Consider the following 144,179-nt stretch of genomic DNA (forward strand, 5'->3'; position numbering starts at 1 on the left):
GAAGAGGAGGAAGAGGAGGAGGAAGAGAAGAGGAGGAGAAGAAGAGGAGGAGGGAGGAGGAAAAAGAGGAAGAGGAGGAAGAGGAGGGGAAGAAGAGGGGGGAGGAAAAAAAGGAAGAAGAGAAGAGGAGGGGAAGAAGAGGAGGAGAAGGAAAAGGAGGAGGAGGAAAAGAAGAAGGTGGATGAGGAGGTACAGGAGGAGAAGGAGAAAGCGGAAAAGATTGTGATGTCAAATAGCTGGAAATTTAGCAGCAGCCAATCTATTCTTTATGAGCTCTCCAGGAATGAGAGAGAGAGAGAGAGAGAGAGAGAAAAGTAATATCTGGGAAACACGAGGAAAGAGATGGGTCAGGAGGGCTATTAGCATAAAAACGTGCCCCCCAAAGCAGAATTTGATGAATAATAGCAATGCAAATTGGAGAGAAACAATCTAACACCTGTTAAGGTGCAAGTTACAATCTAGGCTCCTTACACAGCTCTCTATACAGATGGTTATTAGCCCTGCCAACTAAATGGAATTTCCATTTATTGGTGCCGGAGTCTCTCGGAATACCAATTGGGGTGGGAAAATAACGGGAAACCCTGCTTGGAGTTAGCAGTTTGGGCACATTTTCCTGCCTCCCAAGAATATTTGAAGGCAAGTGAAACATTGAAGGATGTCCGGAGACACATTAGATCAGCCTGCCAACACAAGTACATCTAGTCAAGGCTCTGGTTTCCCCAGTTGCAATGGAGGGCTGTGAAGGTTGGACCATAAGGAAGGTTGAGAGCCAAAGAATGGAGGCCTTTGAACTCTGGTGCTGGAGAAGACTCCTGCGAGTCCCTTGGACTGCAAGGCCATCCAACTGGTCAGTCCTAGAGGAGATCCACCCTGACTGCTCTTTAGAAGGCCAAATCCTGAAGAGGAAACTCAAAGACTTTGGCCACCTAATGAGAAGGAAGAAGGACTCCCTGGAGAAGAGCCTCATGCTGGGAACGATGGACGGCAAAAGAAGAAGAAGGCGACGGCAGAGAATGAGATGGAGTCACCGAGAGCTTAAATGGACTCCAGAGGATGGTAGCGGACAGGAAGGACTGGAGGAACAATGTCCATGGGGTCACAATGAGTCAGACACAACTTCACAACCAGGGGTAGGTTGCTACCAGCTTGAACTGGTTCGGGCGAACCGGTAGTGGAAATTGGGACTGGGTTGCCAAACAGGCAGGGATGGCAGGCTGGCCACGCCCCCTGAACTGGTTCCCCAGTTGCCCTTGCTGTTTCCAGCATATTTTTAGTCATTGTACAATGTTCTGCGCATGCACAGAACAATTTACAGGCAACTGCGCATGCAAAAGCAAAGCATGCACGAAACGAACCGGCAGTAATGCTGTCAGCAACCTACCCCTGTTCGCAACTAACAACAACAACGAGACACATTCAACCATTCCAGCAACCAGCCCAGACTAAATTACAAACCACAACAGATCCTACATTAAGCAAACTGAAGGTGCTTTTAACCTAATCAACTCAGCATTAACTCTGCTTCACTTGGCCCAGAACTAAATAGAGGGAATCCTCAACTTACAATGAAAATGGAGCTCAAAAGTTCTGTTACTAAACGAGAAGGTTGTTGGGTGAGTTTTACAACCTTTCTTGCCACTGTGGTTAAGTGTAACACTGTGCTTAAGTTAGTCACATCGTTGTTAAGTGAATCGGGGTTTCCCCATGGACTTTGCTTGTCAGAAGTCCAAGGGAATTTCTGATCAGGGGGCAATGGGATCATATGGCAATTATCGTGAGGGTGAAAAATGGACATAAGACCTATGCACAAGTCCCTCTCCTGTAACTTACAGTTTGCAAAGTCCAACTAGAGGGATTCCTACAGTATATTAGTCCAAAATCAAACACGCCTGAGTCTCTCGGGAATAGGGCGGCATACAAACCAAATATTTATTTATTTATTTAATAGACTGATATACCGCTTCATAGGGCTGTCAGCCCTCTCTAAATGGTTTACAAATTTTTTAGCAAATTGAGTCAGCAACTTGCCCCCACAGTCCGGGTCCTCATTTCACCCACCTCGGAAGGATGGAAGGCTGAGTCAACCTTGAGCCTGGTGAGATTTGAACCGCTGAACTGCAGATCACAGTCAGCTAAAGTGGCCTGCAGTACTGCACTCTAACCACTGCACCACCTTGGCTCATTTAAATAAAATCTAAATCTAAATAAAAATCTAAATAGAGTTGGAAGGGACCTTGGAGGTCTTCTAGTCCAACCCCCTGCTTAGGCAGGAAACCCTAAGCCACTTCAGACAAATGGCTGTCCATCTCTTCTTTAAAATGTCCAGTGTTGGAGCATTCACAATTTCTGGAGGCAAGTTGTTCCACTGATAAATTGTTGTAACTGTCAGGAAATTTCTCCTTGGTTCTAAGTTGCTTCTCTCCTTGATTAGTTTCCACCCATTGCTTCTTTTTCTGCCCTCAGGTGCCTTGGAGAATAGTTTGACTCCCTCTTCTTTGTGGCAGCCCCTGAGATATTGGAACACTGCTATCATGTCTCCCCTAGCCTGTTGGAACAGCCAGGTCTTGGCTGCTTTACGGAAGGCCGGGAGAGTGGTGAGAGTTCGGATCTCTGCAGGCAGTTCGTTCCAACAAGGCTGGTGCAGCTACAGAGAAGGCCCTCCCACGGGGAGCCACCAGCCGGCATTGACTGGTCGACGGCACCCGGAGGAGGCCCAACCTGTGTGATCTTATTGGTCGTTGGGAGGTAAATGGCAGGAGGCGGTCTCTCAGGTAGCCAGGTCCAATAGCAGAATTGTATTTCTCCCCCACCCCTTCAAATTCCATCCTATGAGCTCCAGGCATCATATTCTTTCCCTCTTTTGTTTTCCCCTAATATCCACTCTCCTTTCCAAGGTGCAAATGAACACTTGGGGCCTCACCAGATTTGGAATGTGCTATAAACCCCTGATCACTTCTGCTTTCCTTGCCAGGTTCAGAGAAGAAAGGGGACAGGACTCCCCCAAAGAACGGTAAAGTGTGCCACAAATGACCACGCTGGGTTGCATTTGGTGATCTTGCCTCCATCCTGAAGCTGCCCCACATCTATTTTCGGCTTCCTCTTGGCTCAGGATTCCCATAAAGTCCTTCCTCCTGCCACCGTTAAAAGCTTTTGTCCTGTCCTATTCATTGAGTAACTGCTCCCAGGAGGCCCATGTTCCTTCTCTCTTTTCAATGCGCTCCTTGTTAGCTCACCTCCAAGTTAAAAACAGCCGCTTCCCAGATTGAGCCTCGTTTAGAAGCTCCACATATTGGCAAGAGGGGAGGAAGAAACCCAGCCAACCCCCCCCAATGCCAGTTACTCCTCTTTCCCTCCTAAGCGTAACAGAAGCAATAGCCTACTTAAACAGTGAAAGGGGTTAAAGCAACTTTTTTGGGGGTGGGGGAGTGCGGTTTATGTTATAAGTTGGTCTCCCACACGGGTGGAATTCAAATTTTTCCCTACCGGTTCTGTGGGCGTGGTTTGGTGGTCATGTGACTGGGTGGGTGTGGCTTGGTGGCCATGTGACTGGGTGGGCATGGCTTGGTGGTCATGTAACCGGGTAGGCATGGCTTGGTGGTCATGCGACTGGGTGGGTGTGGCTTGGTGGTCATGCGACTGGGTGGGCGTGGCTTGGTGGTCATGTGACTTGGCGGGCGTGGCTTGGTGGTCATGTGACTGGGCGGGGATAGCTTGGTGGTCATGTGACTGGGCAGGCGTGGCTTGGTGGCCATGTGACTGGGTGGGGATAGCTTGGTGGTCATGTGACTGGGTGGGCGTGGCTTGGTGGTCATGTGACTGGGTGGGCGTGGCTTGGTGGTCATGTGACCAGGCGGGCACCAAGCAGGAACCCCACAGAGAGCTCAAAAAGCAAACTATCACATGTTACACAAAAGCAACACAAAAGCCACACAACCGACTCACACACAATTCAAAAGAAGCTGGATTTCACAGACACAAAAACTTTCTGACAATCCCGCGGCATAGCTGGTCGTCACAGCTGATCGTCGGAACCTTTTTAAAAACTTTTTTTTTAGCCTTTTGCACGAAATGGTATTTTTTAAAAAAATGCTAAAGAAGTTAATTAAAAAATTCCGATGATCATCTGTGCCTGTGCTGCACAATCGTCGAACCATTTTTTTTAAAAAAAAAAATTAAAGCATTTTTTTTACTACGGGTTCAGGCAAAACAGAGAGAGAGAGAGAGAGAGAGAGAGAGAGAGAGAGAGAGAGAGAGAGAGAGAGAGAGAGAGAGAGAGAGAGAGAGGAGGAGGAGTTATTCCCAGGAGAAATAACAGATTTTGGAGTGGTTTGGATCCCGCCCACCTATGAAGCTTACAATGGGGACAGATTAAAATTGAAACTCGGCTGTGCTCACAAACACAGACTCCCGCTTATTCCAACGACCTCCCCTGCAAATTAAATTTCAGAGGCAGGACAGAGCAAATCAAAGACAGGGCAGTTCAAACTCTGAACAATTAGGAATGAATCAGATTTGAGAAAGAGAAAGAAAAAAGAAAGAAAGAAAGAAAGACAAGGTAGGCAGAGGACAAAAATTGCTTTGAAAGAACAGAGGTAAATGCAGAAAAGAGGCATTTGGGACGCGCCTTGAACTAGCGAGCCGTTTGAAGTGCAACTTTGGAAACCCAACCCACATTCTGACTATGAATCCACAGCAACCCAAAAGACACATAAGAGAACGAGAGAGTTCGACGGGACCTTAGAGATCTTCTAGTCCAACCCCCTGCTCAAGGGGGAAACCCTATGCCATTCTGGACGAGTTCCTGTCCAATCTCTTCTTAGAAGACTTGAATTGACTTTATTATCACTTTGAATGTACACTAACCAGCATACGTTGAAGTCAAATTTTGTTGCATACGGCTCTCAAAGGGTCACCACCTCCCATATGCACTACATCAGGGGACAGCAACTTGCGGCTCTGGAGCCGCATGTGGCTCTTTCATCCCTCTGCTGCGGCTCCCTGTCGCTCAAAATGTGCATCACAACTGCCAATGTGCGATAACCGCCAGGACGCGATTTATTGAGCTTCTCAACCCCCAGTAGGCCAACCATGGATAAATCCAAGAAAACAAGAGTTTCAGAAGAAAACGGAACGTCTAATTCAACTACATACTGGGGTGAAATGCTTCCGGTTTCTCCTGAACCAGTAGTTAAAAAATAAACTTTTAAAAAGTTTTGAAAAAATTCCTACAATCAGCTGTGTGACAATCATCTGTTTCAAGAGGCAACTGCTAACTCAGTCAACTTTTGCAGCTATTGTGAGAATAAAAACACTTTTCCATTTTTGTGCCTAATGTAATCTTGCTGCCATCAACATATATAACGTCAAAAAAAAAAAGGATTCTCAAATTATCAATACAGTACCCCAAAGGGGGAAGATGAGGTTTATAAGGGGAGGAGTGGTAAGGGGAGAGAGGAGAAGGAGAAAGGAAGGGGAAGTAGAGTAGAAAACGATGGAGGGAAGACAGGATGTAGAAGAGTGGGAAGCAGAGGAGAGAAGAAAGATAGGAAGAGAGGGACAGGAGAGAGGGTGAAGGGGGAATATGAGGTGTATAAGGAGGAGTGGTAAGGGGAGAGAGGAGAAGGAGAAAGGAAGGGGAAGTAGAGTAGAAAATGATGGAGGGAAGACAGGATGTAGAAGAGTGGGAAGCAGAGGAGAGAAAAAAGATAGGAAGAGAGGGATAGGAGAGAGGGTGAAGGGGGAAAATGAGGTCTATAAGGAGGAATGGAAAGGGGAGAGAGAAGAAGGAGAAAGGAAGGGGAAGTAGAGTAGAAAATGATGGAGGGAAGACAGGATGTAGAAGAGTGGGAAGCAGAGGAGAGAAGAAAGATAGGAAGAGAGGGACAGGAGAGAGGGTGAAGGGGGAAGATGAGGTGTATAAGGAGGAGTGGTAAGGGGAGAGAGGAGAAGGAGAAAGGAAGGGGAAGTAGAGTAGAAAATGATGGAGGGAAGACAGGATGTAGAAGAGTGGGAAGCAGAGGAGAGAAAAAAGATAGGAAGAGAGGGATAGGAGAGAGGGTGAAGGGGGAAAATGAGGTCTATAAGGAGGAATGGAAAGGGGAGAGAGAAGAAGGAGAAAGGAAGGGGAAGTAGAGTAGAAAATGATGGAGGGAAGACAGGATGTAGAAGAGTGGGAAGCAGAGGAGAGAAGAAAGATAGGAAGAGAGGGACAGGAGAGAGGGTGAAGGGGGAAGATGAGGTGTATAAGGAGGAGTGGTAAGGGGAGAGAGGAGAAGGAGAAAGGAAGGGGAAGTAGAGTAGAAAATGATGGAGGGAAGACAGGATGTAGAGAGGGGGAGGAGAGAGAGGGAAGAAAGTGTCGGATAAGGTACAAATATGGTTATATGGAGAGCAGAAGAGCCAATAACTGTTTTTTTGGGGGGGGGTAGTTGATGGGAAGATGAATTGATGTAATTACTTAATAACACAACATGATATTGACTATGTAATAGTATACATGTGATTATATGCTATGAAAATGGAAAATAAAAATTTTCTATGCAAAAACAATACAGTACCCCAAAGGGGCTTTTTCAAGAGGCAACTGGACTTTCTGGTGTTTTCTTTGAAGATGTTTCCCTTCTCATCCAAGAAGCTTCTTCAGCTCTGACTTGATGGTGGGGAATGGGAGGATTTAGACTCCTTGCAGACAAAGCTGGTCATTTGCATCCTTTTAGAGGGTCGTTGAGGCCACTTGGAGGCTTATCTGTGTCCTCAGGGTCACCCGAGTGGTGCAAATGGTTCCTGCAGTCTGCAATTTTTTTCCTTCTGGAAATCCAATTCCTGCTCCCACACCACTCAAAAGGTCTCCATCCCAAATTGTATAGCTAAAAGTCTGTGGAGATTCTCAGTCATCCAGGTCATGGTTGACCCAGGCATACGTAGTTCCCACAACCATTCAACCTCCAGACCCTTCATCATCCTTGTAGCTCTTGCCTTCACTCTTTCTAAGGCCTCCCAGACTATCCCCTCCCCAGCCAGGCCAACCCATTGCTGAAGCATCGAGGCAAACAGGAGGCTGAATCATAAGCCAGGTCCAGCCTGCAACCTCCTTTTTCCAGGTGTTCAAAAAACCCTTCACCGATGCCAGCCTGCAAGGGTTTTTTCCCCCCTTGCATTGTTAGCGGTGTCATTATTGGTGGCCATGTGGCTGCCAGAGTTAGAAAAGGCCATTAACAAAGCCTCACCATGGAGGAGGAAGAGCAGATATACAGCACGGGGCTAGGAAATAACTAGAAATACAGAAGGAGGCAGACGTGGCTGGATTTCCAGCAGGCAGAGCCTAAATTGTAGCTTGTTGGGGGTCTGGGATTTAAGCAGCAGGCCCCAATTAATTGGGGACAAAACTTTGCTTCCTGCCTCCATGAAATTGTTTGGAACAAGCGGTTGGAGGCATCTCAGAAAGGATTGCAGGAAGAGGAACAAGTGGAATCAACTTGATCAGGAGGAGGCAAATGGAAAGAATACCTGGTTTAAGAAAGAGGGGCACCCCTTGGGCCTCAACTCCCCAGCCCTCTCCAAAGCTGGTACTAAATTGCTTTATTTTAATGGGACAGAAGGCAGACTACCGAATGTCTTCAATGTATGGTACCTTTCTGTTCTGAAAAAATAGAGGTAGTGACCGATTTGGTTTTCCTGGTCTCCAAGATCACCACAGATGGGGACTGCAGCCAAGAAATTAAAAGAGGCTTGCTCCTGGGGAGGAAAGCAATGGCAAATCCAGACAGCATCCTAAAAAGCAGAGACATCACCCTGCCAACAAAAGTGCGTCTAGCCAAGGCTACGGTTTTCCCAGTTGCAATGGATGGCCAGATCCTGAAGAGGAAACTCAAATACTTGGGTCACCTAGTGAGAAGGAAGGACTCCCATTTCAATAAGGGAATGTTTCCAAACCAGGCTGACAAGGTCATTCTATTCTGGTGCATTTTGGTATCATCTTCAGTTTTGTGGACCACCATTTCCACAAATGGTTTCCACACCATTTCCACTATGGTTTCCCCAATTGCAATGGGTGGCTGTGAAAATTGGATCATAAGAAAGGCTGAGCGCCAAAGGATGGAGGCCTTTGAACTCTGGTGCTGGAGAAGACTCCTGTGAGTCCCTTGGACTGCAAGGTGATCGAACCGGTCAGTCCTAGAGGAGATCAACCCTGACTGCTCTTTCGAAGACCAAATCCTGAAAAGGAAACTCAAAGACTTTGGCCACCTAGTGAGAAGGAAGGACTCCCTGGAGAAGAACTTGTGCCCTCAATCTTTCCCAGCATTAAGCTCTTCTCCAGGGAGTCCTTCCTTCTCATTAGTTGGCCAAAGTATTTGACTTTCATCTTCAGGATCTGGCCTTCTAAAGAGCACTCAGGGTTGATCTCCTCCATGACTCACCGCCTTGCAGTCCAAGGGACTCGCAGGAGTCTTCTCCAGCACCAGAGTTCAAAGGCCTCCATTCTTTGGCGCTCAGCCTTTCTTATGATCCAACTTTCACAGCCACGCATTGCAACTGGGACAACCACTCCCCCTAGCAATAAATAAATCACAAAATGATGGTGACTATTTAGAAATTCACAAACCATCTGGTCTGGAATGCAGACTTTCAAGAGTCCTTCAAGGAATCCCAAGTGAAGTTGCCAATCTTTTGATAAAGCGTCCAAGGTGTCCTTGAAATTGGCCATGGACGAAAGCATCACTCACCTACCTAAAGTAGGGGAAGCAAACATCAGTAGTTATCACAAGCATCCAACTCTATTGAGGACCTGTATACTGCACAAGTCAAAAAGAGGGGCCGTGAAAATATTTACAGACCCCTCACATCCTGGACATAAATTGTTTCAACGTCTACCCTCAAAACAACATTATAGAGCATTGCACACCAAGACAATTAGACACAAGGACAGTTTTTCCCCGAAAGCCATCACTGCTAAACAAATAATTCCCCCAACTGTCAAACTATTCACTAATAGCAATAGCAATAGCAATAGCAATAGCAGTTAGACTTATATACCGCTTCATAGAGCTTTCAGCCCTTTCTAAGCGGTTTACAGAGTCAGCATATTGCCCCCAACAACAATCCGGGTCCTCATTTTACCCACCTCGGAAGGATGGAAGGCTGAGTCAACCTTGAGCCTGGTGGGATTTGAACAGCCGAACTGCTGAACTGCAGTCAGCTGAAGTAGCCTGCAGTGCTGCATTTAACCACTGCGCCACCTCGGCTCTTAGCCCTGCAAAGTGGGGAAAAAGCAAAAGGAGATTTCTTCCAACAACCGGTTCTCCAAACTGCTTAGAAAGTTAACAACCAGTTCTCCCGAATCGGTGCGAACTGGCTGAATCCCCCCACTGTGGCATTCCAAGTGTGCTCTTACCAGTGCATTATAAACTGGCAGTAGCACTTCTCATGCGGCAAGGTTCCAAGTAACACCCCCAATGAAAGAAGACTCTGAGGCCGATAATTCCTCAAAGTTCCATTTTATTAGAGACGCCATATTGGCACATTTGGGGAAAACCTGAATCCGAGAGTTCCGGGTTTTCCCCACCCAAAAGAAAATCAAAGATCCATCCCCCTGCACTCACAGGTCCATCACACTGTGATCTTGATCCCATCTTTGCTTTCCCCCACCCCCCTCAATGTGAAGGCACATCCAGGAGTGGGATTCAGCCAGTTAGGAACGGTTTGGGCCAATGGATGCTCATTTTGCATCTGGTTCACCGAACCGGTAGTTGGAAGGACTGGCTGGCCACACCCCTCCCCTCCTCAGAGTCTCCATGCAACCCGTTCATTATGCCAGGTAAGTGCAGGGCCTGCACGAAGGCTCTGGGAGGGCAAAAAATGGGCCTCCCGGAAGTTCTGGAAGTCTGGAAATGAGCTTCTTTTGGGCCTCTGGAACCTGGGGGAGGCCATTTTCGCCCTCCCGGATGCTCGAGGAAAGCCTCCGGAGCCTGGGGACAGTGAAATTGCAATACCCCACTCCTGTGGTGCAGGAGGTCGAGTAAGCCACCCCAGCAACCAGGCAGAGAACTGGTTGCTAAAAAAAAATTTAATCCCACCCCTGGGCACATCCACACTCAAACAGGGTTGAAACCAACCGAATCCTCACAGTGTCCAGTTAACCATCCCCACCTGGCCTTCCTGAAAAGCTTCTGCTCTCCAAAGACCTCCGAGGCAAAGAATAAGACGGCAGGATTTGGATGCACCGGAGAGTAAAGCTCTTCTTAATTTATTTCTCCGAATGCCTGCCGTCTTTTCCATCCTCTCCAAATTCCGTTCAAAGTGAGTTGAACTCTGAAGTTAAATAGCTCCCAGTGGGTGCCATTCATTCAGCTGCCAAGAGTGGGGAAAGAGAGAGAGAGAGAGAGAGAGAGAGAGAGAGAGAGAGAGAGAGAGAGAGAGGTCTCCAGCAGCAGATGGCCTTTAAACAGGGCACCTGCTCCCCTTAGAGACTTCCCACATGGACCTCCGAGCTTCACAGGGGGAGAAAGACCGGTGAGAAAAGATACAGAGGAGATGGAAACGAGCAGCGATCAAAGTTAACCTTTTTGGGGGGGGTAACTTGGCAGGTTTTGCCTTAAACTCCGTTTCCTGCCAAGGCAGGTTTTTAAAATCTGGCAACAACTAATTGCAGGAGCTTCACCAGTTTGGTGGCTCTTAAGAAATCTCACCACCTTCTTAGCAGCTCCCGATGTCGGACCAGGAAGCCATGTTTTTTCCTTTGAGATTTCAGGCCTGCCACATTTTCTACTGTGGGGGTGGGGATAGGGTTAGACAGAGCATGGGTGATATGTAGCCATAATAAAATTCTTTCTCCAAAAATCAAGGCCATCTTGCCCTGCAGCTGCGACAAGGTGACTAGGTGCCGAGGTGGCGCAGTGGTTAAATGCAGCACTGCAGGCTACTGCTAGATCAGCAGTTCAGCGGTTCAAATCTCACCGGCTCAGGTTGACTCAGCCTTCCATTCCTTCCGAGGTGGGTAAAATGAGGACCCGGATTGTTGTTGGGGGCGATATGCTGACTCTGTAAACCGCTTAGAGAGGGCTGAAAGCCCTGTGAAGCGATATATAAGTCTAACTGCTATTGCTATTGCTATCTATCTATCTATCTATCTATCTATCTATCTATCTATCTATCTATCTATCTATCAGATTGTTGGGGGCAATATGCTGACTCTGTAAACCGCTTAGAGAGGGCTGAAAGCCCTATGAAGCGGTATATAAGTCCTAACTGCTATTGCTATCTAAGTAAGTGTTGTATCTTATGATTCACGATGAATGTATTTATGGTGACTATGATCATGATTTATCACTTATAGCTTTTATGCACACTGAGAACAGATGCACAAATTCCTTGTGTGTCCAATCACACTTGGCCAATAAAGAATTATATTCTATTCTATCCTATACTATCCTATTCTCAATAAAGATTGTATGCATTGTATTCCCTTCCATTCTAAAGACTCTTTTCTTCCTATCCTATCCTATCCTATCCTATTCTCTATTCTGTTCTGTTCTATTTTCTATTCTATTTTCTATTCTAATCTATTCTAATTTCTATTCTAATTTCTATTCTAATTTCTATTCTAATTTCTATTCTAATTTCTATTCTAATTTTCTTATTCTAATTTCTATTCTAATTTCTATTCTAATTTCTATTTTAATTTCTATTCTACTCTATTCTAATAATCATAATAAATGTAATCCTCATCGAGAACGGGGAAAAAAATGCCTTGTAGCATGAATCTTTCTGTTGGTTATTTCTGGTGTTTTTGAAAGGGGTGGCCAGAACTAATGACTCATACTGTTAGATGCTTGTAATGGCCCCAATAATGGAGCCATAAAACGTGAAGTCCGATGAAAGTAAAATCGTAATGCAGGGTAAGAAGAGAAGAGAAAGAGACAGAGCAGATGCGGGAAAAACGGAGCTGGGTTCGAATCAAAGCTAAGGATACAGGCATGGCCAAGGGCTGGGTTGCTTCAGATCTCCCAGCCATCTTCCCCAACATGGTTCCCCTTGGTTGGACTCCAAGCTCCACAAGCCACAGCCACTTTGGCTTGGAATCACAGAGGCTGGGACATCTCAGCTGGATGTAATTCAGTAGCCACCTCGCTCTGAATGATGTAGTCTCGACTTACGACCACAGTTGAGACTAGAATTTCTGCTGCTAAGCAAGGCGTTTGTTGAGTCACGCCCCTTTTACGACCGTTTTTTCACACAATTGTTAAGCAAATCATATGCAGTGGTTAAGTGAATCGAGGTCATTAAGCAAATCAGGCTTCACCCACGGGCTTTCCTTGTTGGAAGCCAGCTGAGAAGGTTGCAGCTAGAGTTCATATTATCCTAGGATGCAGCAACTGTGGCAAATACACACCGGTTGGCAAGCACCCACATCTGGGTCACACACCTCGGTGGGGATGCTGCTTCAGTTGCAAGTGGGAGAACGGGGTGTAACTGACTGTTTTCAGTGGTGTTGTAACAAGCTGCCCAGAATTGCTTTGAAGTGAAATGAGAGAAAGAAAGAAAGAAAGAAAGAAAGAGGATGGAGGACAAGAGGGAGGAGAGGAGAAGGAAGGAAGGAAGGAAGGAAGGAAGGAAGGAAGGAAAGGAAGGAAGGAAGGAAGGAGGGAGGGAGGGAGGGAGGGGAAGGGAGGGAAGGTGGGAAGGAAGAAAGGAAAGGGAGATAGAGATAAAGGTAGAGAAGGAAGGAAGAAAAAAGAAAGAAAGAAAGAAAGAAAGAAAGAAAGAAAGAAAGAAAGGAGGAGGAGGACGGAGTGAAGGAAGGAAGGAAGAGGATGGAAGAAAGGAAAGGGAGATAGAGAGAAAGGGAAAGAAGGAAGGAAGGAAGGAAGAGAAAGAAAGAAAGAAAGAAAGAGAAGGGAAAGGAGGGAGGGAGGGAAGGAAGGAAGAAAGCAGGGAGGGAAGGAGGGAGGGAAGGAAGGAAGAAAGAAAAAGAAAGAAAGAAGGAAGAAAGAGGAAGGAAAGATGGAAGGAAAGGGAGAGAGAGAATGGGAGGAGGAAGGAAGGAAGAGAAAGAAAGAAAGAAGAAAGAAAGAAAGAAGAAAGAAAGAAAAAGAAAGAAAGAAAAAAGAGGAGGGGGAGGGAGAGAAAGAAGGAAGGAAGAGGAAGGAAAAAAGGAAAGGGAGATAGAGAGAAAGGGAAAGAAGGAAAGAAGAGAAAGAAAGAAAGAAAGAAAGAAAGAAAGAAAGAGGGAGGGAGAAGGGAAGGGAGGGAGGGAAGAAAGCAGGGAGGGAAGGAGGGAGGGAAGGAAGAAAAAGAAAGAAAGAAAGAAAGAAAGAAAGAAAGAAAGAAGGAAAGAAAGAGGACTACCAGTACTGCAAAGGACAACCTGGGTTGAGCTTCCCCATCCGAGGAGAACCTGAATGCCGAGAAGGAAACCTGTTCTCACCACTTTCCCTGCGCTGCCTGTGGCTTTTGAGGGCAGGCTGGCAGCCTGCGGTGCCACCTCCGCTTATCTTGTCCTTACACCTTCGGATTTTAATTACAGGCCGGGCTCCCCTTCGGCCCAGATGCTGTGGCATCTCCCCCCCCCCCCCCCCCAGCCTCAGCGCTCGGAGGGATCCTTCCCCACAATAAGACAGTCGTCACCAGCTGTGAATGGAGAAGCGTGTCAAGATAGGGGGATGGGGGGAAATCATTTCTTCTTCTTTTTTTCCCACTCTCCCCCTCCTTCCTTTTCCTCTCCAGCAAACCAAAGATGGGATTGAAAATGTCAAGCTGCCGGCACAGGAGTTTCTGCTCACGTACTTATCATTCTCCATAAATTGTTCCCTCGTTTGTACTATTTAGAAGCCCTTCTCCGAAAATCAGACAAGCTGGAAAGGCAAGGAGGGCTTGAAAGACGCCAAATGGGGCGGGCTAACTTGGGCTCTGTGTGTGTGTGTGTGTGTGTGTGTGTGTGTGTGTGTGTGTGTGTGTGTGTTTTTGCAGTTGCCTGCCGGAAGCGTGAACCCTCTCCTCCTGGGAAAACACTTGTTTGCAAAGAATCTTCTTCTGAAAGGCCATTTTTCCCCGCACACAGCAATATTTTTTTTATTTTTTATTTAGTTTACTTTAGTTTAGTTTATTTCTAGTTATTTCTAGTTATTTTTAGTTATTTTTAGTTATTTTTAGTTATTTTTAGTTATTTCTAGTTATTTCTAGTTATTTTTAGTTATTTCTAGTTATTTCTAGTTATTTTTATACACTGATTTCATCAAGCATGAATTAGATAAATTCTGTCCAGACTTTTAAATACAATCACAATCACGCCTCTGCATACCCGGAAACGTATGACTAGTTTCTTCTTGTTCTTTCTTTTTTCGTTTCCTCTATAATTTTGCACCAGTGAGGCTAAAACCAATTTCGTTGTCTTTATTTTGTACAAGGACAATAAAGGCTACGCTACTACTATCACAGATATAAGTATAGACATGATTAGGAATACATGAAATGGATACGAATGCAAGGGAACATTAGGATAGGGAAGGTAGGCACGCTGGTGTGTTTGTGCACGCCCCCTTACACACCCCCTTAGGAATGGGGTGAGGTCCATGATAGACAGTTTAAGGTGGAAGCTGTGGGAATTTGAGGATGTAACAACAGAGTCAGGTAGAGCATTCCAGGCGTTGAGCGCTCTGTTGCTGAAGTCATTATTTTCTGCAATCGAGTTTGGAACGATTTACCTTGAGTTTGCATCTATTGTGTGTTCGTGTGTTGTTGTGGTTGCAATTGAAGTAGTCATTGACAGGTACGACATTGTAGCAAATAATTTTGTGTACTATGTTTAGGTCAGATCACTGCCTCTATGTGATGGAAATCTCCTTTTTAAAGCATCTCTGCCGGTAAGGATGCCCCATACTTTAGGGAAGAATTCCCTTCTTTAGCATCCTTAACTTAACAAGTGCCGTTTTTCACTTAACGACTCTGGCAGGAAAGGTTCTAAAAACGGGGCAGCATTTACTCAGCCGCTGTCTCGCTTAGCAACAGAAATTTCTGGGCTCAGCTGTGGTCGTAAGTCGAGGATTCACGGAATCTTTAAAGGATGTGGACTTCAACTCCCAGAATTGCCCAGCCAGCATGTGGGAGAACGGACAGCGCAACCTGTGCTGAGTTCAGTCAAGGTTGCACAAAACCCTAATTTGATGAGACGGATGGGATCTATTTTGGGAAATGTTGGAATCCCAATTGGGAATTTTTTGCATTGAGAACACTTAGATTCAAAAATAAGGTAAAGGTAAAGGTTCCCCTCGCACATGTGTGCTAGTTGTTCCCAACTCTAGGGGGCAGTGCTCATGTCCATTTCAGAGCCAGAGAGCCAGCGCTGTCCGAAGATGTCTCCTTGGTCATGTGGCCGGCATGACTCAACACCAAAGGCGCATGGAACGCTGTTACCCTCCCACCAAAGGTGGTTCCTATTTTTTTCTACTTGCATTTTTTACATGCTTTCAAACTGCTAGGTTGGCAGAAGCTGGGACAAGTAACAGGGACTCACTCCGTTACGCGGCACTAGGGATTCGAACCGCCGAACTGCCGACCTTTCTGATCGACAAACTCAACGTCTTAGCCACTGAGTCACCGCGACCCCCAAATTCAAAAATAAAAACATCCAATTGTTGCATACTAAATTTAGGCACGTCCGATTCAGTGGTGGGTTTCAATTTATTTTATTACCGGTTCGCCAGTGGGTGCATGTGAGTTCATGCGAGCCGAGGTGGCGCAGTGGTTAGGGTGCAGTACTGCAGGCCCACTTCAGCTGACTGTTATCTGCAGTTCGGCGGTTCTAATCTCACCGGCTCAAGGTTGACTCAGCCTTCCATCCTTCTGAGGTGGGTGAAATGAGGACCCGGACTGTGGGGGGCAAGTTGCTGACTCTGTAAACCGCTTAGAGAGGGCTGAAAGCCCTATGAAGCGGTATATAAGTCTAACTGCTATTGCTATTGCTATTCATGTGATGCTTCTGTGCATCTGGGCGGGTGGGCGGAGCCTCCTGCCGCCACCACTACTGTTTCGCCTGATGTGGGGCAAACCGACAGAAATCCACCTTTGGTCCGATTTCAATATGCAATTCTTACCTCCTAGAACATGCCCTCCTGTTTTAATCATGTTTTATTTGCAACTAGGTAGCTTGGTTATTCGGATGTTGGGCTGTAGAAAACCACCCGTGAAGATCAAACCGTCTCCTTCTGCCTCTTTCCTCTTGGGTGATCCATTCCCCCTCTCTTATGCCATTCTCTCTTGAAGCACACACATCTGAATTCTCATCCTATTATCGGGAATAAATCCATCAGAGCAAATGACATCTTGACATGCTGAAAACAGAAAGATGCAAATTTTGGCTGCGGCTTTGCAAAACATATGCCGGAAATACATTCACGGAGGCCTCGAAAAGAAGAGATTATCCATTTGCAAAAACATCAGCTTCCTCAGCATGCCCGCAAAATGTCTCTACAAAATGCTCAGAAATGTAGATTAATTATCTGACACATTAGAACTGCTCCCCCCCCCCATCTTTCAGGGTTTTTTTAAAAGAGATACTACAAAAGAATAAGAAGTGAGGCTATCAATCACCTCCCATAGACCGATTAGATCTCACAGGTTAGGTCTCCTCCGGATCCCATCTGCCAGCCAATGTCGGCTGGCGACTCCCCGGGGGAGAGCCTTCTCTGTCGCAGCTCCAGCCCTTTGGAACGATCTCCCCGTGGAGATCCGGACCCTTACTACCCTCCCGGCCTTCCGCAAAGCCACCAAGTCCTGGCTGCTCCAGCAGGCCGGGGGGGCTCTCGAAATATCCAGCCCCTCGGAAACTGTGACTGTTGTATATTTTAAAGTGTTGTTTTGTGTATTTATCCCTTTCCCTTGTTTATTGTAAGCCGCCCGGAGTCCTTCAGGAGTGGGCGGCATACAAGACCAATAAACTCAAACTCAACTCAAACTACTTATAAGGTAAATGTAAAGGTTCCTCTCGCACATATGTGCTAGTTGTTCCTGACTCTAGGGGGCGGTGCTCATCTCCGTTTCAAAGCCCAAGAGCCAGCGCTGTCCGAAGACGTCTCCGTGGTCATGTGGCCGACATGACTAAATGCTGAAGGCGCACGGAACACTGTTACCTTCCCACCAAAGGTGGTCCCTATTTTTCTACTTGCATTTTTGCTTTTGAACTGCTAGGTTGGCAGAAGCTGGGATAAGGAACGGGAGCTCACTCTGTTATGCAGCGCTAGGGATTCGAACTGCCGAACTGCCGGCATTTTCTGATCGACAAGCTCAGCATCTCAGCCACTGAGCCACCGTGTTCCTAATTCTTCACCCTATTTCTTCCCCCGGCCAAACCAAGCACGGAGGGGGAGAAACAGATTCTTGTAATAGGTCCACATTTGAGACTTAATTTCTTAAGGTTGTTTTTTTTTTAAGTGTAGAGAAAATAAAAACCACAGACCTCTTTCTGAATTTTGTGTAATTCGCGGGGTGATCTTAATAAAGAGAAACCTTTTGAGATTCCTAGGAAATGTGACCCCACGGAAAGGCAATACTTTAGTCAGCACAAACCCCCACAAATGTGTGGTGTTAATTAAACACCCTTCGAAAAGACGCAGCAGGAAAGGTTTATGGACTAGGAACACTGGGTTTTAGCCAAGTACACCAGGTTTTTTGTAAAGCTTTTTCCTCCGCACCTTGACTTCCTGGCAAGGTCAAGAGGGTGGGGGTGGAGGGGGAAGGAGGGATAACCAACTTTAACTGTCAATTGTAACAACACATTCAAAAGTCTCTTGTCTTTCATAAACGGTAGAAGCCTTCAAAGCAACAATGTCAACAAGTTCATCAACTTATTCCCCGAGTTACCTGGTTGGATTTCCTGGTGTCAGGACAAGAAACACCTGGAAATATTGAGAGCATCCTCAACCAAAATACTTGGTCAAGGAAAGGTGCAATCAAGCGGTCCCTTCAGTCAGCTGAAGTGGCCTTAGTGATAATGGGAGGAGAACCTGTGGCTTAGAGGTTAATACAACTGAACGTTTTGCTTCTCATCCAAGAAGCTTCTTCAAAGCTGAAGAAGATATTGGAAGACTGCTATCATGTCCCTCCAAGCCCTTCTTTTTGTTAAGCTAAAAAGATAAAGGTTCCCCCTGCACATACGTGCTAGTCGTTCCTAACTCTAAGGGGCGGTGCTCATCTCCGTTTCGAAGTCGAAGAGCCAGCACTGTCCGAAGACGTCTCCATGGCCATGTGGCCGGCATGACTAAACGCCGAAGGCACACAGGACACTGTTCGCTTCCCACCAAAAATGGTCCCTGTTTTTCCATTTGCATTTTTTACATGCTTTTGAACTGCTAGGTTGGCAGAAACTGGGACAAGTCACGGGAGCTCACTCCATTACGCAGCACTAGGGATTCGAACCGCCAAACGGCCGACCTTTCTGATTGACAAGCTCAGCATCTTAAGTCACTGAGCCACCTTAAACGAGACATACCCAGTTCCTGCAACCATTCTTCGTATGTTTAGCAATAGCAATAGCAATAGCAGTTAGACTTATATACCGCTTCATAGGGCTTTCAGCCCTCTCTAAGCGGTTTACAGAGTCAGCATATCGCCCCCACAGTCTGGGTCCTCATTTCACCCACCTTGGAAGGATGGAAGGCTGAGTCAACCTTGAGCCGGTGAGATTAGAACCGCCGAACTGCAGATAACAGTCAGCTGAAGTGGGCCTGCAGTACTGCACCCTAACCACTGCGCCACCTCAGCTCTTTTCAGCCTCCAGTCCCCTAATCCTCTTTGTTGCTCTTCTCTGCACTCTTTCTAGAGTCTCCGCATCTTTTCTACACCATGGCGACCCAAACTTGGATGCAAAATTCCAAGTGTGGCCTTACCAAGGCATCAAGCAAAGGTTAAAGCGCTTGGTTAATGCCAGTTACTTCAGATATTAACAGTATTAACAGATGGTCGTTAACTTCACCAGAGGTTAAGACCATTACAGGGCCTTTTTAGCGCGAAGAAATATAGAGCTCCAGCAAAAAGGCAAATGCTATTGCTACTTCCGTGGTTTTAATGAGGCTCGCTCTTTCTTGATGACCATAAGATAAAAGCCAGGCACCAGCTGTGCGTTTCATGGTCAAAACCCTCGGTCTAATTTCCGCTGACCCCAGAGCAAATCCATTACCACTAATGGGACAATCCTACCATGGGTGAGAGAAATCCCATTGACTGGGTTCTATTTGAGGCATCGAAATGGCTGGCTTCTAACCGGAGCTACCGTAATCCTATTTCTTTCCAAGCACACCCATAAGAATCGGAATCCAATAATAACTGTGAAAACAGGGGAATGGGTTTTTCTAAAAAAATCCGCAGCCGCCAGCAAAATGTGCCATTTCCCTGTTATTTCTCTCCGCTCCCCGATGTTTCATTCTCACTAGCAGGGAAAATGTTCTTTTCCAGACAAGGTCAAATTTTTCAGGACTTGGCTGTAAAAACTGCTATTGGCCACTAGGAGGCAGTCTATGACAGGATTCATCCTTATATTGGCCCTTGTCAGGTGCAGCCGACAGATTTCTCTGGTACCAATAAAGAAGAATATTTGTAGCTCAGGGTTGAAAATGAGGGGTCCTGGGTCCCTCCCTGAGCTTGCTTGTTTTCTTACAGATGTTTCCTTACCCAACTAGGTAACATCATCAGTGCTAGTCAGTGTCTGTGCTGACAGCAAACAGCACTCCCTTCCAGCACTGATGATGTTACCTAGTTGGGTAATGAAACGTCTGCCAGAAAACAAGCAAGCTCAGAGAGCACCAGATTTCTACGGCTTTAGAAGAGCGTTTCTCCTTTTAAGACATATGGACTTCAACTCCCAGAGTTCCTCAGCTAACATGGCTGGCTGGGGGATTCTGGGAATTGGGAGTCCACACACCTTAAAGTGGCTGAAAATGAGGAACACTAGTTTAAACCTTCTTTTGGGAATTAAACTCATGGACCATGGCCCTTCAGATAACTATGTACGTTGTGTGCGAACGTGTGTGTGTGTGTGTGTGTGTGTGTGTGTGTGTGTGTGTGTGTGTAGAGCAGTGTTTCTCAACCTTGTCAACTTGAAGATGTCTGGACTTCAACTCCCAGAATTCCCCAGCCAGCATTCGCTGGCTGGGGAATTCTGGGAGTTGAAGTCCAGACATCTTCAAGTTGGCAAGGTTGAGAAACACTGGTGTAGAGGAAGCAGTATGCTCCCTCCTATATTTGGGTAGTTTGACAGAAGAAAAAAAAACACTTAATCACTCCCCTGGCTTAGTGATAAAGGGAGGAGAACTTGTGGCTTAGAGGTTAATACAACTCCCTAATAGGTAAGCAGCCCAAGTTCGAATCCCAGCAAGGGTATGGCTAGCTGATGAGAGCTAAATAGCTTGAAATAGATCTATACTAGTCTCCCTTTATTTATTTATCAGCACAAATATAACACAAAATGTGTAACAAAGGCAACGGTAAAAATACTGGGTTTCTGTCGTGATGGACTCTTGTGACGAGCCGATTGACAGATAATGGGAGCTGTTAGCTTCCTCCCTTACCAGGGGTTGTGACACTAAATATATATCACACACACACACACAAACACACACACATGCACACACATGAATGAATGAAATCTGTTGAGCACTTCGGGGCTGAAAAGAGATTAACAGTTTCGAGGTGGGTAAGGAGGGGAATGGAAAGCAAAGAGACCTCTTATCTCCCAGCTCCAGCTGATCGGTCAGTTCCACCCACTGCTAAGCCATGGTGTGATATCTTGCTTGGCTTTGTCTTCACGTATCACCCCAAACCAACTGCAAAGGCTTATTCAAACCATAATTAAGTCAACTCGAGCTTTTTTGGGAGGCATGGAGAGTGACAGCGTGTCTTAGGCATCTCATAATTATTAGCTGTTTCCGAAACAGGAGAAACGGGCATGGACTTTTCAGCAAATTCTTCCAGAATTTCCAAAAACCCCTTCAGAAGATCAACCAAGAGGCAGGTTCTCAAGAACCTGGGCCAAGTTCCTGTCTGGCATCTTCTCCTTGCATCGAGCCAACGTCCTGGACATCTTCTTCCTCTTTTCCAAGCTCTCTCCTGCTGCCAACACTTATGATTGCCTTCCTTCTAAGCTCCTTTTGGGCTTTGCAACCTGCCATCACCTGTCTTAAGGAACGTCATAAAAATCCCAACTGTCAACTGGGTTGACCTACATTTTTATCATCCTTAAGGCGCTGTGTATTTCTCTCCTGCCAAAACACCCTAGAACAGTGATGGCAAACCTTTTTTGGCTCCCGTGCCGAGGTGACGCAGTGGTTAGGGTGCAGTACTGCAGGCCACTGTCAGCTGACTATTATGTGCAGTTCAGCGGTTCTAATCTCACCGGCTCAAGGTTGACTCAGCCTTCCATCCTTCCAAGGTGGGTGAAATGAGGGCCCAAACTGTGGGGGCAATATGCTGACTCTGTAAACCACTTAGAGAGAGCTGAAAGCCCTATGAAGCGGTATATAAGTCTAACTGCTATTGCTATTGCTATTGCTAAAAGTGGGGGGAGCACAGGGGGTCGTGTGTGGGTGTTCCATACCCATAATGCTATGTCCGTAACCCCCCACTGCATGCATGCGCGTGTGACCAGCGACACACACACACACACACACCGCTTTTGGCACGTTTTTTTTCACCCTCCCCAGGCCCCAGAGGCTTTCTAGGAGCCTGGGGAGGGCGAAAAAAGCCTCCCCCATCCATCCTCAGACGCCCTCCGGAGGCCTCAAGAACTTCTCTGAAGGCTCCGGAAGGCGAAAAACGGACTTACGGGGAACCCAGAAGTTCAGGAATGGTGACTTCCGGTTTGTCCGTAGGGTCGATTTTCAACCTCAGGAACCTTCAGGAGGCTTCCCTGAAGGCTCCGGAGGGCAAAAAACGGACCTACAGACAAACTGGAAGTGACTTCCGGTTTGCTCATAGGGGCAATTTTTGGCTCTGGAGGGCGAAAAACGGACCTACAGGGAACCTGGATGTTCAGGAATGGTGACTTCTGGTTTGTCCGTAGGGTCAATTTTTGACTTCCGGAGCTTTCAGGGTCCTTCAGGAGACTTCCCTGAAGGCTCCGGAGGGTGAAAATCGCCCCCAAGAGTAAATCGGAAGTCCGTTCCTGAACTTCCTGTTTGCCCATAGGGCTGGTTTTTCGCGCTCCAGAGGCTTCAGCCTCCGAAAGGTGAAAAACAGCTTCAAAAGGAGGGCGAAGTCAGCTGGCCAGCTGACGGGGCAGCGCCTCGTGTGCCCTAACAAGTGGCTCCGAGTGCCAGCTGTGGCCATCACCGCCCTAGAAGGTTAACATAGAAGCGAATAACCCAGGTAGACTTTTCCAAAACCATCAAGCTCATCCTGTTAAGTCACCATGGCCAAATGCTCTTGTGATTCTAATTTTCTATGGTTGCTACTCACTGCCTTGAGCTTCGGAGAGGCTTCTTCAGTTACCCTCAGTGTAGCTACTCTCCCTGATTTTATTGCGTGTACTCCTCACCCCCCCACACCTTGCTCTCCCCAGCTACATCATGGGTTACCAATCTCTAGGTAGGCATCAAAGCAAGTCTTTCTAAAAGGAAGTTGTTATTAAGATCATAAATCGTTGCTCCAATCCAGACCTAACGTACCATAAGGCAAGTTAATATCAGGACAGTTAAAAAGACTCATTATAAGCGAGCCGGATTTGTAAGCCCTTCAATATCTCAGAGTATGCCAATTTCCTAAGGCATGGTCCAGAGCTCTAGGTACAACTCCCCCAATTAGTATAATATTTTCATTAGCAGGATTTATAATCGAATAAATTGGAGTTTTGTCATCTCTTGACTGCACAGAAAGAACCTTGCAAAGGAACTCAACTTTATTTCCTTCCAAATAGGCCTCAGGTGTCTTGAAATTTACAGAATGTGTGTATGTACTGTATATGTATATCTATTAGATTTTTACAACCCCTGGTAAGCCCCAATTATGGGAGGAAGCTAACTGCTTCCATCATCTGTCAATCGGCTCGTCACAAGAGTCCATCACGACAGAAACCCAATATTTTTACTGTTGCCTTTGTTATATTTGTGGGGTTTTTTTGTATGTATGTATGTATGTATGTATGTATGTATGTATGTATGTATGTATGTATATATGTATATATGTATGTATATGTATATACATACATACATACATACATACATACATACATACATACATACATACATACATACAAACCAGTGGGACCCATCTCAAATACCTCATCTGGACCAACAGTTGGTCAAGCATCCCATCATCCAGAGCAGCTAAAAATAGCTTGGCCTTCATAGACCTTACCTATACAATGATTGTCCTTAACTGTGTTGGCCAAAAAAGCCAACACAGTTCTAGGCTGCATCAACAGAGGGATAGAATCAAGATCATGTGAAGTGTTAATTCCACTTTATAAGGCCTTGGAAAGGCCACACTTGGAATCCTGCATTCAGTTTTAGTCCCCATGATGTCAAAAAGATGTTGAGACTCTAGAAAGAGTGCAGAGAAGAGCAACAAAGAGGATTTGGGGACTGGAGGCTAAAACATATAAAAAACAGTTGCAGGAATTGGGTGTGTCTAGTTTAATGAAAAGATGGACCAGGGGAGACATGATAGCAGAGTTCCAATATCTCAGGGGCTGCCCCAAAGAAGAGGGAGTCAAGCTATTTTCCAAAGCACCCACACATCCTGGACATAAATTGTTTCAACTCCTACCCTTAAAACAACACTACAGAGCACTCCACACCATGACTAGATACAAGAACAGTTTTTGTCCCGAACGCCATCCCTCTGCTAAACAAATAATTCCCTCAACACCGTCAAACCATTCACAAAGACTGCATTATTATTACTTTTAATCTTCTCATCGTTCCTATCACCCATCTCCTCCCACTTATGACTACAGGACCGTAACTTTGTCGCTTGTATCCTTACGATTTATATTGATTTTTTCCTGATTGCTTATTTGTCCCCTATGACTTTCATTAAGTGTCGTACCTTATGATTCATGACGAATGCATCTTTTTTTTTAATGCACACTGAGAGCATCTGCACCAAAGACAAATTCCTTGTGTGTCCAATCACACTTGGCCAATAAAGAATTCATTCTATTTATCTGTCTGCCTGTCAGTCATCTATTTACGATGGGTCACATGGTGACTATTGGTGATTTTCCCAGCTGGCTTCCCACAAAGTCCAAGGGGGACAGTAGTGAAGGTCACAGTTCGTGACCACATATATATGATGCCTCGCTGAATGACCACACCTCTTAATGCTGAATGTTCCAGTCCCTATTGTGGTCATCAAACACGGATCTGCCTTTTATCTTTTTTCTAAAAAAAAATACAAACTTCTCCAATCTGGTAGCTTTTCAAGGCGCCTGCCCACAAACTCCGTCTGAAAGTCACTGGCTCAGCAGGAATGAGAAGCGGAGGGATCCCTGGGATAATAGCATTTAAATAGCATTTAAAGCTGCGTTGGAAGCACTTTAGAGGCACCAATTTCGGGAGCTCTGTGCCACTGTCCCCATCGGCAGCTGAGGGATGGAGAAAGGTTAAGGCTGCTTTCAGACTGACAAGTCAGCTTGGAACAAACCCACCGTGCTCTCCGAAGCCCTCGGAGACTCAATTAGCCACCAAGAACCGAAATTAGCAGCATGGAGATATATTGGTGCAGGGACCACACTGTGTTGGCCCTAACTGCTTTGCTTTGTGACCCCAAGAAGGAAGGGCTGTGCAGTTGTTTCAAACACAGCTTTGGGGAAAGAAAGAAAGAAGTTCTGAATAACATTTCTGTGTGTGTGTGTCTCTGTCTCTGTCTGTCTTTGTCTCTGTCTCTCTGTGTGTTTCTGTCTCTCTTTCTGTCTCTCTATCTCTCGCTCTCTCTGTCTCTGTCTGTCTCTGTCTCTCTCTCTGTGTTTCTGTCTCTCTTTCTGTCCCTCTCTGTCTCTTTTTCTGTCTCTCTCTGTCTCGCTCTATCTCTCTCTGTCTGTCTCTGTCTCTGTCTCTGTCTGTCTCGCTATCTATCTCTGTCTCTCTCTCTGTCTCTCTCTCTCTCTGTGTCTCTCTCTCTGTTTCTGTCTGTCTCTCTCTCTGTGTTTCTGTCTCTTTTTCTGTCTCTCTCTCTCTCTCTGTTTCTGTCTCTGTCTCTTTCTGTCTCTGTCACTGTCTCTGTCTCTTTCTGTCTCTCTCTCTGTTTCTGTCTCTGTCTCTCTCTGTGTGTTTCTGTCTCTCTTTCTGTCCCTCTCTGTCTCTTTTTCTGTCTCTCTCTGTCTCGCTCTCTCTCTCTCTCTCTCTGTCTCTCTCTGTTTCTGTCTCTCTCTCTCTGTGTCTCTCTCTCTGTTTCTGTCTGTCTCTCTCTCTGTGTTTCTGTCTCTTTTTCTGTCTCTCTCTCTCTCTGTGTTTCTGTCTCTGTCTCTTTCTGTCTCTGTCACTGTCTCTGTCTCTTTCTGTCTCTCTCTCTGTTTCTGTCTCTGTCTCTCTCTGTGTGTTTCTGTCTCTCTTTCTGTCCCTCTCTGTCTCTTTTTCTGTCTCTCTCTGTCTCGCTCTCTCTCTCTCTCTCTCTGTCTCTCTCTGTTTCTGTCTCTCTCTGTGTTTCTGTCTCTTTTTCTGTCTCTCTCTCTCTCTATCTCTCGCTCTGTCTCTCTCTCTGTTTCTGTCTCTGTCTCTCTCTCTGTCTCTCTGTCTCTCTCTCTCTCTCTGTCTCTCTCTCTGTCTCTCTCTGTTTCTGTCTCTGTCTCTGTCTCTCTCTCTCTGTCTCTCTCTCTGTCTCTGTCTCCGTCTCTCTGTCTCTCTCTGTTTCTGTCTGTCTCTCTCTCTGTGTTTCTGTCTCTTTTTTTGTCTCTCTCTCTCTATCTCTCGCTCTCTGTCTCTCTCTCTGTTTTTGTCTCTGTCTGTCTCCTATCTCTGTCTCTCTGTCTCTCTATCCCTCTGTGTCTTGCTCTCTATCTCTGTCTCTCTGTGTGTGTGTGTCTTTCTCTCTCTTTCTCTTGCTCTCTGTCTGTCTGTCTGTCTCTCTCTCTGTCTCTGTCTATCACTCTCCCTCCCTCCCTCCCTCCCCCTCTCTCCTTTGCTAAACAAATAAATAAAGCTGATTGCATGGTTGGATCACGGAGAAAACGAGAAATATATCCAATTAGATCTATGCAAAACTACTTAACTTCATCTCATTTATTCCATTCAGAGAGCTCTCTGCATTTAGCCAAGTCTATTCTGTGCATAACAAGGAAATTCACTCCTCATCCAACCCCTTCCCATTTTCCTTCTGCCCCTCACCATTCTCCCGACAACTCGAGAGAGTTTCCACAAATTAAGGTACCTTTGGAGCAAATCTTGGGGGGGGGGAGTTGGAAGGACAAATATTATCCGCAAATTAAGATACCTTTGGAGCAAATCTATTGTTGGTGGAAGGTCAAATCTACTCTGCAGATTAAAATAACCCTCGGTTGGGCTTTGTTCAGCCCCAGCGACACTAGGCCCAATCCCAAACCAGGAGGAGACCCAACTTTAAATGCATCCTCCCTCTTCACGCCTTCTAGAAACAAAACATCCATCTGGAACAAATGAGAAATAATTTTTTTAAATTATTTCCCCCTCTTCCTTCTCCAGATGAATGGAAGTGGAAAGAAAAACTCAACTCTGAGCCATCAAACTGGCAGGAACCGAAGCAGACCTGGCTAACTGTTGCTTATCTGACAAACCGGGGTTACACGGCAGATGGGGATAAACCTCTTTATGGGAGAAACGTCCGTCAAATCAGCCAGGGCCAGGACTCCAGATGATGGATGGAAGTCAAGCGTGACTGCGCTAAGATTCAATCAAGAAATTCTGACCAGCGAGGAAGGGAGTGCTTCTCCTGACCACCCGTTTCTCCTAACGCAGAGGTCCGTGGCATCCCTCCCCGCTCCTCCTCTCCAACTGATTCCCCGCACGCACGCACGAAAGCCATAACTCTCGCCCTGGCATCTCCGCAGAAAGCTTCACATCCCAGATGCTGCACGCCAGGAGTTCGCCAGCACGGCTGCATTCAGCCACCCGGTCCCAAAACTGCCCCAATGCAGCTGTGAAAAGAGAGGACGCGCTCCTGCCTTTCATGTCAGCCCCCCCTCCTCCCCCAGGTGGAGAAGCAAAACGTCCTTCAGTCCCTTCTGGCCTCTTCGCCGGAGACGCCAGAAACCCAGGGAAAATGCAGCCAAGGCAAGCCACAGATCTCCCGCCGGTTAACTGAGATGAGCACTCGGGAGGATGGTTTGACCTTGAAGGATGAACCCAGCAGCCTGTTGGGGGGAAAACGCACCATCTGAGGGTATTTGAGGAGGTCCTGCCTACGTCGTTGGTCCCCTGCCTGGCAGGACAAGAGGACCTTGACACCGGGGTCATTTGTCATTTGTCATTTATTGGACATTTATAGGCCGCCCTTTTCCCTGAGGGGACTCAGGGCGGCTTACAATCAAAAAGGAAAGGGAGTGTAGGACAATACAAAAGAAATGTGAACAAAATAAATTAAACAGTAAAACTCAACATTCACTCAGCATTCGGGAGGGGCGAAAATAAGATTATCCCCAGGCCTGACGGGCTAGCCAGTTCTTGAGGGCTGTGCGGAAGGCCTGGACGGTGGTGAGGGTACGAATCTCCACGGGGAGATTGTTCCATAGTGTCGGAGCCGCAACAGAGATGCAGGGGTGTCATCCCTTCCACAGGGCAGGTTGGGGAGGAGGGTGGAATAGGTTGTGTTGCACAGATCCTGAGATGGGAATGAATCTTGGAATCCTAATTATGCCGCCACCGACCCCTCCTCCTCCATCCCTTTCAAACTCCAGCGTATTTTGCAATAGGTGAGCTGCTAACTTATCTCCTCCTTTCCACTCACAGAGATGTCTGTCCTAAGGAAAGGATTAGCCGACCTTGGAATAATGTTGTAGGGGTGATTTAAAGGGATATTGAGAGCTTTATTTTATTATTATTTATTTAATTCGTCAAGCATGAATTAGCTAACAGATACAAGTATCAACACGATTCTGAACACAGGAAATGGATACGAATAGAAGGGAACATTAGGACAGGGAGGGTAGAAACATGGTGCGCTTATGCACGCCCCCTTACAGGCCTCTTAGGAATGGGGTGAGGTCAACAGGAGACAGTTTAAGGCTAAAGTCTTGGGGGTTTGAGGAAGAAACAAGAGAGTCAGGTAGGGCATTCCAGGCGTTGAGCACTCTGTTGCTGAAGTCATAATTTCCGCAATTGAGTTTGGAGCTGTTCACCTTGAGTTTGTATCTATTGTGTGCTGGTGTATTGTTGTGCTTGAAGCTGAAGTAGTCATTGACAGGGAGGACGTTGTAGCAGATAATTTTATGTTCTAGCTTTCTCCCGTTGTAATGGGTTTGGACAGCAACTGAAGACTTAAGTTGCAAAGGAGGGATGGATGGTTGTTTACATAGGCCCTGGAAGTGTCTGGTTAGACTTTCTGGAAACTAGGATGATGGAAGGAACAGTTATGATTTTCTGGAGAGTTTGCATTCTGTTTTTTCTCTCTATTGCTCTCGTGAGCCAAACCTCTCTCATTTACATACCACACCACAGTGTATCTCAACCTTGGTAACTTTTAAGAGGAGTGGACTTCAAGTCCCAGAATTCCCCCCACCCCAACGCAGCACTGCCCTTACAGGGGAAATAAAAGAGTCGGACCAATGGAAGAATTGTGCTGTGTTGATCTTTTGGGGGGAAGCAATGAGTTAGTTCCCCGGTGAGAAACTCCCATCATCGTTAAGATGCCCTAGGCGAGGTTTCAAAGCTGTGAAAAGCAACATTGGTCTGTGTAACCTGCTGTCCATAAAAAGTCTCACAGCCGACGCACCTGGGCTTTTATCCAGTTTATAAACAGGTCTAATAATTCCAAGGGAACGGTGCATGAATGGAGAGATGGACAGATGGAGATAGATGGATGGATTGATGGATTGTTGGACGGAGGGAGGGAGGGATGGGATGGATAGATAGTGATAGACAGACAGACAGATAGATAGATAATAAATAGATACATGATTGATAGATGGATGGATGGATGGATGGATGGATGGATGGATGGATGGATGGACGGACGGACGGACGGACAGCCAGCCAGCCAGAGGGATGGATGAATGGATGGACGGACGGACAGCCAGCCAGCCAGCCAGAGGGATGGATGGATGAATGAATGGATGGATGGATGGATGGATGGATGGATGGATGGACGGGCAGACAGAGACAGACAGAGAGATGGATGGATGGATGGATAGATGGATGGATGGATGGATGGACGGACAGACAGACAGAGAGATGGATGGATAGATGGATGATGGATGGACGGAGAAATGGATAGATAGATGGATGGATGGATGGATGGATGGATGGATGGACGGATGGACGGACAGCCAGCCAGCCAGCCAGCCAGAGGGATGGATGAATGGATGGACGGACGGACAGCCAGCCAGCCAGCCAGAGGGATGGATGAATGGATGGATGGATGGATGGATGGATGGATGGATGGACGGGCAGACAGAGATAGACAGAGAGATGGATGGATGGATAGATGGATGGATGGATGGACGGACAGACAGAGAGATAGATGGATAGATGGATGATGGATGGACGGAGAGATGGATAGGTAGCTGGATGGATGAATGGATGGATGGATGGATGGAGAGAGAGATAATGAGAGAGCAAAAGAGTACCTTTTAACATTCCAACAACCATCCCAGCTTTTTCCTTGATCCCTGCTGCCCATTTTGTACCACATCCCAGTTGTAACTGGGCCCAGTAACTTGATCACACTGGTTTAATTATACTCTTTGGAAAAAGACCAAGGAAGACTTCCAAAGGAAGTAACAGTGAAAGAGTGTCATCATTGCAACTGGCAACAATCCTTTTCCTTTTGAGTTCAGATCCCGTAAAAAGTAACACCAGGAGACCCCCTCCACACACACGTGTTTCCCATTCCTAAAACACCCTGATCGATCGCAAGAGCCCCAGCCCCACACCTGGTGGGGGCGACGCAGCCGCCTTTGCAAAAAGGTAGAAGCGACGGAGAAACTGCAGCTGCGCCCTTGCAATGACAGCCCGGCTGCATTTACACCTGCAGCACAGAGGTCCGGTAGGGAAGAGGCAGCTTTCCCTCCGGTGAAGATGAGGTGACAATTTCTGGAAGGGCCTGCTGGCAAACACAACTCAGGAGGCACAAAACCGCAGACAGGGACCTGGCTGGCACATGAAGGGAGCCCTGGGGAGTTCCTGAAGGGGTGTTGGAGGAAACTGGACATAACTTAGCCAAGTGCTCCTTCCTCCTTCTCAAAGCTGCTCACGTCCATCCCTGGCTGCCATCCTCTTCTCCCGTCACTGGCCACTTCGCTCTCCACCCTGCACCCAACACTCACTTGCCCCTGAGAGCCCCCTAGCCTAGAACGTTTCCCTAGATAGTTACTCTAGCCCTTTCCCCTTCCACTCCACCAATCTCTTCAGCCTCCTTCCCTCCTTCCTTGCTTCCTTCTTTCTGTATCCTTCCCTCCTTATCCTCCCTTTCTTTCCTTCCTTCCTTCCTTCCTTCTCCTTCCTTATCCTTCCTTCCTTCTTTCCTCCCTTATCCTTCCTTCCTTCCGTATCTTTCCCTCCTTATCCTCCCTTTCTTTCCTTCTTTCCTTTCCTTTCTTCCTTATCCTTCCTTCCTTGTTCTCTTTCCTTCCTTCCTTCCTTCTTTCCTCCCTTATTCCTCCTCCCATATCCTTCCTTCCTTATCCTTTCCTTCCTTCCTTCCTTCCTTTCTTATCCTTCCTTCCTTGTTCTCTTTCCTTCCTTCCTTCCTTCCTTCCTTCCTTCTTCTTTCCTGCCTTCCTGCCTTCCTTATCCTTTCTTAGCCTTCCTTCGTTCTCTTTTCTTCCTTCCTTCTTTCCTCCCTTATTCTTCCTCCCTTCCATATCCTTCCTTCCTTCTCCTTTCCTTCCTTCCTTCCTTCCTTATCCTTTCTTATCCTTCCTTCCTTGTTCTCTTTCCTTCCTTCCTTCCTTCCTTCCTTCTTTCCTCCCTTATTCTTCCTCCCTTCCATATCCTTCCTTCCTTATCCTTTCCTTCCTTCCTTCCTTCCTTCTTCTTTCCTGCCTTCCTGCCTTCCTTATCCTTTCTTAGCCTTCCTTCGTTCTCTTTCCTTCCTTCCTTCTTTCCTCCCTTATTCTTCCTCCCTTCCATATCCTTCCTTCCTTATCCTTCCTTATCCTCCCTTTCCTTCCTTCTTATGATTCTTATCTTTCCTTCCTTATCCTTCCTTTCCTTCCTTCCTTTCTTATCCTTCCTTCCTTGTTCTCTCCCTCCCTTATCCTTCTTTCCTTGTTCTCCTTCCTTCTTTCTCCTCCCTCCCCCCTCCTTATCCTTTCTTATCCCTTTTCCCTTCCTTCCTTTTTTCTTTCCTCCCTCCCTCCCTTGATTCTCCCTCCCAGTTCAACCACTTGTTCCTCCCTAAGACCACTCCACTTGGCCAAAGCATAATAAAGACACCCACAAAGCCTCTCACCCCCCCCCACCCCGCACCACCCACAATTTTATATCAAATTGGTTCCTCCAAAAAGAAAAACAAGACAGGAACGAGCCAAAGAAACAGTTCAAAGACTTAGTCATGTCACACTGTTGGGGGAGAGGGGCCCCTCTCCCTTCCCACTCTGCAAGAGGGGAAGCCCACAAAACCCACCACTCCCAGACTCCCTTCTGCAATCCCGCCTGGGCTCTCCACCCAGGAAGGGGCTTGTTTTGGTGTCCCCCCCCTTCTTTAGAGAGACATGCCCTTCCTCCCCAAATATCCCTTCTCTTTCCTTCCCACTCCCCCCCCCCCACAAATCTCCAGTGAGGTTGGGGAGAAGTGGCCATCTGGAGACGGGGATGGGGAAAACACGGGAAGGGAACTTGAAGGGAAGGAGGGCAGAGACCTGGGCACGATCTCCCCCCAACAAACCAGCCAAGGGGACCCAATGACGCCTGGGCACCCCGCAGCTCCCGACTCCGAGGTGACACGGGGAAACGTGGGCGCTCAGAAGCCCAACGCTGGCACGGCGACGGGGAGGGTGGACGGGCCCTCAAGCGGACCCTTCCCTTCACCCCCCAAAAGACCCCAGGAGGACCGGTCCAGCCTTGGCGCCCAGCAAAGAGGAGAAGGGGGTCCCCCTTCCCACCTTCTTCTCCGGGGATGGGGAGGGGGCTCCCCCAAAAGATGAGTCCGGAATCCGGGGCGCAGGAGCCCAGCGGCGTCCTAGCCGAGAACCCCCCCCCCCGAGACGCGACCCCCGAGAGGCGGCGGGTCTCGGCCGAGCGGCAGGCAGGCTGGGCTGCGGCTGGCGGCTGGCGGCGGCGGTGGAACTCCTACCTGGGCGGCTCCGCGGGGTCGGGGCGCAGCTGGGCGGCCGGCTTCGGTGGGCGCCCCCGGTTCCTCCCGCCGGGAGGGCAGCGCGGCCAAAAGGAGGGCTGGAAGAGCAGCGCCGCCGCGGCTGGAGCGCTGGCTGGCCGACCGCGCTGGCGGGGACCCGGAGCGAGAAGCGACGCGCTCTGCCAACCGGCGGCAGCAGCAGCAGCAGCAAAGCCGCGTCCAGCGCCGGCGGCGAAGAGGGCCGAGCGAGCGGCAGGGCGCCCCCCGGTGGCCGTTGGGGGGAATTGCACGGGCACGCAGCCGAATTACCGGCGGATGATGCGGGAGGGAGGGCGGGGGGAGTGATGGAGGGGAGAGGGGGGGGGAGAGAGAGAGAGGCTTGCAATTGAAATAATCCTTCGGCCCCGCCAGAAACAGTCACGGTCACAGTAAAGAAGGGACCTTGGAGGTCATGTAGTCTAACCCCGGGAGACCCGCAATAGGGACTCGAACCGTCGGAACTGCCGACCTTTATGGCGCCAGGGGCTGAGGAAGAGGGGAGGGGGCATACGGAGATCAGGATGGGGGGGGGGCTGCAGTACCGAAAAAAGAATATTTGGGCATATCTGTTGTGTAGGTGGGGGAGGGGGAAAGACTCGGGAGGGGGTGCGCTTCTTTCTTAACATCCCCGCCCCCCCTCCCCGGGCAGGGACACGTTTGGAGTCGCTTTGGAGTTCTGGGCCCCGGCAATGGATTTAGAGCGAAGGGGGAGGAAGCGTCGACGCTGCTGGGAAGAAGTCAGGACAGCTGCTGCAAGAAAAAGGAGCAACAGGTGGAAGGGAGGGAGGGAGGGAGGAGGAAGGAACGAAGGGGAGAGGAACGGAGGGAGGGAAGGAGGGAGGGAGGGAGGAAGGGGAGGGGAACAAGGAAGGGAAGGGGAAAGGAGGGAGGGAAAAGGAAGAAAGAAGAGGAGGGAGGGAGAGGAACGGGAAGGAAGAGAAGAGGGAAGGAAGGAAGAGGGAGGGAAGAAGGAAAGGGAACAGAGGGAGGGAAGGAGAAAGGAAGGGGAGGAAGAGAAGAAGGAGGGAGGAAAGGGGAAGGCAGAGAAGAGGGAGGGAAGGGGAAGGAAGAGAAGAGGGAGGGGGAAAGGGAAGGAAGAGAAGAGGGAGGGAAAGAAGGGGAGGGGAAGGAAGAGAGAGGGAAGAAGGAAAGGGAACAGAGGGAGGGAAGGGGAAGGAAGAAGGAGGGAGGGAAGGCAGAGAAGAGGGAGGGAAGGGGAAGGGAAGGCAGAGTAGAGGGAGGGAGGGAAGGGGAAGGAAGAGAGAGGGAGGGAAGAAGGAAGGGGAGTGAAGGAAGAGAAGGGGAGGGAGGAATGACAAGAGGGAGGGAGGTGGAAGAGGAAGGAAGGGAGGAAGGAAGGAAGGAGAGATGCTTAACTCCTGTGGAACTTCTTCCCTGGCAGTGAGCAGCTGGAGAGAGCTCGGGTGCTGCAGCCAAGGACACAGAAGCAGCTGAACTTGGTGTTCGAGTTGGGGAGGAGGCTGGCCCATCACAAAGGGGGAAGAGGGTGGGCACCCAGCCTCCCGGGGCTCCATCTTCTGGGCGACTGACCTCCTCCAGAGGGCCAGTTGACGGCCGAGACTGGGCACAGAGCAGGGCGGGCGCCACTCTGTGGTCAGAAAGGAAGCAGAGTGCAGCATATCAAGCCAAATCATTTCTGGTCACACTTAATAAAGATAAAACCATTGACGGTTTTTCAAACACAGAGAAGCCACCATTCACAGAATCATGGAATGGGAAGGGACCTTGGAGGTCTTCTAGCCTGACCCCCCAGCTCAGAAAAAGGATCCTCAGGCTTCCCTAAAGCAGTGACTTTCTCAGCTTTGTTTAGGAACCCAAAGGTGCTTTTTTCAAGAGGCAACTGGACTTTCCGTTTTTTTTTCCTTTGAAGAGGTTTTGCTTCTCATCCAAGAAGCTTCTTCAGCTCTGACTTTCCTTTTCCCACCATCCAGTCAGAGCTGAAGAAGCTTCTTGGATGAGAAACGAAAGGTCTTCAAAGAAAAAAAACGGAAGTCCAGTTGCCTCTTGAAAAAGGCACCTTTGGGACAAACGAAGTTAGATAAAATTATTATTAAAAACTGGAGATCTTTCATGGACTTTTTCCTGAAAATGAAAAAAGAATGAAATGATGATTTCAACTGAAAAAAAGGTGGAGTAAGAGGTTAAAAGAGTTTTCTTCCTTCTTCTTTCTTTTCTTTTTCTTTCTTTTCTTTTTCTTTCTTTCTTTCCTTCCTTCCTTTCCTCTCGTTCTTTTTCCTTCTTTCTTTCCTTCCCTCCTTTCTCTTTCTTTCCTTTGTTCCTTCGTTCCTTCCTTTCTCTTTGGAATATTAAAAGAGGAGTTTGTTTATAATTTGTTTATAATTAAAATTTGTAATTAAAGAATTATAAACAAACAATGGGTTTGTTTATAAGTTGAAAAGAAGATTGGCAGTTGCTGATTATTTTAAGTGTTTATCCACTTTATCTTTTTTTTTCTCTTTTGCCCTCTTTGATTCCTTTTCTTCTCATATTTGTCATGGCCAGAAAACTGAAATCGGTCATATCTGATTGAACCTGGACCAATGTCATTTCCCCCCCCCCCCAATTAACAGATATTTAGTGATCCTAATTCAAATAAAATTTTATGATTGAGACATTATAGCCCATTCTATCTTTGGCAATTGCATTTGCTCGGTTCTAATGTCTCCAGAACTTCCCACACAGCCTTTTGACAGCAAAATTCACCACTTTATTTTCTTTGAAGAATGAACTCACTTAAGTTCAAGGAAAATGCATTTCTGCCTCAGGGTGGGTAGAATTGAATCGGGAAGATGTGAAGATGGATGCATTTTTAGCGACTATATTTTCTCCAATTTTGACAGAGCAATTGTCGATAAAAGTTAGGCAATGATTGATGATGATGATGATGATGATGATGATGATGATGATGTGGAGCTCTTGGTCGCCTCTGACCTTTGTCATTAGATTGCCTAGGTAGTCCTTGTTTAGCAACTGTCTCATTTAGCGACCACTCACAGTTGCAACAGTGAAGAAAAAGTAATTTTGCAGTCAATCTTTGCATTGAGAAGCTTTGTAGGTCTATGAAACAATAAGAAAGATCACTAAATTGTGATGTTTCACTTAGTAACTCCTTCGCTTATTGACCACGTCGCCGGTCCCAATTGTGGTCCCTAATGAAGATTACTTGTAAACGTTTCACTCCCCCAACAGGTAACGTCATCAGTGTGAGGGAGGGAGCATAGGAGTTTCTCTTCTATCGGTGGATAATATTTACTTGGGTCATTGATTTGCGAGATGGTGAAAAAGATGATTAAAATCAGACAATCAACTTGCTCACCAACAAAAATTCTAATCCCAGTTGTGGTTTATAAGTTGTGTACTGTGTGTAGGTTGGGTTGGATTTGAATATGGGATAGGTAAAGATAAAGGTTCCCCTCGCACATATGTGCTACTTGTTCCCGACCCTAGGGGGCAGTGTTCTTCTCCATTTCTAAGTACCAGACCTAGTGTTGTCACATAACTCCTTGTGTAGGTGTGGCGGTCACCCATGGCCCAGTGCATAACAGGGCATGTGCAGCCACGCTGAACCACAGGAAACAAACTCCATAACATCCTGATATCCTGAAAGTGCATAACATAACATCCTGATAATTCACTCTAGATGTGCCTTACCCAATGATGCCCAGGATTTGACCATATATAGACAGAACTTCCCTGAGCAGTAGATTAGCAATTGTAGTTTTACAGGCTGTTTTTAATCACATGCTATTGCTCCTCCTGCCTTTGTCCTATCTCAATAAAAGGGGCTACCAGACCCCCAATCTGGGTCGTCCCATCCCGAGAAAGATCGTGTCCGTGTCTTTTCTCACCATTGGCCTCATGGGCGAACCACAGGTACTTCGCAAGCCAGTGCTGTTCGAAGACGTCTCCATGGCCAGGTGGCCAGCATGCCTCAACGCCAAAGGCGCACGGAACGCTGTTCCCTTCCCACCAAAGGTGGTTCCTATTTTTCTACTTGCATTTTTTTACATGCTTTCGAACTGCTAGGTTGGCAGAAGCTGGGACAAGTTACGGGAGCTCACTCCGTTACGCGGCGCTGGGGGATTCGAACCGCTGAACTGCCGACAAGCTCAGCGTCTTAGCCACTCAGCCGCCGCGTCCCTCCTGAACCTGGCATAGCGTTCAGGGTTTAAAATTGCACCCTTCATGCTGCCACCTCGAGATTATCCAACCCTAAGAACAGCTCGCTTGCTAAAACGACTCGGTCTCTCCCTGCCAAGAACTCCGTCCCCTGCAATTGATGGCTCAGTCATGCTAAGGGGAAAATGCATTAATACAAAAATCTCCACCTAGCACTCAAACACCCCCCCACACACACCTTGGCTTGGCTAGGCTTGATTTCCAGCCAAGTACAATATGGCTTTCTCCCCTCTTAAAACGGTTCATTAGGATTTTGCAGCGTTGCTCAGGAATGCCAGCACCTGCTCCGTTGGCAGAAACATCTACGTTTTGGGTTGCCCGAAAGGTGGCATAACTTCTTGGGTTGAGGGAGGGGAATGAGGCCCCCTTCCTGGGCATTTTGGCCTAGTTCGAAAATTAGCAAGTGGGTGCAGGGGAGAAGCTCACCAAAGTTGAACTGTGAGCCGCCCTGCGTCCCCTCAGTGAAAAGGGCGGCATACAAATAAAGTAAATTGAATTGGAAAAAAAAAGTTTGACCATTAAGTGAAGTTACAAAATGGGAGTGGGGGGGGGGGCAGGGCGTCGGAAGCAGACGCCTTGAAAATAGGAAAACAGTAGCCTATGCTTAAGATCAGAAATGATTTAAATTGTTTAAAGTTAGCTCAGCAAGAAGAAGCTAAGGTCAATGTAGAGATGTCATTAATTTCTTTATTTCTTTTTTTCTCAATAGATTTTAGACTGTGTTTGTTAAAAATCCATACCGTGTACGGGTTCCGGGAAGTCTGGGGGGGGGGGGGAAGGAGGAGGGGGGGTTGGGGGGGAGGGAGGGAGGGGCATACATTAGGCTAGACAAGAATTTGGGGGTAAACTAGAACTATTTTGACACACAAGAAATTGTACTCCGATGTCTTACTGATTGAGGAATGATGAAATGTTTGTTCGAAAAGAAATAAAACTTTTGAACGACGAAAATAGGAAAACAGGAGTCATTAATCTGGTTTTTAAGTTTAGCCCCACTTTGTCCAAAAGCATTGATGTAATTTTTAATGGTTACAAGAGGTTGGACATTGGCTTCTTCTTGGACTATGAGGTATGTACTGTGTATGCCCGAAAATAAGACAGGGTCTTATTTTATTTTCGCCCTCAAAATAAGCCCTTGGCCTTATTTGGGGGGAGGTCTTATTATTTTTGAGGTGCAGGAGGCGGTGAATGTGGTCACCCCATGGCTGCTACCATATTGCAATATTTTCAGGGGAGGGCTTATTTTAGCGCATGCGTTCAAAAGCCTGATAGGGCTTATTATCAGGGGGGTCTTATTTTCAGGGAAAGAGGGTATCTATTATTTATTAATGCGGCTGAACCATGCTAGTTTTTCTTCTGACAGGTCTCCTGGGCTGGATGGATGGAATTGGAGGAAGCTGTCCAATGATATGCCGGCTTTTGGATTTCCTCTTGGTGCCCCGTCCAAACTGAACCAGGTTCCAACCTCTTCAACATCAGCCAAGCTCAGGTTATCTTCCTTAGCTGAAAACAGATGCTACCTTCAGAAGCTGTGGGAGCTTTATCACTGGAAGCATTCAAGAAGAGACTGGATTGCAGCCATCAGTCAGAAATGGTGTAAGGTCTCCGGCTTGGGTGGCGAGGTTAGACTAGATGACCTACAAGGTCCCTTCCAACTCTGTTAATCTGTAATTGTTTCTTGAAAGAGCCAAGGTGGCGCAGTGGTTAGAGTGCTGTACTGCAGGCCACTTCAGCTGACTGTTATCTGCAGTTCGGCGGTTCAAATCTCACCGGCTCAAGGTTGACTCAGCCTTCCATCCTTCCGAGGTGGGTGAAATGAGGACCCAGACTGTGGGGGCGGTATGCTGACTCTGTAAACCGCTTAGAGAGGGCTGAAAGCCCTATGAAGCGGTATATAAGTCTAACTGCTATTGCTAATCATGGCTAACCAGGTTGCATGAAAACTACAGCAATCAGACTATATTTCCCTAAAATTCAAGTGGAAGTGTTCCTTTCTCTTGCCAGTATTCTCCCCTCACCTGTCCCTGGTATATCAAATCTGGGGTTTCTTTTTTATACCCCTTGGTAAGATCCAAGCCTTGGAATATTTCCACAGTCTATTATCGTTTTTATTCTCGCTTGCTCTCGAACAGCAGGAAAAATAAAGCTTTTAAACCTTCAATTAATGAGCTATTTCACCAGTTTCCTTCTGCCAGCGAAAGACGGAGGTTTCAAAATAGAATTGGGGCAGGAGAGGGAAAGAGGGAAATTGGTGGCACAGTGGTTAGGGTGCAGCACTGCAGGCCACTTCAGCTGACTGCTATCTGCAGTTCAGCGGTTCTAATCTCATCGGCTCAAGGTTGACTCAGCCTTCCATCCTTCCGAGGTGGGTGAAATGAGGACCCGGATTGTTGTTTGGGGCGATATGCTGACTCTGTAAACCGCTTAGAGAGGGCTGAAAGCCCTATGAAGCGGTATATAAGTCTAACTGCTATTGCTATTGCTACCTGCACTGCAGACATTAGTAGATAGATAGGTAGGGGAAAAGAGGAAGGAATAACGACAGATTTGCCCGTTTTTCTTAGGATAGCATCTCTGCAGAAGTATAATGTTCTTTCACTCGGTCTCTGTGCTGGGAGTCTGGATTCACAACACAGGGCATGGATAGGGGGCAAGAATCTGGGTGCCCCACCTTCAGTAGATTGACCACATGGCAAAGTATGTCAACCTTTCTAGGTAAGGTAAAGTTTCCCTTCGCACATATGTGCTAGTTGTTCCTGACTCTAGGGGGCAGTGCTCATCTCTGTTTCCAAGCCGAAGAGACAGTGCTGTCCAAAGACGTCTCCATGGTCATGTGGCCGGCATGACTAAATACCGAAGGTGCACAGAATGCTCTTCCCTCCTCACCAAAGGTGGTTCCTATTTTTCTACTTGCATTTTTTACGTGCTTTCGAACTGCTAGGTTGGCAGAAGCTGGGACAAGTCACGGGAGCTCCTCCCGTTAACGCGGCACTAGGGATTCAAACCACTGAACTGCCGACCTTTCTGGTCGACAAGCTCAGTGTCTTAGCCACTGAGTCACCGTCCTGGTCCTTCTAAGTAGATCAGTCCAGAAAATGGATATGTTGCTGGACTAAAAAAAAGGACCCACTAGTTCCAATTTCTATAAATATTCTGACATCGAGGTCATGCTTGTCCCAAAAGTGCTTTTTCCAAAAGACAACTGGACTTTGTTTTTTGTTTTTCCTTTGAAAGCATTTTGCTTCTCATCCAAGAAACTTCTTCAGTTTTGGATGAGAAGCGAAATATTTTCAAAGGGAAAAAAGACCCCCCAAGGAAGTTATTTTTTGGAAAAAGCACCCTTGGGATAGATCCAAAATAATTTTGATCGCTTCAAAGTAGCTTCCATTTCGTTACCCTCTCTGTTGTGTCCCGCTGGTGGCCAGCAGAGCTGGCAGCAGAGTCGGACAATGGGGAGGTTGGGGAGGAACACGGGCCAGTCCTGAAGGTTGGAGAAGGCTCGGACGAGGGCTGTGCGTCAGAGGCAGAGAGGGAATTAGAAAGCAGTGAGGCAGAGGAACAGCTGGAGCCTGTTCCCAGTGTGTGCATGCGTAGAGCTGCCAGAAGAAAAGAACAACTAATAAAGCAGGGTTGACTTGGGAGTAAAGCCACACCTTGGAGGTGATTGGCCCCTCCCATAGGAAACAAAAGAGGAGCAAATGGGGAGGGGGATTTTGCGGGAAACAATTTGTTCCTTCAGTGGGTTCAAGAGTGGAAAGTTCTGTTTGTGACTTTAAGAGATGCTGTGCCAAGTTTTGCCTTGCCCTGCCTTTGGAAACTAGTTATCTGGCAGCTCTCCAAACGAGATAAGGTTCATGTGGATAAACATTCCTCCGAAAGACTGTTTGCCGAGCCTTGCTGACTGTGAATGAAAGGAATTCACAGTCGTGCAAATAAACGGGGTTTTGCCGGGACCAAGACTTGGCTTCTTGCTTTCTAAGGAAGCCTGGCTCAGAACTCTCTCGTGATCCATTTCGGCCATGCACCCGTTTAGGATGAAAATCGGATGTTTCTGGTAGCTTCTCCTAGAAAGGCAAAGGCCTGGAAAAACAAACCAGAATTATTTGTCCGGTTAAACAACGATGCAAGTGAGTTTGGGCATCCGGCTCCCCGCCTCCTGGATCCTAATATCCATAGTCATTTCTTGCTAGCGCATCCAAATGAACAATTTTATAGGCAGGAACAGATCTGAGGAAACTATTGTGGTGCAGTGAAGTATATAATAGCCATTGTAAACCATCCTTTCTCCTCTCCCCGCCCTCCCACATCTAATTATACACATTTCTCACAGAGTGTTAGCTGACTCAAATGAAGTAGAAAGACGGAGTTGCATGAATGAAATTGTGTTTGGGGAAAGAAAATGGTTTGATAGTTGCCATCCAAGGGAGGAGTGTGTGTGTGTGTGAGAGAGAGAGAGACAGACAGAGACAGACAGAGAGACAGGGACAAAGGGAGAGAGAGAGGGAGAGAGAGAGACAGAGAGAGAGAGAGAGAAAAAGACAGAAAGAGAAAGACAGAGAAAGAGAAACACAGAAAGACAGAGAGAAAGACAAAGAGAAAGAGAAAGAAAGAGAGAGACACAGAGAAAGACAGAGAGAGACAGAGAGCGAAAGACAGAAAGAGAAAGACACAGAGAGAAAGACAGAAAGAAAAATACAGAAAGAGAAAGACAGAGAAAGAGAAACAGAGAAAGACAGACAAAGAGAGTCAGAGAGACAGAGACCAAAAGAGAAAGACAGAGAGAAAGAAAGACAGAGAGAGAGAAAGAAAAAGACAGAGAGAGAAAGACGAGAGAAAGGCAGAGAGAGACAGAGGCAGAGACCGAAAGAGAAAGACAGAGAACAACCAATATCACCGTTGGTGAACCTTTTTGGCACCAAGTGCCAAAACGGGACCATGTGGACACACGATTGGTGTGCCGGAAACAGCAGCTGCACAGTGTGCATATGCATGCCAGGAAGATGATCTTCCGGTTTTTGGCTCGCATGTGCGCATGAAGATCACCTGGCCGGTGTGAATGCACATGTGCCTGCCGGGATGATGATCTTCCGGTTTATGGCACACCAGCCAGCTAGTGTTCGCACGCACATGCATGCCATAAACCGGAAGACCAGGCGGTCGACATGCATGTGCACCAGGCAGCCACTCTCTGGCACTCCCACGCATGTGAAGACCAGCTGGTCAGCGTGCCAGAACTCAGAAGAGCAACGGGCGACGGCTTCTGTGCCCGCAGAGATGGTTCCGCGTGCCACTTCCAGCTCCCATGCGATAGATTCTCCATCACAGATCTATATTAAGCAAGATTTCCAGAGGTGTGGGGGTGTTTGTAAAGTGTGCTCAAAGAGTCGAGAAAGGGACCCCAAATCCCTTTTGTTTCAAGATCCAAATTCATTATTTGTAGTGTGACAACATCTAAGTGGACATAATCCTCCTGGAATTAATTAAAACAGATGCTCTTAAGTCCAATTTCTACCCTACTGCTTAAAAAAATGTTGTTGGTTTTTTTGTTAGTAGTAGCAAGTGTTTTATTTAAATACAAGCCTGATAGTCAAGCTTCAATTCAATTGTGACGGCTTGTGTTTGTTTCACACACACGCACAATTGAAAGGAGTCGTCCTTTAGAACAAGAGAAGCCCTTTATTGATTTATGTGCAGACTGAAATTGTGCAAATAACGCAGAGTGTCACTTGGATTTGAGTTGCTTTGAAGTGGGGGAAAAACTTATTTCCTGCTATTGCCCTGTAAGATCCCTGCTGCTGCTCAGCTAAAACGGCTTTAAGCAAGCAAGGTGACACTTATAATTTTAAGCACGACAACATGGGGTGCATTTTTTTTTTCACTAGCGGTGAAAAAAGGACCATCTCTTGAACACCTATGTGAATCCTAGGTCCATTTCTGCAATGGTCTTGAGAAATATGCGGGTAAAATTTAACAGCCGATCACCGATTTTTCAGGGGTATAATATTCTGTATTAAAAAAGAGGAGATACAACAGGTATATTACGTCTTTACTAAGTCTACTAAATTTCAGAGCACCAAGCCTCTAAGAGACATTTGATTGACACCTCCGTGTGTCAAATCAATTAGCAGAAGCAAGAAACAGACTGCTTGTCACGAAAACCCATCTTTATTGTGAATTAATTGCATTCACCCACTGAAAACTCCAGGCAAGTCCTTCAAAAGAGTTAATTGCAGTGACCTTATCAGTTCCTTGCGATCCAGCAGTCTCTGTGGCACAAAACACGATGAGCAAAATCTTCAGAAATACGAACTGCTGTCTCCTACGACAGCCACTCCCCTTTCCTTCTATTTATTCCCCAGCCAGGGAGAGGCCATTCAGCGTCCACGTGTGCTTTGCTTCACGAGTCGACTCCTCGTCCTCCGTTGTTCACCTCTCCTAACTGCTCTGTGCATACACGCATCTGGAACAAGCCCCAGCTGTTCTTCTTCCTCACTCATATCAGTCTCCAAAGGCAGCTGCCTCTTCAGTGGCTGGGAAATGTCGGATGGCCCTGGCTCTATCTCTTTGTCCGACGCAGAGCATCCATCGGAGCCTTCCCCAGACTCCACAACTCACCCAAGTTCCTCCCCAACCTTGTCACTGTCCGAGTCTGCCGCCAGCTCCGCTGGCAGCTGGTGAGCCACAACACCATGAGGCTACCACACCTTCTGTGAGACATATATTTCATTAAGCATTAACTCCAACCAAAGGAAAATTACTTAAAATAAAAGAGAAAAACCACCCCATTCCAGCAAGGAAAATCTGATCAATCATCTTAGATTTAGATTTAGATTTTACTTTATTTGTATGCCGCCCTTTTCCCTGAAAGGGACTCAGGGCGGCTCACAACTCAAGGGAGGGGAAAAACAAACCAAGTTACAAAACATGAAGACCATACACAATTAAAAAGCACAACAATCATACCATTCGAAGTGGGGGCTGCAAATCTTTAGCCCCAGGCCTGTCGGAACAGCCATCTTACCCTAAGGCAGAAGGAATCTTCAAACTCGGAGACTTTTAAGACTTGCGGACTTCAACTCCCAGAATTCCCACGGCTGGCTGGGGATATCTGGGAGCTGAAGTCCACAACTCTTAAAGCTGCCAAGTTTGGAGATTCCCTGCCCTAAGATCTGGGAGAAGAGCCAGATTTGGGGATCATCATCATGGAGAAACCACACGGGGCTACTGAGGGATGCTATTTCAGACGGCAGATGCTGCAACCGGGAAGACACCTTTTCAAGATTCAGATAGATGACATTGTTTAATTGAGGGGGGCTGGGAGCACCTTAATTGTGACTATGGTGCTCTTCAGCCATTACATCGGAGACTTTAGTCGAACGGTAAGCAAAATTGCACTTAAAATTGCACAGGAAAACGACCCCCTTCAATTGCAGAGACACCGAAGATTTCTCTTATAGGAAAAATAGCACCAGCTCTTCTCTTTTCGATAGTTGCTCATAAACATCATTCCCTGGCCAAGTCTCTGTACAAAGCTTCCTTAGATTGGTATTAGCAAACCTGTAATTATCTCCATCAAAAGATATTTACTTCTGCCTGCCTTATTTATGCAACGCGCAAGAAAGAAAACGGTCATTTTTGAAACCCCTGTGGAAGCGAAATGGAGCCCTACATGCATTTAAAGCAAAGGAAGCCTTGCATTACGATCAGCTGTCTGCATATAGTCCTCAACTTAAAGGTAAAGGTTGCCCTCGCACGCATATCTGAAACGTCGCAGTTCGGCGGTTTGAATCCCTAAGCGCCACGTAACGGAATGAGCTCCTGTTACTTGTCCCAGCTTCTGCCAACTTAGCCGTTTGAAAGCAGGTAAAAATGCAAATAGAAAAATAGGAACCACCTTTGGGGAGAAGGTAGCAACGTTCCATGCACTTTCGGCATGTAATTATGCCGGCCACATGACCACAGAGAAGTCTTTGGACAGCACTGGCTCTTTGGCTTTGAAACGGAGGTGAGCACCGCCCCCTAGAATCGGGAATGACTAGCACATATGTGCGAGGGGCACCTTCACCTTCACACGAGAAATGCTTTTTGTTGTGCATTTCCCACTGTTCAGCCTTACTAGAAGAAGCCACACATTTTCATTAATTTAGTTATTGGATTTATACAGCCGCCCAATTCAAAATGACTTAACATGTTGAATTCTAATGGGGTGGAACAGAAATGAATGCAAGTTCATTAATTTTGGAAAATTAATAAGACCTGGAAGCTGGGAGAAAGTCACCTTCTGTTAAAAGATTTTTGTTTTGTGGGAGTTTTTTAATTCTTTTTTTTTCTTCAATAAATTGTTGCCGCTTTCCTGCAATATAAATACAGCTCCATGAAGGAAAATGACTTTTTTTCCCCCCTGCTACGAGAAATGAATAAATTGTTTGTCCCCCTATTCATCTTCCTGCTAAGCTTCGAGAGTAGCAGTTTAGGAAAACACAGAATGCGGCAATGAAGTCTGTCTTACATCAAATTATTATTTTCGCTATCCTAACAAGACGCGCGAGAAAAAAATGTCCAAGATAACAGGAAGACTTATCATCGGAAACGCAAAAGAGCTCAAATGAACAATTACATAGAAATAAATGGCAGCTTTTATAGGGAGATTATGAGGAAGGGGGAAGAGGGATATGGAGGAAGATTGCAAATATTTCAATGGTCCCAGACAATGGAGTGTATTGGAAGCCATGTGTCAGCTCAACAGAAAAGTCACATTCCCACTAATGGGAAGATAAACTCGATGTGGTGTCCTTAAAACTTTTGTTTCGTTCAAGTAAACAAAACAGAAAGTAACAGCGAAAACAATCTAGGGCCGGCAACCAGAAGCTGACTGCAAATGTTAAATGTGGGGCCCTTTTTCCTGATTCTCATCAGAACTTTTGAATTTGTATCATTTATTTAAAAAAATAATAATGGTGGGATAAAAACATCCGGATAAATAACAGCAGAGAAAGATCGAAGAAGGGGTGGGGGGGAATACAATATCCAGTATTGAGACTGGGAAAATGGAAAAAAATGGTAAGGCTCCATTTACCAGTATGTCATGGTGTGTATTTTCATTGTGACAGTTTCCTTACGGCTTAGATTGGGGTATCCAACTGTGGCAACTTCAAGACTTGTGAACTTAAACTCCCAGAAGTCCCCAGGCTTCGGAATTCTGGGAGTTTTAAATCCACACATCTTTAAAAGTTGCCGAGATTGGGAATTCCTGGCTTAGATTGAACTCGAAGCAAGAGGAAAAACTACTGGCCTAAACTTAAGTGTCAGGCCTGCAGTTATATCGCTTTTAGGATCTTTGGCCTTCCACTCTCTCTTATTCCATTATGCTGTTTCATTATTGTAGTAGTTGGGAGCGGGGAATAGAAAGGAGTAGGATTGTGGAATGTGTTGTTGTCATTCTTTTCTAGAAGCCCAAGGTCATCTTTTGTCTCCGCACCTCTGCACCTGACCAGAAACAGCTGGGTGGAGATGCCAGTGTGGAAGAAGAAGATTGGACCATGTGATGGATTTGTGGGCGTGGGGACAAGATCATGAACTTTCAACTGGGTGGGAATCCGATGTAACTTCCAGAATTGGGATTCCACAGATGTGCTAAGATGTCTGATTTATTACATTGGAACTTTAAGGATCGTTTTGCCTTGGACTCTGATTTAATTCTACATTATACTTGGAACGCTGACATTTAGCTTATTTGGTGATGTGGTCCACTGTGGAGCTGGAAGCCGATTCGGACAGTGAGGAGGTTGGGGAGGAACATGGGCCAGTCCTGGAGTCTGGGGAAGGCTCAGACGAGGGCTCTGTGTCGGAGGCAGAGAGGGGGCGAAGGCCATCTTGGTAGTGATGTGCTGCCTCTGGAGTCTGATATCAGTGAGGCAGAAGAACAGTGTGAGCCTGTGCCCAGTGTACGTATGCACAAAGCTGCCAGAATGCAAGATTAAGGAAGAAAGGGCAACTCGGGAGTAAGGCTTGAAGATGATTGACCCCTCCCATAAGACATAAGAGGAGCAAACGGAAGTGAGCCCTTGCAGGAAGCAATTTATTCATCTAGTCAGTTCAAGCTCTGAGAAGCCCTGTTGACTCTGTGCTCCGTGTGGCCTTGCAAAACTAATTGGCAATTAGCTCTCTGGCAGCGTTTCAAAGGAGATAAAGGTGGGTGTTTATCAACATTACCCCTGAAAGTATGTGTCAACTCATCTTCACAGACTGTTTGTGAATCACTACGAGCTGTGAATGACCATAATTCACAGCCGTCTAAATAAAACAGGGTTTTGGGGACTAGGTTTGCGACTTATGCTTTCTCACAAAGCCTCGGTCAGAACAGGTGACCAGTTGCAAAGCCATCCTTGGTGAATTCTCTGATCCATGAAGTGCAGCTCAGATGATGCTTCTCAATATCACGGATGGCTTCAAAATTCTAGTTCCCGCTTGGGGCCCAAAGAGGGAAGCTGAGCATCAAATCGGCATATGGATGAACTTGGGGAAGGCTCGAGGTGCTACTGGCGTGCCTGAAGACTTCTGGATTTTTACCAGTTGCAGAGACGCTTCCTTTGGCAATTACAGCGATTATTTTTTTGCTGATATCCACAGTTTTTCCGTGCCGCGAAAAGCTGTGTGGAACTTTTTTAAAAGCGGAGGAAAGGGAGGCTGTATTTTAATAAGTTGACAAAGGACCTTGACTTTGTGGCAACGTTATGTACAAAACGACACCCAGGTCTTGCAAATCTTAGGACTGTCATTCCTTACGTTTCAGGGCAACGTGCTGTGCTTGCAAGCAAACTACGAGACTGTCCTTGAATTGACGGTGTCCCTTGTTTGTCATACATACCTAATTCTGTCCTTTCCCCATCGTTGTGCTACTCTTTCTTTTCAAAGAGCTTGGGGTGGGAGGGGGAGAGCGGGGAAAACAATTTGTTCTGGGAATCTTTTTTCTTCTTTTCTAAACATCCTGTTTAGACAAATATAGCATCACGTTAGCCATCTATTGATATCTGTAAATGAAATGATTTGCGCAACTAATACACAAGTGAATAAAACATGCATGTTTATTAGTCCAATTAATCTTATCGCTTGGTTTTCTGCTTCAAGTAGCAATTAGAACTGGGAAAATTAAAAAATGCTGCAATATCCACCTCTGGACTCCAAAATGACCTCAAGAAGGTTCTTCAGAAAAAAAATATTAGCCACAAGGGTTGATGTGGCCCAGTTCCTAATTGGACTGTGTCCACCCCACTCACTCCCCATAAATATGGAAGCCAGAATAAAGTATTCTGGCAAGTTCTTTGCCTAAAAAGAACCTGTGAATCCAACTCAAATTGTTATCTCCCAGTCTCTTTGTGGAAATTTGTTGTTGTTAGTTGTGAAGTCGTATCCAACCCATCGCAACCCCATGGACAACATTCCTCCAGGCCTTCCTGTCCTCTACCATCCTGCTGCTTCGGTGACTCCATCCAGCCACCTCCTTCTCTGCCGTCCCCTTCTTCTTCTTTTGCCCTCCATCGTTCCCAGCATGAGGCTCTTCTCCAGGGAGTCCTTCCTTCTCATTAGGTGAGCAAAGTCTTTTGAGTTTCCTCTTCAGGATCTGGCCTTCTAAAGAGCAGTCAGGGTTGACTTCCTCTAGGACTGACCGGTTGGATGGCCTTGCAGTCCAAGGGACTCACAGGAGTCTTCTCCAGCACCAGAGTTCGAAGGCCTCCATTCTTTGGGGTTCAACTTTTCCTATGGTCCAACTTTCACAGCCACCCATTGCAATTGGGGAAACCATAGTGGAAATGGTGTGGAAACCATTTGTGGAAATGGTGGTCCACAAAACTGAAGATGATACCAAAATGCACCAGAATAGAATGACCTTGTCAGCCTGGTTTGGAAACATTCCTTTATCCAAACTGCTGCCTGTTCTTGAGGGTCAGCAGTTCTTGAGACTTGAGTCTTCTCAGCTGACAAGGAATTTTCAAGATCAAAATGCAGAGAAGTGACCTTGAGGCTTGGGAAATGTGCTGTACCATCCAGCTACAGCTTATTCCATGTGTTATATTAAGCCCTGACCCTGGGAGGAAAAAAAAACACCTTCTTTCATAATTGTACTGCTGACTCAGAAAGGTAAATTTTACTGAGTTACAACCAATTTATTTGCCTGTCAATAACGCCCGTGACAGCAGCAGCTGCTGCTGTCAAATTCTAAACTACGTGAAGAACACCACAGTCAAATGTTGGTTCTTTTGACCTTATTTACTGATATCTGAATGCTTTAATCATAGGTTTCTCAAAATCCAAAAAACGCCCATAAAACTCAATACTTTTTTTAATGATCAATATTTTGTTCCAAAAACATACAACCTTATCAGCTAATAAGAGCTATTTTACAAACATACATACATCTGGATAATTAGAACAATAAATTCTTTTTTTTCCTTAGACATTCAAACATGATCAGTTAAAAATACAGGATATTTGATCTGTCTTATGGTGGCTGTCCTTTTATTGGTTGGTTGGTTTTTGCACTTTCCTTTCCAAAGAGTATTTTCAGATTGTAGTCTTGTGTTTTTCTTTAAAAGCAGAATCTGTTAAAAGGAGTAAATGCATGGCAAGCAAATAAAATACAGTTCTAGCAGTTAGAGCATTACAACAAACAATTCCATTTTTTTTAAAAAAAGAAAGAAGAGCAGAGTAACATTCCAGCTGCAGAATCCTTTTCCACAGCATCTGCCTATTAAGTTGGGGTGGGGGCGGGGGTGTGGGGGATGAAAAGGGGATCAAGAGCAAGAAGGGACTTCTTTGGAATGGAAGAGAGAGGGAGATGCAATTCACTCATCAAATGTACAACCGGCATTGAGATTCTAGATGAGGAAACAGCACAGATAAAGTAATATTTTTTTCCCTACCAAAACCCCCAAAAAGTTATCCTGACATATGGCAGAGTGAAAGATAATACTGTATGGGTCTTTCACCTAGGCAACCTCTCTTTGCACTTTAGTTGTTAAGGGTCTCCTTTTTCTCAGAAGCTATCAATGTTTTCTGGGGCAAACTCAGCACAACCGTCAAGAATATCCCAGTCCCCAAAGCAATAAGGGAACTGTGTGCCCTTTCCCTCACTCCATCAAGCAATCCTATTTCTCGCCATTCCTACTCTCAAGGGTAGATTGGGGAGAAATTGGCAGGCAGCGAGAGAGGACTGTTATGCAAAAGGCAAGCCCCCCCCCCCCGCCCCAAACCGAGTGAAGACAATCTGACTTCCATTTGTCTCCTGCACAATGCCTCGCTGTGAATCAGGCACAAGACCACGTCTACACAGGCAGTAAGGCAAGACACAGAGGAGCTGGTAGAGCTTTGGGGGGTTAGAATGACCCAGGTCATTCGAAGCAGACCTCCAAGATGGGACTGGAGATCATTATTTTCAACCTCTTTCAACCATCGGTAGGGCCGTGGGAGAAAAAAAAATTAAAAAATGGAACGCATGCTTTGCAGTCTGCCAGGCCTTGAGATGTGGCTGTTCGGTGCTGATTTAGTCAACTGGGAAGTAAGAAGCGGAGAACTCAGAGCTAATCAGCGGCATCTGGCAGATAAAAGCACCATCGCTGCAAAATACAGAAGGATCGGAAAGCAGAATCCTTTTTATGAATTGTATCTATAACTTCTCGGGACATCCCTAAATCCAAGCAATCCTCTACCCCATCCAGAATCCTCCAGCTCTTCTCATCTTGGGCAATGTTTCTGAATTTGGCCACTTTAAGATGTGTGGGCTTCAACTCCCAGAATTCCCCAGCAGCAATACTGGCTGGGGAATTCTGGGAGTTAAAATCCATATGTCTCAAACTTGCCAAAGTTCAGAAATGCTAGTTTGGGTGTACAGTCAAAGGACATGCGAACAAAGAGGGAAGGAAGCTGTCTTTAGATTCAGTGTTTGCCTTCTTGAGCCCAAATTCCAATATACTAGTCTAATAAATCCAGGTTAAAAACAAACACTTCCTAAATATGATGGTAACACTAACAACATAATATTCTCTTGCTAAAAAATAATAATTCATTGCTTATATTATTTTCAGCTAGCCGAGGGTGGGTGGGTGATGGGTGAGTGAGAGTAAGAAAGGAAGAGAAGAGAGGAGGGAGGGAGGGAGGGAGGGAGAGAGAAAGAAAGAAAGAAAGAAAGAAAGAAAGAAAGAAAGAAAGAAAGAAAGAAAGAAAGAAAGAAAGAAAGAAAGAAAGAAAGAAAAAGACGGGCCCAAGGAAGACCTGATCGCAGCCAGTAGAGAAGGACAGGGAAAGTCTCTTTGGCTGGAATTCCTCATGGCTGTTCTAGAACAGTGTTTCTCAACCTTGGCAACTTGAAGATGTCCGGACTTCAACTCCCAGAATTCCCCAGCCAGCATTCGCTGGCTGGGGAATTCTGGGAGTTGAAGTCCGGACATCTTCAAGTTGCCAAGGTTGAGAAACACTGTTCTAGAACATTAAGGATCCAAAAGTTCAACACCAATGGGAATCCCACAAAGTGCATTTTTTAGGGTTGACCCTTTTCATAAAAATGGATCTGTGCTCGGGGCCTGTTGTACAGTAGATGCGCGAGGGACATCTCCTGCAATAGTCAGTTCTGATGCTGGAAGCAGTTGGCGATCCCCGCTTCTCAATACCTTCTCTTTCTTATCATAAAACAATAATGCCCTTAACAGGGGATTGTGTAATCGGTGGCCTAGAGAAGCCTGGATAAAACACACACACAAACACGTATGATACAAAGAAACCACCAGGAAGACAAAAACAGAGTACTCTGCTTTGATCTCCAGGAAGGGGGGGGGGAACCTCTGTAGAGGTCAAACAAGCCTTCTTTTAGCCCTTCGGCTGCTTGGCGGAGCCTTCGAGCAACCTGCCCCCATCTCTCTTTTTCAGGATGCTGAAGCACCTTGTGGCAGAGGATCGGACACTGGTCTTGCCAGAATATCTATAAAGAGTGGTATCCAAGTGTCACCCAAAATTTACTGATTTCTGGCTCCTTCGCCTTATATTAGGGAAAGGTCTACATCTGGATCTAAGTTCTTATGGCTCCACAGATGTGGAACTGAAGCATGGGGAGATGAAAATGTTCAGGGACCAAGGGAAATTTTATTTATTAGACTTCTCTGTTGCCCATCTCGCCTGGAAGTGACTAAAATACTTACACCTTTAAAAATAGGGAAATACTTTTAAAAACAGGGCCATCTGTAATCTGGGCCTGGTTTTCTGAGAATTCCTTTTGAGTGTTTGGTGGCTTCAGGACCATATTACTTTGTGACCCAGACAAGTAGGAAGTTTCCTGCCTTGAATATGCACCAGTACATTGATTGGAAATATTAGGGAAGGGGGGGGGGGGAGTTTCAAAAATAGTTCCTGTTCTTACAGCTCTTCCCTGTAAGTGGAAATGGATTCCTGACAAAGGGGGGAATGTTTCTCTGCATTAATGGAGGATAGTCTGACATTCATGCTGAAAATAAGAAGGAAAAGAAGATACTCTACACTTTACAGTGAATTCAGCATAGTGTTAAAACATTAAAGGGGTTTCTAGAATTTGGCACATTTAGAGCTGGCTTGCCAGGACAAAGAAAGGACCCAAGGATTGGACAGCTGATACAGGGAGAAACTTTTTTCAAGTGAGATGTATCCTGAATGGAAAAACTAGACAACCCACCCAGTGTCTTGATTTTCTGTATCAATGCTATAAAGCTTGAAAAGGGCCAGCTCCATCAGAATATCAGCCCTGCATTGAGATTATTATGCCACAGGTGGTGTCTGTTGCTATGATTCTCCTACTGCAGATGTTCCTAGTGTGATTTCAGAGCATTTTTGCATAAAGAGGGGGGAAAAAATAGCACTATTCCAAATTAGGTCTCAGGTGGTTTACTAGCCACACTAGTCAGTAAGGCACACTTCTGGATACTGAACAATTCTGGCCCCTACCTTCCAAACGTAGTGGCTAACTTCTGCAGCGGTTACTCCTCACAGTTCATTAGAAACGTGGTGGCCTCGGGAATTTCTGACAAATGTATTGCTTTCTCTTAACTGGCAAAATTCCCCCAACTCCCACCCCAAGCTACAAATATTGAGCTGTTGCTTTCAAAGGGAAGTCACAATCAGTACCTGGGCAGGGAACGCAACTCCCAAATTCTGATCCTTATCTCTCTTTTAATTATAAAGGCATTCCTCTATAATTAAAAAATAATAATTATTTTTAAAATAAAGGCATTCCCTAAGAGAAATTTGGTTGCCAGTTTCAAATCCTTCCCTGGCTATGTAGTGCACAAGAAGGCCGCCTGCCTGCTGCTAGATTTCGCTACACACACACACACACACACACAAACACACACCCTTCTGAGGAACAGACTTGTTGTTGGCAGAATCCAGGGGGGAAATCAAGACACACACACACACACACATAAAACTCAGTTCAGAGTAAGGATTCAGGAGGAGAAGAAAGATGCTGGGAACCTAGGAAACTGGCACTATCATTTTTTTTTAAAAAAAAAAAGCAAAATAAAATACAAGTTAAAGTGTGCTTTCAGTACACGGAATGAAGTCAAATAAATACATTGATTTTTTTTTTAATGTATAGATACATTTTTATATCCTACACCCAGAACTTTATACATTTGGTTTCTTCTTTCTGTTCCTCTTTTTTTTCCTCTGCTTGGAATCAAAAAGAATTTCTGGTAGCAAGAGGAGGGGAACTAAAATCACCCCCCCTCTCCCTGAAAGGCTAGTGCAGACACCTCAAAGGAAAAAAAAACCTGCCCCCCTTCTCCACTATGTGGAGCCCCCTCCCGCTTCAAGGGTCCATTGAAAGAGGCCTAAGGCCAAGAGAGTCCAGGCAGAGGCCGGCTGTGGCTAGCAGAGGCTGACTCAAGGCAGAAGGCGCCATCCAATCTCCAGCGATTGGCAAGAAGGTGATTAACTTTTATCTGAGGATAAAAATAGAAACAGAAAAGAAGGGCTGAAAAGAAAACCACCAAGGAGGTCTACGGGTTCCCCCCGCCCCCCTTTGAAAGCCTTTTGCTTCTCACCCAAGAAGCTTCTTCAGTTCTGAGAACTGAATAGATAAACCATTTTTACTGATTGTGTCAAAATTCTGGAATGATTTTAGAACCATTCTCCCCCAGCCCCCAAACTGGTTCTTTAGATGCAATTGTTCCATTAATTAAGGGGTGTGTAACCTTTTCCAGGCTGAGGGATTACACTTGGCCTTTAAATGGCACGCCAAGGACATCGCTCAACAAATTAAATTTAATTTTGTTTGATTAACATTTAAATAAAATTAAATGTTACCACCATGTTTATCCCTGACGCAATGTATTTAATAATGCACAATATATAAAAATGTGGTAACAAAGACTTCTGGAAGTCCTAGGCTGGGCATCTTTGTTTAGACAGGGACACAAGTAGACATTAGCAAAAGGGAAAAATGCTGAGCAGAGAGGACGCCAGGCCAGAAACGCACAATCAGCACAACTAGGCATTGATTCATAATGTTTTGTAACCAGTTTTTTTTTTTTTAAATTAAGTGTCATGAAAACTGAAGAATTCAACAAGCACCACACAGTGGCTTCCCTTGGGAGCTAAATCCCCCAAATTATTAACACATTTACTACCAACTCGGCTATCAGAGGAATAGGACAGGCATACCCAAATGCTCATCTGTGGTGATGGAGCCAGACAGCCTGTGCTGAAGAGCAACGTAGTTTTCCTCCACTTCCTGAAAAACACAATCCATCATATACACTTGAAGAGATTCCGATGAACTCACCATGGTGAACTACTCTAGAGAAACACACTGTGGCCCAAAAGGCTGCTTGAATGGGGGATGTAGACTGCCAAAAGCTCTCCAGAGTAAGGAGAGATTCCAAGGTTACCCACCTCTGCTTTGTACAGCATATTCTCTCTCTCTCTACCTCTCTCTCTCATTCTCTCTCCCCCTCTCTTTTTTGTGAGCAGACAGCAGGAACTGCATTTTTTGGTCACTGGCTTGTGATCGGCTGGGAATGAGGATTTCATTGTGCTTTATAGTAGCTAATATTGCCTACGTGGACTCTTTTCATCACTTTGGATTCAATTTTTCCCCTATGACTTGGTGTTGTTTTTTTTTTAAAGGTTGGGAACTTTGAGATTGGCAAGTTTGATTGAAATCACTGGGTGAGTTTCCTTCAATCCTTTAAGAAATGTTTACCTACACAAGTTTTAAGATTTATCTCAAAACAAATGGAAGGAATATGCAGGAAAAGGAAGATTATTGTTCAGAGGGGCTTGATTTAAGCCTCTGAAGCTAATTGAAAAGATCCTTTGTCAGGGGAAAATCCTTTGTTTATACACTGTGAAACTAATAAAGACAACTAATGAAGATTGGACACTAGAGAGCACCAAACGGCTATCTTAAAATAAATGTTTGATGTTTGAGTGCAGAACACAAATTCTTAAAGCCAAAGTTAGGCAAGAATCTTTTTATAAGGTGGCAATCAACTCTTCCATTTAGGACACTATGCCCACATCAAATCTTTCTGTCTGATCTTAGTACTGTCAGCTCTGCTAGATTCCTCTAAATAAAATATTGACTCTTCTCTTTTTGAGCCTCTGAGATTTGAATAGGGTTTTGTTTAATTTTGGCTCAAGAAGTTTCAACACCTTGGCTTTGATAAATCAACATTGATTTCAACCTTTGCATGTCAGTCTTCAAAGCTTTAAACTGTATGATGCTGTTCTTTTCTATAAGTCGTTCCTAACATTCATTCACATTCTCCAGACATGAAAGCTTCTCTTCCTCAGGGTTATTCCAAGGTTTTCATTTTTCATCTCTGTCTCTAAAATCTAGGACAAATCTTTAATCTTCAGCAACCCAGCCAGCAAAAGGGACAGATAATATATAAATATAATTCTGGATAACATCTGATTCTCCTGATTTTAGAATTTATAGGGCAGAACTGAACATTAGTTTGAAAAGATACTGTGAAAATCAGTCAAGAAGAAAAACATCTCTCTCTGGATGACTTATCCCCCACAAGCCTCTTAATCTCCAATTTCTTAAAATCTAGCCATTAAAAAAAAAGATATATACAGCCCAAAGATATTTCATTTACATGAGAACACGCTACCTTCAAATGCTGAAGGCTGGCCTCTATGTTCTGGATGTAACGCATCATCAGGGTACGCGACTCGACAGAGAAGGAAGCCCTTAATGCATCTGAACTGGATTCCTTGGCAGCTTGCCAGTGGGAGGCCAGCAATTCCTCTGCAAATGGTGAGCTGGCTGTAACTGGCTGGTCATCCCGAGACCTGGGCTGCTGGTGGGCAGAGTCTGTTGCGCTTCTGTCTGCAGTGCACTGTAGAACCAGCGAAGTGACCTCTTCGTCGGTGGAGCTCTCCTGTACTGTGCCATATCCATCAAGGATCAAATAATTTCCTGCAAAGAGAACAACCTTAACGGGCCCCGTTTATGTACAGCTCCAGCAAATAAATGGCTTGGGGAACACATAACCCAATCTATCTGTGTCTGTGTGCCTCGTGCAAACTTCCTATTTCTCAACACACTTTTGCTGCTCTGTTAGGAAGCTGTTCCACAGTCAACTAATCCCTGCCACACTTTGCCCTCGCTCTGGAATAAAAGAGAGAGGCACAACTTGTGCTAGATGGGAAAAATGTGTGGTTTTTTAAAAGCTGGTGCCATGTAGGGGAAGTGGCAATCTGAATGGGATTTTGGGTGAACAGAAGGGGTGTATACAGATTTATATATGGTCCAACCCGCTGCCCAAGCAGACCCCTACAGCATTTTTGACAGATGGCAGTCCAGTGTCTTCTTGAAAGCTTCCAGTGATGAAGCTCTAATTGGATTTAATCAGTCTTTTATTGCTCGAAAAGATCAAAGGGGAAAAGGTCCAACCATGATAAAACAGCCAACGGCTGGAACTCGACACCACACCTCCAAATTCTATTTCTTATTTCTCTCCCAATGCATTTCAAACATATCCAGGGAAACTCTGATTACTAGGAACATGCTTAATGAGAGGATTCAGCATTTAGCAGATACTCTCAGGTTTTGTTGTGGCCCAGAAGGACTCCATCATCTTTCCCAATAACATCCAGGGGCTTTCATAACTCAGTTGTCCGTTTCAAATGTGTACCTTCGTTGATTGACTCACCTGAGATCCGTAGCTGCACCTCTTCTACCTCCTTCCCATCTACCACACCACCTTCTGATGGGTTCCCTTCACTGTGAGCTTCCTGAGCATCAAAAAAGTGCTCCCCACCATCATCCGCAGCACTGGTTCCTCCTCCTTCCAGTTCCTTGGCTGGGGGTTCTGCGTTTGTCCTCAAGGGGTCCATCAACTGCCTGCTGTGCAACACAGGGTCCCCTGGAGAGACCAATTCGTTTGAAGGCCATTTATCACAACTAAGTTCAAAGTCATTTGTTTTTGTCCCCATGGGTGTCCTTCCAGGCCCGGACAGGGTAGTGTCATTGTTATCTGAGTACTGAAGTCCTCTCCTGACAATGTTCTCCTCGAGGGGCCCTGACAGATCTCTTCCATGGTCAGAAAAAGGATGCCAGTCTTCAAGGGACACTTGCTCAGACATGCCAAGCTGCTGCATCAGTAATTTCTTCAGTAAACCCACTGAAAAGGAAATGCGAGAGCATCAAAGGAAAGTCCTTGCAAGTATTCCCTCTTCTTGGAAGGCATCGGTCAAGAGGCAGGAGCCCAAAGCCCTTGGGAAGGAGCCCCTGGTTCTCGCTGCTTTTGTCCTAACAACTGGAAGACAGAAGTCAGATTTCCCCAATCTAGCACTAACCGCCATCAGTCTTCAGTCAAATGGTCAGGGGTCAGAGAAGTTAGAAGTACAGCCCAAGTCACCTTTCACTTCATTTAGAGCAGGGGTCAGCAACCAACGGCTCTGGAGCCGCATGTGGCTCTTTCATCCCTCTGCTGCGGCTCCCTGTTGCCAGTCAGCGCCATAATTGATAGGGCTTTCGGTTAGGACAGGTAAAGGAAAAAGGATGCCGTGCCAGGAGGAGACTCTATGGTAGGGGAACAGGACCTCCGGTCAACAAAGCAACAAGGATGCCGAGCTAGGAGGAGACTCTATGATGGGGGAACTGGACTTCCGGTCAGCTCCAGAAATGAATGGGGGCTTCTGTTTAGGCCTTTTGTGGCTTTTTGAGTGTTTAAGGTTATCGGCCCGTTTTAGGGAAAGCTAAGCCAAACTGGAAGACAGTATAAGGACAACACTGGTATTATTATTGGAGTACAGTCACAGGCTGATAATCTGATTTTCTTTTACCCGGTTTGAAAGGCAGGTTATCTTCATTTGTTCAAGGGGCAATAGATACCCCTAAATCCATCAGACAAATTTTCTACCTAGTCTTCTCAGATTCATGTACCTTCAATTACTTACAGTTTCTTAGTGCATCCAATGCCCATCGATTTTCTGAAGCTTGGAATGAGAGCTCTGGACTACTTTGGCTGTAATGTTCCGGTGACTCTTTGATCAGTAACTCCGCCGGTAGTTTTTCTCCAAACTGCTTGTTGGCTTCCAGAAGTTCTTCCTCTTCTGACTTCTCAGACATGGTGACTGAAGGGGAGGGAGTCTTCAGCACCAAATCTTTATCTAACAAAGAAGCCAAATGCCAAAATGAATGCGAGAGCTTAAAAGAAAGCATAAACATGAATAAGTATGTGACATTCTCTTTGTCTCATAGTTTAAATCTTATTAGCTCTTCTTTTGGAGTGACAGTTCAAACGGCAGAGCTTACGATTAGACAGCTACATATTTATGGACCTCCAAATCTTTTGAGGCAGGGAATATTATGTCAAACAGAATACAAAATAGTATTACTGTATTATTGACTACTGAGTCTCTTGAAGAAAGAAGTGAAATATCTGCAGAATGCTGTACCATACCCGTCTTAAGGTAATTTTCCAGAAAGGCTCATTTTAATCGAGAAAGTCTTTTTCAAGCTCTCCAGCATAATCAGCAGTGCGTTGAAATCCGCCCTTAAGTTTTTGGTTTTTTTTTACCTGGACTTTGTTTGCTGCTACCTGGGCTCGTCTGTTCTTCCTTCAATTTATGCTGGTCATCTTCTTCCTCATGGTCTTCCCTGAAAGCCAAAGAAGAGAAACAAAATCAACCACTCTGGAATCCTCACTCGTTAAGTTGTGTCTTTGTAAAAGGAAGATCCTGCTTCGTTACTTGCTATCTATGGAATTAAACACCAATCAAAATTTCTTTTCGTTCACACGAGGTTTTTTTTTTTTCTTCCAACTTACTCGCATGGTCCCGATTGTGGCAATGGAATTACATTTCTGCCTCTTCCAACTTTGACGGTTCCTGCCATCCGTACTATGAGGTCCTGCCATCTGTAATAATGCAAATATAAAGAAATGTGTCAAAAATGCACCTTCTTCTCTGTCTCCTGAGAGATGGACACAAGTTCTACTCTTGTCAGTGCTCCATTTAAGGTATTGCGTCTTTATCTACGTATGTGTGGCCTTGGTGTAATGAGGATACTTACGTCGCTTTGAAGTAACTTTTCTGCTTGAAACTGAATAGGGCCATATCCCTAATTTTCATACTTTGGGTGCTTTTCTTGAACTAACTGAGATTAAAAACTTTAGCAAAACATAGGGCAAGGACATCCTTCCTGTCCTTCTTCTCAAACGACAGCAGAACATTTTGCCTAATCGATGACAGATGGCCCAATGTAACTTACTAAAGACCACAAATATTCCGTATGACATGTTTTGAGAAGCCCTGCTGTTGAGTAATATGTTATTAATTCAGGTTGACCTTAAATGTGGAATACTACACGGACCTCAATTTTGTTTCTTGGTTAAATCTCCTCTAATCTATGCTCCATTTTTATCGGCAGAAGAGAAAAATGACTTTATATGCCAAAATGGGAGGAAGAATCCTCAAAGAATTGGATTTTAAAAAAAAAAAACACCTACAACTTCTAGAGGGAAGCTCCTTCACAGATTTGGAACACAAGATTTATTTCCCTCCTTAACAAGTGATAAATAGTCTGCATTTTCCCAAGCCAACTTACACTGTCTTTTCAGAAACTGTCTGTGCCACTAGTTCATAAATCTGGGCTCCGTTTTCCGACATGGAAATGACAAAGAATGCTTTATTATCTGGAGAAACAAAGAACAAGTTAAGGCTGATAGAACCTCTATCTTCTTTTGATTTACTAGAATTCAGCTTTGTGTATCAGATATGGCTGGGAAGAAGACAGTTAATTGTTACAGTAACTACATGAGTTTAGAATGGACTTGAGTTGCACAGGCTGAACTGATAGAACACAATTCTCCTTTTCCCCCCAATCAACTTTTCCAACAGTCGGTGTGTTCAGCCTGTTTTGTAAAATGCTCTAAACTAGTTCTTATCCATTGGGTAAAATATGCAGATAAATAAATGATATGAAATGCCATGCAACCTCTTAACTTCAGTCAAGAATATAGTTGTAAGAAATTAATTCCACACAGAAAAGCAGCCATGCCCAATTATTCAACTAATTAAATGAGATTAAATAATCCTGTCTTTTTTTTAAAAAAATCTGGTTTCTTAAATTGGGAAGAAGTTATGTGGCTCTATATTCCTTCAATATACTTCTTTGCTCAAGTGTGGCTCTTAATGTTGTATTTCCTGCATCAATCCTTGGTCGAGTAAACGCTAGCACAGGTGTCGTGACTGAGGCGGGCCATTTTGTATTAAGGATTGTCGAACAGGTGAATAAAAAGGGCAATGCAGTTCACTTCTATTTGCATAAAGTTCTATGGAAAAGTTAGTCCTTTCCAGTGGTGGGATCCTGCCGGTTTAACAACCAGTTCAGCTCCACGCGCGTCAGCAGTTTTAACAAAACTTACCTTCCACGTTACTTCTGGGGAGTTACACACCTGAGACGCGGCAATCCGCTCTGCTGCGTGAATCAGCTGAGAGGATATAGGTAAGTAAAGTGCAAGGGTGGGCCAACCTGATCGTCGGAGCTACTGGTTCACCCGAACCGGCTGAATCCCACCCCGGTCCTTTCACTAACCAGTTACCAGAGCTCCTTACGGATACTACTAATAAAAATCAAATTCTTCAAATGTCGAAGACTGATTATGTTTTAATCCACTAGAAACCAAATAGCTGAAATTAGCCATTGCTTTAATCTTAGCCCAAAGGAATGAAGCAGCAATTCTCACACTTTACCTCTCGCAGGTCAGAAGTTTAATTACAGCATCTATTACGCCATTTGCTGGAAAATCAATTATACAACTTCTGCATGGAACCTAATTAGGCTCTTTTCCCAAACTGGGCCCTTACAAGGAGAGCAATTAGGAATATATATACTTAAATGAAGGTTAGGGACTAAAAGCCGGCTTTTTAAGAATAGTCAATTCCGGCAAGCACTTTTATTTAACTGGATTAAAACAGGGCTGCTTCTATTAAGTATAAATCTACAGGGTAGGAGAATGCCACAGTATAGGACCTTTTCCCAGAAAAATCTGAAGTGCAGCAGACTGAAGATACAGGTAACCAACAAGATGGTAACCATGGATTTTACTGCAGTCCTGTGTGAACGGGTTGAACCATTGTCTTGTTGTATTACCTATTTGTGTTTCAACTTCAGTTAGCAGACCCTTGGGAGGTCCTTGGGTTTCATTACCCCAAAACAGATAACATCATCAATGCTCTGATGATGTTACCTAGTTTGGGCAATGAAATGCTTACAAGAAAACAACCAAGCTCAGAGAGAACACCGAGGACCCTCGTTTCAACCCTCAGCTCATATATTCTTCTTTACAGGTAACAGATACTTGGCCTGATATGATCCTTTCCATCCAGGGTATGGAAACAACAGTCCATTATATTACTTCCACCGACTGATAGGAGGCTGTTACTGGAAAATACACATCTCTGAATTGACCAAACAGAACGACATCCATACAGCCTGAAAAATTTCAGCTCTGACTCAGCTGCTCATAGTGCATTCTGTCAGAAAGCGGAGGGTCAGCTAGCTGCTTGAGAGGGGCGTCAAGGTTCTTCTTAATGAGCAATGATTCTTCCCTGAATCCCATCCTTATACCCAAGGGCAGACTGGATTAGATAGCACCATTTTTTTCAAAACAGTGTTAGAACCACTTAACATTCTCAGTCCTACTAACCTGTAGCCACTTGGCGAACCAAGACGGTGTTCAATTTAATAACAGGGCTAAATGTGTGCTTGCTATCGGCTGTATTAGCCAGGATCTTGCTGTGACACCTCAACACCAGTCTGTCATCTTGCTTCTGCAACAATACCAGAATATCTTCCAAGAGCAATGTATAGAGATCTGCAGTGATAGGAGAAAAATGGAAATGGGCTATTATTTCTACCTTGTTGTTATCGAAAGCTGCAATCGAAGGCTGCATCCCAGGCAGAAGCAATAAGAAGCCATAAAATGTCTCAGCCAGGCATACAAAGCATTTTAGACCCATCTGTAATTCTGAGAACCAGCTTGAAAACCGCTGCGGTCTTTATTACCTTCCAACCCACTTCAAAATACTCACTGCTTAATTAGCTCTGAGGAAATAACATAACATCCTCAAGTAATTCCCCCCACCCCCGCCCAAATGTCCTACAAGTCTCAATGAAAAGAACAGGCAACAACGTACCAATAGTTTTGTCACGATTCACCTTCCAAGTCAAAGGCCCTTCGTGAATCATTTTCTTCTTTGTTAGATCTAAATTCTATCAAAAAAGAGCAAAAAAATAATAATTTATCCATTTTGATTGATAGCTCCTTGGTGTTTTCCTGCTTTTCCTGTATTTTACTTCCCAGTAACTGTTTTAGTGTTGCAACTACTGTTCTGGTCACTGTTTGTAGAATGCAAAATATTTATTAGAAGGACCAACATTTCAAATTTGAAGAACCAATATCAGAGATCTTTTGATATCTATTCACCATCTTATTTATTCACAGAAAAAGGCAAAGAGTGATTTTGATTATTTCACTTTGTAATTATTGTAGGGAGGTCATTTTGCATTTATGAATGCTTATCAGATTTCAGGATCCCTCTCTTCTTTCTTCCACTCACCCTGAATTCATCCAGCAAAGGGCCCTCCACTTGCTTCAGATAGGACAAATCAAGCCGCCGCTGGTAGTCCTCCAAATGCTGTTGAGAAAAGACAAATTCAAGTCAGTTACTCTGGCCAAGGACAATTGGCTGAAGGCTAGCAACAATTAGTCACTCTGGGATCCCTTTAAAACAAAGGATAGACAAGACCTTGCAGCCAATAATCCCCTTACACCTGCCTGTTCTTACCTGCTTGTTCTCGGCTTCTTTGACAGCTTGGTTCACAAAATTGAGAATCTGCCGACAATGATCTGCTGCTTTCTTCACTTTTTCCTTCTCTAAAGGTTGCTCTAAAAAAATGAAACGGGTGAAATGTGAAACAATAACAATGAAACACATAGCTGCACCCACACTCATCCTCAAGACAAAATGCATTCTTTTGTCTGCTAAGACAAAACGTGAATGCCCCACATTTTCGAGTTTTTTTTAAAAGCAAATTATGAAGCTGAACTTTGTATCAATGCTTTGTGAAATTCATGCATTAATGTTGTAGGTAATAAGAGCGCAAAACGGGAGGAACGGCAATGGCAAAAATGAATACCCGGAATACTTTATCTCATCATAGACAATCTAATTTTTTAAATCACAACTCATCACTTTGCTCCTTCATCTGGAGGAAAATAAGGGAAATTCAGAAAGATGAAGCAGTACGGAAATGGGGGCAAATTATTTTTCAACGGGATTTGTTAACTTGGGTTTCATTTTGAACCCAAACTGTTCTCTGCCACATCCCAATCCAGCCATAAACAAAATGGGCTACGTGGTACCTGAGTACTTTGCAATATTATCCAGCAAGAGGGGATACTTGGTGAGCCGTTGCATCTCAGTGGGAATAATATCTTTTAGCTGTAATCGGCGACACAGTGGATTGCTCTCAGCTTCCTAAATGGAAAAAGTGGAAGTGCATTTGTAATTTTTATTAAGACCATAATTACATGAATTGATACTGCCCTATAAACGTTTTAGTGGTTTGTGTTTCAGGCTAGAAAATGCAAGTTAAGCAACAACCCAAGATTAAGCAGAAATGCAAACAATTCTATTTTAGTAGGCAATTAGAGGAAAGGTCCGGTGTGAAACCTGGGAACAGCTTCAGCTACTCATTATTTCAGACTTAATATGATCAGCAATCAATCTCAGTCACAGGCTTACAGGAGACGCTAGCTTAGTTTTTCGCGCCACGTAAAGACTACATAATATTTTAGAATCACAACCACTGAGCCGAGAAAATTAGCAAAGATCTTTCATAAATCAAGTGAGATACTTGGCATTTATTCTTTTTTCTCCTTCAGCTTTTTAAAAAAAATCAGGACAAGGTTTTTCTTTTTCTTTTTAAAGAGCTCAACTTTGGAAATGGAGAGCTCCACTTCCTGCAGAGGCTTAGATGTGAGAGGTTGTCTTCCAGCCTATAAATTGACTCCCAGAAAGCTCATGAAGCTAACATGAATCTGAATGAGCTACCAGCTCATCACAGAGCTGAGCTAAAGGGGGCGGGTGGAGAGGAGGCACTATTTGGTAGGTCTCATACGGAAATGGAGCAAATGCCACCTTCGCTGGATTAGTCCGTCAAAGATTCATAGCAAAAAGTAGCTCATGCCCAAGCAGATTAAGTACCGTTCTAATTTATAAATTGCAGGTAGCCCTCAACATACAACCACAATTGAGCCCCAAAATTTCTGTGGCTAAGCAAGACATTCGGTTAAGTGAGTTTTGACTTTATTTTTTGTTTTGACACAATTGTTAAGTGAATCACTGCTGTTCTTAAGTTAGTAACATAGTTGCTAAGTGAATCTCATTTCCCTACTGACTTTGCTTGTCAGAAGAGCGCAAAAAGTGATTACATGATCCAGGCACATTGCAACCGTCATAAATATGAGTCAGTTGCCAAGCGTCTGAATTATGGGGCTGCTGGAAAGGTTGTAACTGTGAAAAATGGCCTTGTCACTTTTTTCCAGAGCCATTGCAACTTTGAATGTCACTAAATGAACTGCTGTAAGTCAAGGCTTACCTGTATAAAAAAGTATGATTTTAATTATTATAAGTTGTCTAGGGCTGCCTCGAGCTGAGAAGGTTGCTAAGTGAACATCCTAACATGAATGAATGAATGAATGAATGAATGAATGAATGAATGAATGAATGCTTTGTCCTCTCCTCCAATCTCCAGTAGCCCTAAAGCAAGGATCAGCTAAACACCGAACCCCCAAATATTTACCTGGACAAAAGTCTGGAAGCGAGAGTCCTTCTTTTGCCGTGACTTGATCACTTCAAGAGCAAAAGGTTGGTTGCTACAGAAGGTAGCTGTGGCTTGCTTCAACTTCTCCTCGCCTTCTCCACTGAACTGGGATGAGAATCCACAGGTACAAAAGGTTAAAATAAATATAAATCTTAAACAGTCATCTGCAGGTATAATGCTAGTATAGAGCCGAGGTGGCACAGTGGTTAGAGTGCAGTATTGCAGGCTACTTCAACTGACTGCTAGCTGCAGTTCAGCAATTTAAATCTCACCGGCTCAAGGTTGACTCAGCCTTCCGGCCTTCCGAGGTTGGTAAAATGAGGAGCCAGATTGTTGGGGGCAATAGGCTGACCCTGTAAACCGCTTAGAGAAGGCTGTAAAAGCAGTATGAAGTGGTATATAAGTCTAGTCCTACTGCTAGCATGAATTAATTATTTACACAGCAGATGGGTGCTTAGGACAAAACATGTTTCTGTGTTAGCCACTTCATGGGAAGACCTATCTGCCTCTTTCTTTCCATCCGTGTACACAAATTTTGGAAAATCGTGGTTCCTATTACCAGCTTTAATATACAACTCCCAAGATTAAATAGTAATTAAAACCTATTGCTACTAAATACCAGCATACTTCATTTTTAGTGAATCCTGATTAACCCTTTAATGCCCTGATGGGTGCATTAATACTTGCTGCACTCTTGAGTTTTAAATATTCTTACTTGACTCCAAAAACCTAAAGTGAGAACTTATGGCCTGAAACATTTCAAGATGCTTAATAACTTTTTCTACCTATCACTTCCAACTTTTGCATTCTCTTGACTTTGTGAACAAATTTTAGAGAATAAAAAGTCCTATTTTTTCTTTAGGAAATATGGTCACCTTTAAGCTACATTACCTTATTCACATATTAATTATATAAGAAAGTCATTCAGCTAGATATTTCTTAGCAGAAGCAAATACATGCCCATGCTTCTCAATCTTCCTATATTAATACTGCCCCTTTTATTTTATTATTACTGCCCAGAATGGAAGAGTTTCAGATAATAGATTTCTAGACAAGATAAGCAGTTGTACCTCAGCTGATCTTTTATTTCTCAAATATTTCAATTCTCAGATAAAAAAAGCCCCAAACTTGTGTTGTTTTTCATAGTACACACACAAACATTTAGTTTACCCAAGTTAACAAATCTTCTCCAATTTGATCAATTACAGATGTCTCGTTTCTTTTCCTCACTGCTTTCATCTGCTCATTCAGTCCAGCTAAGTAGCAAAGAAAAAAAGAAAGAAGGAGAGAGATTTGGGAAAAACCAAAGCAAATTTGCCTGAAACCAATGATATTTAACCACCCCATGGTTATTTCAAGATCCACTTCTGAGTGGTTATAACAACCAGCCACGTAAGTTGTTTTTTTCCTCCTGCATTTTTCTGCAATGCAGGGTCCCCTTTGTTTTCAGAACAACGCTTGGTTGATCCATTGGTTGGGGCAGAAATTGACTGATCAGCTTGGTAGCCGAACCTGACATTTGTGAGCTGAGAAAATGACTAATCCAAAGACACCCTGCTGGCTTTCATGTCTAAAGCAGGAGAAAAAACTCAAGTCTCCTGATTTCTAGGCTGGGATTTTAACAACCAGATCAAGATAGCTCTCTGTATAGTATAATATAACACAATATAGTATGTATTACAATAAGCTGTTTTTCTATTCAATGTGTTAGAAGGGAACAATCTTCTGTGGGGTTATTTTCTTGGAAAATATTGATGAGAAATGAAAAATAATCAGCCCCATAAAATCCTCCTCCTCCTGGTCATCATCTTCCAGCTCTTTATATATTTATATATTATATATATGTAATATATACCCTTATTTGTCTAATAGCATTTACAAGTGATTGACTCACAGAGTGAATTAATTTAAAGTCTGAGACAGGATAAGAAGCTTGCAGGAAGCGCATATTCAAGCATCATTCTACTCTGGTGGCCTAAGAAAACCCTTTCTTCTCACACATACAAACAGCTCTGCAGCACAATCTGAGGCCCTAAAACCCCAGGCAGCCCCTCGTGCTTTAGATGCGACACCCTCAATGAAGCCTTCTGGGCTAGTCTCTCTAATCACTGCTTTATTAACCCAGCAGTCAGACGGCCTCACTCACTGTGAAGCTGGAGGATATCCTCCAGGTTCGAAAATATTTTCCGCAGGTCGGGCGCTGTCAGGATCCCTTCGCGGGACACACGCTGATAGAACAAGTGATCCAGGACTTTCAGCTTACGGACATGAGCACGTTCAGTGTAGAATAACTCTGGAAAGAAGGACAAGAAATAAGAGTGACTGTGATGATCTTCGTAAGGGAGAAGAGGAGATTAGATGAAGAATGGGCAGATAAAGAACACCTTCAGAATAATACTAGGAGGTATTCCCTGAAGGTGACAATTGCTGAACAATAGAACAAAAAAACCCTTTTAGATAAAGAAGAATCTAAATCATATACTCTAGCTGTCCTTTACTGCCCCCAAAATATCACAATTGGCACTGCCTTCAGAACAATGGCAGGCCAATCTCCCTCTCATCTTCCTAGCAATCTTCCCCTGGACAAGGTGACTGAAAGCCAACGTTGCAATTTTGAGGGTGGACACAGCACCTTGGTTACAGAAAACAAAGAAACCACCAAGCATGGCATCCCCCTGGTCCTTCCCATGCCCCCCCTCCTCCATAAGAGAGGCCTGAAAGGCCTATGAAGCGGTATATAAGTCTACTGCTATTGCTATTGCTATAAACTCACCATTAATCACTTCCTGGCGTTTAATTTCAGAGGGTTTCAAGCCAAGCAACACTTCACGGCTCACCAGCTGCTGCCAGTTGGGCTGGTCAGTCTCCATGTCGAAATCGAAGAGCTCATCTTCACTCTGGACATCCCCAGCATTCACACTGTCCACCCTAGGAAGAGGGAAAGGAAAGAAGCCTCTTTAACTTTAGCAAGGGGAAGTCTGTGGGAAGAGTAAGGGGAAAAAACGAATGATCACGTAGCCTGGGTCCTTGGTAACTAACACTTGCCTTAGGGTTAGAAATGATGTCTAATCAAGCTTTGTATTGTATCCTCAGAATTTTCTTTTTATACTTTAGGTGGAGAGAGTCACAAGGTTGTAGCTCAGCAAAAAGGGGAAAGGCACATTTCCCAAAGACAAGATAACAACTAATTAAATTTTAAAGAGGATCCACTTGCTCTACACCATATCTAGGTTTCACAGGAAAACTTCATATGAATGTATTTGGATTTCTAGTTGTCTCTATCCAAAGTCAATAAAGATGCTGATAGTTTATGGGACTTTTCTTTCTTCCGCTATAGTCAGACTAATATAAGAAACTATGGCCAAATCTATTTTCAAAACATGTATGCTTATACTCACTTGCGGAAAGGTTTTGGAGTCCCTGATTCTCCTAACCTAGAAAGGAAAACACACTTTTATGAAAACATTACTTGATAAAGTGATTTTTAAAATTGATCGCTTTGGACAGAGAGCTCAAGAGCAGTTCAAGATGAACTTCATATCAATGAGGAGCACAGTTATAAAAGGCTAAAAACAGTGGTCAACAATTGACTTGAACATTTAAGCTGTCATCTCTGTTGTCCTAAAAAGACATGCCATACTTAGTTCTCTAAACGACAAAAGTTACTGCTTAAGTTTGGGACTAAGACTTGCCTATCAACTTCTCCTTCCTCTTCTTGCAAATGGTCCAGGGGAGGAGATGGGAAATCAAATATGACACCAGATGTACAAGGTGTGCCGTCCACAGAATCACCAGAATTAATTGCTTCTCCAACTTGTTTTGGCCCTAAATATAACACAACAAATCAATAAGGTAGAGCTGTATTAAACCCACTTTCTAAAGTGTTTTCCACTATTTCTCCATCTATTTTTCCTAGGACCACATCATCTCTTGAATGAGACAAATGGCCTTTCAATAGTCACAAACCTATAATATGACAGTGACCCCCATGGCAATGGAATGTTTTCCTCTTGCAACTGGAAGGTGAAAAAGAGACCGTAATGCGGTTTTTGACAATGATGTCAATTTACCTGTTTCGCCATCTTTGCTCCCTTCCTGAGATGGGAATGTTCCGGAAGCCGCTGGAGACACAAAGTTAGCAGGCTGGAAGGCTGAATCCATGCCATCACTGATCCCGCTTTGGCGCATCTTGACCAAATCTGGCGGTTCTGGGCTGACCGAAGACGATGAGGTTAAGTGCTTTGGATGGCGTTGTTTTTGCATCTCCATGGCTCTGCCTACTGGGTGGATAAGGAGTAATCAGCAATGCAGGAAATTTACTCTCCTCTGAAATCTGAACAATACACCCACTGTAGGCTAGCAACATTCAGCTTCAGGACGCTATGATCAAATTAACTAGAAAAACTACATACGTGTATCTTCAGTTGACATACTTGCATAGCTGTCATGGCGGCTTGGCCTCCTTGGAGGTCCCAGGATATTTGAGAAGACCCTCCTCTTCTTTTCATCCCCTTCTTTATCTTTCTTCATACTTTGCTGCAGTTGAAAAGGAACCAAAGGAATCATTGTTGTCAAAAGGGTCTTCTCATGGAACCATTTAAAACATGGGTGTCCAGCTTTTTGGCTTGCCTAGGCAAGCCACTGAGTGAAAAGGAATGGTCTTGGGCCACAGATAAAGAAAATATAACTAATGTGTATTATCGCTAAAAATCACATAATAATGTTAAAAATGGGTCGCATCGCTAGCTGTCCAAGCTCCATGCGGCCTTTGGGCCAGAGGGTGGACATTGCTTGATTTAAAAGGAAAGTTTTAATTCAGTGTTTCTCAACCTTGGTAACTTGAAGATGTCCGGACTTCAACTCCCAGAATTCCCCAGCCGGCGAATGCTGGCTGGGGAATTCTGGGAGTTGAAGTCCGGACATCTTCAAGTTGCCAAGGTTGAGAAACACTGTTTTAGTTATTCTGCAATTCAGATTTACCAAAGAATCTTACACCTTCAAGGCAGAAATAAATTGTTGTATAAATAACAAGAGACCTGCATGGTCTCTTAGGACATTTAGTGCTCAAAGCAGAAAACTGCAGAGTTCCAATGAAAGGGAACAGTCCACTGAAATTCCCTTAGCAGGCCCTATTGAAAGAGAGCTGTTCTACAATGTTGTACGGATGTCCTTAATTAAGTTTCAAAACTGATACTTTTCACTCTTTTGCAACAGCTTATAAGGAATTCAGTTTCTGGTACAAGACCTAGTACGCTTTCAGTCCATGTAATAAAGATGGGTATAATGCTTAATTCTGATTCTCTGCTGGTATGGCTAATTAAAGTGACTATACATAGGATATAGTCTACTTTGTCCCCAACATCACAGACAAAGTGTCTCTATTTTCTACTAGATACATTTTTTTCTTCTACTGAAGGGAAAAGGCTTTTGCAAACAGGCTCAAAGTGTCAGAGACATGTGGCACTACTTAACATCACAGTTGTGCTTTAACATTATGTTATTGAAATTGTTATATATCAATTTGCCAAATCGGCACCTGGACACAGTGTTGAAATTCAAAAATTTCTCCTGCCGGTTCTGTGGGCGTGGCTTGGTGGTCATGTGACTGGGTGGGCAACAAGCAGGAACCTCACCGAGTCACAGAGCGCTCAAAAACCAACTATCACACTTTACACAAAAATAACACAAAAGCTACCCAACTGACTCAAACACAATACAAAAGCAGCTGGACTTCGCATACCCAAAAAAGGTTCCAACGATTGCATGGCACAGCTGATTGTCAGAACCTTTTTTAAAACTTTTTTTTAGCATTTCGCCTGAACCGGTAGATAAAAAATGCTAAAAAAATGTTTTAAAAAAAGTTCCGACGATCAGCTGTGCAACAATCAGCTGTGGCGTGCAATCGTGGGAACTTTTTAAAGCATTTTTTAACTACCAGTTCATGTGAACCAGCCCAAATTGGTAGCATTTCACCCCTGCCTGGACAGAAATTCTGATTTTTCAAAAATATCCATTTTACTTTTATCTTTGGCAGGAATCCAATCCGTCCCCGTTTTTGGTCTAGGTTCCGGGGCTCTTTAACACGTACACCAAGGTGCTTCATGTAGGTAAGAACAACATATTGTATAGCTGAACTGCAGATGAGACCAAACAGAAGAACAGGAAAACAACATCAAGTTACTTCAATGAAGGGATGGCAAATGAACTTTTCTCTTTTCTAATATATATTTCTGACACTGACAGCAATTTACATTGTTATGACCCCTAGGAAGATGTGAAGAGCTACCTACAGATGATTATGTCGCCAACATTTCTATTATCTTATTAGTGAAATAATCAACACCATTATTATCCTGAAATTGTTGATTTGTTGAATATTCAGTTGGCTGAGTTTCATGTTTAATGAATAAAGTATATAATAATAATTGAAAGAAAAGTTATGTGATCGAAAAAGTACTGAACTGCAACTTCATTGAATACTAGCAATTATAATACTCATAAAAACAGGGAGGCATGTAGTTTTAAATTCAGTCACTGCCGTTTCTCTTAAAGTAGGATATGGGATGAAATAAGTATGAAAGATCCCTTGTCTGTTATCATATAAACCCAGATCCTGTCGGATTGTATTGTATTAGTTTAAACAGAGTAAGAGTAAGAGAGAAGAATATACAGAAAATAATTGTAATTTGCCTAAACAGCCAACAGAGGACTCCACCAGTTCAGCACATATAAACCAGAATGGAAAGATTTAGTGTGATTATAACTAGGGTTTAATTACCTCTTATCCTCTTCTACAGGCTGAGATGACATCCTGCAGAGGAAATAGGCAAAAATTAATTTTAAAAAATGAGAGTTTCAATGTTTGATATTCACTTTCATGTAGACTGGCAAAGACTGGCTTGTCCTTTCACCCAAACTGTTACACTACTATAGCAATGTGGCCAGGGGGTTAAATAATAAATGGAACAACTATCAGATGTAGAGTGCATAAAAACTCTACATTCTGTTGTTGAAAGTTGTCAGCAAAAAGTCTCAGATCGTGAAAAAGGAACTGAATTTGGATAATCTAAGGTGTATCTTGCACGTGAATGTAACTACCAGAGCTAGCTGTAATTATTAACAGGCATACCTCTAATCTTGTGGTTGGTCAAGCTCTGTTTTCCTTTGCAAAACATAGGCTCTGCTTTGTGACAATAAATAATTAAAAAAATTCTGGGCCCCAGCTCCGTCTTTAAGAGCTGGACTAACAGCTACAACGGAACACAATGATCTGGATGCAGCATCTATCTATAAAAGTCATCACTGGGGAAAGATGCTGTAATTTCCTTCCTCACCAAGGTCCCTCCTCTATACGGGACAGGTAAAAGGTGTGTCTGCCTCAGAGAAACTTACAGCACGTCTTCAATTTTAGTCAGGATCTGCTCTGCACACGCTCTCTCCTTCTCTAAGGTCACCCGGTCCCGGACACGTTCTGCATCCAGCCTGGTCAGTTCTCCTTCTGCCAGCGTGAGGCCCATGCTGCGTTTCTGTCTAAAGGCACAGAATAAAGAGCGAGAAACCCTTGAAACCCTTGTGGGCACAAGAAGGGAAGCAATTGGGGGGGGGGGCACCTTTAGGACTGTAAGCAAGTGGGCCACTGATGCAGCAGGCTTTTCTTAAATATGCCTTTGGTATCTCAGTGAATCCAATCAGTTAAAAAGAATACATTATGCATTATCTTAGGTGAAAGAAGACAGGCAGTCCTGTAATTTCCCCAAAACCCCAAATCCTCAAAATGGATACTTTGCAGGAAGTATTTGCAAAAACACTACAAATAAACAATAACTAAACTTCAAAGTTTACACAAACTTCAACCAATAAACAACATGTACCTAAAATCTTCAAGGTGCTTTTGTACTTCAAGAAACACTTTTTCTTGCATAGTTTGAATACAGTGGCGGTGCAATTCTTCAGGAATTAATTCCAGCCTTCTCTTTTCTGCAGATAAAGGGGGAAATCCATGTTATTTAGAACCAAGTATTTAGCTGACCTTTTTTTTTTTTTTTGCTTCACTTCTGTAGCTTAAATACAATTTTTCCTGCTTCCCAAGTTATACCTGTTGATATCAAAAAATGCTACATGGATACAAAATTCATTGGAATTTCTCAAAAAGCATTACATGTCCAAGTTCTAAAACAATCCTATCTAGATTATTTTCAATAAACTTACCTAAATCACTTGCAATTTCATCTGGAACTGGGACTTTCAGGTTCTGCAAAAACGAAAAGTTAAAACTTTTCAGGAAAACTCTTTACTTTGACTAATTCTGAGAATTAATATTCTTCTAACTCCTGATTTCCACTGAGTGTACATCATTCCAAGATACAGAGTAACACACACATCTTTTCCCATAAAGGTAGTCCTTGACTTACATCCACAACTGAGCCCAACATTTCCGTTCCAGGCAGTTCTTAATCCAGTTGTCCCATTTAATGACCTTTTTATCACAGTTGCTAAGCAAATCACTGGGGCTGTTGAGTGAATAATGTGACCATTAAGCAAATTGGGTTTACTACATTGACTTTGTCTCCGAGAAACCAGGTGGGACGGTTACAGATGAGGATCACATGACCCCAGGAGAGTGCAACTGTCATAAATGCATGCCAGTTGCTTGTGGGCATGGGGATGCTACAACAGTCATAAGTGTGAAAACAGGTCATAAGTCACTTTTTTCCGGTACCATGGTAACTTCAAAGATCATTAAATGAATTTGGTTAAAGTCAAGGATTACCGGTATCCATTTCCCTGGATGTAAAATCAAAATGTAATCTACTTTCAAAACATGAGTGATTTGGTCCAAAAAAAAATGAGTTACAAAGCACTGTGGATGATCTAATTTCAAAGGCTCCCAACACATCAAAACAAGGATCAGAAGATTAAAATAAGACTGTGTGTTCTGTAGCTTTTCTGTATGCGTTTGGAACTTACTGCAGCTCGATCCAGAAAAAATTGATTAAATTCAGCAAACACTCGGCGAGTCTCTTTGGAATTTGTTTGTTTGTACAGGTCCGCAAACAGGTAACAGAGCTACATGAACAGAAAATGAGAGTATAGTAAATGATAAAAATTGAGAAGAAATGTAATCCTACATACAAATGCTTCTTTCAGGTTGTAAAAAGAGTTTTCACAGGGATGAATTCTTCTCAAAGGGTTAGAAAATGACATTATTTCCCCCGGCGTTCACTTCTGTGACCAAGCTTTGCGCAACATTTACAGTATCAGAACAAAACAGCATTTCCCCCCAATCAAATTAATATCAGCCTTTCTCAAACTGGTATCCTCCACATCTGTTGAATTGCCTGACAGATTGTAGGGGGCTGAGGTGAAATTGGAATTGGTTCAACACAGCTGGGAGGTGACAAATGGGGATAGATATATTTAGGCTGAATGGGAATTCAGAACCCATCTGATCCACAACACAGAAATGAGTTGTAAACTGGCATCTTACCAAAGAAGCAGGGTCAAACTGGGAGATGACATGATGCAAAAAGACAGCCAAGTGAGCGGGACGTGATTTCAGTAGCTCTATATTCTGGAAACAGCTACACTGCCCGTTGATCTGTAGAGACAGCATGGACATTTTCAGAATGAGAATTCCAAGCACTCATATTTCTTCCATCATAAACTCAACATAAAACCCCCACTCTAATGTGTATCATTAATATTTTAAAATTACAAACCCCTTTCTCTGAGACTCCCTTATGAATCTCCAGAGAACCAAAGGCATATATATTGAGAAAGAAGTTTTTAGATGCTGCCACCAAAATTCAAACCAGATAAGACAATTTAGGTACTAAATTGTCTAAGGTAAGGTACTTTATATTGATAAATCTTATAATTATATACTTATACTTTGTAATCAGTGTAAAAGTACTAAGATTACAAATAAGTATACAAAACTAATTTCACAAAACCTTTAGGAAATGGAAGTTGTTACTGGAAAATAGCAGTGTATCTTTCAATAAAACGTCAACAGAATTTCTTTAAAATGAATCCTCTATCCAAATTTTGGGGTGGGGTGGCGATGGTGATAGTAAGGTCAGATAAATTAAGCTGAAGAAAGTAATCATATGACAGCTTTGCAGTTATGGTTGGCAGGCTAAGATCCTACCTGTTCTTGTTCACCATCAAAGTCATCATCTTCTGCTCCTATGATTGGAGGTGCCACACGAGAGGAAGGACTTCCAAGACTGGATGGAGAATCCTGGCATTATCAGAGAAAAGAAATCAGTGTTGTTTCTATTTCAGTGTGCGTGAATATGACAAGGGCATTTCCCCCTTGCTGTTCTATACACTAGAAGAAAAGAAAGGGTTTTTAAAAGAAATCTTAGGGGAATTTTTTTTTTTTGTCGATATGCATTATACTTTTTGGTTCCAGTACACTGTACATAGTGTGAGCACCTATATAAAATAATCCGATCAAATAAAAATGAAGTCTTCTATCAAAAGCGCTATTGTTCATTAAACCAAATGACGCAACCAGCGACTGAAAGTGAAGATAGCTTTTGTTAAACAGCTGCACAGCCTGCCCTTAAACCAAATATTTGAGCCACTACAGAAGTTGGTACTTTCACTGAAGTACTGTTATATGGAGGAGTGTAGAGTGTAGAATGGGAAAAAAGGCAGTGTGGAATTTGAAGGAGGGGGGAGGCAAAGAAAACACTGGGGGCCTACATCCTCTCCAGCTGGACTGCTCCCTCCCTACCGTGGAGCCATTAACCCAAACTGCCCTGTAAGGAAGAAAAAAAGTCAGATGTCAGGTCCCGTTTTAATGGAGCTGGCTGCTTTGTTGTGTTTGCAGTGTGTGATTCTTGCTGAATCTGTTATACGCTTATAAACATTGTCATCTGATTTTGAGGACTTTGGAAAACAGGATACACATCTGCTAAGTAAATTAAAAACTGGTATGTGGAACACCGCCATGCCAGTCCAGTAATAAACCCTCCCCAACAAAATGCAGAACCATGGGAAAAACAAAGTTTCTTTGCTTAAGGAAAACGGGTGTTCTGTCACTTGATTTGGTGGATAGACGTGGTGGATTTTTAGAAGGTGAAAACTTGAGCTAAGAGGCCTGTTCCATGAATGTTTTCAGTATACAGAGTTGCATGGTGTGTTTCTATTACAACTGATGCTTCTTGACATAATACCGTGAGGTCACTCTCTGCATGTCTTTGAAGCCTTCAGAATAGCCGGTTCTCTTTCCTCAGAGGAAAGACATACATTCGCTTCCTTAATGTCAAGGCAGAACTAGTCAAGCATGGCTACTGCCTTCGCCTCTTCAGGTCAAGGGCACTCCAGAGAAAATAAACTAGAACAGGGGTGTCCACCCTTGGCAACCTTTAAGACTTCTGGACTTCATTCCCAGAATACCCCAGCCAGCTGTGCTGCCAATGTTGGACATCCCTGTATTAGAGCCTGCAAACGTTGCGCATTGTTATAAAAATGCCTGCCTACCAAGTTAGGAACTCAGACCACAGATATAATGAAATAGTTGCTTGTTAAGTGTACATACAGACTAAGAGCATTATTCTATCTCTCTCATACAATTAAAAAATTAACAGACTGGGAGACCCCACGTAGGGTAAGAGGCAGACATCTTTCCCAGCTTTGTCACCAGGGACAGAAGTGTTGGAAACAGAACCTGAAAACGCCTGCAGATAAGCAAATGTCACGGAGCCATTCTCCATAAACTGTAATGAGAAAGTTGCTCTGCCAACTACAAAATCTTAACAGATGGAAGTATCCAAACTAGAAGAAACAAGCTATGTGGATTTCTAAATCTCTGAGTAGTTTAAATTGATAAAAACCTAATTAAAAGTTGAGCATGCACCTACAGGTCAAAAATCAAGTGGCAAGTCAAGAAGAGAAAGAGGAAGAAAAAACACAAAGTTTGTGGTTAGTGCAGAAATTTATATCCGAATATTCATGGTACTCTTACTGTTTCGTGAGTCTCAGTCTTCTCTGGGCTGTCATCCAGATAGCTCTGCTCTCTCAAGACACTGCGAGGACTCTGAGGAGAAGAAGAAGAAGTGAAAGAACGCTCCACTCAGTATTTACTATGTTAAAAAGCAGGACCAAACAAAAGATCCTATCAAGTCCAGCAGCTATAATTTAAAGAGGATGTAGGAGACTAATTTTTTTAAAAAAAACAGATTTGGGATACATATTGTTAGATGCCTTCATTTAACTTTGCTTTTGCATGTTCCACTGTATACATGCCAAATGTTGATAATTCTAATTTCAATGTCTTCTCTGGTTGTTTTTAATTCTGTACGAGGCATTGAAACATAGCACATTCTAATAATATTCCAGTTCCTTTTGAAACACAATCTCAAATCAGACTCCATAAGGTTCAATGTTTCTTTAAGGGAATAAAAATAACACATTTCCAAAACCAGCTCACAAAATACCAGGAATCGTATTTTCTTTTGCCACAGTGGATTCAAGATCTCCAGTCAGACTCTGCCAGATGAAGGTTGTCCAATTTGATGCTACTAGTAATACCACAATGCCGATTTTAACCTTCACAGTGGCAATAAACAGTTTTGGTTCACAAGAATTATTACCCTACAACAGAACCACTGCAATTCATTGGTGGGGCCAGTTGAAAGACCACACTAAGTTAACCAGTCAATTCTAATGACAGGAAGCACACACACACACAAAGCGCAGGAATTTAACCAATGTGAGCTTATGTCATGCTCATTCCACAGTTCATATTTTGGAGAGGTCACAAGTTCTTGTGCCTCAAAGCTTCCGAGAACTAACACGGGATTTTACTTGTGCACAGAGTCTGCCACACTTTAGTCTTGTCAGTTACCTCCAAATTTGCAGGACTGGGTCAACAGCTTTTGACCCATCCCTTGAACCCAGGTCAAATGTTTACCTCACTCCAACCAGAAGGAATGTCTAAAGATAGGAAAATATGCTAGATTTGTTTATTCAGATCCTTTTATGAGGTTACCATTTTCAAACGTTTTCTAGAAATATTAACCAGTGCATTACAAAAATCCCTTGATAAAGGATGAATGGGACAAAGCAAAACCCAAATTTCTATCCACCAAAAACGCTTTCTCACAAAAAGACTGCATAAATACAGGTTTTTCTGAACTACTTCTAGCTATGTTGGCTACTAATAATTAAATCTGGAGATACACAGTTGCCAAATGTTTTTTTTTTAAATGTAACAACCGAGAAGGAGAAGGAGGAGGGTGAGGAGAATAAAATGTCACAAATATAGGGTTGCTGTTGTGAGGACAAACAGGAAATTCCAGCTCAATCAGGAAGCTGCTTTGCTACCTGTAAACATTTCTACCTTCTTACTGTCAGGGCAGAGAATGTAACAAAATAAATAAACGTAACAGCATCCCACATACACAGATAATCCCAAACCAGTCGTTTAGCACTTGTTCCAACAAAAAAGATGACCTACAACTGGTCTTCACACTTAACAATTGTTACAATATCCCCACGTCACGTGATCAAAATTTGGATGCTGGGCAGTCAGCATGTATTTGCAATGACTAGAGCACACTAGGGTCACGTGACTGCCATTTGCGATCTTCCCAGCTGGCTTCTGACAAGCCCAGTCAATAGGGGAAGCTGGGATTCATTTAATGACTGCAGGATTCCCCTAACTGCCATTACCTGCTTAATAAACCATGACAAAGAAGGTTGTAAAACTAGGTGTGATTCATTTAATAACAGCCTTGTTTAGCAATGGGAACTCTGGTCCCAATTGTGATGTTAAGTGGAGGATTACCTGTGCTAGAATCTCTCTCCTTTTGGCTGAGGAGACACAGAGCTTTGCCACATCTCACTAATAAAACAGCATTTTCCCTCCCCAGTCAAGAGCTCACCTCTGCTGTGTCGTTCACCTGGGGGCCATCACCAAAATGACAGTCTCCTCTGTTTGGCCCATCCCCCCTCTCAGCTTCCACCTCAGTGATCTGCAAAGATTCGGATATAGATTTGGAAGACAAAATGACATCCTGAAAAAGGACAAAAAGGAGGCTAAGAAACAACAGGCACCTTAATAAAACATTGAAACAGGCAAGGCCACCTGCTTAGAGAACGATTTAATTATTTGTAAACAAGCAAGCAAAACAAATAATACCCCTTCAGCTTCTTCATAATTTAAAGAGATGCACCAAAAGATAAAAGCGGAGACATCCTTGCCTGCAACTATAGCATAAATACCCTGAAACCACTCTCTCTTAGCAAAGTAACAAGTGTGTGTAATTCCTTATCGCAAGGCTTTAATTTCTGCACATAATGCTCTCCCTATCAAAGCCAGTTTCTATGAGCTAAATTAGAGGTCAGTGCTGGCATTCGTTTGCGCATCCTTTGATTTGCTATCCTTGGAAGACTAAATGGGCTTGTGCGAATTGCTTGCAAGGCATGGATGGGAACAGCTCGCCTTCACCCAGCATTCCCAGCTAAGGCAGCCCAGATCTGGACCATAAAAGCTTCCCGATTCCTCTTACCTGAGCCGAGCCTGTTGCTTTGGACAGCTGCTCCTGCAGTTGAGGAATGTGCTTCTTGACTTCCTGGATGTCTTTGAGCAGCCGGGGAGCCGGAGTGCGGTTGTAGTCTTCCTGCAGGAACTGAAAGGGTTCGAGGATAAGAGGAATCGCCTCTCATCATAGTTCCCTGGTTCCTGGTTTTGAAGGCCAGGTTGGACCAGTTACTGGCCCAAGCAAGGAAGTCCCAAGAAAGCCCTATTAGCTTTCATACAATGCCTGGGCCACTGTATGAAATGAGAACTCGGCTTCCCAAGGAGTACTGATGAGATGTTACCCCTTATTCCTCTAAAACTCAAGACAGATTTAATCTAAGACTGGATGGGAGACGGGTTTCTAAACGGGGCTGATTACAACTATGTTAGGTCGTTGCCCCTCCAATCTTGGCTTAAAGGGAACAGCCATTCAATCGATTTGAACAAGGAATTTCCGCCTCCCAAGTTTTTCTGGTTTCTTACCAGCAGCATTTTCTATTTGGCAAACAGAACACAGAAAATTACGTTAGGTTAAATGGCATCCCCCGACTTTCTCTTAAATTTCCTTTTTGGTACCTCCAGTCGTTCCTCTTCTTTCTGTAGCATCTTCCTCAAAATCTCTACTTTCTGGTTGTGAACAATGTTATTTTCCTCCTAAAAAGAAAAGATGGCCAGTTCTCATTTCACAGTCTGACTCAACTCAAACAGATTTCCCACAACATACAAGTCTAACAACCTTATTAAGCACAACCACAACAAACCTTAACTAAGCTTTAATTAGATTCAACTATTATTTCAATTTCATTCCCATTCCAATGTTCCTCTCTCTGCTACTGCAACAGAAAATCATGAACATGAGTGTGTGTGTGTGTGTTTATCTGTCTATCCAGAGCAGCAGATCAGACCAATTGCAAACACTCTCTCTAGTGCTATCTTAGTTCCATCTTCTCCTCAAACTTTTCACATAAATGATTCTGTTGTGACACATAAAATAATCAAGAGAGTGATGAGTTCCAGAATGGGTATCTTAACCGCAAGCAAAGTAGGGCAAAGAACTTTTTCCAGCCATATAGTCTAATCAAAATCAATGAATATCTTACCCCCATCAGCACCGGACTGGTAATTCTCTCGGTGTTCCCATGGGATCCAGGGGAGTGAGGTGATGTCATGATGGGAGACATATGCCCAAAGGCAGCTGCTGAGTCCACCTCAGAATCAGCCAGTGGAATCTGGGGCGACCCAGGTGGGCGCCCCTGCACAGTGAGCGCTACATAGGAACCCGCTGCAGACAGAAGATGAAATGCCATTATTTGGGAGACGAGGGACAAGGAAGACTGGAATTATACTTCCTGTTTGTTTCAAAATAAAAGAATGGGGTTCACGGAAGGGCTACTACGGCTTGACGTCAAGGGCAACATACAAAGGCAAGTTCTTCCTCCACAAGGAAGCAGAATTATATACGTATTTGAGAAAAGGCAAATAGTTGTTTTGCATAGGTGGATTAATTCAGTACATCACTGAGATGTGTCAGTGATCCAATCTGCCTGCCTGATCATAAATTCAAGTATGTCAAATTTATTCAGCTCGTTTATAGCCCTCAGTTTCTTTAAGAGAAAGTGAGGAAGAAAGATGCTAACTTTTCTTTAGGGAAGTAGAATGGAGAAGGCGGGGAAAATGAATCAGAACAGCATCATAACAGCAAAGCCCTAATATGGACTCAGTAAAGACAGGCAACTGGATCAATTGCGGATGTTCGACATGACAAAAATAGAAAGTGGGATAACACAGTAGAAAAGTGGAAGACAACTGTCAATCAAAATACATTCAACAGGCTTGAGGGTTTCTTGAAAATGTTTTTTCAAAACTACACTCTTAGTTTTTTGATTTCCATCATCTCTTGCTGAAATCTCTTAAAAGAATATGTAGAGTTTAACGTAGCCTAGTTTAACATAAAGCAGCTTGAAAAGCATTTACTTACACTTTATCAGCTTAACCACCTCCAAATGGTTGGAATGTGTTACCAGAGTTCCATTCACCTACCGAAAGATAACAAATGAACTTATTTTGATTTTCAGCTTGGGTTAAGACAACCAAACTCCTAATCTACAGAGCTAAACTGATTTAATGCTCTTTATTAGGAAATCTGTCCCAATATCATGGTGAACAAAAGTATCATCCATGACTCAGCCACCTATTTTAAAAAACAAGATCAGCATACAGAGCCTATATTTGTAAAACAGAAAAATAGTGCATTTTTTTTATGGGCACAGTACTCTGCAACCAAATTTTACGGATTCGGAGGGCTAATTAAGAAAAAAAAATCAACTGCACAGTCATAAGGAGGAATTCTGGCTTTGCTTCCATCAGGTTTTAAGGCCTAGAGCCATGATGGCAAACCTATGGCACGTGTGCCAGAAGTGGAACACAGAGCCATCTCTCCAGGCACGTCAGCCATTGCCCATTGGTCTTCCAGGTTTACTTGGTCTTCATGTGTACAGGAGTGCCGGAAACCGGAAGAGCAACTTCCTGGCACACATGCGCTAGCCATCTAGTCTTCAGGCACACATGTGCGGGAGAAACCGGAAGACCAGGTGACCGGCGTGCATGCACATGCCAGAAACCAGAAGTTCAGTTTCCTGCCACACACATGGGTGCCGGGAAACTGCTTTTCTGGTTTCCAGAGCTCCCCCGTGCGTGCACGCCCGCTCCCATTTCAGCACTGAGGGCCGAAAAGATTCAGCAGCACTGGCCTAGGGCATGAAGTTGGAACCGAGTGCCATTTATATCAGCCTACAAAGCAAAATTATTTTAAAGAGCAGCTGGAAAAAGGCACTTATTGCTCACAGTAAAGCACTAAGTTCAATGGACTTCAGATGCTCAAACACCTATGCTCAGACTGCCTCTTTATGTCTCTAATTCAACCCCCCCCCCTTTTTGGTATAGGCCTGGGTTTTTGTTTTGTTTGAAAAAAAAATAATTTGCCACTTAACATTCAGTTTTAATGAACACCCCTCACTGCACCTGTACATCAAAAGAAGGGTTTATTTGTACTGCTAATTCTAAATATAGATAGACAGCCTGCATTTCAAACTGTTCCCAAGAGGTTAGGTTTAGCAAAATATATACAGTGATGAAAACTACTGAAGCATTCCTACTTCTCACCTCCTTCCAATTTATTTTTCCAGCACTTAATGATCCTACCTTAATGATTCGGTCACCAGTTTGAACCCCAGCCCGCATGGCTGCTCCATCTAGAGAGAAGAATCAACTACTTAGAATTCAATACATTATTTCTAGCATTTCCAGTTATGCAAGGTATTGTTAAAAAAAAGAGTCTTGTTAGCAAAAAATTAGAAAGGGTGTGGTAGCATCTTTTCCAACTAGCATGTTTTACTAAAAGGCATAAGCTTTTGGGGAACTTCGGCTCACAAAAACTCATCCCTTTTAATAAAATGTATTTGTTGGAATATGTTCTACCAGACTCCTTGCAGTGTGTGCAAGGGCCACACTGAACAGAGAATGACTTAAGCATGTTTTTACAGCACACAACACATTTATATTTCATGCATTACAGTTGCACACTGCAAGATTTGTGTGATAGGACTATAACAGGCACAGTGATCCTGAATCAGCCTACTTACCTTCCTTGACGGATTGTACAAAGACTGGATTGTCACCACTGACTGTTAACCCAAATCCATTTTCATCCCGCTGAATGATAACACATCGTTGAACTAGACCTGTAGAGGGAGGGGGGGGGGGGGATGACAAGGAGACCTCAGTGTAGGCATCAGAGAAAAATCATATGCTGGTGAAAGTTTCTCAAAGTCCACCAAAGGGAAGAAAACCAAACATGGAAGATTTGGATAGAAGGCAGAAGATAGTAAGGCAGTTGCCTTTCAAGTACGGCTAACATGAAATAGAGATATCAAGGAGAAGTTTGCTTTGTACATTGATCATTTTAATAAAGAAGAATATTTGTAGAGGGTCCTTGGTGGTCTCTGAGCTTATGTTACCTGATGTTACCTAGTTTGGGTAGTGAAACGTCTGCAAGAAAACAACCAAGCTCAGAGAGAACCAAGCCCTCCTCATTGATCATATTCTAAATATCTTTTCAAAATTCTTCTTTAAATCCATAGTTTGGCACAGTGGTTAAAATGCAATATTTCAGATAAACTCTGCCCACTGCCAGGAGTTCAATCCTGATTAGCTCAAAGTTGACTCAGCCTTCCATCCTTCTGAGGTCGAGAAAATGAGGACCCAGATTTTGGGGGGCAAGATGCTGACATTTATAAAGTGCTCAGAGAATGCTGTAAAACACTATGGAGGGGTATATATATCTAAATACTATTGCTATTGCATCATCCCATACATATAATCTTTCCAAGTAAAATGGATTGAAATGTCTTATTCTCAAAAAGGACGTAAGATTCACTCAAATGTGCGTACATATTTCCACTAGCAGGAAAGTAACCACTAATAAGCTATTTAAATTCTCAGGGAGTGGAAGCTGATCATGCTTTGAACTCATTATTACAAAGTAAATTACAGCCTTGCACACTCAACTGCGAGGAATGATCAGTCAAGTTGCTAATCTATTAAATGCCACGAAGATCCATTTTGTACTCATTCAGATGTTTGCAGCTATAATATATTATCTATATTTCAACAAAACTTTAATTACAAAGGATGCAATCTGTTTCTTTTTTTCCCCCTCAAAGAGAAGTCAATCATTTCAATCAGATGTGGGCTAAACCAATGAAAGAGGATCAGGATTTCTTCGGTGTCCAACTCCAAATACCTTTCTGTGCGTTTATGTTCAGAGACAGCTCAGATTCAAAAATTGTAATTATCAAGGATGCATCTCATTAATTGATAGTAAGCTCCTAATTAAGCAATACATTGATGCGTTTGGGAATCACAAGGACTCAGCACACAGTGATTGATTCCACTCATATTCTCTCCGATTTATGGATACAATTATGTTGAATCACACTAAGGAGCTGAGGTAGTGAGCTGTTTTTTGTTTTGGTATGACTTTAAAACTGACGATCCAATCATCAAAGTCTAGATTTGTTTCACAGGGTGTTACCTTGGCAACAAACTACCAAAACAGCTGGCTATTTAATTAATAGCACTTCTTATAAACTGGGCCAGGCCTATCACAGGGTAATATCATTGCATTTTGTAATGCAGAGATTCTTGAAAGATATTGCCAATTCCAGATTGAAAATTGCCTATTTCACTGTCTCTTCCCACTATGCGGAAAAAGATTTGTCAAAGTAATAGGCTCTTATTGCCTAGATTCTACAAAAGAACAACAAAAGGATGTTTCTTTTATTAGATATGGTGTCCCGATTGCTCACTGTGTAGCTTCTTTTGTCATAACATTAGGCATAAAATAGCTGAAAGCTACAATAATTGTAAAGGGGATTTCTCTATTTAATGAGGTAAATACTATGCAAACTCAGTGAAGATTAACTTTAATGTTTTGTGTCTTGCTCTGGGTAAACCCTGGGTAACAGTCCATTGATACATGGATAATAAAGTAGAATAGATATGGATTGATTTTTTTTTATTAAAATGTGGCTGTATATTTAGGAAGCTGCCTCATAACTAAGACAAATAATTGACCTGAATAAGAAAGTGGGAGAAAAGTGCAAAACATCCAATTGCTCAGATAATTGGCCAATTAACTTTAAATACAAAATTATGTAATACTAGAGCAAAATTAAAGCATTCATGCAAACATCACTGGGTAGAGCTCTATCAAGTCAGCTATTTAGAGCACATATGTGATGGGTAAACCAACTTTTAATAAGAATAAAATCTGATACTGCAATAATTTTTGATAAATACAGTAGTTTGAAAATTCATTATGTAAGCAATTGCTCACACATAAGAACTGAAGCATTTTTTTCTCTGCCTATGCACTAATTTCATTTTTTTTAAACCTCTAACAAAATACTTATAAATAAAAATGCAAGCACAAGATATCTATGGATTATTTCCCAAAGAAGGCTAATTGGATAGTTTATTCTGGTTTGTATACTTGGTTTAACCATGCTATCAAGGTAGTGTCAGTTGTTCTATACAGAATAGAACTGGTTATATTTCTGATTTTAAAAAAGTCTCCAAACAAAAGAAATCTTGAGTATCACTTCACCTCTGATTGTAAGGAATTAAAGATTAGCCTTAATTCAAAAACATGGTATTGAAGGTAAAGTGTAGAGAAGAAGTAAAGCCAAATAAATGAACCACTACTCATATAAATTGCCTAACAGACAAAACTTAGGAGTAAGTACATCTTCCAAGAAAAACCTTTAGCAATTTCAATCATGATCATGAATAGTTAGTTTTTCTGTGAATATCTTCCTAATTTTGTTTCCAAAACTGCTATTGATTAAATGTTTTAGAATAGATGCCTTGTGACACTTTCTAGCAAATTTCATAAATATAATTTAAGAGAACAACCTTTAAAAAAGGAACAGGTATTGATCCAGATGAAGATCTTCTATTGACTGAAACTGCTCACTCATACCTTAATATTATGTTATACTGTGGTTATAAAAGCAGAACCAAGAATTTTAAAGTATGATTTTTGCTTATAGTTATTGCTTATAGCTATGATAAAGACCTAAATAAATGAAATGGAATAGCACAAAGTATCCATCTGGAAAATAAGGCAAGCAAATGTATAAGAGATTTATGAACCTTAGTTTTTGTTTACATGGTATCTAGTATATGCAACAGTGTGTTTTAAAAGCTGTCAAGTTGATTGAAATAAATAGTAATCTTAATGGCTAGGTGATTAGAATGCCTTGATAACTTAAAAATAAAACTAAGTCATACTATGCCATAAATGTTTACATTTAACTCAAGATCTGTATGTTTTTTTGGTTAGGAAACTACAATTTCTGTAAATAACTTGATTTCAACATGCCTTCTTAGAAGCATTTAAATGTCTAAAATTACTTTCCTTGAGATCAAACCAGAATATTTATCAAATAATGCAGGTTTAAGATAAAGGCTTGGAACTGTGCTGTAGATCTCTTCTTTCAGAATGTAAAGGAAAATAACATTTAACCATTTTATAGCAAACATCCTTTCAGGTGTTAAGAAACAGAAAGACTGAAAGAGATTGATCCACACTAAAATGGCATTCCTTACTTACTTTACATCTTTCCATACAGCAATCAAGGTCTATGGACCTTTCATTCAGAAAAGGAATTTCAATAGTTTTCATCTCAAAAAGGTAACTGCCACACCCTTAATCCCCTTTGACACTTTTAGATATTTTTTTCCCAATGTCCAAAAGCAAGCAGAAAGACTGCAGTCATCAGCAATATAAAGCACAGTATTTTCTGCTGGAAGGTTCTTAAATAGCTTCTCCTATCCAAAGCAAATATTGCAAACTTTCCGACAGATTTCAGGACTAGAAAGAAGAGGGAGAAAAGGAAGCAACCTAGGAAAGCAAATGACTACTGCAAGGAAAGGAGAGGAGCTTTCACAGTTCAATTGTAACTGAACATAGAATTTTTGCAGGAAGTCTGAGAGGAAACGGGTTGTGTTATGAAGTCATGCTTTATTATACATGTTTATGAAAAGTCAAGATACAGCATGCAACAGAGAAAACAAACTATAGATAAATGCTAATACGCATACTAAATATTCCCATAAACAAGATAGATTAGTTATATAGCACACAAAAAAACTTTGTTATGCAGTGGTTTCTCACAGTGGTACATTAGGAAAGACTAAAACTAGTACTTACACCTCTGTACAATAGAATTGCATTGCAATTTCTTAAATTGTTATGTAAATGGTTTTTCTGAATGTAGAAAAATGTGCAAATAGCTGCAAAGGGACTATATAAAATCACCATAAAAGGATTTTAATCTGATAAAACCACAGTTGCAAACAAAGTTTTTTTTTAAAAAAAAATGTTTTTAAAGAGATGGCTGAGACTTTTTTTTAATGGATATTTCTGCAGCCTCTTATCTATAAATCAAGGGGACAGAAATATGTATTTTATAAAACTTTCTGTCTCTATACAGAAGAGATAGGGGTTTTTTTGTGGGGGGGAATCTAAGAAAATCTTTGGGAACTGGTTATGAGCAACAATCTTAACAGCTTTCGATGTTTCAATTTAAGCTATATCCAACTATTCATAGGGTTAAATAGTAGCAGATAAAAAATTAAGGTAAGCTATAAAGGTTTCTATCATGCAATTAACTGAAATGTCATTGTAGTTAGAAAGTCATCCATTCCATGCTACAGTTCTATGGAATTTTTAAAATATTTCATATGATAAAAGAGGTACCTACACAAGGGCCGAGAAGCTAAAAAAAAATAAAAAGACTGTCCCTTTTTCAAGCAAACTGCTATCATATTCCAAAGAGTACAACTCCACACTTTCAGAAAATGGTTTTACCTACATAATGGTTAGTGCCAATTCCTCAAACTTTCCAACCCAAAGAAAAGATGTCATTTAGATCCTGGAAGACAATATAAAAAAACATCTAATATTCGCTACAAAGGTTAGTATCCACCAGCAAGCTTGCACATTTAAGCCACATTAAAAGCTCAGTCCTTTCCCCTGATGCAAAGCTAGCCATGCATAGCAGGGAAAAGGCAGAGGCCTTGCGCATACAGAACAATTGAACAGAACACACTGAACAAAGGCACAAGGCTACAGTGGCTGCTTCAGCTTACCATATGTCTCGGATCTACTCTCCTCTGAGCTATACTTTGTCTTCCTGGAGGAGCTATCTGCACGAAAGCAGGAGAAAAGGAGAAAGAGATATAGGAAATATGGAGACCAACATGGAAAAACTTCATTAAAAATGATTTCTAAAATTGGGTTAATTCATGCAAAACACAAACAAGATATGAGCATACAGAGATGATAACATCTGAAATCAGAATGTGAAATAATAGTAGTTGACTGTATAGATAACATCAAATGTAAAGTTACAGAAAAAAAGAAGGCATCATAATCAAACTCCCTCCTTTCTATAGTAAAGAGTAATTGGAAAAGATGTTTTATAAATATAAAAATATAATGCACAGCCTTTTATGCAAAGCCTTATATTTGCCAATGGTACCCAGAAAATAGTTAATATTTGAAGTATCCCAACCACAATGGGAAAGGGAGAAGTCTTGGTTAGTTTAAAATATATATATTTTTCCCTCCATCCTTGAAATAGCTAAGGATGATGTGTTGCTTCATGGATATGTCTTCTCAGGAGATATGCTGTCAAAGGATCCTGAATATGTCTAATCACAATGCTGTAGGGACATACAAAAGTATAAATATACTTTCATTCCTTCAGCTATTCTTATTTCAATTATTTTTAATGTCCATTTGTACTAATTTGGCAACATTTGGGAAATATCAGCTACTTTTATATTAAAAGCCCAACTCTTAAAAAGATCATACTTCATTCACCCCACAGTCAAACTCTAAGGAAATATTCTTTTTATGTTGCAGATGGGGAAATGCTACATTATGTTTGTTATGCAGGGAATAGCCAATTCTCCAAAATTCAAGCCTTAGAGCTACCCCCAAGATCTCATCTAGTGAAGTATAAGCAAAGAGAAGGAATAAACATTTCATCCCAACACAGCATATGTTTTTTTTTTCTCTGTAGTTATACATCTTCCTGTGTCACACTCTGCGGTGGTCAAAGTTATTCTCATCTGTGGTAAATTCTTGGGAGAATAACAGACAGAATAGCTAAATTGCACAAATGAAAAGCAACACACCATGTGGGGCCAAGAGGCTCACCCGCAAAGCCAGTCACACAGTTAGGAGCATACAGCAGTCAGTCTGGGTTAGTAGGTTGGGGTGGGTGGAACCTTCACATGCAGACTAATTTCCAAGACAGCATTAGACTCTGAATGCAATACAGATGGTCTACAAGTACAGGGAAACAAAAGAAAGAAAATGAATGTGTCCAGTTAAAGTTGATAGAAATATAAAATAATTGAGCTCAACTTCACTCAGAAGAAAACACTCCTCAGCTCCAGAGCTGAGGGATGTTAAGCATTTGCTCCATAGACAAGCAAACTAACAGACAGTTATCTACAGAGCAAGATTGAGTACTGAAGAGAAAATGGAATACAAGACCCACCCAAAGGAATTCCCAAAGACAGTTGAACTGAACAACATTGCACTTTTTAAACTGCTGCACCATAATCAAGAAAAAGCCTGCAAAATAAATATAAATTTATGAAGTTCCCCATTTCCATGGCCCACATGGGCTAATTGCTAGTGATATGGCTTTTTCTTTAAGAAAACAAGAATGATCTGCTGGATCAGACCTCTGGCTTGTCTATTCCAGCAGCCTGATCTCATAGTTTCCCAGCAGATGGCCTTGAGAGGCAATAACACTGCCAGATCAATGCTAATCCTGTCACCCCTATTAATTGGAAGGAAATATATATATATACAATTGAGTATAATCACAGGCAAATGAGCAAAATGTAATGCAGTTTAACACTGTTGGATAGGCTTCATACATCTGTTTCCTGAAGCTTTACACTCAAACAAAGCTGGAGTTTCTAACGCTTAAAGAATAGGCTCACGATGGGCTCTGTTCGTAAGTACAGAAAGTGTACTACAGGATGGTACATTCACAACACTAGTTTTCCAACTAAAATAAACAGAGAACAGTCAGTGTCTCAAACTGAATCAAAATAAGAACACAGGGGAAAACTAAAACATATCTGTTATATAATCTGCACATTAAAATATGTCTTCTTTAATGCATAGTTTTCTACCTTGGTCTTCAACTTTTCTAGGTAGATTTAAAACAAAGTGCCATCTGCTATGCAACTCCAGAGGTATATAACTCAAAAACACAAGGATAAAGAACAGTGTGCAACCCCACTGACAAAAATTATGCAATTAAAGTGGAAAATTAAAAAAAAGGGCAGAAACCCTGTTATTGCCCTCGAAAAGAATATTGGTAAAAGAGGTTTGGCAACTTTTTAATTCCAAAGCTGGACAACAGGAAGATTTGGGTGTTCTTTGAGATGTGAAGGTAATTCTACCTGTTGGGTCAAAATCATGGGCACTAATGCAGCGCTCGACCTTCTGCTTCTTGTCTGCTGGAGACTCTCTGCTCAGAATGCTGCCATGCCTGAAGCCAAACAGAAAGGGGAACAAAATCATTTTTTAAACTGCATTACATAAATTGAGCTAATTTTAAGAACCCCATTAATATATGCCCATTTTCCATATTGTTTCTATTCGGAGAAAATAATTTACCCAAAGGCAGGAATCCATGGTTCATTTCTCATGTCTCAGATAAATTCAATCTGGTTAGTGGGGTGCACCTAAATATATCTCAAACCTTCCGTATTGGTTTAGTGCAAGATGGGAGAGGACCAGAACTTACTTAGTAGATGCAGAAAATCAAACCTTAAAAAACTTACCTTGTAGGTTTTTTGAGGGGAAACCTGAAAAGCAAAATAACAAATAAAATAGTTAGTACCATATAAGTTGTTTCCAGATTACAAGAAATCAATGTCGGCCGCCATGTAATACATTTAAGGATAAATCTCTTTTATTACTTTGATTTTAAGATGCACAAATCTGAACTGTTGTTTGGGTTCCCACAAAAAACTAAAGAAAGATGGAAGATTTTAACCCCATGATATGCTCATGGGATTCTATTCTATTACACAACAATTGTAAAGGTGTCTTTCAGATAGTGATTCTATTACATAAATATTCTATTCCTTTCTTCCACATGAAAAAAATCATACTTCTTCTACTTATTGAAATAATTCATTATCATAAAATTACTGGAATCCATAAAATGAGATGCATTGTTAAATTTGTCAGGACAACTAATGTTCTAGTACACAATTCAGCCATTCATTCAGTCAATCAACTACAAAATAATTTACTCCTAAATTCAATATAATAGATTTTAACAAATATACACCTTATCCTAAGCTGTTTAAAACATCTATTAGAAAAGTATTTAAGAATCTGTTGCACACATAAACAATTGAGTAACTCATTTTACTGTACATAAAACTCTCAAATGAAAATTGGCTATAAACTGTATAGCATTATAATACAATTAAGCAGCTTTGTTTCAAAGCTTAAAAAACTTAAATAAGATCAGTATTAGCATTTATAGCATTTTTCAATTCTGTTACTAAAACATAGGGCAAATTTGTTTCTAGGTTTAGAGAGAAACATTTAGAAGTGCATTACTGAGAATTCCATATTTATTTTCTCTACCTTCATCTTTCTACATAAAAATCTAGCTTCCAAGCGAAACTTGGAATGTCAAGAGGACAAATTTTACAAAAGGCTTCTGGGATAGATTCTCAGAACCTTATCGGCTACAAGCCAGATTCCCGGTTTTCCCTCCTTTCATCCATCCTGAAGGGGAGGGAGGAGCAAATAGAGTAATGATAGCAAAACAGACAGAGAAAACCACAAATAATCTGATATATTGCTATTATGCACTGCCACTCCTTAGAGACTGGGACCTTAGAATGTTAGTCTTTCCCTTCCACTGTGAAATGTTATCTCTTACCGATAGTATGCATAAAAGATCAAGATAACAAATTAATTTAGAGAAATGTCCTGTCTTTATTAAAATCCTGCTCTTTTCTGTATAATTCAATAAAAGCCAACGCTAACTTTAATATGCCATCACAAACAAAGCATATATACAAGGGGAATATTTTGACTCGTATGAATTAGATATTTCACAGAAGATGATTATATGCTGAATACATGGTTTAATACCAAAATTACCATGGAGGTAAAACTATCCTTCCAACATACCACACTAAGAATTATTTAGGCAGCATCTAAGAATATAGGCAGTTCCCTGCAGCGTGTTTTTATGTAAAATTAGGGTGTTTGGGTTCAATAAATTAAATAGTTCTGGATATCAAGGAAATCCTTTAGATATCACTCCAAGGGCTTTAATATCAACAGATTTCTTTTTCCATAAGTGTTCAAGATCAACTTCAAGCACCAGTATTTCATAATTTTTCCCATGCTTCGACACTAGCATCTGGTATAGCAACAATGATGAACCACCATATTTTTCAGAGTATAAGACACACCGTTCCCCCCCCAAAAATGAGGGTGAAAATCTGGGTGTGTCTTATACACTGAATGCAGCCATTTTTGACCTTCCGAAACACCGCCCTGCTTATCCCATTTTTTTGCAAAAAGCAAGGCGTGCAGAAGGTTTGGGAAGTCTGCAGAGTATTCCTGGGGGCTGCAGAGGGCAAAAATGAGTGAAAACGGGCCTGTTTTTCACAAAAAATGGGGGTGTTTTTGCCTTCCCTGCCCCCAGGAGCACTTTACAGGCCTCCCAAACCCTCTGCACATCCTGTTTTTTCCTCCAAACCCTCCCACGCGCCATTTCACAAAAAATGGGGCAGGCAGAAGATTTGGGATGCCTGCACAGTGCTCCTGGAGGGCAAATACTTTTTTAAAAAAATTACCTCTTCAAAATCTTCGTGCATCTTATACTCCAGTGTGTCTTATAGTCCAGAAAATATGGTATACTTTCTTCTTTTCAATAACTGTTATGTCAGGCATGTTTTGAACAAGAGGACAGTCTTATTTTAAAACTATACTACACCTGTGTGAATACTGTATCATCCCACTCCTCTTAGAATGAGGCTTTGTGTTTATTCAAGAGAAGTTCTACAAAATAAACTCTACTGCGCTGATATTGTGTGATGATTCTTACAAAAAGTTAAAAAAAAGTTTTTTCATACTGCGCTAAGTTAAAAATTGCAACTGCTATTGTATTGCTTATAACAATGAACTGAAGAGGCAGAGATAGTCAGCACTATCAAAACAGGAAATCAGAGGGGCAGCCAACTGACAATCCTTACAAATTATCTTGAGATGACCACATCAGATGATATTGTATGACTCATCCAAAGTATGTGTACAGTATTTTTTTTTTTCAGGGAGGACTAACACTGGAGGCATTATTGTATGATGTCTGAAAGGGGTTCAAAACTGGCACATTATATTCCACTAACTTTTCAGCCCATTTCAAACATTAGGTCTTACTCAGCAAATTATAAAAACAGTATGTTTTTCAAACATATACCACACTATCATACATAGAATGCCATATCAAATGCAAAGTTGGGCCTCTCTGAATCCCACCCTTAAGTAATGAATTAATGTCTATATTAGGAAAAGTGTTATGTAACAGCTGAGGGTTTTTTTTTGTTTTGTTTTCAAAATTTGAGCCAGTCTTGACTCTTGAACATATAAGTAGCACTCAGTTAAGTGGGGTAGGGCCTGTAATTCTGGTCAAGATATTATGGCTATTAAGTGGATCACCATATCCTTTCACCTGATTTTAGAACTATTTTTGCGACTGATTGTTGCAACAGCCATTAAGGAAATCACATGGCTGTTAAGTGAATTACGTGGATGCTAAGCAAATCCATTTCCCCTAATTAATGGTTTTGGCCACGGGATGCTGCAATTAGTCACAAATGTGAGCCAGCAGTCAAGGGCACAGAATGCAATCATATGACTGTGGGAGGGGGACAGTTGTTACTTCAAGAATGGGTTGTAAATTTTTTTTAGACTGTTGTAACTTCAAATAAGGGAAGCAGTGGCTCAGTGGCTAAGACTCTTGAGCTTGTCGATCAGAAAAGTTGGCAGTTCAAATCCCTAGCGCCGCGTAATGGAGTGAGCATGTAAAAATAGGGACCATTTTGATGGGAAGGTAACAGTGTTCCGTGCGCCTTTGGCATTTAGTCATGCAGGCCACATGATAATGGAGATGTCTTCGGACAGCACTGGCTCTTCTGCTTTGAAACGGAGATGAGCACTGCCCCCTAGCATTGAGAACAACTAGCACTTATGTGTGAGGAGAACCTTTTACCTTTTAACTTCAAATAATAGTTAAGTGACTGGTCACTAAGCAAGGACTATCTTGATGGTATTTTCAGGAGTGGTTTTTGCCACTACCTTCTTCCTAGAGCTGAGAGAGCGAGACCGAACAAATTTACAAAGCTGGTTTCAGGACTGAAACTCACTGCTTCCAAGCTTCTAGCCTTGTCCTTTAATCACTACCCTGAAATGGTTCTCAACTGAAGTATAAATACAGTGAAACTGTAAGAGTTTAGTTACTAAAGTTTCAGCTATAGTCTAGCCATTCAGCCCTCGTTGAAGCAAGCTCTTTAGCACTGTTCCATGACACTGGTCCTTGGATTTTTCCAAAAGCTGATGTCAGGATATTTCACAGAGAAAGAACTGCATTTACAAAATCAGCAGGAAAGGAGGGCTTCCCCAGCAGCTATACTCAATGTAGCCATTGTACTGCACTGTAAGTGGGAGCCAGAGTGTTGTCAAAGGCTTAACTTGCTGCCGAACTTGTGCTCACTTACGAAAAAGGATTTTTAACTACAACAAAAAATGTCAAATATTTCTCCTATCAAATACTGTTCTTCCCAAAAATATTCACTTTTTTACCATTGATAATTCATTCTACAAACAGGGTAGTAAACTACTTTAGTCATAATGAACCTGCCAATCAGAACTGGCTTCCATTTTTCTAATTATTCTTCGGTTTAATATATTTTATTTTCATTTTCATACACTCACATGTATACACCATACAGTATTAAACAATAATTGCATCAATTCCGCTTGTCAACAATGCCCCAGAAAATAAAAGCCCAATATACCTCTTCCATTCTTCATACACCTCTTTCTTCCCCCACCCTCCAACTTTCTATCTTCCCTCCATCCTCCTCCTCTACCCTACTTCCCCTCGCCCTCTACCACTCCTCTCTCCAGATCTGCTCCCCCCCTTCCTTTTCGCCTTCCCCCCCCACCCTCTCTCCCATCCCTCTCTACCCATCTTTCTTCTTCCCTACTCCTCCTCCCCTTGGTGTATTTCCACTATATGTTAATGTACTTGGCTTATCCTATTTTTAAAGAAAAAATAAAGAAAAACAGTATACATGTGAAGTCACATTGCACTGAGATTTAACACATCTAACACCACTAGTTATTCTTAATTTGCAAATAATTACTGGTAAACAGCATGGCATTGAAGAGTTCTATTTTATAGATTTCTAGTCTCTAAGATTCTGCTGCATTGGGCAAAACCTGAAATTCTGAACCAATACAATAAAGTTAAGTTGAGAAAAATCCCTCTTCTATTAACAGAGAATACAATTTGATAAACTGAGTCTATAAAGTATGTTATTATTTATATATAAACTTTGTATAGTTGCCCATCTCATTGAAGACAACTATGGGTGGCACAAACAACTATTATGGGAAGCAAACAACATTTTATTAATAACTTTAAACGAATCAAAATAATTCTAGAAGTTTGGCTCTGTAATTATGACTTTGAGAACCTGGAAGACAAAGTAAAGAATATAAATATATCAATTACATTTAATAATTTGAAACTCAAGTATGCTTAATGTAAGATCTACCTGGAATCTTTTGTTTCAAAAATATAAGATATAGATTTCCATGCAGAGATAATCTAAATAATCAAGGGAAGGCTTTATAACTCAATGACTGAAAACCTATGTCTGATGCAGGAGATTCGAAATTTCGAGCATCTTTCAAGGGGTTGGGAAACAACTGTGTCTAAAAATAGGCAACACTGAGCTAGGTGGATCAAGAGTCGATTTTCATATAAAGCACCTGTTTATTTTACCTACCACAGTCATAACTATAATAAGCCCAATAAGCTTACAGCAATTTTAATGGTTGTATCTATTAGCTGCATTTCACATGCTTTGCATCATTAAACAGCTATTAAGATCTTCTACTTCAAATCTGTGCAAGGAACATTACGATAATTTTAGACTGTACTTGAAGGAGTTGAATAATTAGATTTCCCAAGTATCCAAAATATTTTCATCTTCTATGTTAAATGGTACTGAAAATTAAAATCCAATAAATATGACTAGAAGTTCACAGAATAAATTTCTGAGATTCCTAGTCTCTATTTTTACTATATTTCTTGCTGTATAAGCACAGAAAGCTGCCCTACATTGCAAGGAATAAGAGTACATTTGTTAAAATATATGAATTACACATTGGCATATGTTTCATTGTATACGATTCTCACAACATATTTGATCAATCAAATAGAGGCATATAGCAACAAGGACTGGCCCTCAATAGCTTAAAATGTATGACTGTGAAATAACCCTGTTAAAAACAAAGGATAAACCACAATTACTGGCTCTTCTCCATATAATAATTTTATAAATTATTCTTCTAAGGTGGATAATCTTTATGGTTTGACCAGCAGGCTGAGCCTTTACATTAATGAGGTATAAAATTCTATTGATCATTTCATTCATCTTCAATTTAGTTGCTATGATCAGCTGTACTGCGGGATCTACTACAGTAACTCCTAAAGAAAAAAAGATTTGCTAAGAATTTCTGGATAGTCAGGATATAAAGAGCATATTATTTAATTTGAATAGCAACCAGGATCTTGCTCCTATCAAGTCTGATCCTTGGTCTGTTTAGATCAGTATTTTCTGCCCTGAGTGGAACTTCTCTAAAATTCGACACAGGCACCCTATCTAGCTTTGCCTGAAGATACTGGAACTGACATTTAAAAAGCATATGATCTCTAACTCAGCTCAAATTTATTTGAGCTCTAAAGTTTCTAAAGCTAAAAAAAGACCATCTTATGCAATACAAAATCTTTGCTGTTACTAATTGAAAGAAAGCTGAAGATTTATAATGCCTTTTTTAGTGAACGATTACATGAGGTGGCCTAAAGACAAGAGTAACTGGAATGATGTTTTTCTAGGAAAAAATATGCTTCCTCTGTTTCTTCTAAAAAAAAATACTTCAAATAAAATTAGTTTAGAGCATCCTTCTTCTACTCAGTGTATCTAATTCACTTCAATGCTTTAACAGGCGATGATAAAAGTGAAGTCTTTTTTAAGTCAGGTTGATTGCTGATAACTTAATGGAAACATTCATGTATAGATGCGATTCACTACTGTCTACTTACATGAAGTTTTTTTCAATTTCCCTGTCTAGCCTTGAATATACTCGCTGGTGATCTCCTATCCACATACTACCAGGTCCAATATTTCTGAGATAAGGTGAGTGAGGTGCTGCCACCTGCTGAGACATGCATTATCTGTGATAATTGCAAATGGATATAGACACTTCCCATGTTGTCACAAAGCATCACAGAGCCTTTTATCAGCATATTATTCAGCATATGTGTCAATATTGACACATATTGACAATAGAATCTTTCAAATTAGTTGTTCAAGTTCTGGACCAGTAATATTATTGAATATTCAAACTGACAACCTAATAAAATATACAAACTGACAACCTAATTCGCAGACTGTTTTTTTTAAAAAAAGCAACAATAATGTAACCCAGCCAGTAATCATATTTCAAAGGGGTTTATAGCAAAACTCCACTGATCCAATTTTGAAATTGTCAAATTAAAATAGATTGCAGACTATGTAACATTTGTTTTCCAAAAAGCCCCATATTCCCTGGTTCATTCCTATTAGCCACCTTGATTACTAAACACAGTGTTTCCCTCTTACAATGTTGTTAAAGGCAAATAAGATATTCAATACCATTATAATCATTTACTAACACTGAACAATAACTACTACAGAGACATTAGCCAGCCTTGCGTATGGGTAAATCACAAGCGACTTCTTACAAAGCAGGATAAGGGTTTGCATTCAGCCCAGAATCTCTGATCAAGAGAACAGTATTGCTGCCTGCTTCCTCCATGCAAGACATCTTTCTTGGCTGTCAAAAAGCTTTGTTCTCAAACAGAGGCTAACCAGAGCAAAATATGCTTTCACAAAATAGAAACCATCTCTCAGAAAAGCCAGGGCACAACGATAACCTAGCTGCACAGAATACATATACTAACTAGTATTTTATATATATATATATTGCTTGCCATATACTCTCATAGTAAGCTATTTCCCAGCTTCTTCTTTTTTTAACTGCATCAGATATAAGGAAACAAAGACATGGAGATTACCTGGGTTTTAAAAAAAAATTATCCAGGAAAAGTCATTCCACTCAAAAGCCAAATCTTAAAAAGAAAAAAAAACCCTGCTATCTATCTGGTTTTGAAGGTTTCTTTAAAGAGATGCTTTAAAATCACTGAAGGCTTTTAATCAGTTGGGAGGCAGGAAAAAGGAGGTGGGGTTTCATCAGTTTTCCCTCCCAGTATTTACTGAACTGTGTGGTGTTAGGAGAGCAGCAAAATGGATTATAATATAGTTATTTATATTGCTCTTCTGGAAATATTCCTACCAGAAAGAATTAGTATGCTTTATATCTGGGCATTCATTTATCCTGAATGGTCAACTAAATTAAAAATCAAAATAGCTTCAGCACAAAGCAAAAGGTAAACATGAAAATAACTGATATCAAAGCCATGAAATGGTATGAAACAACTTATCTCAAATTGTCTCCAGAGTACTGAAGTACAACAGCCATCATCCTAAAATGCAGAAGTAGAAGGCACTAGAACAGGGAATACTGAATCACAGTTTTTTGCTTTGTAGTATTTTTATGTGTTCACTTTTTAAAGAAAGATCAGGCATTCCGATATCTTATTTTTTAGATATAAGGGAATTGATCTATTATAATTGACTATGCAGTGACTGTAATAGTTTCAGGTCTGGCTACTTCTCCATTTTCTGGCACATGATGGACGTGCTGCCACTTCATCAAAACTGAAAGTGTTACTTTCACAAACACTTTAACAAATTTCGCATTAGAGGTTTTATCCTTCACAACCTTAGTTTTTAATTTTCTTGATCCATAAACATAGAACAAAATGATATGTAGGAAAGTGAATCTATTATCATGTCTCTAGCAACTGGTTGTCATTATAAAAACGTACAATTCTTTCACCACAAAAGGCTTTATTCTATTTTAAAAGGGTTCCTAATTATCTTGCTATATGGCTCATTTACTAAGATGACAATTAATGCTCTAGCTCACCTCCCACTATTATACAATTTTCACAAAAGTTTTCTTTTCACTGTCCATGCTCTACCTGGTTATAACTCCAATTCTACTCTATGCTCAACTAGATTTTTGCCAGGCTCCCAATGCTGTTTTTCCCTCAACTTCTCTCATTTAACCCTGTTGAATATTTTTACATGGCTTCCAAGTTAAGAACATTTTATTTGTTTGCCTATTGCTGCTTTCCTCTGGTCTGCCAGGTCTTTCTGAAATTAACGCCTGCCAACTATAAGCCACATTAGGAACAATATTCAGAAATCAAGGCCTTCCTCTGGCAGGAGGGAATGAACAAAGGTTAAGAGAGCAGTTCAAAGAGGAGTTAGCAACTTAACCAACGTGCGGAAGACAGAGAGCAGTGGAGGGACATGTTTTCTTTTTCTGCCCCAATAAACCTAATTAGGATTGTGAGCAGTGCTGGCAGGAGAGACATTTCTTCACGCTACACTGTCTGTTTGTGTTTGATTAATGTAAATCTTCTCAACTCTAACCATGCCCTAGGCAGTATGATGGCTGCAGTTCTGTTAACCAGCATCTATGCAACTGAAGAAAATAGGCAGTGTTTGTTGCAATGTTCATGTATTTCACAAGATGTAATTTAAGGGAGAATATAATTACATTTTGAACAGAAATATCAATTTTCATAATCAATGCTAAGGTAGAAGATCCAATTTGTTCCAATAATGTTACCAAAATGATATTAGAAACAATTACTATACAGTATAATGGATATTTTGTTTATATTTCAGTTTACCGGAAAATACATCAATATGTGTCACCATATAGTTCAGCACTTCATTTCTGAATGTTTCAATGCATGGAATGACATAGATATTGTGATGAGGAAGAAAAACACCAACCAATTCTGGAAGATCTGTTCCTCATTCTTTAAATTTCTCTTAAGTATTAAGTAATCCAATCACCTCTTGTCCCTCTCCATAAACAAATATGGTGTGTTACTTAACTTTTGTTGAACCTGACATTATCCAGGTTGGGCCCATGTTTATTTTTTGCCTTTTAAATTGAGATATTTAAATGAGAATAGGCAGCACACAGATTTTAGAAGAGATAAGGTAGCTTACCTCTTGTCTTTCTAGGATAAAATATTATTTAATATATACTAACGAACATTTAACATGCAACATAATGTAAAACATTTTAAAACAATGAAGCTATAAATAATAATTAAAATACCAGAGAATTAAAATCTTCTGTAAATTTTAAGTTATTGATAAAGCCTGATTTGGGCTAACCAATGCTATTGCTTTTTAATATTGACTCTGCTATAAAGCAAACAATACTTATAAAATATTCTGCAGCTCTAAAAACAAAGCTAGCAGAAATCTGAACACACCTGAATTACTGCATTTACCAGCCATGCCACCTACCAAGCAATTATTACCGAGAAATAGTCAAGTACTAAATTTGCAGAAATGAATTCATACATTAGATTAATAAATAAACAAATCTTCAATGTTCATGAGTTTATGAACATGATAAATAACAAAAGATCTTAAGAAACTTGAAAAAGTGTTCTTTGGTACAAGGCAAATCTATTAATAAATAATTTTAGTTTTATTGCCATTTTTTTTTATTTTTCATTTCATTTTGCCTGCCTGTTTAACCTAATTATGAATTGTTATATTCCTAGTTCAACAACTTGTATCTCTATTTATAAAGAATATTTTGAAGTAAATTGTGTCAATTAGTTTAAGATTGAAGAAATCATATTTTAAATTTTATAAATCAAACATACCTTTGTGAGCAACAAATTCATTTTACAATGCCATAAAGTAACTTTACATCACTAATGTTTGCTAAAATCAATACTGCATATATTTCAAGTTTTCTCAAAATGGCTTCTTTTCCCAAACTCTCTCAATTTGTTTTGCTTCATTGCTTCAGGCTTTCAGAAAATATAAATGTCTATCAACAAGAAATCCAGTATTACCTTGTTTTTATATTATAGGTTTTTAGAGTATTAGTCACACAATTAATATCCTTTTGTTTATTGATTTAAATTCAATCATTTTTTTAAAATCAGGCTGTTTGAAGAACACTACAGAGGTATAGATGCCAACACAGGTGCCTATGCACATTAAGTTTTTAAGTCCTACTTTATTCTTCTCTGTTTCAGTTTAATAGAGACATTATTCTTTGTAAGAACTCACCAATCAGAGCCTTCTGACATAACAACAAAGTAGCTGTAAATATTTATATGGAATTCACAGACCTTTACCCCAAATGAAAAGTCAGGCATGGGAAATGAGCAGATTCTCAGAGCTGCGCACAGCAGATATGGACAAATCTCCAAGGAACTGAGGCCTCATCACTAATGGGAGTTGAATGGCAATGAATACATACAGTGCTACTAAATAGCCTTAGATTTCCCTTTGGCAAGATTTATTATCAGTGATACTATATGAACACCTTGAGAATACCAAACAGCTCACAGAAATTCAATTTCTTAATGAGAAATGCAAAACAATACCTTGGGATTGACAATAAAGTTTATGGCTAAGAGTTTAAATGCTAATATTCAATACAATTTATCACCAGAGGAGAAGGTGAATATATTCAGCCAGAAGGGGAGGAAAACATATTGCAGATGTTCAAACAGAACCAATTTCTGTTTGAAAAAGTATATATCTATTTTAAAAAATGAGTCTGGGAGGTACAAATACAATTGACTCCATCTCCTACCTTTTTTCCAAAGTTCAGCTGTTACCAGAAAATAATTCTGCAATATTTCCTCATTAATTTTGGTAAGTGGAATTATTTTTCCACATAGTAGTTAAATAAATATTGTGGCAAATAAAAATGTAAGATCTAAACACTGTTATTTATATAATTTCTTAAACAAAGGACACTCAGGTGTTCTGTAACATTAAATAAACAAAAGTCAGTTGGTCACAAGCTTATTAATCTTGACATACTTCTTTATACAGTAGTTATGTGAAAAGAATGTAAATTATACACCATAGAATAATATATAAACTTCTAGTCTACAAGGTTTCTCTACAAAATTTACAAAACCATTTTAAGGAGAGGATACAAATTGGAATCAGTATATACATTCTGGATTTCTGAATGTTTCTCAATTTTTTCTAAAATACTCTGCTGCTATAGTAGGTAACTGGTCTACAGTTTATTGCAAATATGCTGACATACAAACAAATTTATACACAGTAATCTAATTGAAGTTAATGTCTATATAGTAAAATGAAAAAAAGAACAGTAATGGAATGTTTAAGAAGGAAGTTTGCGGTTTTACTCGAGTGACTGAATACTTTTAAAACATCTCTAAGCCCAGCAGTAACATTTGTGTTTGTTCCAATTATTTGCTATTTAATAAATAACATTTTATTTCGTAGAATGGAGTTAATATACACTTTTCAAGTCTTGGCCATCTTTTCAGTTATTTTCATCTTAATATTAGTAAAATTTCCAAAGGACTTATGCAACCCTGCTTACTCTATCCCTTCTCCCTTGCAACTAGTAACATACACTAGCTCCAGAAACAGAAAAAGCTAATTTATACCATTGTTTTTTCATTGCTGGGTCTGCAGTAGAAAGGCAGGACCCAATATTTCTTAGGAAATAAATATTTTAAAGGGCTGCTTTCAATTGCAATGACTTTCAAGAGATTTTGAAACTTTCCTGACATTATATCCATATACTTTTTAAAGGGAAAATCTCATTGCCCAGTGCTCTAACTCAATTACAATTCAATTCACGTATTGATGCTCATATCATCCCCTTATATACTACTGCAAGGTTACCCAAATGTAAAAGATTAAAAATAATAGTACCTCAAAGATCTATTTTATTTTCTTCTATTACTACACTACATTCACCTTATAAAATGATCGTAGTTATTTAAAAAACATGTCCAAATACACAACTGTATATGTGCATATACTAATAATCTTAATTCTAACCATTTTCATCAGCAGTTGGCATATCTATACTTTTTCAATATTAATGGACACAATCCCGTATCTTTTAAATACTGAGTGCAATATAAATCAGACACACTTCAGAACACTAGGGAAAACTATTAAGTTCACATCAGGAAGTTTTTAGTGTCAATGAATCGTCAGGGAAAAATATTTTGGCAATATGAACAAATTGAGAACAAATTGACAAATCTCAGATTTCTAGCAAAGATACAGTTTTTAAAATACATTGTACAATGTTCAAGAATCAGCTGCTCTTTCAAAGCAAAGAAACAATATACCTAAAAATACTTTATTTTGGTAATACTGTCAAAACTTTCTACTCATCCATGAATTAGGAACCCATAGATATTTTAGTCCGTCATGCCTCATGCACATTTCAGTAGGATAGAAGGTAAAATGGAAAGGTACATATACATCTGGGGAAACAAAACCATCATACATTTTACTACTAGCATTTCAATGCGGCTTTATTTAACCTCATCTTTTAATCAACAATCAGTTGAATAATTGCACAAGCATTCCAGGGTCATAGTCCTATGCACACAGAAAAAACCTTTGGCCTGAGGTGCAGTTGTGATCAATGAGGCATCTACATCTGGCCAACAGAGGGCAACAGACTTAAGCCCCCATTTGTCCACCACAAAGGAGCATAAAGTGTAGGAGCAATGCAAGGAAATGTACATCAAATATTTGATGACCATCTGTGCTTCTAATACAAATTTTGGATTGATTTGTCTGAGGATCTATTTATTTGTTTTCTTGGCTGTCCACAGTATTCTCAGGTGTTTTCTCCAACACCGAATTTCAAAAGCACCAATACTTTTCTATCCTATATTGACATTATTATTATGATCTATATTGCTATAGTTATAGAGTTACATTATTGCAATATGTATTATAGGTACTGTAAACTGTGTTGGATCCAGTTGGATTGAGACAGTACATTAGCTACATATATAAAAATAATATTTAAAAGGATTATCAGCTGCTTCTTTTACTTAATGCCTGACAACAACAATTGGAAAACCCCAGTAATGAACAATAATAGAAAGAGTTCAGACAACTCTAAAATTCTCACATTACATGGGAGATCTCTAAGTTGTGATAGCTGGAAACACTGCTATCATTTGCTATTTCCCTTCTCACAAATGAAAGCATTTCAAATAAGCTTAACAATTTATATTCTAAAAATAGAAAATTTACAAATAATTCCCTCATAAACTGAAAGGCAACAAGTATTTGATGTATATTCCTCCTCCAAGGAAAATCAGCTTTCTAGGACGCTAGCATAGGTTAAGAGTAAGCAAAACAGTTTAAACAAGAGTAGACTAATGGCTTTGTGAACTTGGGTTTTATAAAACCCAGCTCTAGATAATCACTTCCGCTTCTGAAACCACAATGTCTTGCACAAAACTAACCACAATTTTTTTTTGTTTGCATTTTTTCGTCAAATTGTAGAAGCGTACTAGGTGAGAGAGTTGCATATTATTTTCATGATAAAGAACTTCAATTTTTGGTCAAATCAGTGCAGAATGACAATGAATTTGCTCAAATAAGTCAGTCACATCTTTGTAGTCTTCATTTTGCTAAGCAGCAAATTAAATTATTCCAAATACACTGCCCTTGAAAAGCCACACCTCATTCATGTGGATACAAGCACACAACTAAGTGGTTTTCCCTTTGCTTCTTTATCCACACTGAGAGGCCCATATTGTTAATTCACACCTTGTGCTTCATGCCACATCGCCCAATGAGATCATAAAAGAGACAGCATAATTTTGCTGAGTTGTTTAAACAAGCAGAGATTTAAAGTGCAATATCCCAAAATCAGCACATCCTGTTGCAAACATAAAGATAAAAATAAAAAACTTTATAAAGGTAGTCCTTGACTTACAACAGTTCATTTAGTGACCATTCAAAGTTATAAGGCCCGCTGAAAAAAGTGACTTATGACCATTATTTACACTTATAACCACTGCAACATTCCCCAGGTCACGTGATTTGGATGCTTGGCAACTGGTTCATATTTATGACAGTTGCAGTGTCCCGGGGTCATGTGATCCTCTTTTGCGATGTTCTGACAAGCAGAGTCAATGGGGAAGCCAGATTCACTTAACAATCATGTTACTAATGTAACAGCTGCAGTGATTCACTTAAAAACTGTGCCAAGAAAGTGCATAAAATGGAACAAAATTCACTTAATAACTGTTTCACTTAACAACCAAAATTTTCGGTGCAACTGTGGTCATAGGTCTAGGATTGCCTGTACTTCAAATGTCAGTAGGACCATAGGCATTTTGCAAGGGAGTGGGAGTCATTGAGTTTTAAGAGCTAAACTGGATACCACATGCAACTGTAAATCATAATTTATATATTTTGCTTTCCAAACCTCCCAAAATGTGGGATGAAAAAAACCCTGCATATCCTAAGGGGCCCTGTGAGTCACAAAAAAAGATTGTTTGACAAGCTATACGTGGTCCTCAACTCGTTTTCTGTCCCTCTGACCTACTGGACAGAAACTTACATGTGAAGGGGAAGCACATGTGAGGGGGTCAATTCAAACAACACAATGGGAAATATAAAATGATCTGCCTATAAATGGAGGATATTTTTTCTTGTAGTGGAAATCAGTGGTGGATTCCTACCGGTTCAGAGCGGTTCTCCCGAACCAGTAGTGCTGCTTTCAAACAAGAGAGTGAACCGGTTCTCTGGTTTTTTTAAAAGTGGGCCCGCCTGCCCACCCCTGGGTTATACTTATCTTTATTCCAGCTTCCGAAGCCCAGCTGATCTGGGGCAGCAGACTGAAACGCCGCTTCTCAGCTGCTTTCCTTCTTTTCTGAGTAATTTTCGTTCAATTGTGTATGAGCGCACTCAGCGAACTGGTAGTAAACCGGTTAGGAACGCACCACTGGTGGAAATGAGTACATGGAACTTTTGTTGTTGTCAGGATTTAGGATACCTAAACTCTTTATTTTTATTACAAATCCATGGGAGCTTTATAGGCTATTAATGCCATATAAAGATCAATAGTTTGGCCAAGAACTTAAAAAGTCTGCAAGAACATACTCCTATAAGCTTTTTTCTTTACCGGATGCCAAGTTCTTGCAAAATATTTCCAAAGGATTTTTTTAAAAAAATCCAAACAAAAAAGCACCCCTAAGATCAGACAGTCCACTTCCTTTTCCTGTTTTCTTTTTTTTATAATTGTCTTCACAATACACATTATGAAAATCCCTCTTGTTTTCCCTTAGTAATTTTAAACAGTGTCCCCCCCCTGAAATTTGTCCCATATAAAACTTGTATTTTCCTTGATTTGCCCTGGATTTGCTCCTCCTTCTGCCACTTTAATTAAAGATTGTGCTTTCAAAACAAAAGTAATGAATGTACATATATACATACTAATTAGGCTACCCCCTTAGGGTAAGTAAATACAAATAATAAGCTAAAGAAATTAAAGGCATGAGGTTTAAAAAAAAAAGACTTGTTAAATCTGAGGTTAAATTATAACCTTTCCATACCCTTTTCTAATCTTGAAAACCATCCTCCATCAGATCCATGCACATTTTCATACATTGTATTTTATTCTTTAAACAGTGAATGTACAACTTCCTATCTTTTTATTTAACCTCTGGCTGCTTCTCATAAACAAATATGTATTGTTTATTTATGCAACATCCTCTGCAAACGATTTCATGGGGGGAAAAGTGTTGGGTGAGAGGGAGAAAAAAAATTAACATAACCCCCCCCCCTTTAAATTCATCTGAACAATACTGAAGCTGTTAATAAGTAGGCTGGGTGTGCTATGTATTTTATTATTAATACTGATTTTCATATTAACATAAACAGATTGTTCATCATATATCACAAGATATGTTCAACAAATGCTAACTTCAAAATTAAAACCAACATCAATCAGGAAAGAGGAGCTAAAAAGCAATTATAGATTGCTTCATAGTGTTTAAAGTTGTTTTATAGTATTATTAACAAAACATACTAAGCAAACAGTCAAGCATCAGGAGAATTATAGTTCATAAAAGTGTGGTAAAGTTGTGTAAAAAATTAAAACTAACACCCTGAGGTTATGAACAGTAAAAGTCCCAGCATTCAATAACATGTTATAGAATAGCCTCAGTATCACTATCTCTTAAGTGTTTTACTTAATGTGGTATCTAGAAATATGTAGTGATTGCAAGTCCTGAAATTCTTAGCCAACTGAGTTGGGGAAAACATATCAGGGAAGTTTCCGTTTGAGCAACAGTACAAATCTAAGATTGTATCCACATACATTAATAGAAAAAGGCCATGATTGGAAAGGACTAATTCAAAAATTTTGGTTCACATTTACTTGAAAAGAGTGTATGTCCTTGGGATTATTTTTAACATTAATAGGAAATTCACCTTGCTTAATCTTCACCAAAAGCCATTTTTTCATGGCTTTTCATTTCCACACTGAAATTCAATGATATTTTACTAAAATGTGCAGTATCATCTTGCAATTCTGAGTTGCAGGAACAGAGCATTACAGAAGGACAAAATGAGTCATGGGGGTGGGGAAAAATGCCCTTAATTTCATTATGCAATCCTTTGACAAGAATCACCCCTATATCACTACTTATAATTCTTTATAGATAGAACTCCCTTGCTATCATATTTATATAAAGTTATTTAAGAGTGGACATCCAAAGGTGCTTTTTCAACTGGACAGTCATTTGACTGGGAAGGGATCAGCATTCCTTTCCTGGGCAGTGGGTTGAACTAGATGATCTCCAAGATCCCTTCCAACCCTATAACTCTAAGCAGCTCTCACATACAGGTTTTGGTACAAAAATCTGTTCCTCTGGTATTCGGCAGCCAATCTAAAATATGAAGATTGAATAAGTTTCCTTCATATGGTGATATATCCAAAAAGGATGTTCTGAATGCAATGAAAATAACTCAGTATATCATTTCTCTGAATCTTTTAGTTCTCTGTAGATATTAATAATTTATGTCATAAGTTCAATGCAACCAATTACATATATTGGGCCAGCAAGTATCATGTCTCCACCTAAGCAATTATCTCAGCTTTCTTCAAAACCAGAAAAGCAAGATCTAGCATCAGCTACTGACAGAAGCCTAGACATAGCATAACCATCCAGCTATAACCAACAGAAAACTTAAACATTTAATAAGAAGGAAAGGAAAGGAAAGGAGGGAAGGGGAAAGGGAAGGAAAAGGAAGGGGAGACAAAGGAGAAGGAAGAACTAGGCAAAGATCAAGGTTATGCTCATATTTTTGATGTTTATTCTACATCACATATGGCATTCCTCAAACTTTGCTAAAGAAAAGTGAACTGTTCATTAGATAAAAACAAACTTTTCTGTAATATCTGATGCCCCATTAAAACAAATTATCTAGATATTCACCCAAAGTTTTGTGCGGAAAAAACTATATTGAAGTCTTTAGATTTCTTCTTGCCAATTGGTTTCAAAACCAGCTTGATGCTTCCCTAAATTTTAAAAAGTGGCTCTAAGGCAACATAAATTATTACACACTTTGTGTCCCTTGGAAGCCAATCCAGGGCTGTTTAATGACCTTGTCTAAGAAATGTGTCTTTTTCTCAGAAAAATGGATTATACTAATATTTTAATGTGAACTTTGAGGTATTTACCTGAAAAATTGAATTTAAGGAACTAAAATGCATTAATTGCTTTATGATATGATTTATATTTTGGTCTTCAATGGGTTTCTCTGATGAGTCAAGAGACTGTGATTAATAATCTGGGTTAAAAACACTTTTATCCCGCTGTTCTAATAAACAGCAGTCAACAATAATTTACTTGCCTGAACACTCCAGTTGATCCAAGATGAAAAAAGTAAGCTGGTCCAGCTTTTGTGGAAGTATAAAAACAACAAACTGAACTTCTGGAACTGAGTGTGATTCCTGACTGTGCAGCTGAGTATCAGAAATGATATATGGTGTATGGACATACACTCAGAAGACAATATAAGTTAATCAAGTAAATTAAAAACAATTGCACTATAATTCTATACATGTCTGTTATGAAAAAAATCCCTAGAACTCAGCGGGGCTCATTGAGAATATGAGGATGGCTAGCTAAAACCTCAATCAATTTCAGCATCTAAGCAGGGGGGAGAAAGCAACAATTAAAAAATCCACTGGAAGTCATTATATAAATCCTTTTCCATTCAAGAAGATTTCACAGAAAATAACCAAGAGAATTGGTATCATTTTTTTTAAAAAAAGTACCCATAAATTTGCCCCAGGATTAGTCTTTATTTCAATAAAATAAAAAACATAAAACATGCCATGTCTATAAAAAGTTTTAAAAGAGCATCGTTTGGAAAATGCATGAAAAGAATGTCTAGGTTGCAAATTTTAAAAAGGCAGTCAATGTTTCTAGGCTGCAGCAACATAATATGCCAGAGTTCACATCTTAAGATTTTTCTAAATTCCATCCGAGCCCCAGCTTGCCCAGTAATGAAGAATAAAAACTTGCATCTAACTCACCTCAGCTATGTATTCCCTATCACAAACGACACAAGAGAGAAAATGTCCAAAGATTGTCTGCAAGCTTCTGGAATAGAAACATTCTTTTTATCTGGTTACTCGGTGCTGAAGAAATATTTTGTTGTTATATTTCAATTCAATTTCAACTCAATTCTACACATCTACTCAAGCATAAGCCACACTGACTTCAGTAGGCCTTATTACCCAATAAATGTTTAAAGGAGTCTTTTGTATTGTTGCGTATTATTATTTAATCTGAGAATAAAATATTTTAAAAGAAGTAATTCAAGTGTTCTAAATGAGTTGAATGAGATCCTACAGACATTGAATGAAGCTAATAGAGGGAGACAAATTTCATATCCTTGAGAAATATCAAGTAGGAAATTTATTAAGTGTAGTTCAAGAAGCAATAATATTATATATTTTAATGTCACTGAAATAGCAAATACCCTGCCTTAACATATAAAGACTACTAAACTCACTTCATATTAATGACAGAAGTAATGTCCAAGAGAGCCATCCTTCCTATTGCTAAAAAGATCAATAAAATTAGAGGGATAATATGATTTCATCTACATAAAAATTACAGTCATACTGAAAAATCCCAATAAACTTGATGAAATGGATGGAAGGAACTGGATGGAAATGGATGAAGATCATTTGTGAGGGTATTCCAGTTATCAGCAAAAATGTGCCACAACCCATTTCTGAGCAGTTCAAGCCTCATCTACATATGCCTAAACCCTACTTAAAATATAAAATGTACAGCGAAAGAAATTTTCCATCTACACTTCCTTTTTTACTCCTCTCAAGACACACTGCTTAAAACAGAATTTCAGCAATCTACAAAATGAGAAACGTTATAAGCAGATTCTCAAAATATAATATCATTAATCCAATCAGCCTCATTAAAATTATAGAATAAAAATATGCACTTTTGATCCACAGTTTGGTAAAACAACATTTGCTTTAGTGAATATATTTTTACTGAAACAAACTGGACATATTTCCCAGATCATGATGTCAAGGGATGGAAAGTTCAGTGGAAGTACTGCAACTGCAAAAGCACTCTCATTCAATCCCACCAATCTGACTTCTAAACCAAGTTTCTGGAAGACTTCAAGGCACAGAGAAATTAATGATTTTAACACAAAGCCACTACTACAAAGTTATCTGGAACAGCTGCAAGTAGTTTAGGCAGATACAATTTTATCTATTGCACATTGACTCAATCCATGACTGAAGAAATATCAAATTGCCAAAAGTAGCAATCAGGTAATCTTGTCATTGCATTACAAGAGACCATTATATACAACTTGATATTCCAATTAAGGCTTACAAAGGAGAGAGTAGCAAAATATTTACCTTAGAAAAGGAAGCTCCACTAGGATAGTCAAGGACAATAGCAAGGAAAGTTATCAGCTTCCTATACATTCACTGTTGCTATTGCATCTGAGTTGTTGTTACCATCATCACTAGCAATATTTTAGAACTTACAGAATAAAAAGATTATAAAAGGAATCAGGAAAAAATGTATTCTACTATTACAACGTACTTTCTACCTACTTTGATGTTAACTATTAATTGCATTAAAGTATAACATAAATAGTCTTGCAGATCTTCTGCTGAGCTACAGAAGTAAACATGTTTATATTACAACCTTCCAAAAGTCTTTATGAAGAATAATAATCAATGCTTCAGCAATGTTCTCTACAGAATAAAAACATCTGTATTATTCTATACTATATTTTAGAAGATGAATCTAATTAGGAAAAACATCCAGAATTCCTAATATTCACAATGAAATCATATTAAAAGGAACCAGATATCTATCCTCATTTCAACTAACACTTCCCATCCCCCAGATTCAACATTTTAGAAATGTAAGAATGTACCATATTCACATTATTTTGTAGTCAGCTTTGGAATCCATAAAATGATCCCATGTATCTTAAATAATCTATGTTCCTACTGATTCCATAACTCTTTTATAATATGTATTCTTCAGAACTGTTGCAGTGATCCCCATACCAAACATTTATTTCTTGTAACATTTAAGTACTGAATGGCAAACTAAAATGTTATAGGTTATCTGCGGGGGGGGGGGGGGATGACTAGTGCACTATTCCTATTTATGATATTGAATCTCATCATCATCATACAGGCTTGTGGTAACCCTAGATTTTGCACTTATATTAGATGAAAATTTCATGCTTTAAAATTATCACATGACCCTGATCAAAATCCAGTATATTAGGAGAAAGAGCTAACTGGGCCCATCCCTAATTACCACAGAATGGAAGTTGATTCTCCAATTGTAGTTCAATTCCCATCAGATCAGTTCCAGTAAACTTAATCAATAATGTAAAATGAGAAATGCAGTCCAGACCAAAGTTGTTACAGGTTCCTTTTTCTACAGGGGAAGAGTATCTTATAGATTCCAAGACTACATCACTCCCAAGTCTCCCAACTGCTGAGAGGAAATGGGGTGGGTAGAAATATAAATTGGTAAGGGAGGGGAAACAACATGGCCATAGGCCAACCATAACATGTCTCTTCTATTACACGAACATTTTAGTATTTAGTCCTGGAGAGCCAAATAAGTCCACCTACTAAAATGACTCCAAAGGTAGAGATAAACAAACCACTAAAAAGTGCTCCATCACTGGAGGTTTTTAAGAAGAGACTGGACAGCCACTTGTCTGAGCTTGTATAGGTTATCCTGCTTGAGTAGGGGGCTGGACTAGAAGACCTCCAAGGTCCCTTCCAGCTCTATTCTATTCTATTCATGCCACTAAACCATTTGGGACATAGGTAGGCAACCTAACGTCACCCTGAATGACCTTTACTGCTAGTGGTACAGCATCACCTAAGACGCAAGGACCTTCTGCACAGCCCAAACCTTCATTGCATTTATATCAAGTTCTCAATTGGAATTCCTTTCATGAGAAATTGCCAGTCCGGTGGCCTAGAAAACTACCAGGCCAACACATTTTGGAAAGGCAAATCCAGATCGTTCGGTCAGCAAATCCAAAGCCATTTCCAGAAGTGCAGCCCAGCCCTCACTCCTGACCACCTTTGTGCTTAAGCCTCCAGACTGAACTTTTTTCTTTTTTACCCAAATCCCAAGCAAACAGCAGCAGCAGCAGCAGCCGCCGGTCCCACTGACCTGTCCGTGATTGCGGACTGTGTGCCACTCATTGGAGCCCCCGGCAACAGGACGATTTTTTAGCCAATCTGCATCTTACGGGCGATTCTCCAGCGACTGTCACTTTCCCACACTCCACACCCGAGTTCAGAATCCAGCCGTATTCCAAAAGGAGAGCAGAATTAAAAGCCACACACGGGGGTTTGTTTGTTATTTAGTTTGTTTTTCAGTCTTCCAAGAGATCCACCTCCCAGGACACTCGAGGAAAAGCCGCCACCGGGATCTTCTGGCAGGAAGAAAGGAAGGCCGTCACAGCCATGATGCGCCCCTCTGGAGACCCAGCTGTCGCCTCGGTCCGAAAGGGAGACCCATCTCAGTCGAAGGACACTTGACCGGCCGAAGAAGAAGAAGACGAAGGTGCCTCTGGTTCAATTCCTCCTTCCCGGCCCTTAGTTCCCACATTACAACCCCAGGATCTTCTCCAGTCTTTTACGGCATCCAAGTCCAGCCAGGTAGGTCAAAGAGAGAGGAGTCCTCCTCCATAGGCTGGGGCTGCCCCCCTTTCAGAAAGACCCCCAAGAAAAACAACAGGAAAGGAACTAGAGGTGGGGGGGTGCAGGAGGGGGTGGATTTGTTGTATATATTCAAGGCAGGGGACCAGGAAAAGTGGGGGGTTTTTCCAGCTTCTTCCTTCCTTCCACCCTTTCAACAACAAAAAAAAGATTTACGTCCAGGATCTCTGCAAGGTCTGGGTGCTGAGAAACCAACTCCCCCCACAAAAAATAAGTCTTTATGGGGCGCCTTTTCAAACCTCCAGGGAAAGAAGCACCCCCAAACACCCAAAAATACCCCAAAGGAGGGGGGAAAAGAAGGCAGGCAGGCCTTTTCCTTAAGGGGGTGTCAAAAAAAGTGGAGCTGCCCCTTCCAAGGGGGGGAAGAAGCTCACACCATACCTTGAGACAGACATAAAAATTAAAATAAAATACAAATTGCTACATAGGCGAGGGGGGAAGGGGGCTTGTAGAGGGCCCCCCCCCGACAGTCCCGCGCCTGTGGGCCGGGTCGGAGGCGGAGGAGGAGCCCACCTTGGCCCCCCGGCCCGCTTCCTAGGCCTCGGCGGGCTTCATCCCGCCCTCGGGGGCTGCTGACAGGGCGGCTTGAAGCGGGAGAGACCCCCCCCCTCCGGACGCTCCACCGGCGGCCCTTTCCGGCCCGCTCGGCCCGTCCCGCCTGAGGAGATTTGGGAACGACGAGCGTCCGCCGCGGCCGGTGAGGGGAGAAGCGGCTCTCCGCTGCCTGGCGAGCCGCTGCTTTGCTTCCTCCGCCGCCTCCGTCGTCCGCCTTTTCTCCCGCCGCCGCCGCCGCTCCTGAGGAGATCTTTTTTTTTTTTACCTCAGGCCAACGGTCCCCGCCGGCTTCCCTCAGCCAGGCCTCGGCTCCCCCTCGGCAACCTTCGGCCTTTTCCGGCACTCCCGGGACTCGTTTTTCCTCCGCCTCGGCTCTCCCGTTTCCCTTTGCGACGCTGGACTCCGACTCCCTCCTCCTCCCCCCTCCCTCCGCTCTTCCCTCCTCCCCCCTCCCTCCGCGCTCCAGCTTTTTTTTCCCTTCCCTCCACCCGACCTCGCGAGATCCCTCCGCCGGGACTTCGCCTGACGTGGTTGTGGTTTTTTTGCCTCCTCTCCTCCGTACGCTTGTCCCCTCCGCCGTGGTGGCAAAAATAAATAAATGAAAGGGATGGGAGGAAAAGGAGTCCCTTGAAGGAGGGGGGGACTAGGAGGCAGGAGCCACGTGGTTTAAGGATAAAGTGGGCTCGGGGGAGGGGGAGGGGGAGAGAGATGCAGGTTTCCATTTTTTTGAAAAAGAACTTTTTTAGTTGTCTGTATTTCCAGTTTTTGGAAAGACGCGGCGTGGTGGCTCAGCGGACTCTCTTAACGACTGTGCGACTCACTTAGCAACTGCAGTGATTCAGGGTGAAAAAGGTGGTACAATCACACGTGACTCGCTTAACAACCAACTGCTCAGCAATAGAAAGTCCGGTCCCCAATTGTGACCGTAAATGAAGGACTACCTGCGGTATAAAAATTGAATAAATTACAGCAACGTAAAAAATGCTGATATCCAAGCCAATAATTTGCAAGTAGCTAGCTGCAAGGGAATGCGGTGGCTCAGTGGCTAAGATGCTGAGCTTGTGGATCAGAAAGGTCGGCAGTTCGATGGTTCGAATCCCTAGCGTTGCGTAACGGAGTGAGCTCCCATGACTTGTCCCAGCTTCTTTCAACCTAGCAGTTCGAAAGCACGTAAAAAATGCAAGTAAAAAAATAGGAACCACCTTTGGTGGGAAGGGAACAGTGTTCCATGCCCCTTCGGCATTTAGTCATGCCAGCCACATGACCACGGAGACGTCTTCGGACAGCGCTGGCTCTTGGGCTTTGAAACGGAGATGAGCACCATCCCCTAGAGTCGGGAATGACTAGTGAGGGGAACCTTTTTACCTTTATTTCCAGTTTCCACTCTTAATTCCTCTTTCTGGCTGTAGGTAAGGTTTTTAGTGATTATCTTTGTCTTATCTTATTTCTTTTGAATAATTTTTTGAATAATTTTGAATAAGATTATTTCTTCTGCCACCTTTCCAAATTCTTCCGTTTCTTGTATTAACTTAGTTCCCGTTGCAGAGATGCAAATGTTTCCAAAAGAGGAGACTTTTAAAGTGCATCGAAGTAGTTTTTTTGGAATGGTGTGCGAAAGAGGAAAGCCACAAAATGTGAAGTTGAGACTGAGCTGCAAAGTTGCTTCCACTTCTGTGAATTAACCAACTGAGCTCATCTCCTTCCTTTTTTTTTTAAAGAAAGATTTCAAAGTTAGGACACAGACATGGACAATAACTGCTCAGAATCTCCTGCAGCTAAGAACACCACCACCCCGGGGGTGGTGGTGAGAGTTTTGGCCCTAAGGGACACTTCCAACTATGTGAAACGTCATTTTTGGTTGCTAACTGCTTTTGAGGAGGTCTGCATACAGCCGAGGTGATGTGATTTTGTTATTTTCCCTTCCTGTGGCCTTCCTTGTCCCATATTACATCTTCTCCATCCTGCTCTATGGAGCAGGAAGTTGGTCTCTGACAGAAAGCCACTTCAAGAGACTAGAAGCATTTGAAAGGTGGATTTATACAGGGAGCTGTTACGTATACGTTGGGCAGACAAAATCAGAAACGAGGAGGTGGCCTGGGAAAGCCAAGGGAAATCATCAAAGCCATTAAAAAAAGCAAAAGTTAGAATATTTTGGACAAGTGACGCAATACAGCATCCTTCACTTAATCCTCCGGGGAAAGATTGAAGGCAAATGAGGTCCAGGCAGAAGAACAACATCATAGCTTCAAAACCTAAGGGACCATTTTGGACAAAATTCCACAGCACTTTTTCGTGCGGCTGTTGATAAAAATAGGATTGCCAACGTCCAGTGATGGATAGGGGGGGGAGAGGGGGAGGAAAAGGAGGAACAGGAGGAGGAGGAGGAAGAAGAGGAGGAGGAGGAGGAGGAGGAGGAGGAGGAGGAGGAGGAAGAAGAAGAAGAAGAAGAAGAAGAAGAAGAAGAAGAAGAAGGAGGATTTCCTTCCAGAGAGTGAGAAAAGACCAAGAGAGAGAGTCTAAATGTGGCCCAGCCTTTAATGCTTTAAGCAGAGTGTATACTTACCAGCTTGCGCTCTAACAAAACCGGTTCTTTAAATACAAATATACATCATGTACGTACATGATATGCAAAATGTTGAGACATGGAAAGGAGGGCTGGCAAAACCAGGGATGCATCAAGAGAACCATCGTGCTCACAAATACAGAATTTTTAAAATCTCTGGGGTTCCCCCCCGCCCCGCTTTCCTGGTGTTTTTGCTTGGCCATGTTTGAATAAGATCAGTAGTTTAAAAAAAAAAATTGCAGTCTTTTAAGATAATTAAAACTTGAAAGTCCAGGACGAAGAAAAGCAAAAAAAGTTGGTTGGAAACCCTGAATTTCTTGGGGGATTTTTTCCAGTGCGGATTCCATAGCTTGGCTATGCAACCCAAAGATTTATTTGTATTCATTTGTTTGTCAAACATGTATAAGATGGCAAGTGTAGGTAGGAACATAAATATGAACAAAGGAAGTAAATCAGTGGTGGGATTCAAAATCTTTTACTACCGGTTCAGTGGGCGTGGCCTGGTGGGCGTGGCCTGGTTTGGTGGGCATGGCAAGGGAAGTATAGTTTAAAGTCTCCATTCCCTCCCCGTTCCAGGGGAAGGTTACTGCAAAATCCCCATTCCCTCCCGATCAGCTGGGATTCGGGAAACAGAGAATAGATCGGGGAGGTGCCAGTCAGATATTTACCGGTTCTTCAAAGTACTCAAAGTTTCCGCTACCGGTTCTCCAGAACCGGTCAGAACCTTATGAATGCCACCTCTGAAGTAAATATAGATTAAATGGGGACAGTAGGACAGGGATGATAGACACACTGGTGTTGCTTATGCATTCCCCCTTTACGGACCTCTTAAGAATGGGGTGAGGTCCATGGTAAACAGTTTTGAGATTGAAACTGTGAGAGTTAAGAAGATATTTGATGTGAATCAAAAATTGAGGTCATTCTACATTATTTTGCCCTGGTTCCATCCCGTTTGGGTCTAAATCCAGTGATCATTACACAAAGGAGAATGACTTGCATTAGAGACAACCTGTCTATGGAAATTCTCGGCCATCCATATCAGGTCCCAGAGGTGCTTTTTCAAGAAGCACCTGGACTTTCTTTTTCCTTGAAAACGTTTTGCTTCTCATCTAAGAAGCTTCTTCTGAACTGAACTGAAGACGCTTCTTGGATGAGAAGCAAAACATCTTCCAGGAAAAACAAAGTCTACTTACTTTTGATCACTTACTACTTACATACCTTGACTACTTACTATAATCAAGGCTATGGTTTTTCCCAGTTGCAATGCATGGATGTGAAAGTTGGACCATAAGGAAGGCTGAGTGCCAAAGAATGGAGGCCTTTGGACTCTGGTGCTGGAGAAGACTCCTGCATTGAGTCCCTTGGACTGCAAGGCCATCAAACCAGTCAGTCCTAGAGGAGATCAACCCTGACTGCTCTTTAGAAGGCCAGATTCTGAAGAGGAAACTCAAAGACTTTGGCCACCTAATGAGAAGGAAGGACTCCCTGGAGAAGAGCCTCATGCTGGGAACGATGGAGGGCAAAAGAAGAAGGGGAGGGCAGAGAAGGAGGTGACTGGATGGAGTCACTGAAACAGTCGGCGTGAGCTTAAATGGACTCCAGAGGATGGTAGAGGACAGGAAGGCCTGGAGGAACGTTGTCCATGGGGTCACGATGGGTCGGACACAACTTCGCAACTAATCACAACTTGCAATTTGGTAGTTCGATCCTGACCGGTTGATTCGGCCTTCCATCCTTCCAAGGTCAGTAAAATAAGGACCCAGATTATTGGGGCCAATATGCTGACTCTGTAAACTGCTTAGAGAGGGCTTTAAAACACTGTGAAGTGATATATAAGTCTAAGTGCTATTGTTATTGTACACTCTGCAGAGTTGAACATGCTATACTGTGTGCAAGTACCATTTCTTATTATGTGTGTGTGTGTGTGTGTGTGATTGTGAGAGGCAGAATGAGGATATGTTTAGATTTATTCATGGCATGGAAACAATGGATTGGAGCTTGTGTTTCTGTCCTTGCTTACAGAATGAAAGCCAGCTGCTGCAGAAGGCCAGGCGAAGAAGCTGTGGCATCTGTGTGGGTTTCATGCTGGTATTTGACTTGCCGTGGGATAGAGAGAAAGGGAAAGATGGATGACAAAGAAGCCTTGCTTTGTGGTTCTTGATTGTTAAAGTTGTTTATCCCACTTATTTTAAAGTCTTTCCTTTGCAACCATGAGGACTAGAAGTTTTAACGCACGAAGTTGATTCTGAGGCAGCCCCTCGCTGTTGGATTGGTTCTCTCATTGCATTTATCCACAATTTGTTTCAGCTTTAGTAGCTGAAATGTGTAAATATTAGTAGTTGGTTTGAGCCAGATTAATTAGTAGTTGGTTTGAGCCGGATTAATTTGCATCTCATAAAAAGGTATTTAAAGATCAATGCTCTGACAGACGAGCCCAACTCAAAATGCACGGACAATGTCTCCTCGAATGGTGATGAAATGTTTGCAGCCAAGTTGTCAAGCTCGGAGCTCAAACCGACAGCCTTACTTGAAGTGGTTCAAGTTCACTAAGGTTTGCATAAAATGCTAAGCAACAAATCACAATTTAAGAGCTGGAATGATGCAGGAATCTCCTTGAAGCAAAAGGTGCGACAAATCAAATCAATAAATAAAGACTCTTAAGTCTAAGTCCATACCCAGCCATTTGCCTTACGGCTCGGTAACATAAATGGCAGAAACAATCCAAAGTTGTATATCAGAAGCAAGACTTTTCTTCAAGCTGTAGCTGTGTTCTTCACGAATGAAAAGCAAAATTAAGTACTGAAACACAAGTTATCTTCTTTCCCCTTGTGACGTTTAAAATAGGGAGGTTTTCAAAAATAAAAACGGTGTAACAAAACTACCCACATAGTTTTGTTACACACCAGGGGTGTCAAACTCAAAGACCGAGGACCGGATCCAGCCTGCAGAATCCTGCAAGGGTCACATCATGGAAACAATGAAGGACTGGCGTACACCCCTCCCAAGTGCCGTTTTCGCTGGCAGAAGTCTGCAGGAGGCCGTCCCAGCTGAAAACGGAGCTCTGGGTCCCATTTTCACTGGCAGAGTTCTCGGGCCACCACAGGCGCTCCCGACACGAGTAACGTCGAGCTGGCCATGCACATTCCACCCACGCCCACTCTGCCCCCCCTCCCGAGGCCAAAACCCTGGTGCAGCCCTCAATGAAATCAAGTTCGACACCTCTGGTTTAGACCACTATTTCTCAAGGTTACTGGCTGGGGAATTCTGGGAGTTGAAGTCCACACATCTTAAAGTTGCCAAAGCTGAAAAAACACTGGTGTAGACTTTAAGAAAGCCCCCCCCCCCAAAAAAAGAGAGAGGAATTTTTTCCTCCTTACATTTGCTGGGCAACGACTCCTATATACTTCACCGAAGGGGACATCGCTCGATGTATTGACTCAGGGAAAAAGAATAGCTGGGCTGAAAACTCCAGCTTCCAAACGGTTTCTGAGAAACTGTCTACTCGGAATAAAAAGACGGCAAACTTTTTATTGACTTTTGCAGCTCTCTTTTAGATCCACGGCCCTCTGGAGGGTGGGGGGGAACAGTTTGGCTGGGCTAAGCAAGGTTTCTATGTCAGGAGTCCTGCCTCATTTATTTCCACTTGCCAGGAAATCCATGGGCAACCTGAATTCAGTTCATTCTCTAATGCTGCAATCTGTCACCATTAAAGCTTTATTGCCCCACAAGTTCCTTTTAATTCACAGATTCGGGGCCAAATGAACAGCCTGCACAACATCCATTGGTGATGTCAGGAACATTTGAAAGAGGCTCTAAATTTCCAGGAAACGTTCTCAGAGGGAGAACGGAAAGATGAAAATAGCAATTGAGATTAAAGATGGCTGTGTTGCATGATTGAAGCAACCCAACACTAGCTAGCTAGCTAGCTATATATAAAAGGCTAATACCACTCAGTCATCACGAAATCTCCAGAATCGTAAAACCTACAAAGTTGAAATTTGGCACGTATGTTCCTCTTGGCTTCTAAGTGCTCGGTAAGAAAGGATTTTTTGAAATGACCATTAGATCATTAGTATTTCTTATGCAGTAATTAACACACTAGCTCTGTTGCTAAGGAGGTCTACTCCCCCTGCACACCTGAAAAGAACTCTGTTCCAACTGCCATTTGCCTCATATTAACACGCTCTGATGCTAAGGAGTTGGACATTCTACTCCCCCTCCCCATCTGAAAAAAAGTCTGTTCCAACTGCCAGTTGCCTCACATTCCGTTACCTCAATTCAAACTGGCAGACGTTCCACTCCTTCACTCAGGAGTGGTCTGGGGCGCCTTACAATACTAAATGTCGGTACCTTATCAAAATGTCTACGCCTTCCACCTATGGAACTGCTTCCGGATTCAAGGCAGCGGGAGTGATAATCCCTTATGTGTTTCATTCACCGACCACCACTGAGCCAAAGGATTACGAACCATGATTTGTCTCTGACAACTCACATAGTTTCATTGCGAAGCAATGTAATAAATACAATTTACACACTCATACAAAACAAGCAGGCTCCTCTAATGCAGTGTTTCTCAACCCTGATCGCTTTACGATGGGTGGACTTCAACTCCCAGAATTCCCAGGGAGGAAGACTGGGAATTCTGGGAGTTGAAGTCCACTGCCAAGGCTGAGAAACACCATTGCCGTGTGCAGTATAACGAGCTGTTATACTGCACAAAATAGATAGCTTTCTGGGATTTTAAATATTCTCTCATTTTTCATTCCTAAGAAGGAAGTTTCTAGAACCTGCTACAATTTTATAGACCCCCAGAGTAAAAAGCTTTAGTGTGCTAATCAACATTCATGCCACAGATATACAGGAAGAAAAACTGAATTTTTGTACGCCATTAGACAGCTGTTGTTGCTTTTAATTAAATTTTTTTTTGCAGAAACCTCCTTTTTAAATTATTGTGTCTCTTGTAGAGAGAATTGGCAAGAGAAAAATAGAAAAAACTGTGGCAGGTTATAAAATACGAAGGCTATGAAAATGGAGCATTTCAACCGCAGCGTTTCAAGAAACAATTAGGATTATTATTATTATTATGTACAGCGCCTGGTTTGTGGGAAATGAATTTGCTCCAGAAACAGCAACCTCCTTCACGCACCACACAAAGCCTCAAATTTATTACACTAAATAAAACCGCAGGCTAGGTTTGATTTATCTATCAAAGCATAAACCATGATGCTTGATTCCCCCTTCCCCAAGCATGGCTTGTTCAGTTTTGGACTTAGAGGGATGTGCACATTTAGCAAACTAAATCCAGCAGTACATAGTTAAGTGAAACATGTCTTAGAATGCAGCAGGTTTTCCGAATTTTTCTTCATGAATCTTTCTTCCAAACTCCCCTTCCCGTTCTGCCTTATAGACAGATCGACCCCCGAAGGCTTGAAACATTTGAGGGAAGATGGGGAACTCTGGTGTGCCGATGAAGGCTCGAAAAAAGCCGGATGGTGAGCTGCGTTTTCATTTGTTAGGATAACAGAACAAAATCAGATTCTCTACAAGAATCTGAGCTACTAACGGTCAAAGTGAATTGGCGGTAGATAAGGTGAACGGATGGACTAACTTAGATCTTTGTGGGTGCGGAGAGTTTTGAGACTCATGATGCTCTTGACTCCCTCCCTCAGTCTGGAGAAGCAGTTAGAGTAACAGAGGTGGAAGGGACTTTCGAGGTCTTCTAGTCCGACCCCCTGCTCAGGCAGGAAAGCCTATAGCATTTCAGACAAATGGCTGTCCAATCTCTTCTCAAAAACCTCCAGTATTGGAGAGTTGTTAGTATGTTTTTTTTTCCAAACTGTCAAAAAACACGATAGCCAGAAGCTTTAGTGTTTTTAAGGGGACTGGACAAATTTGAGAAAGATGAGAAAAGTCCTGCCAATGGTGTGTATCACATCTCTGCTCCATCCTTATACGCGTTAATAAAAAGAACACCTATTTACTGTTAGCTTTTTAACAATGGAAACAGCTTTTATTTTTGTGTATGCGTATAATGGTGGAGCAGAGATGTAACAACATTCCTCTTGTGGCCCGCCAGCAGCCAGCAGAGCTGACAGCAGATTCGGAGAGTGAGGAGGTTGTGGAGGAAACCTGGGCCAGTCCTGAAGTCTGGGGAAGGCTCTGATGAGGGCTCTGTGTCCGAGGCAGAGAGGGGGGCCAGAGGCAAATGCCAGTTATCAGCTGCCTTCAGAGTCAGACATCAGTGAGGCAGAAGAACAGCTGGAGCCTGTTCCCAGTGTGTGCATGTACAGAGTTGCCAGACGAAGGGAACAGCTAAAGAACAGGGGTCAACTTGGGAGTAAGGCCACAGGTGGACGATGAATGGCCCCTCCCAGAGGAGATAAAAGAGGAGCGAAAGGGGAGTGGAGTTTGCACGAGATAATTAGTTCACTTAATTGGTTCATGACTCTCCGAGACTCCTGGCCAAATTTTGCAGACATCGGCCTGGCAGCTCTCCAAGCCAGATATGGTCTGTGACCGTAAATCCTCCCTTGAAAGACTTTGCTGGAAGTGAATGAGCAGAATTCACAGCAAATTAATAAAAGGGACAAGGAGTTTGCTTCATGCTCTTGGGAAGCCTCGGTCATAACAACTCCAAATCATGAGCATCCAGGCTGCCTCTTCTACATGCCTGCCCCAGACGTACACTCTGCCAATTTTATGTCCATAAAATCATTTCTTTTTATTATTTGTTATAAAAACATAATACAAGTTTTGCTGTGCCCATCACTGGTGGGACATTGGAATCATTGTTACATGGTAATGCCAAGGACGGATATATGTTGTTGGCCTCTGAGCGACAACTCTTAGTGCCTTTTCAAAGACCCTTCACCTTCCGGAAAGGAAGAGTTTGGTGAAACAGAGCAGCGTAGAAACCGTAGTAAAGGAAACCATTTGTCAGTCCATCCGTTCGTCAATAAATAAATAAAAATAAATAAACAGCTCATCTCTTTAAAGGTGGACTCTCTTGCTTCCCTGTCTTTTGAACCCAGAAGAGATGGATGCGGGGCCAGGTGAGCCAAGGAAACAAACCTACTTCGAAACCTGGAATGTGCAGATGTGATGAATATTCACAGGTTCCTCTGTTTGGAAAGCCAAGCAGATTCCTTGGCCATGGGAAATCTAGCACACCAAAGAGAGATCCTTTTACCTCCCTTTTCTCCCCTACATGAAAATCAGCCTGGCATGGGAAAGGGAATTGGGTTGCATTGTCTGCAGAGGTGCAGGCTCTCTAAATTCTGCAATCTCACCGTGGGAATCCCGGCTGGTCTCTAAGCGTCTTTTTTTCTTGGTCTTAGTTGACTCTCCTTTGCTTAGCACAGATGACAACGGAAATTGTTTTGTGGTAATTCAGCAATAGGATTGGCAAGGAAAAGAGAGTAATGCAGAAGATCTCCCAGCTTGTCTTCTGGAAGGGGGCAGCTATGGAGAAAGGGTTCTGGAGGGGGCCGGGAAGGAGATATGCATGAGGATGGGTGGGCGAATGAGTGGATGGATAGCAGATAGAAAGGATGGATGAGTGGATGGATGGTGGATGAGTGGATGGATGGATGGATGGATGCATAGATGGATGGATAGAAGATGGATGGGTGGGTGGGTGGATGAGTGGCTGGATAGAAGATAGGATGGATGGATGCATAGATGGATGGATAGAAGATGGATGGGTGGGTGGGTGGATGAGTGGCTGGATAGAAGATAGGATGGATGGATGGATTGATGGAGGGGTGGGTGGGTGGGTGGATGAGTGGATGGATTGATGGAGGGGTGGGTGGGTGAGTGGATGAGTGGATGGATGGATGGGTGAGTGAGTGGATGGATGCATAGATGGATGGATAGAAGATAGGATGGATGGGTGGGTGGATGAGTGGATGGATATAAGATAGAATGGATGGATGGATTGATGGAGGGATGGGTGGGTGAGTGGGTGGTTGGATGAGTGGATGGGTGGATGGATTGATGGAGGGGTGGGTAGGTGAGTGGGTGGGTGGATGAGTGGATGGATGGGTGAGTGAGTGGATGGATGCATAGATGGATGGATAGAAGATAGGATGGGTGGGTGGGTGGATGAGTGGGTGGATAGAAGATAGGATGGATGGATGGATGGATTGATGGAGGGGTGGGTGGGTGGGTGAGTGGGTTGGTGGATGAGTGGATGGATGGATGGGTGAGTGGATGGATGGATGCCTAGATGGATGGATAGAAGATAGGATGGGTAGGTGGATGGGTAGGTGGGTGGGTGGATGGATAGAAGATAGGAAGGATAGATGAATAGATAGTTGGAAAGATGGAAAGAAGGTAGAAAGCCTAGATGGATGAAAAGGTGGATGGATGGAAAATTGAGGGATGGATGGAAAGATAGAGGTAGACAGACAGACAAAGACAGACAGACAGACAGTCCTCTATCTATTTAATGCCTGGGAAGCTAAGGATTGATGGCCTATAACTTAACCATCCTCCAAAGAAGACCTAGGAAGAACCCATTCTACATTATTTAACAGTACAGACTGTGCTCTTCTATATCTTACTCATTTTTCATCTAGTCCCCTTAGTTCAGATAACAAGAGGGGGAAAAAAATCCAAACCAGGAAACCCAACCCAACCAGGAGATTCTTTAGAATTACTCCTGGCTTACTTGGGATCGTGCCTTAATTTTGAAAAATAGAAAGATTGTTAGAAAAGGTCCCCCTCCTCCACACACACACACACACACACACACACACACACACACACAATAGGAGGGTGTGCAACACATTCCCACTAAGCACAAGCATTTGCACTGGGTTGAAACAGGAATCAACTCTATTCCGGCTTGCAACATCTGACGCATCTCCCTAGATCATACATATCTTCTACCTTCCCACCCATTGCGTAGGACATTAGCGGTGACAGTTGTTTCATTTCGTCCTCCAACAGTTCTGGGAAGTAGGGTTGCAGCAAGTCCACCCTCATCCAACCGAGTTTCACGGTTGAGCAGGGAGGTGGACCCTGGGTTTCTCCAGACGTAGTCCCATGATCTATCTACAACGCCACCTTGGCCCCCTCCTTCACTCTGTTGGTGATTCGAACAAGACCTTGGAGGTACAGCCCAGACTAATTATCGATGCTAAATCTTGGAGAACAACCCACAATTGGGTCAGTGACTCTTGAGATACCCATTGGCGTTCAAGTCCACCTCTTTGTTCCACCAAGCCCTCCAGGCTTGATATTTCTTCACAGTTTTACGCCGGGCAAACCTAAAAATGCTGACCATGAAAACGCACGACACGGCGTACATGATGAAACCTCCCGCTTTGATGAAGACCCTGGGCCTGGGTGACAGCAACACGCTGTACATCAGCCAAGCCCCGACCCCGATCCTCACGCCTGCGAAGAGCACCACGAAGAGGAAGTCCACCACGTCTCCTATCAAGCTGGGGTACAGCCCCTTCTCCCGCAGAAACCAGCGGGCCTGCAGGAAGGGGTTGGTGAGTTCGCTGCCGAAGATGACGGCGTTGACCTCGGCGGCAGACTCGCCCAAGGCCAGGGAGGCGCTGATGCCCAGGATGCTGACAGAATGGTGGACCAACATCAAAGGTCCTTCAGCCTTAAAGTAGACGCACCATCCCAGGTCAAACAGGAAGTAACCCAAACTGATGCACAATGCGTAGACTTGAAGTACCGTGTTTGGGTACCCTAGAGGACAAGGAAGAGAGGAAAATCAAAGATACAAGTACGCCACGGTGGCGCAGTGGTTAGGAGTGCAGTACTGCAGGCGACTTCTGCTTCTAATGTCAGGCCTGCAGTCATATTCTTCTTTGAACCTTGGCCTGCCATACTTTCTAATATTCCACTATGTCTTTTCTACTGTGGGAAGATGGGAGGGGGGGATTGTACGGAGCAGATGCTATGTAGCCAAAGCAAAATTCCTTTCTAGAAAGCCAAGGTCATCCTTTGCCTCTGCACCTCTGCAAGGTTTGCTTCTATGGAAATGAACCAGACATACCTGGGTAAGTCATTGGCCAGGGGCCGTCAATAAACCCAATGTAGCCGGAGAGGCAGGTGGCGAAGACGCCATGAGTCAACGTGACCAGTCGGCAGCTCCATTCACAGGGGCGCTCTCGGTAGTGATGGCAGGACCAGGCGTAGAGGGAGAGCCAGCCACACAGGCTGAGGGCCACCCACAGCATCATGGCCACCATCCTTCTGCAGTGGAATAGAAGGGGAATGTAGAAAAAGATGGATGGATGAATGGATGCATGGATAGATGGATGGATGATTGGATGAATGGGTGGATGATTTATTGGATGGATGGATGCATGGATGCATGGATGGATGATTGGATGGATGGGTGGATGATTTAATGAATGGATGGATGGTTGGATGGATGGATGGGTGGATGATTTATTGGATGGATTCATGGATGGATGGATGGTTGATTGGATGGATGCATGGATGGATGCATGGATGATTGGATGGATGGGTGGATGGATGCATGGATGATTGGATGGATGGGTGGATGATTTATTGGATGGATGCATGCATGGATAGATGGATGGATGGTTGATTGGATGGATGCATGGATAGATGGATGGATGGATGGATGATTGGATGGATGGATGGATGCATGGATAGATGGATGGATGGATGGTTGATTGGATGGATGGATGGATGGATGGATGGATGATTGATTGGATGGATGGATGGATGGATGGATGATTGATTGGATGGATGGATGGATGGATGGATGATTGATTGGATGGATGCATGGATAGATGGATGGATGGATGGATGGATGGATGGATGGTTGATTGGATGGATGGATGGATGGATGGATGGATGATTGATTGGATGGATGGATGCATGGATAGATGGATGGATAGATGGATGGTGTGCATCAAGTTGTTGTCCAATCTTAGCAACCACCTAGATTTTCTCAGCCCCACATGGCCCTACTTCAACACTCAGAATTGGATTTGAAGCCCACTCATCTCAAAGCTGCCAAAGGTTAAAAACACAACACTAGAGGGTCCTTCTGGTCCTTCCCCAACCAACCACATGGGATCTATGGTTGGGTTCCTCCCACACGGGACACGCCCTCCCTCCCTCCCTTAACCAGAGCTCACCCCATACATCCCAAGCTGTGCAAATCTCCCAGCCATCAAGCATATATTCCTTAGACTTAGAGCAAGCGCACCGCGGGAACTAACTCTGCGGAGACCCTCTCCTCCTCCTCCTCCTCCACGCCCCCGGCCGTGGCGCATGGGAGTTGCAATGCCGTACATGGGCGGAACGGAGCCCCAGCCTCACTTCTGTGCCCAAGCGCAACCTGTGGCGCGTTCCTTGCGCGCCCCCGCCGCTTCCTCCAGCCTTTTTTCCCCGCAGCATCGCACACCGGCCGAAGCGCGTTCCCGGTGAGCTGGAGCGCTCCCCACTTCAATCGCCCGGACCCTTCGCCTACCGCCCCACCCAAGCCAAGCCAAGCCAGCCAGCCCCTCCGGCCGAGGAGAGCGCGCGAGCGGGCGCACCTGTCGGAGCTCACCTGGCCAAGCCAGGCCCCGGGCTTTCTTCTCCTGGTCGCCCCCGGCGGCGAGGCGTCTCCCGGTGACCGAGATCACCGAGCTTCGTCCGGGCAGGCGGAGAACGGAAGCCAGCTTAGGGTCACCTGCTGGTGGGGAGGACGGATGGCAGCGCCCGCGGGCACCGCGCCGCCCGCCGATTGCGCGCAGGAGTCCCAACGCGCAATGAGGGGAAGGAGGCGCCTCGCTGGATCGCTTGAGGCCTCGGCTTGCTGGGAGAACGCGGCCAGGGGCTTACTTGGTAGGCAGACCACGGTTAAATTGAACTAGGTTTAAGGTTAGAAAACCCCTTTCCGACGGTCGTTGAAGGAAAGCAGCGAAACTGAGAAGGCGAAGGAGCGCGTCGGTTCCGCAGGTACAGTAGATAAATGCCCTAGAAGGAGGCGCCTACGCTTAGTTTGCAAACAGGTAACGCTGAAGTTAAATACCTGTAACTATCTGCAGCTTGGCCAGTTGGCAACAGGGCAGGAAGCAGCCAGAAATCTGATCCAAGGCCAACAGCTGTCGGGTTACAGTTGGCAATGCAGCTGGTCAGTCCCTGGTCAGAATGCAATCCTTTCAAAACCTTGTTGGGTATAAAGAAGATGTACCTGGCCAATTGAAATATTTTGGAAGGCTCACGTCCATTTAAGGGCTGGCAATTGGGCAAGTTTTAATGGGTTAAGTCTAGAGGATTCCTGTATGTTACAATATATGTAAAATCTTCAGGGGTCACAATGCTGACTGCTTACTGGGAAAAATCAAATGTTACAAAAGATAGATAGACAGACAGACACAGACAGACAGACGATGATGGATGGATAGAGGATAGATGGATGGATGGATGATAGACAGACAGACAAGAGACAATGATGGATGGATATTGTAGATAGATGATGGATGGATGGATGGATGGATGGATGGATGGATGGATGGATGGATGATAGATAGATAGATAGATAGATAGATAGATAGATAGATAGATATCTAAATAGATACCTTTCACCCTGGCTGGCTGATAAGGAGTCGAGCTCTGTGGCTCAATGGTTAACACATCTGCCTTTGAGGCAATACAGCACAGGCTCGATTCCCAGTAAGGGTATGGCTAGCTGATGAGAGCTAAATAGCTTGAAATAGATCTATACTAGTCTCCCTTTATTTATTTATCAGCACAAATATAACAAATGTAACAAAAAGGCAACAGTAAAAAAAATATTGGGTTCTGTCTAGATGGTCTCTTGTGACGAGCCGAAGGACAGAGAATGGAAGTAGTGATCTTCCTCCCATATTTGGGCATAGCGGGGGTTGTAAAATCTAAATAGATAGATAGATAGATAGATAGATAGATAGATAGATAGATAGATAGATAGATAGATAGACAGACAGACAGACAGACAGACAGACAGACAGACAGACAGCGAATGAATATCATAGATAATGGATGGATATTAGATAGAAACCTAGATAGACAGACAGATAGATAGACAGACAGACAGACAGACAGACAGATGGACAAACAGATAGACAGATGATGGATGGATACCATAGATGATGGATGGATGGATAGAGAATAAGACAGACAGACAGATATTGCTTTTGTAACCTTTGATTTTTCCCAACAAGCAGTCTGCATCTGACCAGGAATCCTGGCTCATGCTTTATTAGTCTTTATTAGTTGCTTGGGAATTCCCGCTGGGTCCAAATCTTATAACCCCTCCCCCCCCCAAATAGTTTTATACAAAAAGAAAGCTGTCTGTTTATGAATCAGTAAACACAGCATAATTTATAACTGAATAAGCGCATTTATTAAATCACATTCATTCAGGCTAAACTCCGTCGAGTAGCTCTGTTCTCGCTTAGCAAACGTATTATTGATGTGACAAATTCCAAATATCTCAGGATATAATTGAACAAATCCTTGAACCTTCTCCCTTCATCGCAGATTCCCGCGTCCCACACGGAGATCAAGAAATCTGTGAATTGCCATGTCGTGATTCACATGTTAGAACCCCCGTTTCCCGTATTCGCCTAAATTGGTTAGACTGTGGATTCGTTCGAGTTTTCCTTGCCGCAAATATGACCCAGTTAAACTCCGCAAGCAATCCCGTGGGACGTTTGAAGAGAAGGATTAAGGGCAGCTTTCTGGAGCATTGTGAGGTTAGCACTAATTATTCCCCTGAGTACAGGAGAACAACGTCAGGAGTGCAGAGGCAAGGGGAAATCACTGCTTGTTAAATGTCAACACGCTTCTTGGTTCATGGAGTTTTGGGAAGATTTGGTCCAATGGTTAATACGCCAGGCTAGAAAGCAAGAGACCAGGAGTTCAAAACTCTCCTTAGCCACAAAACCCATCTGGGAGACTTTAAGACAGTTATTCTCTTTCAGCCCAGCTCACCTCACAGGATTGTTGTTGGGAGGAAGGGGAAGCTGTCTTTGATATATTTGCTGCCATCAGTTATTTGTGAAAATAATAAAGGCGGGATAGGAAGGAAGGAAGGAAGATAGGAAGGAAGGAAGGAAGGATAGAGTATGAGGAACGGAAGAAGGAAGGAAGGAATATAGTATGAGGAAGGAAGGAAGGAAGGAAGGAAGGAAGGAGGAATAAAGTATGAGGAAGGGAAAGGAAGGAAGGAGGAATAGAATATGAGGAAGGGGAGAAGGAAGGAAAGAAAAGGAAGAAGGAAGGAAGGAAGAATAGAGTATGAGGAAGTGAAGAAGGAAGGAAGGAATAGAGTATGAGGAAGGAAGGAAGGAAGGAAGGAGGAATAGAGTATGAGGAAGGGAAAGGAAGGAAGTAGGAATAGAATATGAGGAAGGGGAGAAGGAAGGAAAGAAAAGGAAGAAGGAAGGAAGGAAGAATAGAATATGAGGAAGGGAAGAAGGAAGGAAGGAATATAGTATGAGGAAGGAAGGAAGGAAGGAAGGAAAGAAGGAAGGAGGAATAGAATATGAGGAAGGGAAGAAGGAAGGAAAGGAAAGGAGGAAGGAAGGAAGGAAGGAAAGAAGGAAGGAAGGAAGATCCCTACAGGCTTACTGTGGTAAGAAGAACCAACCTCTTCTCTACATCTAGAAAACTATTCATAATATGTGAAAACATGTTCTGTGTTTTGTCCAGTTCTTCTGAAAACCTTGTACCTCCAAATATATTTTTACACAAGAGGTTTTTATATAGGAGGTTAAACAACAATACTATCAACATTAAAAAAAAATACTACAATAATTTCGAACACCATACAAGAAATTTGGAAAAACAGAGATTCTTCTATTACAAAATACTTTCAGGTCTCAAGGAATATGAAATATATTTGTTAGGATCTAAAAAGAAGCATGCCACAAAAATTCTTTTTCGGGTTGATTGGTCTCCTAAAGAGGAAAATTGGATTATTCCTTTCCTGTTAGGGTCATTTTTGATATCATCATCAATATTTGGATCATTTTCACGATTAGTTCCTTATTGTCCTAGGGGTTCATTTGCAAAGAGCTTGGGATACATCCTGCACACTCCATTGCTGAAAATATTGTTTTGTATTCCTGGAAGGACACTTGTGTGTCACAGACCACAAACAGTCCATTCTCCCCTCTTTGAATTGGTCCTTAATTGTCATAAAACAAGCACCAAACAGACCGATTCCATGCAGTTCAAGTTTAATGGTTTATTTAAAAACTGTAGCTATTTTTATATCGATGCAATTATTCTGTCCATATTGCAAAAAAGTAGGGGGGAAAACCCAACCGCCAAGAACATTGTTTCCTTGGCCGATCCTGTTCATTTGATTTCACGGATCTGTTTGTTTGACTTGTATTTGCAAGTCCTTCAAAATATTTTCCTTTGTAGTTGTAAGCAAACTTAAGAGCTGGAATGTTGTTGTTTTTTCCAGATCCTCAAATCCACTCTGGAGCAGGGAGTTCAAAAACTATTCGAATCCCCCGGGGATTTGCGCTGGGAAGAAATAGACCCGGAGCAAACCATGAGTAGGATGTCGTAGTGGGAATGTTTGAATGGAATGGCTGCTCTCAGGATGAGCAGCCACGGGCTTGAGTGAGTTGTGAAATTGCACCCTCTGGAGGCGCAAACATTGTATAAAAGGTAAAGGTTCCCCTCGCACATATGTGCTAGTCATTCCCGACTCTAGGGGGCGGTGCTCCTCTTCATTTCTAAGCCAAAGCACCAGCGCTGTCCGAAGACGTCTCCGTGGTCATGTGGCCTGCTTAACTAAACGATGAAGGCGCATGGAACGTTGTTACCTCCCCACCAAATTTTCTTACTTCCTTTTTTACGTGCTTTTGAACTGATAGGATGGCAGAAGCTGGGACAATAACGGGAGATAACTCCGTTACGTGGCGCTAGGGATTCGAATCGCCGAACCTTTCTGATCGACAACCTCACTGTCTTAGCCACTGAGCCACCACATCCCTTAAAACCTTGTATAGATTTACCCAAAACTGGTAGGTACCCATCCTCTAACTTACCCAGGTAAGATAACAGTACCAGAAATCTGTCTAGGGAGAATCCCACATTCTGGAAAGAGTCCACATTCTGGACTGACCGCTGGTTTGAAAGACGAGTCAAGGAAGCAGGGGTGGGCTTCAAAAATTTCAGCAACAGGTTCGCTGCCCCATTGCTGAGTGGGTGTGGCTATGGTGGGTGTGGCCTAGTCAGCCTCCTGCACCATGGCAGAAGGAGAGGCGTTTTTCTCCTTCCCAAGGCTCGGGAGGCTTTTCTCGCACCTCCGGGAGGGTGAAAACTGCTTTTTCTGGAGGCCCTCCGGAGGCTGGAAACAGGCTTGTTTCTGGACTTCTGGAATTTCCAGTAGGCCCATTTCCCCAACCCCCATCCCTGATCCTCTGCATGTGCCCTGCACTGCATGATGAATGGGCCACGTGGAGACTCCTGGGAAGGGTGGGGAGGAATGGGATGGGGTGGGCGTGGCCAGCCAGGGGTAGCATTTGGGGATTCACCAAACTGAGCAAAATTCTAGCTAGAGGATCGCCCGAACCCGTGCGGACCCCCAGCTACACACAAACACACACACACACACACACACACACACACACACACACACACACACGGAAGCCATCCCCATTAAAAGTGAACAGCCCTCTCTCAACTGAGGGGGGTGGGGTGGGATACGCCTATCTCCTGTTTACAACACTGTGAAGTTTTCGCATCCATTTGCACCCTGAATCGGGCGACTCTGAGGGTGCAGATAACCCCCCCCCCCAATGCACACTCTTTCTGAGACTCTCAGAAAGCGAATGGGCGACCTTCAGGGTGCTAAGACCTCGACAGCTGCAAGGCATATAAACCCTTCCATTCTCCGCCGTTCGGTCAGAACAGAAGAAGCATCTGGGTTGAGAAGCAAAATGTCTTCAAGGAAAAAACAAGAAAGTCCAGTTGCTTTTGGCGGTGGGGGGGGGGGATAAATAAAAAGCATCTTTGGAACTGCCAGAAATCTGGTTTCGTATCCTATCCTTGACCAACTGGCAAGCATCTCCTCTTTAGCCCCTGCAGTGATCCTCTAAATCTGGTGGGACTGTCCCCTGGCTTGATCCCCGAAACAAAATAACCCAACATTTCTTATCTCAGATCCATATTTAATACAATACAATAGCAGAGTTGGAAGGGACCTTGGAGGACTTCTAGTCCAGCCCCCTGGCTAGGCAGGAAACCCTATACCATTTCAGACAAATGGCTATCCAACATCTTCTTAAAAGCTTCCAGTGTTGGAGCATTCACAACTTCTGGAGGAAACTTCTGTTCCACTGATTAATTGTTCTAACTGTCAGGAAATTTCTCCTCAGTTCTAAGTTGCTTCTCTCCTTGATTAGTTTCCACCCATTGCTTCTTGTTCTACCCTCAGGTGCTTTGGAGAATAGTTTGACTTCCTCTTCTTTGTGGCAGCCCCTGAGATATCGGAAGACTGCTATCATGTCTCCCCTGGTCCTTCTTTTCATCAAACTAGACATACCCAGTTCCTGCAATCGTTCTTCCTATGTTTTAGTCTCCAGTCCCCTAATCCTCTTTGTTGCTCTTACTTCACTGTAATCCATCTGAGCAGCCCCCTTGGGCAAGTAGCCTTCGACTGGATTGGCTGATTTCAGAAGTAAACCTCTTCCTCTTGCAAACCGTTTTTTTCCTCAGGCCATCCCTACTGACTTTGGCCGTGTTTTGACCATCATCTTGAATTCTATGCATGGCTCTGGAGCTGGGTGATGAATCCAGATCCGGCGCGGAAAGTAGTTTCCAAGTTCAACAAGATCTATTTGCTCTTTGTAGGTTGGGTTCAACAGATCCCCGGATACCCAAGCTAGGAAGATGTCGGCTAACCTTGGTGTGATCTCCTTGGCTTCTTTCGTTTCTCCAAGCCTGGAGTTTCTTGTTGATCTTCCTCTTGGCGAAACTGAAGATCTCCACCAAAAACATGAAGGAGACGCCGTACATCGCTAGGATTCCACCCTTGAGCGTCCCGTACGTCTCGGGGGACTTCATCACGGAGTGCATAATCCAGGCACCGCCGACGATCCGCAGCCCCAGGAAGAGAGCCACGAACAAGATGTCCACCACATCGCCGGCCAAGCTGTGGTAGCCCCCACTGTCTCGCAGGAACCAGCGCATTTGCAGAAACGGGTTGGTGATCTCGCTCACGAAGATGAGGGCGTTTAATTCGGGGCCCGACTTCCCGGTGTCCAAGACCAGTGACATGCCGCCCATGCTTAGCAGGTGGTGAGTGAGCATCAGGTCGCTCTCGCCGTCCAAAAGGACGCACCAGCAGAAGTCAAAGATGAAATAGCCCAGCGACAGGCAGAGGATAAATTCTTGGAGCGGCGTGTTTGGGTGGCCTAGAAAAGGGGTAAATTAGAAAAAAAAAGAAAAGAAAAGCAATTGAGTTTTGTGCTTCCCATTTTGCATTTTCTCCCGTTCTGAACATTCGAAAGCAGTGAGGGTCTAGGACAGGGGTGCCAAACACAAGGCCTGTGGGCTGGATCCAACCCAGTGGTGGGTTTCAAAAATTGTTCGAACCTACTCTGTGGGTGTGGCCTCCTTTGTGGGGGTGGTTTGCTGCCCATGTGACCGGATGGGAGTGGCTTGCTGCCCATGTGACCGGATATGAAGATGCCGACGACACTTGTCAGAACCACCTTAAATTACCTCACACACAGCACTGGCATGCATAAGAATAGGATGTAAAGTTGTTTTTTAAAAGGCATCTTTGGTTTGCGTTAAAACAACTTCAACACACGCAATGTTCTGATTGCACCACAAACGCAGTAGTCATCCTTACCTTTCACAGAGGCACTGAGTTTTATAAATAGGAGCATGATAGTGTAGAATAATCATATCCAAGGACCAGTGGTGGGTTTCAAACAATTTTGGAACGCCTTCTGTAGGTGTGGCCTGCTTTCCGGGTCCACTGGTGGAACCTCTTCTAACCGGTTCGGTAGATTTGACGAACCGGTTCTACCGAATAGGTGCGAACTGGCAGGAACCCACCTCTGATCCAACCCATGGGGTGCTTAGATCTGGCAAAGCGGGGCCGCTCTGGAAACAGCAAAGGACCAGCCCTCAGTGCCTCTGCCAGCAAAAACAGAGCTCGGGGCAGAGGTGATATTCAGCAGGTTCAGAAATTTTGAGTAGTTCAGAGAACCAGTAAATACTATCTCTGGCTGGCCCCGCCCAATCTATTCTCTGCCTTCCCGAGTCCCAGCAGTTCGGGAGGAAATGGGGATTTTGCAGTATCCTTCCCCTGGAGTGGGGAGGGAATGGGGATTTTGCAGTGACCTCCTCCTGCCACACCCACCAAGCCATGAACCTCTAGTAAAAAAAAATTGAATCCCACCACTGCCTCGGAGGCTCCGTTTCAGCCACAATGTCCTCCTGCAGCCCTCTGCCAGCAAAAACGGAGTCCAGGAGGGCAGTGTACAGCCTCGCCGAGCTCCATTTTCGTGGGCAGAAGGCTGCAGGAGGCCACTGCGGCTGAAAACGGAGCCTGGGCGGACCACACAAAGCCCCCCCCCCCAAGCTTCGTTTTCCCTGGCAAAGGGCTACAGGAGGCCATTGTGGCTGAAAACGGAGCCTCGATGAGTGGACGTTGAGATGGCCACACACCCCACCCCCTCCTCTCTGTGGCAGCTTCTCAAATATTGTAAGCGGTCCCAGTCCAAAGCACTGAAATGATAGATTTTAAAGCTGGTTTAGCAATAGCAATGGCAGTTAAATTTATATACCGCTTCATAGGGCTTTCAGCTCTCTCTAAGCGGTTTACAGAGTCAGCATATCGCCCCCACTGTCTAGGTCCTCATTTTACCCACCTCGGAAGGATGGAAGGCTGAGTCAACCTTGAGCCAGTGAGATTAGAACCGCTGAACTGCAGATAGCAGTCAGCTGAAGTGGCTGCAGTACAGCACTCTAACCACTGCGCCACCTCGGCTCTTATAATGTGGATCATCGTCTGACATCCTGAAGCAGTGGTGGGTTGCAGGTGGTATGCCCCGGTATGGCCGTACCAGTGCCTTCTGGGAGCACCAGGTACCGTTCTGGTACGGTGCTCTGGAGTGCCCACCTGCCATCCTTACCTGTATTTGAGGTCTCTGAAGCTTTTGCACATGTGCCCGGAGCATAAGGGGCCTGCACGATGCTCTGCTGAGCAGCTGCAGCATCACAGGAGGTAAGGAAACATGCGCACGCACGTGCTGCATGCATTCATGTGGTGGACGCCGGGCCCGTTGCACCGTACCTGTTGCACCAGGATGCGGAACCCACCGCTGTCTTGAAAGTTTAATAAATTTGCCAGCTGAGCTTTGATACACATTCCTTTTACCTCCCCGCTGTCACCCGAATCAACCTTCTGCCAAGAAAATATCCTACGTTGCTCAAAGAAAATTATAGGGGAACGGCATCAAACATCGCCTGTGGGAATCAAAATGTTTTAGTCTAGACTTCAAAATCTCTCTTTTTAAAAAAAAAATGATATCAGGGCAGCCAGTACTGCATAATAGGTGAGGGAGTTTGCCATACCAAGAGCCGAGGTGGCGCAGTGGTTAAATGCAGCACTGCAGGCTACTTCAGCTGACTGCAGTTCTGCAGTTCGGCTGTTCAAATCTCACCGGCTCAAAGGTTGACTCAGCCTTCCATCCTTCCGAGGTGGGTCAAATGAGGACCCGGATTGTTGTTTGGGGGCGATATGCTGACTCTGTAAACCGCTTAGAGAGGGCTGAAAGCCCTATGAAGCGGTATATAAGTCTAACTGCTATTGCTATACTTTGAGTTCCATTCTCAGTGGGGTTTGACGAGTTTCCCCACCGCTCCCTCAGCGTTAACTTTTTCTAAGAGAAGGCTTGTTTTAATCATGGGTTATACAAGCCATAACTGGCTGGCTTTGGCCCACTTGCTGAGCTGTAACTTATAATTTGGCAAATTGCAGCGTTCGGGTTTAAACAGCGTATCAAGGGGGGAAACCACACTTTGCCGTCCATAACTACTGGCTTCATCTACTGCAGCACGCTAAGTCAGAGCCGAGAAAACCGCATGAATATGAACCGGTTGTCAAGCATCAAAAATCTGATCCCGTGCTGCAGTGGTCTTAATGTGTGAAAAATGGTCATAAGTCATAAGCAGTGCTGTTGAAACAATGAATGGTCATTAATAGCAATAGCAGTTAGACTTATATACCGCTTCATAGGGCTTTCAGCCCTCTCTAAGCGGTTTACAGAGTCAGCATATCGCCCCCAACAGTCTGGGTCCTCATTTTACCCACCTCGGAAGGATGGAAGGCTGAGTCAACCCTGAGCCGGTGAGATTAGAACCGCTGAACTGCAGATAACAGTCAGCTGAAGTGGCCTGCAGTACTGCATCCTAACCACTGTGCCACCTCGGCTCTTAAATAAATGGTTGTAAGTCAACGCCACACGTAGAATTCTGCTTCCAGTTTTGGACACCATACTGTAAAAAAAGATGTGGAGACTCTAGAAAGAGGGCAGAGAAGAGCAACCAGGATGATTTTAGGGGACTGGAGGCTAAAACACGATGAACGGTTGCAGAAACTGGGCCTGGCTAGTCTAGGGAAGAGAAGGACCAGGGGAGACAGGAGAGCATCTTCCAATATTTGAGGGGCTGCCACAGAGAGGAGGGGAGGTCAAGCTATTTTCCAAAGCACCTGAAGGCCAGACAAGGAATAATGGATGGAAACTGACCAAGGAGAGATTCAAGATAGAAATAAGGAGGAATTTTCTCCTCCTTTGGCCTTCAGAGCTTGTGGGAGCTTCATCACGGGAAGCTTTCAAGAAGAGATTGGACTGCCATCTGTTGGAAATGGTGTGAGAATGGTTTCCTGTTTGTGCGGGTGGTTGGACTAGATGACCTACAAGGCCCCTTCCAACTCTGTTCATCTGAACCTATCTAAGATTATCTGACTGGAGGCTAAAACATATGATGAACGATTGCAGGAACTGGGCATGGCTAGTCTAGTGAAGAGAAGGACCAGGGGAGACAGGAGAGCATCTTCCAATATTTGAGGGGCTGCCACAGAGAGGAGTTAGGGGGTCAAGCTATTCTCCAAGACACCCGAAGGCCAGACAAGGAATAATGGATGGAAACTGACCAAGGAGAGATTCAACCTGGAAATAAGGAGGAACTTTCTGACAGTGAGAACAATCAACCGATGAAACAGAAGTTGCCTTCGGAAGTTGTGGGAGCAGTTTCAAGAAAAGACTGGACTGCCATTTGTCAGAAATGGTGTCAGGTCTCCTGCTCGGGTAGGGGGTTGGACTAGATGACCTCCAAGGTCCCTTCCAGCTCTGTTAATCTGTAATCTGTATTGTTGTTCGGTCTCTTCCCGCCCCCCCAATTTGTGCACATGGCACTTCCATAGGCTGCTTATTCTCCATGCTTGAGCAGTGTCTGTCTTTCCTTCGCAGCTCCTTCGGAGTCGGACAGGTGTTGTAAAGGCGCATTAAACAAAAAAAAACCCTAAACCTTCATCCTTGATCCTAAATGCCTACACCAGTGTTTCTCAACCTTGGCAACTTGAAGATGTCTGGACTTCAACTCCCAGAATTCCCCAGCCAGCGAATCTTCAAGTTGCCAAGGTTGAGAAACACTGGCCTACACAGTTTCTCCATCATCCAGGTCACGGTTGTCCCAAATGTGCTTTTTCAAAGGGCTCCACACCTTTTGCGCTACTCAGGTGACCCCCGAGGGCACAGATAAACCTCCAAGTGGCTTCAAAGACTCTCAGTGGGAGCCCTAACAACCAGAGGACTGTAAAGTCTATATAAACATTTCCACCCTCCACCCTTCCATCCGAACTGAAGAAGCTTCTGGGATGAGAAGCGAAACCCCTTCAAGGAAAAACAAAGTTCAGTTGCCTTTTTTTTGGGGGGGGGAAGCACCTATGAGACCTTGAACCTAAATCTACACACCAAAGACTCTCCCTGGAGCAAATGAAAGATGTTTATGGGAGGGTATTAAAGCTGAAACTCGAAATTCTCTTTGTGAGGAAACCCTGCGTAGATCACGACTCCTCCAGCTGGGATCACATTCCTGATTCTCTCCTCCTTGTTTTCACTCTAATTCTCCCGGTAAACATACTGGGTTTTTCTATGGTGAAAGGGCAGAATGCCACGGCTTACTATTCATTGAATACTCCTCAAAATACAGGATATTATTTTTGGTGGTGCTGCTTCGCTGTTATCACCCTCAGAGTAATGACAGGGCTCCCACATGGCTAATAAGGAGCAGGGCTTGTAAATGCTGCCCCTGTTGTAGGGGGCAGAGAGCCAAAAGCTTAGAATAAGACTTTCCTCCGAGGAATTATTTGACACACAAGGCTGGCAGGTGCTGCGTGAAAAGGGTTCAAGATCTAATCCCAGAGAACGAGAGCTAAACTGAAGGCAGGAGAGGGCTTGTGAGGACACAACGGAGGAGGCCACATGCAGCCAGCACAACTGAATCCACATCTTAAGTCCCAGCGTTAAAGACAGGAAGCAGTGAATGAGACACATACACACAGAGACAGAGATGCAAAATGGGTGATTGCGGAAGGGGGGGGGCAAAAGTAAAAGAAAGAAAGAAAGAAAGAAAGAAAGTAGAATGGAAGGAACTGAGGGAGGGGGGGAGGAAGAAAAAAGAGAGAAGGGAAGAACAGACAGAAGGGAGAAAGGAAGGAAGAAAAGGGAGGGAGGAAAAAGAAGGGAGGAAAGAACAGAAGGAAGGAGGGAGGAAGGAAAAAAGGGAGGAAGAAGGAAAAAAGGAGGGAGGAAAAAGAAGGGGAAAAAGAACAGAAGGAAAGAGCAAGGAAGAAAAGAAGGGAGAGCGGAAGGAAGGAAGAAAGGGGAAGGAGGAAAGAACAGAAGGAGGGGGAGGAAGAAAAGAGAGGGAGGAAGAAAAGGAGGGGGTTGAGGGAAGAAAAAGAAGGAGGGAGGGAGGAAGGAAAAGAAGAAGAAAATAAGCATGTTACTCCCTCAGCTTGCCTCACATGTTTTTGGTATGTCCTCCTGGGGTGCACTGTTTTCACTTGCAGAAGGAGGTTTCTAGTCCTTATGACTGAAACTGGGTGGCCACTCTGCTAGCAAAAGGCTCAGAATTCCATAAACCATCACCGCCTCCCCCAAACATTATGTAAAGAGCGGGATAAAGCTAAGAGCTCTTTGTTGGTGGCTGACTTTATACCTGCCACCTTGACACCCGGGGTGTCCAGTGGAGACCTCAAAGAGCCTCCGTCTTCTCTGAAACTCCCGGGATTCGTGCTTCAGAAGTGACAGAAATATCCTTGCAGGGCGAGTCCAACTTGTCCCTGGCTCTGCACTACCCACCTGCAACTTGTAAAGAAATCTCGGTGTTTAATTGGGTCACCGAGGCCTGTGCAATGCAGTGAGCAACAGGGCTTAAGAGCACCCGAATGCAACATTCAAATCCCTATTTACAACCCAGATTGCTGAATCGCCTAAGATCCCTTGTGATCTCTCGGTCTCCTCCACCCTGCAAAGTTGAGGTGAGCTGAGAGGTTTCTGGGTTGTGGGGAATATAGCAGGGACATCTAACATTTCCAGTTGGCAGTTAAGAATAATTACCATTTTGGGGAGGTTTGCAGAGTGCAAAAACTTTTTTTTTCCTTTTGGAAAACTCTTTGATTGATGAGAATTAGATTGATCAAGTGCTGTGCCAGCAGAAACAAAGTCTTAGGGACTGCAGATTGTCAGCGATTTCCTTCTCCAGCACATGGATAAATACACCTGGAAACATCTACCTACCTACTCTCTCCCTACCTACCTACTGTATTTCTCTCTTTCTCTTTCTCTCCCTCTCCCTCTACCTCCCTCCCTCCCTCTCTCCCTACTCTCTCTCTCCCTATCTACCTACTGCATTTCTCTCTCTCTCTCTCTCTCTCCCCCCCTCCCTCTTATCTACCTACCTACTTTTTTTTTAAATTGCCTCTTCAAAACTTTGGTGCGTCTTATACTTCAAAAATTCAGGAATAAATGGAACGACTTGCCTCCAGAAGTTGTGGGTGCTCCAACACTGGAGGTTTTTAAAGAAGAGATTGGACAATAATTTGTTTGAAATGGTCTAGGGCCGTGATGGTGAGCCTGTGGCACACATGGTGGAAGTGGCACGCAGAGCCATCTCTCCAGGCCCGTGAGCTGTCGCCCACTCTGAGTTCCGGCGCGCCAGCCAGCTGGTCTTCATGCACACGAGAGCACCAAAAACCAGAAGAGCAGCCACCCGGTGCGCAGGCACATCAGTAATGGGTTCTGGATCCTGTCGTAGCCGGTACACAGCGCACGGGGCCGGGCATCCTTGTTGGGCACTTGCACTCCGCATGCATGCACATGGCACCACCCTGTGACACCCAGCTGCTTGGTGGAGGTTGCGCAGGCCCCGCATGCTGTGCGTGCATGCGCAATCAGCCCGTTTGCATCAAAACCTGGTAAGGAACGTTAGACAGGCAGGCGGGCCAAATGAGCCACTGTTCCGGTATGGTGGCCGCTGCTCCCAGCTACCACCGGTACACCCCTACCGGGCCATACCTCCCGGAAACCACCATTGATGCACATGCCGGGGAGATTATCTTTCGGTTTCCGGCGCGCATATGCACACTGGCCAGCTGATCTTTGCGTGTGCATGCTTGCCACAAACTGGAAGGCCATGTGGCCGGTGCATATGTGTGTGCTGGAAACCGGAAGATCATTTTCCCGGCGTGCACATGTGCATCGGGTGGCTGCTTGTCCAGTAACCACAAGGCCTTTAAGACTGGCTGCGGAGACCCCCGTGAACAATCCATGGAGTCACCATCAGGTGGAATTGGAGCTAAAGGACTTCTAACTAACTGTTTTGCACTTATCATGGAGCGTATTAATTATGGGAAGAAGTGAGAAGCTGTTTCCCCTGGGAATTTTTGATGGGAAAAGGGAGAAAAAATTACAATGCATAATATTATACATATTAACTGCAAGTAGAACTGTACTAGCACAGAATTGGAAACAAACAGATATCTCCCCCAGATCCGATTATATGAAAGAAAATCTACAAATGTGCAGAAATGGATAGACTATCTATGGAAATGAAGGAGAGGGAAGACACTGAGTGTTATCAAATTTGGAATAGATAGTACTCCTGGCTTGAGAGTAAATGCAAAACTTGAGGTGTAAAGGGTAAAAATAGAATATATAGAGAGTATTTAAACAAGGATATAACTTGGGATAGTCATATAGGGATGGAATTCCTTGTAAACAGGATTATTACGAAAAATATGTATACCGATATGGAAAAGCTGTTACGTGTAAACATATGTTTTGTGTTTTGTTTTGTTTTAAATGTTGGAAAATGTAATAGATACTATTTTTAAAAAATAAATAGAAGAGACTTCTAACTAACCGTTTTGCACCTATCATGGAGCGTGTTAATTATGGGAGGAAGTGAGAGGCTGTTGAGGAAGAGAGGAAAAAAGTGGGGAGTTTCTCTATAGGTACCTATTCTCCTATAGGTAGAGCCATGTTGGTGGATCGTTGCTGGAGAAGTCATATGAGTTGGGTGGAAGATGAAACTAAAATGGATGGTGGCGCATGGACAGCTGACAATGTGCAGGAGGAGAACTTGTGGCGATCAACAAAGTCACCTGGATTAGGAGAAGCAGCGACAAATGGGCAAGAAGGCTAAGGACTTGATCCTTAGGTTGGGAAGTTCGTAATTTAAAGCTTAGGATCATCAGCCCATCCTCTCCTTCCTCCCTCACCCCAGGATAATAACGTAGGGTGACCTCTGAGGACAAGAATCGTAGGACATTGGAGAACCCAACGAAAGCTTCAGCTGGGCCAAACTGGAGGACCAAGCTGGGAAGCGTCCCTCTGAATCTGTGGCTTGAAGCACAGAGGCGCTGTATCTTCTGGAAAGCTCAGCCCAGCTGCTTGGACACAGTCATAAGACACATCTGTCAGGTTGGGTTGCAAGAATGATATCTGTACATGCCATTGACCAGTAGGGATCTGGAAACAGCGACAGTGGGCCCTGGAGAAGACTGGTGGCCACAACGCTTCAAGGACCAGATTTCGTGGCATAACTTTGACGGGTCCTTGGTGTTCTCCAAGCTTGTTATTTTTTTTCTTGCAGACAATTCATTACCCAAACGAGATACCCTCACCAGGATGTTACCTAATTTGAATAATGAAACATCTGCAAGAAAACAATCCAGCTCAGAGAGTACCAAGGA

General features: G+C 42.9%; 4 protein-coding genes across 16 annotated transcripts in view; all 4 read right to left on the reverse strand.

Moving 5' to 3' along the window:
* The window catches only part of GRIK4 (glutamate ionotropic receptor kainate type subunit 4), a 378,863-nt gene extending 346,319 nt beyond the window's left edge, over positions 1 to 32,544 (reverse strand). The window contains exon 1 of the mRNA XM_087706418.1: positions 32,407 to 32,544. The gene's annotated coding sequence lies outside the window, so the exon portion shown is untranslated. The remainder of the gene's footprint in view (positions 1 to 32,406) is intronic.
* A 16,423-nt stretch (positions 32,545 to 48,967) lies between these two features.
* Positions 48,968 to 113,865, reverse strand: ARHGEF12 (Rho guanine nucleotide exchange factor 12). Of its 13 annotated transcripts, none has more exons than XM_087706430.1 (42): positions 90,996 to 91,019; positions 90,612 to 90,700; positions 89,344 to 89,472; positions 88,269 to 88,325; positions 87,992 to 88,051; positions 83,195 to 83,293; positions 82,755 to 82,804; positions 81,532 to 81,589; positions 80,654 to 80,835; positions 80,130 to 80,207; positions 79,543 to 79,662; positions 78,916 to 79,047; positions 76,995 to 77,066; positions 75,168 to 75,260; positions 74,505 to 74,615; positions 73,985 to 74,083; positions 73,226 to 73,268; positions 72,889 to 72,994; positions 72,410 to 72,547; positions 71,796 to 71,828; positions 71,037 to 71,151; positions 69,430 to 69,553; positions 69,088 to 69,294; positions 68,710 to 68,842; positions 68,416 to 68,451; positions 67,791 to 67,945; positions 67,164 to 67,310; positions 66,188 to 66,273; positions 64,997 to 65,122; positions 63,555 to 63,669; positions 62,977 to 63,077; positions 62,749 to 62,826; positions 62,326 to 62,401; positions 61,836 to 62,003; positions 59,732 to 59,819; positions 58,953 to 59,042; positions 58,704 to 58,783; positions 58,081 to 58,293; positions 56,832 to 57,302; positions 55,788 to 56,095; positions 54,328 to 54,397; positions 48,968 to 49,244 (listed from the first exon to the last, which is right to left on the reverse strand). In XM_087706430.1, the coding sequence occupies exons 7-42, from the start codon at positions 82,791 to 82,793 to the stop codon at positions 49,207 to 49,209; spliced, it is 4,329 nt and encodes a 1,442-aa protein (XP_087562556.1). In that variant the 5' UTR covers positions 82,794 to 82,804; positions 83,195 to 83,293; positions 87,992 to 88,051; positions 88,269 to 88,325; positions 89,344 to 89,472; positions 90,612 to 90,700; positions 90,996 to 91,019; the 3' UTR covers positions 48,968 to 49,206. The 13 variants fall into 13 exon arrangements, with proteins under 13 accessions (XP_087562556.1, XP_087562555.1, XP_087562557.1 ...); XM_087706429.1 differs by having other exon boundaries at positions 87,988 to 88,051; XM_087706431.1 differs by having other exon boundaries at positions 89,322 to 89,472.
* An 11,791-nt stretch (positions 113,866 to 125,656) lies between these two features.
* TLCD5 (TLC domain containing 5) lies at positions 125,657 to 127,134 on the reverse strand. The gene is made up of 2 exons (XM_014062707.2): positions 126,924 to 127,134; positions 125,657 to 126,613 (listed from the first exon to the last, which is right to left on the reverse strand). The coding sequence occupies exons 1-2, from the start codon at positions 127,117 to 127,119 to the stop codon at positions 126,075 to 126,077; spliced, it is 735 nt and encodes a 244-aa protein (XP_013918182.2). The 5' UTR covers positions 127,120 to 127,134; the 3' UTR covers positions 125,657 to 126,074.
* Positions 127,135 to 134,725: 7,591 nt separating this feature from the next.
* The window catches only part of LOC148049004 (TLC domain-containing protein 5-like), a 10,256-nt gene continuing 802 nt past the window's right edge, over positions 134,726 to 144,179 (reverse strand). The window contains exon 2 of the mRNA XM_087703514.1: positions 134,726 to 135,315. Within this exon, the coding sequence (XP_087559640.1) occupies positions 134,726 to 135,315 (590 nt within the window). The remainder of the gene's footprint in view (positions 135,316 to 144,179) is intronic.

Source organism: Thamnophis sirtalis, unplaced genomic scaffold (assembly GCF_051295495.1).
Source record: "Thamnophis sirtalis isolate CommonGarterSnake01/CBP01778 unplaced genomic scaffold, rThaSir2_p1.2 scaffold_2, whole genome shotgun sequence".
In the NCBI taxonomy this organism is placed as follows: Eukaryota; Metazoa; Chordata; class Lepidosauria; order Squamata; family Natricidae; genus Thamnophis; species Thamnophis sirtalis.

What these genes read in the sequence shown, in the direction of transcription:
- TLCD5 (XM_014062707.2), bottom strand. Translation starts at nt 127,119, where the DNA reads ATGGTGGCCATGATGCTGTGGGTGGCCCTCAGCCTGTGTGGCTGGCTC. An exon ending in CTGGCCAATGACTTACCCAG is followed by an intron (nt 126,614 to 126,923) that starts GTATGTCTGGTT and finishes CTTGTCCTCTAG; the next exon opens with GGTACCCAAACACGGTACTT.
- ARHGEF12 (XM_087706419.1), bottom strand. Translation starts at nt 113,265, where the DNA reads ATGAGTGGCACACAGTCCGCAATCACGGACAG. An exon ending in CAGTCCGCAATCACGGACAG is followed by an intron (nt 91,020 to 113,233) that starts GTCAGTGGGACC and finishes TTTGCTTTTCAG; the next exon opens with GTTTCCCCTCAAAAAACCTA. An exon ending in GAGAAGATTTGTTAACTTGG is followed by an intron (nt 65,123 to 66,187) that starts GTAAACTAAATG and finishes TTCTCATCCCAG; the next exon opens with TTCAGTGGAGAAGGCGAGGA.